Source organism: Castor canadensis, chromosome 3 (assembly GCF_047511655.1).
Source record: "Castor canadensis chromosome 3, mCasCan1.hap1v2, whole genome shotgun sequence".
NCBI classification, from domain to species: domain Eukaryota; kingdom Metazoa; phylum Chordata; class Mammalia; order Rodentia; family Castoridae; genus Castor; species Castor canadensis.
In genome coordinates this window covers 38731928-38848726 of record NC_133388.1, presented here as the reverse complement: position 1 = coordinate 38848726, position 116799 = coordinate 38731928, and the positions used below count along the sequence as shown (strand labels likewise).

At 42.2% G+C, this 116799-nt stretch overlaps 3 protein-coding genes across 5 annotated transcripts; 1 reads left to right on the top strand and 2 right to left on the bottom strand.

The window, feature by feature from the left end:
* Positions 1 to 3280: 3280 nt before the first annotated feature.
* Atp6v1d (ATPase H+ transporting V1 subunit D) lies at positions 3281 to 18209 on the bottom strand. Its single transcript, XM_020184216.2, has 9 exons — positions 18005 to 18209; positions 13105 to 13222; positions 11350 to 11429; positions 9852 to 9919; positions 9262 to 9306; positions 7851 to 7954; positions 7289 to 7355; positions 5845 to 5923; positions 3281 to 4156 (listed from the first exon to the last, which is right to left on the bottom strand). Exons 1-9 carry the CDS (start codon positions 18043 to 18045, stop codon positions 4015 to 4017), a joined length of 744 nt encoding a protein of 247 aa, XP_020039805.1. The 5' UTR covers positions 18046 to 18209; the 3' UTR covers positions 3281 to 4014.
* Positions 18210 to 18366: 157 nt separating this feature from the next.
* Positions 18367 to 41739, top strand: Eif2s1 (eukaryotic translation initiation factor 2 subunit alpha). Its single transcript, XM_020184228.2, has 8 exons — positions 18367 to 18799; positions 23710 to 23951; positions 32071 to 32150; positions 34353 to 34504; positions 38214 to 38320; positions 39257 to 39354; positions 40303 to 40446; positions 41208 to 41739. Exons 2-8 carry the CDS (start codon positions 23711 to 23713, stop codon positions 41331 to 41333), a joined length of 948 nt encoding a protein of 315 aa, XP_020039817.1. The 5' UTR covers positions 18367 to 18799; position 23710; the 3' UTR covers positions 41334 to 41739.
* A 3183-nt stretch (positions 41740 to 44922) lies between these two features.
* Plek2 (pleckstrin 2) lies at positions 44923 to 65273 on the bottom strand. Of its 3 annotated transcripts, none has more exons than XM_020184153.2 (9): positions 65104 to 65273; positions 55284 to 55448; positions 52341 to 52522; positions 50436 to 50527; positions 49946 to 50133; positions 49656 to 49757; positions 48452 to 48535; positions 46495 to 46573; positions 44923 to 45498 (listed from the first exon to the last, which is right to left on the bottom strand). In XM_020184153.2, exons 1-9 carry the CDS (start codon positions 65143 to 65145, stop codon positions 45371 to 45373), a joined length of 1062 nt encoding a protein of 353 aa, XP_020039742.1. In that variant the 5' UTR covers positions 65146 to 65273; the 3' UTR covers positions 44923 to 45370. The 3 variants fall into 3 exon arrangements, with proteins under 3 accessions (XP_020039742.1, XP_020039750.1, XP_073923848.1); XM_020184161.2 differs by having other exon boundaries at positions 44923 to 45427; XM_074067747.1 differs by lacking the exon at positions 55284 to 55448.
* Between the last annotated feature and the right edge of the window lie 51526 nt (positions 65274 to 116799).

Here is a 116799-nt window from a genome sequence, read left to right as displayed (position 1 = left end):
TTTAACACAAGTAGTTGTTACTAATGAGAGTTTGTGTCATGTATATATTTGACTTCTCTTCTACATAATTTTATTTGAACAAATGTGGACAGTTTGTGTTGCCTCCTTCTGTTCAATTTTGCATGGCCTCTTTAGTTGGCTGAGGTGTGTCTCGTGGAAACATTTTCAAGGTAATGTTCCTTAGGAAGAAAGTAACATTACTGGGGTTGGAGGAAGGAATGCTATATTTACTGTTTCCTCAGGTCTGAAACACTCCAGCTCACAGCAGGAAAATGCAAAGGCCACATCCATTTTTAGCATTGAAAACCAAGGAATATGCTTAGCACGTAACCTCAGTTTTCCACAGTTTACTTTCTCCTCAGGAAAGAAAGGTAGTTTACAGTCAGTGGAGCTTTGTGATCTGAGTATTGATTGAAAACACTGACAGTCGGGCACAGTAGTGCCTGCCTATACTCCTAGCACTAGGGAGGCTAAGACAGGAGGATTGCCAGTTTGAAGCCAGCTTGGGCTACATAACAAGACTCTTGTCTCAAAAAAAGAAAATACTGTTTGAGATTTTAGGTAGTGTCTATGAGTGGCTATTGTGCCACTATCAGTAAGCCACGTACTATCAAAGCTCAGACCCATGACTTTCATAGGCAGACGCCATACTCTTAGGAACTCTTGATACTTTGAGGGTCAGTGAGGTCTTATAGTTCTTTCCTTCCTCATCAGCAATAGTAGAGGAATATGTCCTGGTCTTTTCTAAATCCTAGTGCTATAAATGTACTGATATTCAACATAGTTCCTTAACAAAGTGAAAATGGAGTTGTGCTGGTTTCCTCAAAAGAATATGGGGAAAGCTTTGCTCTACCTGTAGTTGCACAGCCACTCTGGCCAGTTCCATTTCCTGTCCCTCTGTGGAAATTGCAGTGTCAGGGAGGTCTTAACCACTTACAGAAATGATACCAATGGCTAATGAAATGTACTTAGGAAATCCAAGCAAGGAGATCTCTTCATTTCCTAAATTTTCTTAAGTTGGAACAAATGGAAGGACCTTAGTATTTAGACTAATCCAGATTTGCTTTCTATGAAATCTAATGTCTGGATTTTTTCCTTTTCTTGTAGCCTAAGGAGTAAGTACTGATAATGATTTGAATGTAATTTTGTGAATGTGTGTGGAATATAAACCAGGGATTTAGCCTTAGTAAAGGTAACCTTTCTGATGTCTGTTGTTAATCCCCCTTTGTACTCTTTGTACTCTTATCCTGTATCTGCACTCTATTATTTGAGATGTCATACTGCACACTGTATTGTAAAAATAAAAACTTAAAATTATGTTTAACAAATTTAACAACCCACTGAATATTTCCTCTTGCTGTGTTTGTATCCATTGCCATTCAGGGTTTCCACACATATAAAGACCACTGCCCTCTTCCAAGTGTATGACAGAAGCAAGACCACTGGAAGCCCTGGGTGGAACACAAATTACTTTTGTTGTATGCGGTGGAAGAGCCTCACTCGTTAGCACAGATATAAGTGTTTCTGTTTCCTTTTTTGTTGAAACAGACAAGTAACTATTAAAGATGGACAGATTAAGGCTGTGAACTGAAACTTTGGTAGAAGCAGGTATGTAATACCCAGGCAAATTTACCATAAGTGTAGCTGGGCACTGATGGCTCACGCCTATAATCCTGGCTACTCAGGAGGCAAAGATCAGGTGGATCATGGTTTGATGCCAGCATGGGCAAAACAGTTCTTTTGACCCTATCTTAAAAATACCCAACACAGAAAAGGGCTGGTGGAATGGCTCAAGTGGTAGTGTCTATCTAGCAAGCTAGAGGCCCTGAGTTCAAACCCTAGTACCACAAAAAAAAATTTTTTTTTCCTTAAGTGCAGCTTGGAATTTGAGAACACTAAGGGTAGTATCCAAGTTGTCCACAAATATGTAACATACCTAAGTTCCTTTGTCTACTAGAACACCCTGTGTCTCCGAAAAGGCACAATTCATATACATACCTGCTTTGTATCCCTACTCCTGATCCATCCCCTTTGGATCAGATCACTCCAACTCCACCCAACAAACTAGTCATTATTTTTTCTTTAACAAATACTAAACCATAAAATTACCTGCAGTTTTACAAGTTTAAACAAGGCAGCTTAAACAAGGCCAATAAATACGAGAGCTTGAATCCACATGAGAAAGCTAAGTTCCTTTGTTGATGCTTTATGGTGGAATTGAATTTACCCAAATGAAAATTCACTAAATAATATGGCTTCCTTCTCCCATCTTTGAACTAGTTTTTGCCTCCTAGAAAAGTGGTACATAGTACTTAAACACCACATCAAGCCAAGATTTACTTGGGTTGCATTCCAGCTATGCTGTTTCACCTATCTAAGCCTCCGTTTCCCCATCTGCAAAATAGCTAGGTAGAATTTACACCTTACCAGGTGTTGAACAGTTCAGTGTTACATACTTTTAAAAGACTTGTAAACTCAGTTGTTAGTTTTCCAATCATGACTGAATGTACACTGAACCTGAAATTTTTTCTTTTAGCAACAACAGGTTTCCTACAAATCAGCTTCTCTAGGATAGGCTCTATATCTTACCTTTAAATATCTGATGTTGTTAAATATAGGGAAGCAGAAAGAGTGCTACGATGTAGTTAAAGGTATAAAAACTATAAAGGCAGACTACTTGAATTTAAGACCAAAATTAGTCAGGCTCCCTGTGGCTCAAATTTTTCCTACATGAGATAGGCAAAAATACATACTTTTAGACTGGGGATGTAGCTTAGTGGTAGAGCACTTGCCTAGCATGCATGAGGTCCTGGGTTCAATCCCAGGCACCACCAAAAAGAGCAAAAAAACTTTTATATTTATTGTGATGATATAAATAAAACAGTAACACATAATAACCACGGTCTATTATATTTTAGCAAGTGTTCAATGTTTGCAAAATCATTTAGTATTTTAAAATCCTAGACTGTGATTTCAACTGATTATGATACAGTCATGCTAGTGTCATAGTTTCCTAACTAAGAACTATTCCATGGCCAGTCATGAGGATGCCTGGAATTGGTTGCAAGAAAAACTGAATAATTGTGGATAATCAATTCACCAAGTCAAGCACTACTGAAACCCTCAGCCACCACCTGATATGTCCATTCAAGTGTCTCATCTTCACACATGAAAGCAAGCTGTTATTACTTATGAACTAGTAAAAAGTTACCTATTACTCCAAAATGGGAATTAGTATTTTTCTTAGATTAGGTGAGAATAATTACAAAGTCCGCTTAGCTCTTGGCAATCATTTATTAGTAGCCAAAAACGCAGTAACTGTCTCAAAGCAAGCCTTTTGGTAAAACACTAATATAGAGAGGGGATTTTAAAAAAAGGGGGCTGTTTCCTACAGGTCTACAATATGGGTTACTGATCTGAGCATAAGAACATAACTCTTCTTAGCAGTTAATTAAAAATAGAAATGACTCATTTTTTAAATCATTTTACTGTTTATAACATAGTTACAATTAAATTGGCAGAACTGTTCCCATGACAGACAGACCTGTCATGCAAGGAAAAATAGGTGAAGGGTTTCATAAAGCTTGAGGAGAGAAGTACCATGGTAACACAGGATGGCTGCAGCAGTCTCAAACAACAGTGCCAAGGCCTGCAGGTGGGTAGGAATGAAGGCTGCTCCACAGTAGTTGGCCTGACACCTCTGATGTCTCCTAAGGGGCATTTCCTAAAATGCTTTTAAACAGATCATGTGAAACAGCTATAAATGGAATAGTGTGACACTTCTGCAGAATAAATTCTGTAAATTACTGGACAGGTTTTACAAATCTCATTCAACTGTGATAAATGGTTTCTGAACTATAATTCTGCAAAAGTAATCCCACAGGACATCCAGGTAAATTTTACAGCCAGTGAAATTCTTAGGCCAAAAAAATAAATAGCCACACATACCAAATCTACAAATTGAGTTAAATGGAGCCAGTGTTGGGGGTTTCCAAAGAAGCACAACAGGCGAGATTATTCAAACAGAAGATCCTCATCCTTCTCTTCAGCCAGAAGGTTTGCAGGCTCCGTCACCTCTCCAGCTGCTCTCCGCTGCTCCAAGTCCTTCTCAGACTTTTCCTTTAAAATCTTTTTCTTCTCCTGTATTTTCTTTAACCTGCAAGATAAGAGGAGAAATCTTCTGAATGCTATTTCAGCACTAACTAAATTTGATTTCTTCTAGTTTTGTAGCAAGGACAATCAACATGGAAAACTAGAAAATTTGATACTATTAATTTCAACTTCAGTAATAACCCTTCAAAAAATATTTGAGGTACAATGTATTAGTTTAAGTTAATAACTAATTTCAGAAGTCCTATCCCAGGTTAAATAAAATTTGAAATCCATTCCCTAATGGAATAGATTTTAAGCATTCAGACATTAAAATTTTAGGTGATCATATCCCTGAGTGTCAATGAAGGACAGAAACTGTGTGATTTAATAATGGAGATTATACATCCTACTCGTGCTATTCAAGGTCTAAGACCAGTAGGTCTACTCAAAACATTCCTGCTCTCACCTAGCCCTTCACTTCTCTGAACCCAATTTAGTATTCCTACTGACTCTACATCTTCATAACCAACTCATGGACATGCATTTCTCTCCATGCTGCTAATTCTCTGATGGTGTGATTTATACTATTTGGTAATACCCCAAGAATTTTATACCATCTCCTGTACTTATTCAACATGCAATACCTATAACTACTTGCTGACTGATTAATTCCAGTTTCTTATCTCAAATTTTATACAGGAAACACCCAATCTGAATCAGTTTCATTGTAACCAATGAAGTCTCAATAGTTTCTCTAAAAGGCCTAAATTTTTGAAGGTGCCATGTTTTAGATATATCCAAACATCTCCACAGCCTTTGGCAATATAGTAGTCCCGATACCCACAGGATATATCATTCCAAGACCTGCAGATGTCTAAAATCACAGATAGTATTAAAACCTTTGAATACTGTTTTTTCTAAACAGTCACCCTTTTGTATCTGAGTTTCACATCTGTGTCTGCATTACACCAACTGTGAATTAATATACATACATACCTTTGATAAAGTTTAACTTGCAAATTAGGTACCTTAAGAAATTAAAAAACAATTTTTTGTCCTATCAAGTCAATAGGAGTTTCCCTTAAAGGAAATGGTTTCTGTTTGACATGTCTGAACTGCCAGCATCTCTATACTTAATGCTTTGGGGCATTAAATAAAGTGAGCCATTTGTGAACACAGCACTGCAGTACTATGACAGTGAACTGAAATGGACACTATGTGACTGCCAACCCGGTAGCATATACAGTGTGGATATGCTGGACAGAAGGATGATTCACCTGACGGAGTGGGACAGTGAGATCTTATTATGCTACTCAGAACAGCATGAGATTGAGAACCTAAAATTTCTGGAATTTTCCATTTAATATTTTTGTGGAGTACAGCTGATCACAGGTAATGGAAACTAGAGAAAGCAAAACCACAGGTAAGAAGGGACTACTGTATTGACAAAGGCTGTAAAGATGTTTTGCATATAGCTAAAACATGGCATCTCCAAAACAATTTAAATTTTTTTTTTTTGACACAGGGTTTTGCTTTGTAGCCTCAAACTCATGATCCACTTACTCAGCCTCCTGAGTGCTGGGATTACTTAACAGTTGTAGCCACTATGCCTGGTGTATTTTATTTCTTATCAGAAAAAATACAAGCTGGGCTAATCCTGAAGAATATAAGCCAACTAGTCACTCAGCAAATTGTGCCTTTGGAATATGCAAAACAAAACAAAAAAATCAGTAACTGCCAATTTCAACAAACCTGTAGAACTCTTCTCGCTCTCTTTCATCCAGCTCTGTGATGATGTAAGCAAGGGTACGTTCAATCCGCGGAATGATGACTAGAGTTTAAAAAAATACATACATGAGAATTTCAAAGCCCCTTTTTAAAAAATTACCAGTGTTCATTTGTATAATAGTTAATTTTTTTCTAATTTTAGAATTGATGTACATTAAATGCAGAGAACTTAGAAAATAAAGACACATAAAAAATTGAAACAGTATAATCCAACCACCCAAAGATAATTACGATATTTTGGTATGTATTCTGTTGGCATTATAAACACTGAATATAATGAATATAAATGAATAACACGGAACCACAAATGATATTTTAAAATAAAATAGATTCCCACAGTTAAAAGAATGAGCAGAGAGAATGCTGTATTTTGCTTTACATGGGATCTGCCTATTCTGCTTCAAGAATGTGAACTGTCTGTAGTTCTATGAACAAGACCTGACACTAGCAAGCAGTCAAGAAATGTGTTTCTGGATTGTGGATGTAGCTCTGTGGTAGACTGCTTGCCTAGTATATGCAAGGCCCTGGATTTGATCCCCAGCATGGCAAAACAAAAGGTGTTCATGAATTTTTTTTTAAAACGAGGTAACTTTCTTTCCTAATAGAGTCCCAACCAAAGATATTTCTTTGCTTCAAATTTTTCTCCTTTCTTCCTCTAAAATTGAGTAGATTTTGGGGGTGGGAGGGTGGAGCAGTACTGGGGTTTGAACTCAGGGCCTCATATTTGCTAAGCAGGTGCTCTACTGCTTGAGCCACTATACCAGCCCTATTTTGTGTTGGGTATTTTTGAGATAGGGGCTCATGAACTATTTGCCCAGGATGGGTTTGAACCACGATCCTCCTGAGTAGCTAGGATTATGGGCGTGAGCCAGCAGCACCCAGCAAATCATGTAATGGAAACTACGTTTCTTAAGCAAAAAGTATTGTGAACACCACGTTAACACTATGTAGTAATGTTTTTAAAATAATGAAATAAGAAAGATGTAAAATAAATGTATCAAATGCAAAATTTTACTTTTAGAAAATGGCTTAATGGAGATAGAGTATTTAGTGTATTCAAAAAGATATATAATTCAACAGAGTACTTAACGTATTCAAAAAGATGTGTCGTTCAACCATTAGAATGAACTAAAGAAAACACTAAGGGTCTTGGGAAATAGTTTCTACTCTTTCATGAATGACCAGAAATGAACTTGACATTCCATAATCTTTAACTCACCACTGTCTTTTGTAACTCCCCAAGTCACACACGTGTCACTTCTTTACACTTTTTAAACTACTAGCACGTCTCTCATCACACTAGGCAGGGGCAATGTCTTACTCAGTGCCTGAGTCTTAGCAGTTGCCTAACAAGTGGGGAGGACAGACAAGCAAATGAACAAAGTGCCTCACCGCAGCTGTGACTCACCATGTTCAATGGCATTTACACGCCTGTTGGTTATCTTAATAGCTTCATCCAGAGTAACAAAGGAAGTCTAAACAGGAGGACAAATGAATAACGTAAGCACAAAGCCTTCCTGATCATTCCTTGTTTGCATGGCTCCACACACACCGCAGAAATGTTGTAGAGAACATTTGGGAAACTAAAAGACGTCTTCATATCAGCACTTAAAACACAAAATCTGTATGAGATTTCCATACAGCTTTGTGCTATTATGATTTGCTTACTTCGGACTCAGAGAATCATTCACTAATAACCTAGATATATATTAACTCGCTAAAAATGGCTTTCATGCACAAACCATGTTATATTTGCATTTAAAACTAGCCTAGCAAAGAATAAAACTGACTACACATACATTTTGTTAATAATAAAAAGTAGGGACAACTGTGCAGAAGTCACCATTTCAGAAATCAGAATATAAGGTTTCACACAAAAGCAGAATTGAAGTGCAGCATGCGCTAAACGCCTCCCTTTGACTCTTAGAAACTGCTAAAGTGTAGCAGTGCTTAGCGCTCCTGCTACTTACCTGCAGCGAAGCTAGTTCCACCAGTAGTTCCACTGCTTTAGCGTAATTCCTCTTTAATTTAGCCAACTGTTCTCCACCTCTGGCTAAACCAGTCAGTTCATAACCTGAAAGAACCAGTTAGACAACATTTGTAGTTAGAGTAAATAATCTTCTGTGGATTTCCCAAAAGGAAGGTAATTCAGAAAAATACCAAGCATGGAAAGAGAAATTCACTAACTCCTATTAAATGCAAACAAAAGTGTCCATTTCACTTCCCAGTCACTGTAGGAGTGTGCTGCTAAATAAAGTTTTCCACAAGGATACTAGTCTAACTATAACTAGAGGAGAAGCCTTTTGTTTGTTTGTTTGTTGCAGTGCTGGGGATGGAACCTCTAACGCATGCCCTATAGGCAAGCTTCTATCACTGAGCTACATCCCCAGCCCTTTCAGCCAGCCTTCACTTCACTAGCTTGCTGGACTAGCTATTGCCCCGACTCCCTCAGGAAACTATACTGCCTGGTGCCTATTAATACAGTAATACTCTCTGTTTAGAGATGACCTTCTAGAATATTCTATTTCTTCATATGAGCCACACTTAATAGTCTAAGTGATTTAATTAACTATTACATGAACCAGTTGGATGTGAGTGCCAAAAGAAAGAATACTGTTTCTATGAGAAAAGTTCATTACTTTGAGAAGACTAATAAACAGGTGTTACTATCTTTAAAATGCTGCCAAATTAGAGATGGAATGAATGAAACAACTACAAAATTTGGGAATGCATTATAAAAATCTAAAACTGTTCGGCATTCAAATTGTATCATCACATGTAATATCATTCTACTTGAAAAAGACAAAACTGAAATTCTTTTTTATAAACTGGAAATTGTAAACAATGCATTGTGAGTTTAGTGTAGGCAAAAAGACAACACAGCAATCTAATCCATAAATTCATAATCAAAGAAAAGGCCTCATATTTTTAAAATGGCTAATGACTATACAATGATATGTTTCTAAGTTAAAGTATTTTAAGATCAGCACAGTGTTTTAGGACTTCCTGACAATGGATCTTTTTTTTCCTTTGGTGGGGCTGAGGTTCAAACTCAGGGCTTCATACTTGCAAAGCAGTACTGCTTTGAGCCATGCCTGCAGTTCATTTGCTCTGTTATTTTGGAGATGAGGGGGTCTCGAGAATTATTTGCCAGGGCTGGCCTTGAACCATGATTCCCCCCCACCATCTCAGCTCCCAAGTAGCTAGGATTACTGGCGTGATCCACCGGCACCTGGCTACAAAGGATCTTTTTGATTAACTGATCAAGTATTGAGGCCTCTGAACTCTAAGGTCTGACAAGCACGATTTTCCAGAACAAGGTTTTTAAACAGGAAACAAGATCCCAGAAACACACGCTAACATGAGAAGTTTCATACTTACTGTCAGTTCCTTCATGGTAATGTTCAAATACTGGCAAGGTAACACCTGTTAAATGAAGATGCATACATGGATTCACAAACCTGGACTTGATACACCTTTTTTTGTTTGTTTTTTTAGATTTTTTTGAGATGGCTTGGCTATTCAGACCAGGCTATCCAGGAACTCACTGTGTAGCCCAGGCTGGCCTTGAACTTGAAATCCTCCTGCCTATGTGTCCCCAGTGCTGTTATTAAAGGCATGCACCACCATACCCCACCAAAGTACTATTTCTTAATTAGTGTTTCCTAAGTTTCTTTTTTTCAGCAAATATTCAAAAGTCAAGAGATTAAGTCTGGCATTATAAATGGTTTCAATTAATGAATTAAAGAACCTGCCTTCTGAAGTGTTCATTGCTATTCAAAACTCAAATTATCCTGAATAATAAGGACCTGGTTGTTAATGGTTTTAACATGCAAAGTCAATCAAGTTGTTGTAAGTAGAAGAGAGAAACCATGACATCAAGACACCATTGTATAAATAATGTCTTATAAGTGGTCAATTTTAAAATGTCTTCTTTTCTCCTCCACCATTCTAAAGGGTTGGTAAGTTACCTGCTACATTATCTTTCTTCGCTCGAATCTTCACTTGGGCTTTATTTACATTTTGGATAATTGTGGTGCTGCAGGGGAAAAAAAGCTTTTATTTAGTTGTCCTTTTAGAAATAAACCTATAGGGACCACTGGATAGTTTCAACATCAAATTAGACCAAAAGTAAGGTATCGTAACTAAGTATGTTTTGGTAATTGTCCTTTTTTCAGAAAAGGAGAAAAATCATTGCTGCCAGAGGAGGGCCTCACAGAGCAGCAAATGAACATGGGCCTTAAGAAAACACGTTTTTGTTCTTGTTTTTTATTGTTGTGAACAACAATGATTTTAAAGTCCATGGATTTCTTGTGTTTTCAGTCAGTGCATGGATGTGACTTTAGGGGTTCTTATTTGGCTACTGTAAATATGGAGGAAACTTTACTTCCTTCTAAGTTTACTATGCAGTTGGTTAAGCTGGTGTTCAAATTCCTTTACCCTAACTTCCTTCTGGCTTCATCTGACTACCCATAAAATTTACTTTACTATAAAATAAAGTATTTTCCCCATAACCACCCTAAAACACACTCAAATACCACTTAAACACTACTGATTTCCTCCCTCTGCTAGAAAAGTCAAAGCAAGCCATTATCCTATCAGCACTGGCAAAACCTAATGTTCACCATTTCAGCTGGCCTCATGGCCCTCCTGCTTGAAGGCCTCCCATCAGGGAAAATTCCTACAATAAGGAAGCCTCATGGCTTTGATTTTTAATCTAGAAAACTAGATCAAAAATCAAAAATCCTGAAAACTACTCCCACTTCTGTTCCTAACTAGCCAGGTGACTTCAGGGACACATCTCACTTAAACAGAGTTAACAATGCTTTTCTACCTCACAGGATTATTTGGAGAATCACTAGTGAATAAATTGACACAGCCTATCTGCTAACCATGTGTGTGCTTTGTAAGGCGTATACTGATACAGAAGCCATAAAGCTTCTGCCCGTTAAATCATGGATTCCATTCTCAAAATTTCAACGGAAACAAAAATATATGTATGAATGAAGATGTTCATTCCCTAATAGTCCAAAAACCTGAAAATCAACCCCAAGATTTAGCATTAGGAGAAAAGGTTACTAGTACATCTTGAGAAAGATTACACAACCATGTGAAACAAAGCAAAGTGTTTAGGAAATAAAGTTAAATGAAAATGGATTTTTAAAACCTGCGCCTGCAACTATGTGGATGTTAATAAGACAGTGGTGTTCAAGTAATAGGATTAAATGTTCTTCTTATTACTATGTCATTTGTCTTTAATGCTTATATATTTTGTAATTAAAACACTTTTATGTGGGTTTGTTTATGTTTTTTCAGTTTGGTTTTTTTTTTGGGCAGTGCTGGGGTTTAAACTCAGGGCCTCAAGCTTGCGAGTCAAGTGCTCTACCACTTAAGCCATATCCCCAGCCCAATTAAAATGGTTTTTAATGAAATTATGAACTTAAAAGCAGTTTTTTAAAAACACATTACCTGAAGTCCCCTGCTGTGAACTTGGCCTCAGCTAGTGAAAAGGCAGCTTCTCTCATCACTTCACCCATCAACATTTTAGTCTGCAAAAGCATAAACCAACCAAGATTTTTATAGGGAAAATCATATGACAATTCAAGTCCTTTAATAACCATCAGTATTTTATGCTTGCTGTGTAGTATCCATTTTAATGATAAACCTAAAAGTTCCAAAATAAAAACAAAAACATGTTAACTTTCTGCCTATTGATTAAATACAGCCAGACATTACTTAAAACAGCGGAAACAGATTTCATTCAGTAACCAGACAGTAGGAGAAAGAACTGAGCTCCATTCTGATTTGTACAGGGGTAACTAGGCATTTTAAAAGAACGAATGAGGGTGTGGGCCTCAAGTAGCCAAGAAGTAAAAATGTGCAAATGTGCTTATGTCAGGCCTGTCTGCTAGCTGGCAATTATGAAAGAACTCTATCTTTTCACACTGGGAATTAGATATCCTATCCTTCCTGATGATTACATTTCAAAGAAAGGTTCTCAGGTCCTTAAAGTAGTAATTACAACACTGAATCTTTAATGAGGAGCCTATCTTATTCCTATATGAGTACAAGCTAATTGCTCAAATTAATCTCTTAAATTCATTGCAGTTACAGTCAAACTCTGAATGACATACTAATTCTAAAGCGCAGTCAGAAAATATAATGCTTGAGAATATCCAGTAAAAGAAGAAAAACTGGGTTGGGTTGGTAAGGAATTGACTTACCAGGTATTAAAAATTTAATGCCACAATAAGGGAATATGTTTGGTATTAGGCAGATAAGTAATACAGGATTCAGAAATAAGCCCAGGTCTATATGGGCATTTAGTACAATCAAGAGACCATTTAACTATGCATCCACTTACCTTACATCATTCTCCCCCACCCCCCAAAAAAAATCCAGACATATTCAAGGGAAAGTTTTTTAAAAAACAAACTATAAACCAGGTGTGATAGCATGCACCTATAGTCCCAATTACTAAGAAGGCTGAAAAAGGAGCCCAGGAGCTCAAGGCCAGCCTGGGTAACACAGCGAGATTCTATTTCCAAAACCTTTTTGTTTTAATTAAAAAAAAACAAAACAAACTAACAAAAACCCTATAAAGTTACAAAATAAAATAGAATCTTTTCCTAATCTATTTAGGCCTCATATATAACTCAGAAGCTATGTAAAGAAAAAGACTAGCTAGGCATGGTCCCAGCTACCTGGGAAGCAGACACAAGAGGATCAAGAGTTTGAGGCCAAATAGTTCAAAAGACTCTATCTTGAAAATACACATCACAAAAAGGGCTGTCAGAGTGGCTCAAGGTGAAGGCCCTGAGTTCACGCCCCAGTACTGCAAAAAGAAAAATAGTTCAAGGCCAGCAGCCATGGCAAAGAGAGACATACAAAAGGGCTGGGGGCATGGTTCAAGTGGTAAAGCACCTGCCTAGCTTGCATAAGGCACTGAGTTCAATTCCTAGGAGAGAGAGGGAGGGAGAGACAGACAGATAGACAGACCCTGAGCCAGCACAGTGGGTACATGCCTGTAATCCCAGCACTTGGGAGACTAAGGCAGAAGGATCTCAAGTTCAAGGCCAGCCTGGGCTACAAAAATGAGACTGTCTCAAAATACCCAAGGGAGGGAAAGAGAGAGGAAGGAAAAAATTTAAAGGCCAAGAGTCATACTGAATTTTCCTTCGATATTTATAAAATAAATACTGTCATAAGCAAAGTTCATTCTACCTCTATTATCTTCTTTAGGATTTGTCGAAATCGAAGAGTTAAGGCATCGGACTTTTTCTTCAGGAGGTTTCGACCTGTCTGTGCTCCTTTTAAACGAGCCTTCATGATGGTCTGTGCCCTATATAAACAAAGACACATATTGGTCACTGTTTAAAAGACACAAAAATACAATAAATTACCCTTTTATTCTTTTTTTTTTTCCCCCATGGAACTAGAGTTTGAACTCAGGGCTGGCTTCGTGCTTGTAAAGCAAGCACTGTAGTATGTGGGTCACACCTCCAGTCCATTTTTGCTATAGTTATATTTTGGAGATGGGGGATCTCAAAAACTATTTGCCTGTGCTGGCCTTGAACTGCGATCCTCCTGATCTCAGCCTCCCAAGTAACTAGAATTACAGGCGTGAGCCCTAGCGCAGGTTTGTCTTTGGTTTTCTTAAGACATAGTTTCACTTGTAGCCCAGGCTGATCTCAAACTTGCAATCCTCCTGTGTCTGTTTCCTGAGTGCTTTAGACTTTTGATGTAGAATGAGAAAATACAGCATTTGTAACTGACAAGTTTGGCCATTTTCTCAATACTACAGATTTCTACTATCAGTGTTCCATAAATGAGAAGTTTACTTACAAAAGAAACAATTCTGTAATCAATATATAGGATAAGTATTTATTAAGTCATAATAAACATTATCAGGAGCCTTATTTTAAGATGCCAAAATAATTGACAAAAAAAATGCCAAAATAATTTAATATTTGATTTGTAAGTTGAAATAATATTTAATAATGGTTCAGTTTCCATTAAAAATATAAGGAAAAAAACCTATCTACTAATACATGATCAAAATTTGGGGGCTGAGGGTTTAGCTCTATAGTAGAGTGCTTGGTTAGCATTTGCGAAGCCCTGGGTTCAATCTCCAGCACCACAACCAAACAAACAAAATTTTGGGATGCAATTGCCTTCAAGTCCAGAAATTCCACTTCAAGGAGTATATCCTACAAACTTATTGCCACCTGTATATAAAACATGTACGAGGTAAGGATGAGTACTCCAGCCTTATTTGTAATAGCAAAAGGGAGGAAACAAGTCAAATGTTAAGCAAATCATGGTTCACCACACAGCCATGTATGTGGTATATATGTCTTTATATATATGTATATGTTATCTTATTTATGTAAAGTAAGGAATTAATGTGCTTCTACAGATGCAGCAAATAGTTCTACAAAGGATCCACAAAAACTGCTAACAGTTTCCTTTGGGCTGGGTGAAAAATATGAACTTGCTTTTTCACTAATTATTTTTTACATTTTATATCATTAACCATTTATTATGTTTTATATTAGCAGTGTGCCATTAAAGTATTTTGGTGTCAATCAAAGCCCTAATATCAGTGCATTAACTAGTAAATGACTGCAGGTAACAAATATCATATATTAGACTCCTAAATGACAAGCTTAAATTTGTAATGAATTCACCTCATTTCAATTTTTCCCCAATCAGAAGCCCTAGTACCAAACTTAAATAAGCAATAGCAGAAACTGACATTTCTGTTCTCACTGCCACATATCAGATAAAATTTATTAATGAAAAAAGTGATTAAGTAATATAATTCAACAATAGTTTATACAACCTGGACACTTAACAGCAATTTGTTTAAGTGGATATACTTTCATATGATGGTATTATAATCAATTGCAAAATAGCACATATGAATGAACCATTTGATCAAACTCTTAAAGATATATACTGAAATCTTTTACCATTGGGCTGAGTGACTGAGACAATACTTCAGAAAGAAGAGATTTTAGACATTAACTTAAAGATTAGTAAAATGGGTCCCAGAAAAGCAAAACCACTTTCTCACAGTCACTCAGTGAAGAAAAGGTGATGGCAGGACTTAAACCAGATTTCTGATTCCAGTGACCTGCCTGACAAATCTAGGCCCACTGTACCCTAGCCATATGTCACACTTCCTCCCCTTCAAGATGTTATAGCAGATGAACAGTTCTCTCTTTGAAAAGTGGTTAGCAGTGGCTGACTTTTCACTGACTGGCCTCACCAGAGGCCTAATCCAGTGAAGCTGGTTCAGTTTCCTGCCTGAGCAGGAGCTATCCACCCCAATGTGTACATTTAACATTCTGTATTGTTGACACTAAATATCCTAATTGGAGCTCAAAGACTTGGATCAAATTTAGGTAAAATCCTAAATTTGCAGATTGCAGCAAGTATATGGGAAAACTGATTGTTAAAACTGAATTTACCATGCTAATGTAAATTTCCTCCTCCTAAATGATGGCACTTCTATGGAATGGGAAAATTTCAGTTATTGAGATTCTTAAGAGTGACCTGCCCAAGCACTTGCAGTTATTGTATAGAAGGAACCTGGATTTATCTAATTTCTGTTAACTCCAATCTTTCATGTCTCCTTCCACTCTAAACTTGTTTTCTCTGAAACAAAAATAAGTGAAAGCAACATTTCACAGGACTATAGGTGAAACCAAAGTCACTACTGCATTTTCTAACCCAGGACTTTTAAAACTTGTTCTTTTATATGTATCGGAGCTACTCAGCCCTACAGAAAAAGTTTGACCTTCATCTAGGGCAATGGCTTCCTTTCTACTGAATCAAAGACATCTGACTACATGACAAAGAACCTGCTGTCAGGCTTTGGGGAAAATATTTACTTCCTGCACCTGATTTTCCTCCCAAACACGCTAAGCACTCTCAAAGAGCAGTTTTAACCTTCACAAATCTAGCATTTTTCTTGCTAAGCCCAAACAAGACCATTTTCACCTGTGTCTCAAACTAAAAGTTCCAAAATAAAAACAAAAACATGTTAACTTTCTGCCTACTGATTAAATACAGCCAGATGTTAGTTAAAACAGCGGAAACAGATTTTACTCAGTAACCACTGACAGTAGGGAAAAGAGCTGAGCTCCTGATTTGTACAGAGGTGACTAGGCATTTTAAAGAGAGCATAAGGGAGTGGGCCTCAAGTAATAAAGAAGTGAAAAATGACAAAAAGTTGGTCAGTGTGAATGTGATTATGTCAGGTGTGTCTGCTAGCCAACAATTATGGAAGTTAGGATTCTTTCCTTCCACACCAACTGGGAAACAGAGACCCTAACCTTCCTGATTACATTTCAAAGAAAGGCTCTCAGGTCCTTGAGGCAATTCTGGCTCTCAGGTCCTTGAGGCAATTCTGAGTTTTAAGAGATACATATGCAGAATTGTAGACCCTTTTTAGTAAATGCTCTGAGAAAGGGCTCAATCAGGTGTCAGCAAAAACAAATACTGAATTCTAGCAGCTTTGAGCTTTTTCGGGCAGGCATTTTATGTTATTTTATCTTTGTGGTACTGGGGATTGAACTCAGGGCCTTACACATGTTAGCCAAGAGCTCTGCCACTGAGCTACACCCTCCTGGGCAATTTAATGGTAAGCTGGGGGAATTTAATGGTAAGCTACTAGAAGCCATATTGGAATCTGGTGTCTATCTCTCAATGCAGAGGTTTGGGGAAGTCATTACATATGGGGAATGTTGCAGTTATCCCAGGGTAGTTCTGATCTTTATCTATTTCACAAGCATTGCCTTTCTCCACAACTAGCTTGCTTCTTGCCTAGAACCATGAGAAAATCAGCAGGGTGAAAGTAAAAACAAATGTTAAAAACTCTTTCATTAAGAGCTACAGAGTCAGGTTTGTCGTCCAGCCTGACATTAATTAATGTTTTACATTAATTGTCCTTAGATTCTGTGAGAAAAAAGAACAGGATGAGGAAAAAACAACACATCACCTCCACAAAAACTGGACCACAATGAAAAGATCTACATGCCCAACTGAAAACTGATTTTCTGCTTCTTCACTGCCAAAATACAAAAGAAGATAAGGAAGAGAGTACAAATCATCTTTATTCTCCACAAGTTACATACATGTGAGAAAACTTCAAAATTTTCTTTGCAAACTGGCCAAACACCTATATGGTGCTGAATTATTTCTCCTGACAAAAATGTCAAGCCAAAAAGAAAAAAGTATCCCTCAACTGAGAAGATTCCAAGAGATGGATTCAAAGAAAAATTTTTATGGCCCTTCTACAGATTAAAAACCAAGACGTTCCCTCATCCTGGTGAGAGCCCACAGACTGGCAGGAGAGAACGCTATGTAGTAACCAAAACATCCACTTTCCAGTGATGAGTGGTATTATTAGAGGTCTGAAAAAAGTGCAAATTGTAATAGTGCAAAACGAGTGGCTCCAAAACGCAGGGATAGGACTGGAGGTGTGGCTCAAGGGGTAGAGCGGCTGCTTTGCAGGCGCAAAGTCCTGAGTTCAAACCCCAGTCCCACCAGAAAAGAAGAAAATCGTTAGAAACTCAGGGATATCATCCCACAGCAGGTGCCAATTGACGGGATCGTGGAAGATGAGTAAAGGAGTCTAAGGCTAAATCCGATGTCCATGCTAGGGCAACTGTTCCCACTTTGACTTAGACCCCTTCTGTATGCTTGCCATGACAGTAAATTCCCTTCTCTGAGCAGTTAGCAAACCTCCATGGCGTTTCCGTCTTGCCACTGAACAGTGAGCTCTGTGGGGGCAGATGGCGACTGCTGAGTTACGTAAACCCGTCGCGGCTCACCAAGGGAGTGTGGAATGAATGACTCCATCCTTTAAATGAGTAAAGACAGCGGACCTCCCCAAAGTCAGCGGGCAGGCGCCTTTTCCTTATGGCTGGGCCCGCTGTCTCCATCTGGTTCCTCAGAACGTGTAAGGGGGCAGAAAGAAACCTCGCCCTGGACGCACAAAAAAACCCAGGGGAGAGCTCAGAAATATCGCTGCTGGTCCAGGGTGTGCAGTGATCGCGCTCCAGAGAGACGTTCCTGAACCTACACGCGCCACTCGTCCCATTCTTGTACTTACATTCGCGAGGGGAAGATTTCAATCCGGTCTTTGCCCGACATTCTGACGATGATTGTTCGGCTCGGGTCCCCGGCCGGGCAATCGCGGCTGCAACAGCTCCAGTACTGTACGCCACAGTGCCTTCCTTTACCTTAGTCAGCTGATTGTGTCACCTGACCCCTGATGTTTCTAAGAGGCAGCAAGGATACCCATTTTTTACTTCCGCTTCCTGTTATGACAGAGGCGGGAGGAGGGCTGGACAACAGCGATGCCCGGATGTTAATACACGCGCACGCGAAATTCCGGTTTGCTTCCCAGCTCCGCCCCCCACATCCTCCCCCGCCAGTCCCCGCCCGGTCGGGCTTCCAGTGTGCGCAGGTCGCTGTACGCGCTGGATGAGAGGAGAAAGGGTTGCACTCCTTCTCCTCCGCTTTTCGTCTTCAGTCACAGCGCCACCTCATGGTTGAGTAAAGCTTTGAGAGAGGACTCATTCTTCAGGGATAAGGAATGAGTCCTACCACTTTCCGTGCCATGAAGATTACTTAGCAAAATCAAGAGCGAGAATATCTCCTTTTTAGGTCCTGCTATGGCCCAGGCGGCCTAGTTCTCGGAGGACCCAGACTCTATGATCAGTGATGAAGACGGGCCTTTTCCGTCGGCGCTTGCGCAGTGCGAGGTGGTTCCGCATGCGCGGTGGGGTTGGGCGCAGCGCACGCTGAGGAGGCTCGGCAGCCGGCGCGGGTGTATCAAGTCTGATCGCTTGGATTAAAGAGCACGGCGTGGGACCCTAGTGCGGGATTCACATACATACCTCAGGTGACTGATCCCGCAGCTCGGTTTTCCCAAGAACTCACTTTAGTTCGTGTCCAGTAACAGGAGTGGTCGAAAGAGGGTAGGCCCGGGCTAGCACTCCCTCCCTTTCCCGTCCCTGCGCGGGAAGTGTCTGGACACCACCGCCACCTCCCGCTGGCTCCGTCCCGGGCCTTCTCGCCGGCTCGGTGTCGCTGTGTGTCCGAACCATCGTTGTGCCAGCGGAGGAATCTCGTGAAGGAAAGTGGGCCAGGCGGATTTTCAGCGCCCTCGATATGTTTAAAGAGGAAGGCTTGCGGGGGGCGGTTTCGGGAGGACGCCCTGACACCCCATTCCTGCCCCAGGATCTGAGCTCTTTGCTTTTGCCGGGAATTTATTTTTCCTTCCGCCCCAACAGTACTACCAAGAATTTCCTTTGGTTCTCAGTGAAAACCAGACCGGACTCTTCTCCAAGAAACCAGTAGGAGGGCCACCATATTGGAAAGAGCTGGGTCCAAAGAATAGTTCATTAATATGATCATTAAAATTGATGCTCGCGTCGCGCATTTCTGTAGAATGAGAATGAGCCACCCCTTGAAACTAAGTCATGCTGCTGAGGTTTTTACTGCAGTTAGTGTCAGTTTGTCTTATTTTGCCACTAGTGAGAATAAAACTGGGGTCTTGTAATTATCAAGAACTAAAAGACTGAGATTAAGGAATACTTAATGCGTGTTAAATAGTTATATGCGTGTGTAGATTCTGAGGCCTCTTTATCTCCAAACTTTAGACTGCTACTGTAATTATCATTAAAGAAAAAAAACTTTGCTTCTTGAAGAAAGGAAGGAGCCAGAGAGGTCTTGGGTTTTTTTCCCCCGATTGAGTTGTTACTAAGGAAAAAACTTTTTCAAAACTTTGTTACTTATGTAGAAGTTTACTTTTCTCAGTTCGTGTAGTGCCAGTGACAGTCGCTGATTCTCAAAAGATGTAGCTGGTACACAGTAATGTTTGTAGAGATTTGGCAGTACTTCCTATTTCAACTACAGTGAAATTGTTTAAAAGCTTTGAGTGGCACCCTCTAGGCCAAGAACAACGAGCATTACAGAAAGCAGTGGAGCAGGATAAGAGTTTTCCCAACGCTAATACTTTATTTTGGAAAGGAATGTGAACTTTATCCATTATGGTGACTTGACCATGTACTGACTTTAAAAAAAAAGCCTTACTTACCATTGGTAGTGGCAAAATTACTGACAGTACAAAGAATCTGAGATTATCTTGGAGTTTGGTTGAGAGGTGGATGATTTTTTTTTTTTTAACATCGGAACACGTAACAGCCAGGTGCAGCAATGTGTACTTGTAACCTCAGCTACTCCAGAGACTGGGGCAGGAGAAAACCGAATTTGAGGTCTGAGCAACATAGCAAGACCCTGACTCCAAAAAAAGGAAGAACAAAAACACATAAAAGTATTGTACTTTGACATAATGAGGCTTCGTGGGTGAAGGACACTCAACTTTAGTGTCAACAGACTTGGGTTTAACTCCTGCTTTAGTATGTATTAAGCATTTGCCCTCGAAAGTCATTTAATATTTCTGTTCCTTGATTCTCTGTTAATTTATTCCTTTACTGTGTTCCTTTCATAATGTTCCTATTGTAATTATTTTCTCACTAGTTTGTTTCCCACACTAAACTTTCTAGGTAAGAATCCTTATTGTTCCAATAGTGTTTTACTACATAGTAGACCTGTACAAAAAAAGTTTAACAAATTAAGTTATAAAATGAAAATAATGCTTCCTTTGTCTCTTAATGTCTATGTTTGCATAGACATTACATTTTTCAAAATGTATTTTTATGTATTTTATTTTATTTGATACCCTCAGCAAACCTATGAGGTACATAGCACAGATGAAAAAATAGAGTTCTAAGGGATGCCTTTCCCAAGTAACCACAGCTAACTAGGAGAGCAAGGACTGAAACCCAGGTATAGGACTGTTCACAAGGCTTCTTGCCTGGCTTGACACTTGAAAATGATAGAGGCTGAGTAGATGCCCGCTGTGATTTCTGCTTTCCTGACTGAGAAAAAATTTGTTTTGGTGGGACTGGGATTTGAACTCAGGGCTTCACACTTTCAAACAAGGTGCTCTACCACTTGAGCTACACTTGCAGTCCATTTTGTTCTGGTTATTTTGGAGATGGGGTGTCTCCAGAACTAGTTCCCTGGGATGGCCTCAAACTTTGATCCTCCTGATCTTAGCCTCCCAAGTACCTAGGATTATAGGCTTGAGCCACCAGATCCTGGCTGGTTGGTTGGTTTATTTAAAAAACATTACTAGCATTCCATAAGGTAACATGTTCAAAAATCTTAACACCCAATATGCAGGTTCCTTGTGGTATGGACTCTGGTAGTTACTGGCTACTTTCTATCTTTACAGTGATTAACATGCCATCGCAGTATTCCTTTATTTACTCTATATGTTACAAGGAGACTTGTGCCTTAAGTAGTATTAGCTGGCAGAGTGGCTCAAGTTCAAACCCCAGAATCACCACCACCAAAAAAAAAAAGGCAAACAAAGAAGTAGTACCAATATCTCCCTTCTGGATTCTCGTACTCTATTGCCTATGTTTTTTTAACCATCTAATTAATCCCCAAAAGCATCACCTTCAGTGTTTGAAGAAACTTGGTAAGTAAATGTGGCTAACGTGTTAAATCTCTAAAACTGCTCCACACATGTCCATGACATCATTTATTCTTCATATCCATTTTGAAAGTCTTTTTTTAGTTTTCAAGCACAAGTACTTTATATACAGATATTTGAAAACAGTTGCTGCCCTCCCCCATAAATCCTGTTTAAAATGAAACAGCCAGCTCAGCTATTTCTTAATGGGTAATTCTGGCCATTGAGAGTCTACTTCCCTTTGTTTCCTAAGTCCCTATTTTGTCAAGCTGGGGGAGAAATACATCTCTGCTAAGTATGTTGCACTTTGTTGCTAAACAGAATAGATTAGCACTAATAGTTTGCACTGATTTGTAGCATATGCCCCCAGCACTGAATATAATATTTTGTGTAAGCTGTTTGTAACTATAACAGCAATAATATTGAGGGAAAACATATCCTTATTTTATAAGAGCACAGGTTTGAACCCAAACTTCATAAGTTCAAAACATGACTCTTACCACCTATCAGAACATGAAAGAACAAGTTCTTCATCTACAAAATGGAGAGAACCAGGAAGAGAGTGGTAATAGGCATTGGCCAAATTATATAGAACCCTGTAGGTAATGGAAAGATGTGTAAGTCCCTCATATATCTTCCCAGTGGGAGGTGGAATAACTGGGTGCCAGGCAGTCATTCTCATACTGCACTGAAGCAGAGCTTCTGTGTTTGATATGGTGAATGTAAATGGTCTACTTCCAAGGTCAAGTATTGGTGCCTTATTTCCTAATTAACAGAAAAAATAAGTTATTAAATGAATTTTCACCTTTTTTTGGTGGTATTGGGGTTTGAACTTAGGGCCTTGGATTTGCTAGGCCAGTGCTGTATCATTTGAGCTACACCTCCATCCCTAAGGTTTTCCTTTTTTAAATATACTTCTGTCTGTGCTACGATTTCCAGCTCTGGTCATGAAAGGGTTGGTACTGATTATAGGTTGGATGACTTAAAGGGAATAATAAATATCTTTCATGCATAGAGATTAAGAGAAACTTAAATTCTATAGAAATGGAAGTTTGTATTCTCAAAATTAAGTATACCTATCCAACAAAATAAAAAATAGAGGGACTAGGGGTATAGCACAAAGGTAGAGTTCTTCCCCAGTATGTGTGAGGCCCTGGGTTCATTCCCTAGCACTGATAAATAAATATTGGTGAATAATGGGAATGATAGAAGCTGGAAATTATGGGAATGAGGAATATTTAAGCCTCATATTTTGTGATTAGTAAGTTTTTATTCCCTTGACATGGGGTACTATAATTTTGGCTATAATAGGTGATAATGTGCTAGGGATGTAGCTCAGTGGTAGAGTACTTGCCTTGTTTGTACTCTAAATCCCCAGCAACTAAAAAAAAGAAAGAAAATAAAGATTGGGCTTATCAGTTGGTACATAATTTAAGGTTTATGTTCAGAAGGCTCTTCCCCTTACACACTGAGTAGTAGCATTTGCAGTTTGAGCTGACATGGAGAAAGAGTGGCTTAGTTTTGCTGATAGGTAATACTACGATACTATTACAATAGCGGTGATGCTACCCATTATTTGATATTCCTTAAAATGGTGGTTTGTGGAGGTGGTTTTGTCTTGTCTTGAGACAGCGTCTCACTATGTAGCTCAGGCTGACCTTTAAACTGGCAATCCTCTTGCCTCAGCCTCTACAATGTTGGGATTACAGGAATACATCACCACACCCTGTTTAAAGTGATGGTATTACAGTAGTATTTACTCTCGAGGTATTCCTTTAATCCTTAGATCTCGCAGTAATTTATAGATGTTCATTATTTTTTTACGATTCCTCTGTACCTGATGGCAGAGGATTACCTAAGCCTTATAAAAAAGTGGAGCAAAATAAAAATTAAAGCTTGGTTTCTTAATGTTTTCCAGTGCCATTTAAGAAGTTTAGGAGCCAGGCACTAGTGGCTCACACCTATAATCCTAGCTACTCAGGAGGATGGAAGTTTGAGGTCAGCCCAGGCAAATAGTTTGAGAGATCCTGTCTTGAAAAAAGTCAACACAAAAAAAGGCAGAGTGGCTCAAGTGGTGAGCACTTGCCTAGCAAAGGTGAGGCCTTGACCTCAAGCCCCAGTGCTGCCAAAAAAAAAAACAGAGAAGTTGAAAGAGATAAGAAAACTAGTAACTATCTTTTCTTTTCTTTCAGGAGCAAATTATAAAAAATTGGCATTTCTTTATTTCAACCTTAACCAGACACTCAATTCTTTTGTTTAAATTGCAGAATGCCGGGTCTAAGTTGTAGATTTTATCAACACAAATTTCCTGAGGTGGAAGATGTAGTGATGGTGAATGTAAGGTCCATTGCTGAAATGGGGGCTTATGTCAGCTTGCTGGAATACAACAACATTGAAGGCATGATTCTTCTTAGTGAATTATCTAGAAGACGTATTCGTTCTATAAATAAACTCATCCGAATTGGCAGGAATGAATGTGTAGTAGTTATTAGAGTGGACAAAGAAAAAGGTAAGTGAAAAGTAAAAATTATTACATAATTATAAAACTAATTATAAAAATGTAAGTTTTTCAGACTTAATGGTTTAAAGTAAAAATTGTCTACTGCACTTAAAAAACCTTTTATACTTAAATTCTTTTGCAGGGCTAGGGATGCAGCTCAAGTAGTAGTCCACCCATCTAGTAAGGGTGAAGCTCTTGAGTTCAAACTCCAGGACCTCGGCCCCCAAAATTCTTTTATATACAACGTTGTTCCAACAGGTACACCTATTTACACTTCCCATCTAGCTGAGGTGACAAGTGTGCATTGACACAGCTTTTATTAGTTGAGAATGGGGGGAAGGTTTTGGGTTTTTTTGTTTGTTGGTTGGTTGGTTTTATTTTGAGAATGAGGTCTTATGAACTTTTTTGCCTGGACTGGCCTTGAACCTTGATCCGCCTGATCTCCACCTCTGGAGAGGCTAGTTACAGCCTTGAGTCGCCATACCCAGCGCAGGGTTAGTAAAGAACTTGAACCTTTTTCTCCAGTGTCTATGAGGATCTTGGTAATTGACTCATGATAACCAAACCCAGAAAAGACAAATATGTAAACTAGAGTACTAACTCATTCATCCATGTTGGTCATCTTATTTGATTCATTTGGATGTTAGATAATTTTTTAATTGAAGCTAAATTAGAAGTCATATTATTGGTCTAACAAGGAAACGAGGCAAAAGTAAATGGATTTTAGGAGTATTTTATATAAGTTTAAAGAAGTAACATGCTTTGTGTGCATGCATCTGAAATCCAATATTATGTCTGTCTGATAATTAGGATGTTTGTGTCTCCACAAACATTGTAAGGTCTTTTCAGACAGTGCTGAATGAGTATTCATTTTTTGCTTACTGGGTGTCTTTCCTGGACCCCAGTAAACCATCACCGTTGTGAACACATTTTTTTCCTAAACAGTATTGGATACTATTCAATAGATTTTGGTTTCAGTAATCTCACTGTAATTTATTAGGTGTTAGTTTCAGGAAACTAATTATTGTTCTGCTTGAATAACTGCATTATCAGTGACCTTGATTGGGCTTGTTTTTCTAAATCTCCTCAACCATCCAGTTTACTGCTACTTCTGCAAGTGACCAATTTTATACATGCTGACATTTTCATTTTTTCTAATTATAGTCTTACATGATTCACTTAAACATCTTACGTTATCCTTTAGGTAGTGACTACCATTTAGCATATTGATTATAACAGATGTTTTGATATAACTTACTTGTAGCCTACCCAAAAGAGTAAGGCTGTCCCATAAATTAATATAAGCCACTACATCACTGTCCCAGTAGGACCTCGAATTGTGTCTTACCTTTTCTTTTTATACGATATAAAGGATATATACGAAAGGAGTCATATCTTCAGCTGCAATCAAAAAATAAGATGGAAAGATATATTTTTGATAAGTACAATAAAAAGATGTATTAAAATATTTCTATAGCAGAATTTGTACAGGATTAAATAAAAATAGTAATTAAAATGAATCTGCATTTTTAAATAGCATGAGATCTGAATACTCTGATATGGAAAGATCTCCAGGGTGGGATAAGGAAAAAACAAAGTACAAAAGAGCCTGTAGAGAGGATCCATTTCTGGTACAAAAAGATTCAGTCTTTCTTAGCCATAACAACTGCAAATCATGAACACACATGAAAAACAACTACCTAAAGACAATGAGAAGCAATCAAAACTGAAGGCAAGTAGACACTTGGAAGAAAGGAACTGCTTTTTGCCTAAGTACATGCTGAAAACAGGATCAAGCAGGGCAGCTGGGATTCTAGTGGAAAATCTGCAGTATTACTGGCTTAAGAACCAGAGACAACAGTTCTCAACAGCTGGGTACAGTGGCTCCTGCTTTTAATCCTAGCTACTCAGAGGTAGAAAACGGGAAGATCGTGGCTCAAGGCCTGCTAGGGTAAGACATTCTCGAGACCCCATCTCAGTTAAAAAAAAAAAACTGAGTGCTGTGGTGTGCACCTGTCACTCCAAGTTGACGGGAAGCATAAATAAGAAGATGGCAGTCCAGGCTGACCTGGGCATAAGTGTTGAGACCCTATTCAAAAAGTACCCACAGTAGAAAGGGCTGGGCATATGGCTCAAGTTGTGGAACACCTGCCTGGCAAGCACAAGGCCCTGAGTTCAAACTCTAGTACCACAACAAAAAAATAAAAACTAGACAGCCACAGCAGTTGGAAAGTTGGGAAGTGACAGTAGTTACTGGGATTAGAAAGAGCCACAAAGGGAGAATGTCTGTATTTGTTTATAGGTTCTGCCCAAACTTTTTTGAGTCCCTGAACTGCTAATACACAGTTTGGCCACCAAGCAGCCCAAAAAGACAAAATTTTGAAGATTTCAGTTGCTTCCCACTTGGAGAGTCTTTGAGACAGCTAATTGCATCAGCATTCATAAGAGGGACATACAGGAATATAAATATTATTCATAATGGTCAGGATACATCCAAAATTGCTAAACTTTTTTTTTAATTGACCTATACAGAAAGGAGGAAGGTAGTCACTGCAGATGACTAACAACAGGTTAAAGATGACAGATGGCTCAGTGAAGGTAACTCACTGAAAAGTAACCAATTCGAAGGATAGAAAATATGGGTGAAAAATATTCAATATCAAACGTTCTATTCCAATAGAGGGCAGAAGAACAGAAATAGCCAAAAGCTTCCTGTATTTGTTGAAAGGAAAAAATCCATAAATTCGTAAGTAGCCCCATAACCTTGGTGCAGGATAAATGCTATTAAAATTGCCTCTCGAACTGGCTACCAGCAGTATAATGGCTTCCTGGAATTCCCTTTCTCCTCAAGAATATGAAAGTGATAACTCTTACAAAGTGTTCGATTTAACTTGAGTGTTCAAGAAGACACCACTGGTAGAATCAAGTGTTTGGCCACATTTCAGGACTTGTGGTAGAAAAGTACTTTTCAGCCACCCAGATTATAGTGAGTGGCAAAACTGACTGGTGTGGAATATTTATTCTGAAAGTTGGAAAATTTGTAGCAACTGCAATAGATGGTGGCTGTCTTCTTCAGGTCACTAGTCACAGTGCCTATGTGCATACTAGATTGGAGGAGAGTTGAAAAGATGGAAACAAAGCAAAAAGAGAGGTTAAGAAATGAGCAATCCAGCAGCACCTGAAACCAATATAATTGATGAGAGAGTTTATTAAACCAAACATTGTGATATCCAGTGGATTTGTGGGAGGCTTTTTTTTTTTTTTGCCGTGTCAGCGGGAGGGGGGACTGGGATTTGAATTCAAGGCCTTGTATTTGCAAAGCAGGCACTCGCTGTGCTGCTTGAGCCACACCTCCAGTCCATTTTGGTCTAGTATTTTTTGGAGATAGGATCTCGTGCTATTTGCCCAGGCAACCTGAACCATTACTCTCTCAAATCTCAGCCTCCCAAGTAGTTAGGACTAAAGTCATGAGCCACTGGCATCCGGCTAGGCCTTGTATCTTGAGGACATGTGTGTTCCACCCTAGTAGATTCAACTGTGGGGGAAAACAAATAGGGGTGACAGGGTGATCATAACAACACATGCTACCAGAGTCCCCAGAGCAAAAAGAACCATCTAACTGAACAGTACCAAATTCACAACTTAGTATTTTGCCATCTGAAGCTTGGCAAACTAGTATCTGCTGTAAAACAGCAGGTGTGTGAACAATAGCATTCTAATATGTTTGCATGAACTGAAGAACTTCAGTGCCCTTTTGTTGAAGGTTTTTAAAATAATAGAATTAAGGGTTGGCGAAGCAGCTCAAGTGATAGAGCACCTGCCTAGCAAGTGTCAGGCCCTGAGTTCAAGCCCTAGTTTAAAAAAAAAAAGGTTTTTTAAATAGGATTAATTAAATAAACTCTACTGATTACTATAATACCAGTCTTTAGGTTGGTTTTTCCTGTATTTCTTACCTTGCTTATATAAGTATACATTTCAAAGAAAGCTCTTCTGAAGAAATACAACATATCTGAAGGTCTTTTTTTCGGTGGGGAAGGGGGCAGTATTGGCATTTGAACTTAAGACTTCATCTTGCTAGACAGGTGCTCTACCACTTCAGCCACTCCTTTTCCTTTTTCGATGTCTGTAGTTTTTAAAATACCTTCCTGTATGTTAGCTTCTAATTTTTTTAAATTCATTTGTTTATCCTGGCAGCCTGGGAAGAGGTAATTATTTAGGGACCACACAGAGTTGGGTCATTGATTCATTTTATTAACCTCAAATGCACATCATTTTTCATTTCTAAAAATCCTGATTATTAGGCTGGGAATGTGGCTCAAGCTGTAAAACCCCCACCTAGCAAGCTCAAGATCCTGAGTTCAAACCCCAGTACTGCAAAACCAGCTAAACAAAAATTCCTAATTACTATTTTGACTCCTTCACCAAAAGTTAAAAATTGTCTTAAAATACTTAGCATGAATTTGCTGTCAGAAGAACTATGATTTTATATGTAATCTTGAAATTGTAGCTTAAAGAGAATTGTGTCCTTGACCAAATCTTAGCTGTGAGTATTTAGGCTTGCAAGCTTTGATATCATTATGTTGGTTGGACATTAGACCAGCGTACTTGTTTCTCAAGGCCAGTGTCGCAATCCCTCTTAGCCTTATTTGCCCCCAAAACTTCCCTTATTATTAGTTTTGTTCATAGAATTCTAGTTGCAATTGGGGAAAATAGCAGAACAACGTAGATTAGGGTCTTCAGATTTGAAAGATTGCACCTTTTGTTAGGAACTCCCCATAGTATATTTTCTGTATTGTAAATATGACATTTCATACTTTCAAAATTTGTTTTCATTATTATGAGACTTCTTAAAATTGAATACAGAATTGATCTTTAATTTCTTCCTTTATTCTCATTAGTGCCTCAGATACAATGCAAAATAAAACTTACTGTGAAAAAAAGAAAACTAGATCTAGGGACACCACATTACTGAGGGAAAAACAAAATCTTGAAAGTAGCTAGAGGAAACCAACGTGTTACATACAGGAGAATGGTGATACCGATTACTATGGTGTTCTTATTGGAAATAATAGAGGCCAGAGCATTGAACTAAACTTTCAAGCCACTGAAAGGAAAAAAAAGTCAGATGAGAATTGTGTTTCCAAAGGTAATATTGAACAATGAAAGTCAAAATGAACACATTTTCCGATAAATAAAAAGTAAGAATGTATTGCCAAATACATTCTTGAGTAATGACAAACCAATGCCATAGCAGGAGGATTTTTATTACATTTCTCATGTCGGGGAGGAGCTAGGGGGAAGAGCTTTTATTAGGGTTTCTTCAGGAAAAGTGAGGGAGGTCAGGATAAACAACTTAGAATTGGCCATTCTGAATGACTTTGGCAAGCATTGGGACACAAGGACTGCTAATAATTGGTACCTTCTGGGTTAATTTAGGGCAGGAGAAACATTGGCTTATGCTGAGAATATATGAGCTCCACACACACAACATTGCTTAACTCCTGTTAAGAAATGGCAGGCCCTTGGAGGGGCATTCTCACTCCAGTCATTGAGGCCACAAATGCCAGAGCATGAAAAATACAGAAAATAGGGCTGGGGGTATAGCACAAGTGGTAGAATGCCTATTTAGCAAGCACAAGGCCCTGAGTTCAAACACCAGTACCACCCCCCCCAAAAAAAAAAGCTGAAAATAGGCTAGGTACAGTGGCACATGCCTACATTCAGGAGGCTAAGACAGGAGGATTATTTGAGCCCAGGAGTCATAGCAAGACCCTGTCTCAGAAGAAAAAAAAAATCATAGGTTGCAGCTCTAGCTCAGTGGTAGAACACTTTAATCATAGTTATTAATGTGTAGGAAAGACATACACGGTCATGCATCACTTAAGAAGGGGTACAGCAAGGTGGTGTACCCCTGTAATCCCAGCACTCAGGACTGAGGCAGGAGGATTGTGAGTTCCAGGACAGATTTGGCTCCATAGTGAGACCTTGTTTCTAAAAAATGTGTTGCTAGGCAATTTCTTTGTCCTAAGTTACAGTCTTAATGGACCACCTACATATATGCAGTCTGTTGGTGACCAAGATGTCATCATGTGGGACATGATTCTGTACTATCCACAGTTTTAAGCATCACGGTTAAGTCTTGAAACATATCCCCTGAGAATAAGGGGGAACTGTTGCTCTCTGGTGAATGGATGCCAAAAAGACAAATGCAGAATCTAAGAAAACAGAACAGTGTTTAAGGCAAACATAATACATTTGACAACTAAAACACAAAGGGCAGGAAATGGTAAATCTATATATTTTACATGCAGTGGAATAATATTAACTCTTAACTGAAAAGTGGAATACCAGTTTGATTTAACTCTCAAAATTGTATGTGCATGCTCACTTAGGCAGTTGATTATCAACGAAGATACAGAATTAACTGAATGGAGAAAGAATTGTCTTTTTAAAAGTGATGCTGTGACAGTTGGATGTCCATATGCAAAAAAAAAAAAATACTTCATAAATCTGACCTTATAGAAACATCAATTTAACATTAAGCATAGACCTAAGTGTAAAATCTGAAACTATAATACTTCTAAGAAGAAAGCATAGGAATAAGTCTTTGTGGTCTTTGGTTGGGTAATAGTTTCTTAGATACAACACCAAAAGAATAATCTATGAAGAGAAAAATATTAAATTGAATTTCATCAAGTATTAAAAACTTAGGTTCTTTGGAAAGGACTAATAGAATAAAAGGACAAACCAGAATATCTGAAAAACTACTTATTTTAAAAAGAGCCAAAGATTTGAATAGTTCACCAAAGAAAATGGATAGCAAATAAACAGAAAGATGTTGAACATAATTGGTTAGTAGGAAATTGCAAGTTAGTAACAGTGACCCCAGCTGTGGGGGAAAAAAGCTAGACAGGCAGTGTGTGCACTTGTGTAATCCCAGCTGCTCCAGAGGCTGATGTAGGAGAATTTCTTGAGCATAGGAGTTTGAAGCCAGTCTGGGAAACGTAGTCAGACCTCATCTCGAAAAATTAAAAAAACCAACATGAACAGTTTCACATTACCCAAGAAAATGTAACATATTACATGTTTTGAAAACAATTTGGCTGTACAATCCCAGCAATCCCATTTCTAGTATTGACCCAAGTGAAAGGGAAATTTGCGTTCACAAAGAAGCCTAAGATTGGAGGTGTAGCTCAAGTGGTAGAGAGCCTGCTTAGCAAGTCTGGAGCCGTGAGTTCAGAGAACTCCAGTACAGCCAAAATTACAATAAAACAAACAAATAGGCCTATGCAGGTTTTATAGTAGTTTTTTTTTTTTAATGAAAGAAATGCTTAGAATGTGAAAGTCAATGTTTATTAACAATATGAGAGAAAACTATACTTAAGCAAAATAAATTTGACAAAACTCAATACCCATTCATAATTTAAAAAGGAAAAAAGTTCAGCAATGTAGAAATAGACAGGAATTTCCTTAATCTAATGAATGATGTCTAGGAAAAGGCAACATTTTCCTCCAATATGAAGAAGAAGGCAAAAATACTCTTACCACTGCTGCTTAGCATTGTGCTGAAGTCCTAATCATGCATAGGTTTGTGGGTTTCTGCTATGTTCTGGATGCTTGACACTTTCTAAGTTTCTTAACCTTTCTTGGGTCTTAGTTTCTTCAGATTAAAAGGCTAAAGCATCTGGGAAAGAGGATCTACCCTACAGGATTGTTCTGAGGGTTCAGTGACACGCTTAAGCACTGTCATCATCACTCAGAGATGGTACTCATTCAGTGGATGTCACTTTTAATGTTTTCCTTTTTTGTGTGACCTCTGACTCTTAAACTGAATCAAGTCATAGTAAATTCTCATTCTGCAGAAGCTCAGAGAAGGACAAAGTAGAGAAAGGAAAGATTTAGCTTTCAATTAGATAATTCAAAAATTAATTTCCCTCCTCCAAGGTATTGGGGAGTTTATAATTACCTGATAATAAAAACACATTTGGGAAGACAAATCTCTTGTCTTTTATTTCTTATGGAAGTATTTTGTTCATATGGTAGTGGGGAATAAATGTAAGCTTGCCAAACACAGTAATATCCTGGCACCTGAATATAGGTAATTTCCTTTCAAAATTTTCTCATACAGGATATATTGACTTATCAAAAAGAAGAGTCTCTCCAGAGGAAGCAATCAAATGTGAAGACAAATTCACAAAATCCAAAACTGTAAGTTAATGTTTTAGTTGAATAAAAGTTTTTCCCCAGATTAGCTTTTTTTTTTTTTTCTTTTTTTTGGGGGGCAGTACTGGGATTTAAACTCAGGGCTTCACGCTTGCTAGGCAGATCTTCTACCCCTTGAGCCACTTCACCAACCTTTTTTTGTTGTGTTGGATATTCTCGAGATAGGGCCTCCAAATACTTGCCCGGGCTGGCCCCAAACCTCAGTCCTCCTGATGTCTGCCTTCTGAGTAGCTAGGATTACAAGTGTGAGCCAGCAGCACCTGGGTAGTCCACTATTTGTGTGTTTATTAAGTAATCAGTATGTGTTGTTCCAACTCAGCACTATAAGTTTGCGTTTTAACTAGCTTTTTGAGTTAAATTAACTGTGATTTCAGCCAGCTTAAATTTCTTTTTTTTTATTTGGTTGATTAATTGGCATGCTAGGCAAGTCCTCTATCACCTAGCTATCTCCTCAGCCTTATCTTCTTTACCTTTTTGAAATGGGGTTTCACTATTGTTGCCCAAATAAATCTTAAACTTGTAGAATCAGGTGATCCTCCTGCTTCATCCTTTCAAGTAGCTGGGATTACAGACCTGTGTCACCACACCCAGCAACTTAGTTTGTTTCCGATTGGGATGGTGTTGTGTTCCAACAAGATGGCTCTTGTCTTCCAACTCTTCTCTGGGATAAGGGTAACAAAGAAGAGAAACTGTTTGTTGAAAATGAGTAAGGGTTTGTAAAATGTCTGGGAGTCCAGGGACCTGTCACTAGTACGGTATTTTTGTTTATGCTTTTTTGTGTGCTAATGTTTGGGATTGAGTCTAGTGCCTTGCATATGCTAAATTCTACTACCAAGCTACAACACATACACACACTTCCAGATCCTCTTTTTTTTTTTTTTTTTTTTAAAAACCTTTTTCACTACTGGGGCTTGGTGCTTGCTAGTTAGGTGCTCTATCAGTATGCCATGCCCTACCTAGCCCAGCCCTCAGTTCTTAATGGTGTCATCTCTGGTTTCTCTTCCTTTCACTGATGTATTTTATTCTTTTCTGCTATGTATGTTCTTGTCCTCAAGATAAAATGCCAAGTAAATATGTTTGAGAAAAAGAAAAAAAATTTTAATCTTGGTTAACCCCAGTAAAAGAGGTAGACTAGAGATCTAAGGTCCATCAAATTGTAATTCAGATTTCTCCATTTGTTTTATGTGTTTGTTTACACATAAGTAAAATGTAGTGTGGTTTAGACATATGAAAACCATTTTTAATATGACCTTAACGTTCAGAATGCAGTCTTTGGATAGGAGCATTGGTATTACCTGATTGCATATTAGAAATGTCGAATCTCAAGTCCCACCAAGTTTGAAAAGCACTGCTTTAGGAAACTTCCTCTTTTTTTGTTTTTGTTTTTTTTTTTTTTGGTCTCCCTAGGACATTGTTTAATGACTTTTTGCCTGGCACAGTGGCATGAACCCATAGTCTCACTATTTGGGAGACTGAAAAGTGAGGATTACATGTGTATACACTGTTTGTGCCCCCTCACCCCACAAGATTTTTTGGTGGGGTGGAGGAAGGGGCAGGACTGGGGTTTGAACTCAGGGCTTAACACTTGCAAAGCAGGCACTCTACCACTTGAGCCACACCTCTAGTCCTCAATTTTCATGTGTAACATGAAAACCTTGTAAGATGCTTTTTCTCTTCTCTAAACCCTATATTATTTTTATGGTGTTAAAAATAGTTTGACAGGTAGGTAAAATTGTAAGATAATTATGTGATAACAGAGCAAAAGGAATATTAAAATTTTAATTAGTTCTATGCTATCATGGAGTAATAGCATACATTTATGTAACAATTTTCTATTTATAATGTGTTTATATGTATTTGTGCCTACACAAAAGCTCTTTGCAGTAGAGAGAGACACTGACTCCCTTTCACAAATGACAAAACAAATTCAGAATGTTAATTTGTCCCATTGTCAAGACTTGATCCAGATCTCAGGACCCTAAATTGTGTACTATTTCTACTTGTTATACCCATTTGAGTTAATTATTGTGAGGAAGTAAATGTTTCTCTATAAGAAAGAACTTGGAGAGCTTTTGTTATCAAAAAAATAACTATAATCAAATCACACTGTCTACTAAAATGTAAAAATAGCTATTTTTTTATAGATCTCTTAGTTCAGAGTGGTTAAGCTCTTCATTCTGTTTCTAGGTTTATAGCATTCTCCGCCATGTTGCTGAGGTGTTAGAATACACCAAGGATGAGCAGCTAGAAAGCCTGTTTCAGAGGACTGCCTGGGTCTTTGATGACAAGTACAAGAGACCTGGATATGGTGCCTATGATGCATTTAAGCATGCTGTCTCGTAAGGACACCTTGATTCTGCCTTAATATTAGCTGCTGGGTCCAGCACAGAGGTTGATATTCGGACATTCAATCACATATTAAGTCCTCACCAAATTTAGGTTAAAATATTTCGGTATAAAAGACCCATGATGTGAGCCAATACTGTCTGGTCAAGTTTTATACTTTTATATATCATAACGATACAGCTTCATAACTCGTGGCTTCATCTCACATTCCTTACACATTTTCATTTCCTAGTTTTGTTATTGTCGTTGATGACTTCAGGACCAATGTGGATGTCTCATCTAAAACTACAGCCTCTTGTTTTCTTTACCTCAATTCCTTTGAACTTCAGCCCATGCCACTTTAGTCTTCCATGTGGCCCCACTCTGGGCCTATTGCCAGGGTTTGCTCTGCCTCTAAAATCTTTAATTCACACATTCTATTCTTTTACCACAACCTCCTATCCTTCTACCTCCCTCATAGTTGGTCCTACTGTATATCTTCTTAAATTCTTAGGAATTAGGCCCTGGTTCCAAACCTGGTTTTCTCTCTTGTCTTTTCACCCTTTCCTGACTTTCTCATCCAACATAGACACACCATGAGCCATCATTTCAACAACTTTCTTGCCAATGTCATGAGCTTTTGCCCTGTTTTTCCTTCTGTTACATCCAGCCATGGATCGATGTTCCTGCCTTCTCTGCACTTATAGACTGCTGGGTGCTGCTAGGAAAAATCAGTCCTACAGGTTGGTGCCACGGCATATTCATGGTCGCCAATCTCAGCTGGGCCTTCACTGCTGTCCCACATTCTCTCTGCTCCTGGTCAGTTCTTCCTTTTTTTTTTTTTGTTTTGTTTTTTTTTTGTTTTGTTTTGTTTGTTTTGGTGGGACTGGGGTTTGAACTCAGGATTTCATGCTTGCAAAGCAGTCACTCTGCTTGAGCCACACCTCAGTCCATTTTGCTCTGGTTATTTTGGAGATGGGGGTCTCACGAACTGTTTGCCTGGGCTGGCCTCAAGCTGTGATCCTGATCTCACCTTCCCAAGTAGGTAGGATTACAGGCTTAAGCCACCAGTGCCCGACCCTTCCTCTCATTTTCATAGTGTCTGTTTAGCGCTTCACCATGCTTTTCCTCAGAAAACCCACTCTGCCATCTTCCTCATTCTTAACTGATGTGCCCCGTACCTGTTTTATTTTACAAAGAAAATAGAAGTCATCACACAAGAACTCCTCTATTTCCTTCAACTATCCAAACATACTTATCTGTCTCACCTGTTTCCTCCTGTGCTCCTGGAATTCATATCCTTCCTGCTCTCAAACTAATCTTGCCACCTGTGCCCACCTTCTCAAGTATCTCTATCAGTTACTTCCTTTCTTGGGTCAAGTTCTCTGTAGTTTATTGTCTATCTTTCTGTTCTGAATTCTTCAGTCAATACTTTCTACTATTTTTTTTTTTTTGGTTGGTTGGTTGTGTTGTTGTTTGTTTTGGGTTTTATAGTGTTAGGATAGAGCCTAGGGCCATATGCATTCCAGGGAGTTACTATAGCCCTGAGCTTACACCCCAGCTCAGTCTCTATTTCTTTTTTTGTGTTTGTTTTGTTTTTGTTTTGTTTTAAGTGGTACTGAGGTTTGAACTCAGGACTTAGCACTTGTTAAGTAGGTGCTCTACTGCTTGAGCCGTGCCTTTAGCCTTTTTCCTCTGCTTATTTTGGAGATTGAGTCTCGCTTTTTGCCCAAGCTAGCCTTGGTCACAATATTTTATGCTTCCTGACATAGCTGGGGTGACAAGTGTGCAACACTGCACCCAGCTGTTGATTGACAGGAAATCTTGTGAACTCCCTGCCCAGGCTGGCCTCAGACCACAGTCCTCCTCATCTTAGCATCCCAAATAGTTAAGATACCTAACTCAGCACCTGACTCAGTCAGTATTTCTTAACTTGGCTTAGTGTCATCACCTAGCCCCAGTTTACCTCTTTAGCTTTTGTTACCAGCTCCCCTCCATTATCACAAAGCCTTGGCATATTTGATTCCTTTTCCCTTAATGCTCTTTTTGCTTCATCACGCCAAAAAAAAAAAAAATTACCCTTAAGATGTGTGTATAAAATATATGTGAAACATAAATGAATTTCAGGTTTAGACTTGGATCCCCTCTCCAGTACACCTCATTCTATACATGAAAACATTCCAAAATCTGAAAAAATCCAAAATATTTCTGGTTCCAAGCAATTCATGCAACCTGTAAATCCATAAAGTACTTGTAGAATAATTTGTGTATTTAAATTTTAATCCATTGTTGTATCTTTCCATAGCTTGTACTTTGCCTTATGAGGCTATTACTAAGCAGGTTTTACCAAATTGATAAATGTGTTTCTAATTCATTCATCTTAACTTCTGTATAGCATTTCATCCTGAGAGTATGTTTTATTCATTCCCCTTATTAAGAAATATTTAATTTTCCCTTTTGTCCCACTTTTCAAACAATGTTCTGATTAATAACGTGTATGTCTCGTGTATACGTTTGAAAGTTTCTAAGATATGTTCCTAGGAATGGAATTGTTGGATCATAGGATTATTTTTTATTATTGTTATTATATAATACATATTTTTGTACCTATAAAATAACTATCTTATATTCAGTTGATTTGCTGAATTGCTCTCCAAACTGATGCTATAATTTATATTCCCTGTAGCAACTGTGTAAGTATTCCTTTTCCCCTCATCCTCATCAACATTTGGTATATAGCTCAGATTTTTTTTCCTTTTGCTGCTATCTTGATTGCATGCTTTTAGCTATTGGTGAGGTTAACAACTTTTCGTGTTTGTTAATTGTATTTCTTTTCTGAAACATCTGTTTTTCTCTCTTGTCCATTTTCTATATATTCAACTTTGTAGACCTTTCTTTTGGTTTGTCTTACCTAAGTGAAAATTACTGCACCCAAATTCTGGTCCTTAACCAGACTTCATGTTATTTAAGACTGATGCTGGCTTACACCATTTTTTTTTTTCTCTTTCTTTGGTGTTTTGTTTTGTTTCCTTTTGTTTTGTTTTTTTTTATCATAACTTTCTTGCAGTAGTTCACATTGCTTATTATGATGCTACCATTCCTTTAATCATTCTTTTTTTTTTTTTCCTTTGCTCAACTAATATGCCAGTGGCTAAGACCCTCCCTGATCCCTATCCTGTAGCATTTACAAGGGTCAGATGAAATGCTACTCTCTTCATGAAGCCCTTCCTGGCACCACTAACTTGGCAGTAATACCTCCTTCTCCTGGCACCCGTGGATGTACTTTTAGTTTCACACATTTTGCCATATTTTGTTCTTTTCATGCTAGATTGTAAGTTCTTTAAAGCAGGAACTGCTAATGGAAATGCTTAATTATGGTACCGTGTCATATGTATTAGGAGGTATTAAATTGTTTATTTTAGCCAGATTGCTAAAATCTTCTGGTAATCGGTTGAGTGTTTTGTTTGTCATGTACTGCTAGGAGTATTATTTGCATTATCTCATTTAATATAGTAATCTTGTGAGCATCAGTATTTTCATCCTCATTTTACACATTTTGGAAAAAGGTTTGGAAAGGGCCAAAGACACATAGTTAAAATTTTGTGCAAACTAAAAACTGTGCTTTACTGTTACATGCATTATTCTGTGGTGTAGTGTATGTATTTTCAATTATCAGTAATATAACCCTGACCTTTTGTGTTTGTTTTGTTTTTATTAAATTAGAGACCCATCTATTTTGGATAGTTTAGATTTGAATGAAAAAGAACGGGAAGTACTCATTAGCAATATTAATAGGCGTTTGACTCCACAGGCTGTCAAAATTCGAGCAGGTAAATGACTTTTTAAATGATTTTTTAAATAATTTGCATGTTCCAAAAAAGCTGTTAAATGATGAGACTTTCCAAAACATATGTTGCTGCATCAACAACTGTAAATTTTTCTAAATATTTGTATTTCATAGCAAGAAACATTTCAGGGGTTGCTTTTGGTTTGTTGTTGGTTGGTTGGTTCTTGGTATTGAACCAGGGCCTCACATATGCTGGGCAAGCACTATACCACAAAGCTACACCTTCAGCCAAGGAATTATTCTTCTACAGAGGCCTCATAAGATGTATATATTGACACAAATGAAAATAGTCATATGACTTCAACTAACCTTAAGTTAGCCCTCACACCTGTAGGCTCATTTCTGTAATCCTATCTGCTCAGGAGGCAGAGATAAGAAGGATTGAGTTTCGAGGCCAGCTGTGCCAAATAGTTTGTAAGGCCCTCTCGAAAACAGTCAACACAAAAAAAGGTTGTTGTCTTGCAAGTGTGAGGCCTTGATTTTAAACCTTAGTCCTCCCAAAATAAATAAACTTATTTATTTTTAACTGCATGTTTTAATATATTTCAACAAGACATTGATCTCCTTCCATGCCCCTGGATTAAGCACTTGTTTTAGCTTGCGGTATTTTCTTTCAGGCATTTTTCCTCTACATATACTATACAAAAAACATGCTAGGGGCTGGAGGTATAGCTCAGTGATAAGGCACTCATAAAGCCCGAGGTTCAGTCCCCAGCACCAAAAAATAAAATACTGTTTACAATCACATATAAAAAAAATTTAATTGTGAAAATGAATAGCTGGGATTCATTTCTAATTGATAGGTCAATGAGCACTTTCCTGAGTATTTGAATGCTACATCTGCAATCACTCTGGTTCTTTTAATCCTTTAAGTATTTTTATATTTCTTGGTGTCAGCCTTTGAACTCTTCTGTTTTAGATATTGAAGTGGCTTGCTATGGTTATGAAGGCATCGATGCTGTCAAAGAAGCCCTGAGAGCAGGTTTGAACTGTTCTACAGAAACCATGCCCATCAAGGTGAGTCATCAGTTTTCTCCAGCCCTGCTGAAGTAACCCCCTAAACAAGTCATCACTTGTTTTGATGTTTTTTTCTTTTGTGCTAGGAATTGAAGCCAGAGCCACAGGGCTACCCTCCTAGCCTTTCTTTTTTTTTTTGGTGGTGGTGGTGGTAATTGAGGTTTAAACTTGGGGCCTCTTAACTTGCTCTGCAGGCACTCTATCACTTGAACCATTCCACCAACCCTTCTTTTTTTTTTTTTCCTAAATCATACTGGGTTGTGAGTATAGCACAGTTGTAGAGTGTTCACCTATGTTCAAGGCCCAGTACCAAAAAAAAAATGTATATACATCCTATTTCATAACAAAAGTGGTTTTTGCTATTAGAATTGAGCTGTGGTTCTTCGTGATATTTCTGGAGGATGTTTGTAACTATCTAGTGGGTTTCTTGTTGCTACTGCTATATCACAGTAGATGGGGATTCCTAAAGTGAGTGGGTCAGCAGTACTAAACCTCCTTTTCATTAAAGAAAAAAAAATGCTTATAGTTACCTTGAGATGGGTAACATACTCTCACAACTGCCCACACACAACTTTTATGGGTTAGAGCTGCATCTTTCATTAGCAATAAAATAAACTGGATGAATATTACTCAGAATCTCTTGAAAGAATTTCTTCCATTAGTCTAGAGATAATGATCCATTATGCTAGTGACAGCTGTAGTTAGTTTAGCCACTAAAGACACTCTAAAGATTGTAATTCTTCTAATTCAGTATTGCAATAGGCTGTAGTACTGGATTAGATCATTACATCAATTAGATTTTACTATGTACAAAAAAACCTGGTCCCAAATTGCCAACCTAAAGAATTGGAAAATGAGTTTTGGGGTGATTTGTTAATACAGCAGTTTAATAACAACCTAGTCGTTGTGTTCTATAGATACAGTTATAATTGAATTTTTCTCTTTTAGATAAATCTAATAGCTCCTCCAAGGTATGTGATGACTACGACAACCCTGGAGAGAACAGAAGGCCTCTCTGTCCTCAATCAGGCTATGGCTGTTATCAAAGAAAAGATTGAGGAAAAGAGGGGAGTGTTCAATGTTCAAATGGAGGTAAGATTAGTGCCTTTATTTTTACTTTGTTCTTAAAGTTTTTAAGAAACAAATCATTTGTGCTCTAACATACCTGATCACTGCCTTTTAACATATCAGATACATTTAGGATTACAAATGAACTAAGTATAAAATAATCAGAGGATTCCTAAAAGGGGAAAGCTATCAACACTGGATGTTGGCTATTCTAGCCTACAGTCCCTGGTGGCATTAAGTTATTTTTACCTCAGGGAGAAAAATAGACAATAAAAATGATAAATTTGCCAGCCATTGTGTTATACTCTAGTAATGCCAGCACTCAGGAGGCTGAGGTAGGAAAATTGCAAGTTTGAGGCCAGCCTAGGGTACATAGTGAGATACTGTCTCAAAAAAACAAGGGAAAAAAAAAAAAAACTAATCTCCTGTCTTTCCCTCATCTCAAGAAGAACAAAACTTAATTTCTATATGTATCTCTGTGTATATAACAATTTCCTTTTCTGAAAAGGAATAGCAAGTGATTTATTTTGAGCCCAGAAGGTGCATGTTTTTGCAGGTAGTTGTGGCCTTGAAAGATATATTCACTGTGATTATTTCACATATTCTATTTATTAGTTAATAGAATTTATTAGTGATAAGTCAGTACTCAAAGGTGATCAGGTATGACAGTTAGAAAGTATTTCTTTAAGAGTTAAAATTAAAATACTAGGTAGTAATACAAAATGAAAATGAATCTGTATTCTACTTAACAACTTCACATTGAAATTATACCTCTACTTCCACAGCCCAAAGTGGTCACAGATACAGATGAGACTGAACTTGCGAGGCAGCTGGAAAGGCTTGAGAGAGAAAATGCAGAAGTGGATGGAGATGATGATGCAGAAGAAATGGAGGCCAAAGCTGAAGATTAACTTTGTGGGAAACAGTCCAATTTAAGGAACACGAAGCAGCCCTTCCTGGCTGTAAACCTTAGACTTGAAAGTTTTCCAGTATTGAAAACTTCAAAGCCGATTATTTTTTATTTCTAAGTATTTAAATGTTCCAACAGACCAGAACATGAAATGCCCTCCTAAATGTCAGCTGCTTTCACACAATGACTCCAAAACACTGAGCATTTTTTTAAGGGAGTGGCTTGATTTTACTAGAGCAAATCTTTAAGAACAGTCCTAAAATTGGATTTGTGCTTTCCATTTCTGATGTGTCCCAATTGGCACTCTTTGAGATTTACCAGCAACACCCAACCCAAACAATAGCAGTCCTAATCTTCCATATAAAATGTATTCAAGCAAACATCAAATAAATTTCTGGGATATTTAACTATAGACTTCTTCCTTCTTGTCACCAGTGCAAAAGCCTTCTGTATGCTAGGACCCTAATTGAATTACCTTTGTAGTCTAGATGTAGAAATATAAGGGCAAGTGAGCAAGGGATCTGTACAACAGACCCTTTCAAATGGAGAATTTAGAGAATGTAATTTTACTTTAACCCAGTGAAATTGACCGTTACTGGGGAAAAGCCTTAATTGCAATTAAAAGAATTATATTATGTGCCTATACCTAGTTGAGGCCTGTAACAACTTGTGGTATGAGAGAATTGATCACACTGGGTCCTTGGTATGCTAAACTTGCTTTGAATTTATAGTTCAAGGTGGGTAAAGTGTTTTTTTAAAAGAAGATGCTGCTTTGATTTCGTTATTTTGAGTCATCCAACTTTTGGGGGACTTTTTCCCTTTATCTGCTAGATCTTCTCTTTATATAGAACAGGGATCTGCTTGAGCACAGTTGAAGCAGGTTTTTTGTTTTTTTTTTTTTAATGTTTCCATTATTTTTATCTTGAAGAACTAGTTATTTTAAAAGTGTATGTGCACAATTTTCACAGATTACACACTGAAGTTCCAGCTACAGTAGGTAGGTGTAGAAACTCTTGAATTATTTTGGCATGCTTGTCTTCATAGATTTAATCTTTTAGGATACTTGAGGTACAAGTTATTTATTTTTATCTGTAGGCTTAGCTATTAAAATATATAGAATATTAAATTTAACCCGCCTTACTCAGTTCAGAACTAGAATTAGCTTGATGTTAAAGGTGCAGCAGCCAGGTGCAGTGGCCTGGGACTTGTAGGTCCAACTTCTTGGGATCTGAGGCAAGATCACTTAGCCCAGAATTCCAAGGTGAGCCTGGGCAACAAATTAAAGGAACTAGAAAATAGAAGAGTGTGTTGAGGAGATAGTTTGTGCCATTGTAAAGGTTTTTATTTTTTAAATCCAAAGGTCTAACTTCAGATGGTCTGTTTCTAAAAGGGAGCCATGATTGTCACCCAGCATGCTACATTGGGAATATTTAGATTATTTGATATACTCAAGATTGGGACATAATTTTCACTTCTGTCTTTGAGACATCAAAAACAAGTTTATAAAACTTGCAGCATCCAGATATTATCAAAGCTGAACTTAGTGGTTCACATCTGTAATCCCGTCTACTCAGGAGGTTAAGGTAGGAGAATCACAAGTTCGAGGCCAGCCTAGACGACTTAGTGAGATCCTGTCTTGAAAATGAAAAGGGTTGGGGACTTAGCTCAGTGGTAGAGTGCTTACCTTGCATGCTTGAGTCTCTGGGAATTTAATCTTTTCCTTTGGTTTACTGAAAAATTTTGTACCTTAAAAGCCATAACTGTCTAAAAATATTGGTGGTCTATCATCTCATGGGTGATTTTTAGTCCCAGATCAGCTTTTTGCTCAGTTCCACAACAGTTTTGTAAATTGGTGGTCCTAGCCTAGAGGACCATGCTTCACTAATATGAAGAAAACTAAGTTTAAAGCATAAGTAAACCTAGCTCTGAATGACTTGAACAGAATTGACAATTGAGCAGCTTATCCAAAACTCATTCTTGCACCAAAGCCTTTTCATTAATAGTCACAATTCCATATCCCCTCTCCTCTGCCTTTAAGTGATTATAAACTCATAAGATAAAATTGGCAGTAGTTTGGGTCTCATGCATAAATGAACTGAAAATAATGAATGAAGAAAGAATGACTAGAAGAAAATGTGAACACTCGAGCCATTTTTATTTCAAAACAGGCCAGTTCTTATGTGAGTAATGTTTAAGCACTTAATGGGAACTACAGAGATATGCTAATCCCTGTCATGCTAAGCAGAAGTTACTACTCAGCTGTCAGTCCAGCCATTCATTACCTAGCTACTTTTACACTAACAGCAATTAAAATGGTTAGGTGGGGTTTTTTGGGTTTTTTTAAGTTTAGGTACTAGTACCTTGCCAACTTGACTAATTTGTGTACTTTCCAACCCTTGGAAATCCTGATGCGTATATAGTGAGGCACAGCTGTGCCACTTTGGAGGCAGGACACTATCAAACCAAATGTAGTTTAATTCAGATAAGCACCTGTCAATATTCAAAAAGCAATAAAATTCAAGGGGCATTAGGCCTTGCCAAAGCACCAAATGGAAAGTGGTGTTTTTAAAAGGCAAGCTCTTTACAACATAAGGAATAGAGGAAAAGACATTAGCTTGGAATTCCTGAAGGTTCGGGGTCAGGTATTCTAGTCAACATCATCTAAGAGAACAAATTTCTACTTAAGCACTGTGGACTGATCCACTCCCCGTAAATGTAAGTGATGTATTTTGTCTTTTCATTAAAGTCCAAGCACTTGTACTTGGCAAGAATGCTGGCAATAGCTTGTGCCAGATCACTGTATAACCTGGAAAATAATAAAAATGTTTTTCGAAAATACTGTATGATACAGACTTTTCACTACTTTAGGTTAACCTCACAATTTGGGAGTTTCCTTGGTGCCTATTTCTTTCAGTTAATGTTCATTTTAAACCTAGAAATTCATGCCTTGGTTTAACTCCTCCGGTTTACATTTGTCCTTCAGAGAGCTCTTGCTCTACATCTCTTTCTAAATGCCCATTTTTCTTGGGAAAGCTGTAATTTTACTATTTATTTATTTTGCAGTACTGGGGCCTAAACTCAGGGCCTACACGTCAAGCCACTCCACCAGTCCTGTGATGGGTTTTTCGAGATAGGGTCTCATGAACTATTTGCCTGGGCTGATTTCGAACCGCAGTCCTCCTGATCTCTGCCTCCTGAGTAGCTAGGATTATAGCCATGAGCCACCAGTGCCTGGCAATTGTACTTTTTTATTTTTGTATGTATAACAAGTTTCTCCAAGTAAGTCCGTGACTTCTTTCTACAAAGTATAATACTTAATCAGGCTTATTTTACAAAGCAAAACAGTATCTGAATGTTTAGTTTTGCCAACAGCCTTTTTTTTTTTTTTTTTTTTTGGGTGATGCTATTGGAGTTTGAACTCTAACTGGAGCTTTGCAAGTGCTCTACCACTTTAGCCACACTCCCAGCCCCACTTTTAAAGTGTGCCTTGGTAACAGATCACTTGAAATAGTTCCATAATGAACTTACTTAATACATAAGCCTTAGAAGTAGGAAATCTTTGGAAAGCACAAAACTACAAGAGTTATAACTGCCAGAAACAAATGTTGATTTTTATTAATTCCATAGGAGATAGGAGTTGAGATCATTTAAGAGACAGCTGCCTTGAGGCTAGAGTTTTATTTCATATGCAGTGTGGCCAGTGTTAGTGTTCCAACAAAGGGGTACTGCTTTAGTGCCTAAATACACAGCTGTCCTGGTGGGCAAGAGTCGATGCTGACACCCAATGGCTGTTCCAGCTTTCCAAGTGGTAACAGGGAGATGGGGAAGGAAATAGCACCACTTCTGTTTGTGATCCAAGGAACTTAAGTCTTCAGCAGTTTCACTCCAAACAGTGCAAAATATACAACGTTACAGTCTTCTATGTTGCTGGGAATCGAACCCAGAGACAAAGGCCTGACAGGCAGTCTATCACAGAGCCACATCCACTGCCTGACTGGTAGAAGAAAGGAATCCTGGTCCTGCTTTCTCAGATTCTTGTCATGTTAGCTTTTTGATAGCTTCAATCCACTCTGCTCGTTCAGCCTTGCTGCTGGCCTGGATATAATAATGGGTGTCATCCTTGGTAATCACTTTAAAGAGATTTCCCTGGACATTCCCTTTTACCCCTAGGCAGAAGGAAAAAAAATCTGGTTGAATATCCTTGTCTACTTTCAGCTTAAAGCAGCTGAAAGGCAGCTGAGACCTGGACAAAAACATCTAATGAAGTATTTCTTACATACAGATGTAAGTGGTTAGGGGATCCCACCTGATGCATGACTTCCCCCTTTCCTCCCTGCCCTCCCTTAAGGCCTGTCACTAGTTAGTCTGGACATTGCTGAAAGCCCTCTTGCTTGCCCCTGTGCTAGCTCCTAGACTTTACAATTTTAGTCACATCAAAGAATCCAGTATGTTTATGTCAAATGCAGGCACAAAGTTTGGTGTTTGAGCCCCAATTTCCACATTTGTAGATGGGAATAATACTACCTTTCTCTACCATGGCTGGCTATTACAAAATTAGTGATAACATGAGAACATGTTATTAATGCTACAGCACCATGTAAGCCTGAGTGGTTACCCTCAGGTGGAAGCTTGTAGGCCATCTGCATAGAAACTGAAGGGGACCATTAAAGATAAGGTTTACTTAGTTGTATTCTTTTGGGGAGAGTTGTATTGGGTTTTGGAGGTTTGATTTTGATTTGGGTTTGTTTTGGTTTTTCGGTGGGACTGGGATTTGAACTCAGGGCTTTGTGCTTGCAAAGCAAGCACTCTACTGCTCGAGCCACACCTCCAGTCCATTTTGCTCTGGTTATTTTGGAGATCAGGTCTCACAAACTTTTGCCTGAGCTAGCTTCAACCAATGAACCTCCTGATCTCAGCCTCCCAGGTAGCCAGGATTACAAGTGTGAACCACCAGTGCCTGGTTCAGTCATATTCTTAAAACACTATCAACACCCAATGTGCCCTTCCCTCTATTTCTGAAACTGGCTTCAAAACTTACATCATTCATTATCTCACTGAGAAAAGCCCTACTTGGCAACCAAAGCTTGCTTCGTGTGGGCATTATTGAGATGCAGAAGGGAGGCCCTCAAGCCCTTCAGGCCAGTGTCGAAATTGTGCCTTACCAGTGGGAACACCATTATCCTCCAGAGCTGACACGAGTGAACCACGAAGAGAAAACCCACCCACTGGCCTGTTCTCTTCCTGGAGAGTAAAGGAGACATAATTAGCAATTTCGTGAAAGCACAAAGGGAAGAGGCACACTCCTATGACCGTCCTCAGCCAGACTTGTTGAAGAAGTCATTTCAAGTCATTTGTAATAGAAGATGAAGCTGAACCTGGGCATCATGTGTACCAGGAAGAAGTTTGGGCCTCTTTGTTTCAGTAGCAGTGCCACCAACCTTGCTGTTACCAGGCATGGTGGAGCTGAATATCAATCTGCTCTTGATTCTTGGAGCTGTCTCAAACAGCCTCAGATCCAACATTCTACCAAGAGAAACATGCACTGGCTTCCTTAACCCTTGTGTGCATCTTACCACCTAATCAAAAAATCAACATGTATTTATAGTTACCATTTCTACAAAACTGATAGATATTCCTACACACTGGACACCATTATACAAGATTCTAGTATGTACGCAGCATGAAACTTTGCATTAAACGAAGCTGTTTCATGGGCCCTTTGGTCCCTTCAATTAGTAATCTACTGAGTAGTGGTCCCAGCAAGAGGTAGAGCAAAAACAAAGTGGCTAAATAACAATGCTAGAGATGTTGACACTGAGATGCCAAGGGAAGAAGAGCTCCACCCCTGGAGGGGCCAGGGAGGAGACTTGAATTGGCCCTCTGAAGTAAGCCCTTGGCACAGGGGTAGACATTGAGCCCCAACAGGAGGAGGGGTGAGGGTAAAGCCAGGAACCAAATTAACAACAAAATGTCTTTCAGATAGTGCCTGGGCTGAGGCCTTGGACTCATCAAGGTCACAAAGCAGCTTGGGCTGGAGTGAGAATGCAATGCAAAACTAAAATGTTTATTCATTTGTTATACTCCTTGCTTCAAAAAGGGTTTGAGGTAGCCATGAAGGAGACTGGTCTCTATTCTATGGCCAGGCCACCATGACCATGGGAAAGATAAATGGGTGCTTTATGGAGGCCCAAGTGGCTGGAGTCCCTCAGGCAGCTCTCCGCCATGCCCCTCCCTGGGCTTTGGCCCTCCTGGTAGGAGTTCCTGACTGAAAACTCAGTAAGAAAGGAACTGCCTACTCTTCACTATTTCAAACATTAATGAAAATCATACATGTATCAACACAAAGCTGAATACCCCAACTGAAAGTCCAGTTTTCTTCTCTTTTGATTGGAATTAGGGTAACTCAGCATGAGGTAGTACTTATCTGAAACTCAGAACATCAATTCTTGGTTCAATTTTAAAAATAAGTAAATTATATCTTAACTATTAGTATATAATATAAATATGTGATAAAAAGGAACTTTACAAATAGAGTAAGAGTTGAGAAAGGCAAATTTCATGCAGTTTTTTTTGTTTTGTTTTGTTTTTGGTGTTACTGGAGTTTGAACTCAGGGCTTTGCACTCACAGAGCAGGCATTCTACCACTTGAGCCATGCCTCCAGTCCATTTTGCTCTAATTATTTTGAGAACTATTTGTTCAGGCTAGCCTCAAAACACGACCTTCCCTATCTCAGTCTCCCAAGTAGCTAGTGTGATTACAGGTGTGAGCCACTGGTGCCTGGCTTCTTGGGATCATTTGAAAAGAGAAGAGGCTGGGAAGGGCCGCTTAGGAGTCTCATCAGCCCTCCTCCCCCTCTTTACCCACAAAGAGGTTTTGGGGAAAGATGCTTTTCCTCTCAAAATAATGAAGATCCTTGCCCACAGGAAATGGGGCTGGGCACAAAAGAATCCACTCACTGAGCAGACAACCCTGTGACAAAAAGGAGCTTGGTCTGCAGGAGGAAAGGGACGTGAAACAGGAAGGCAGCATGGCAGCTCGCTGCTTTGTTGGAAGGTGTCTGGGAGCAGCACAGCCTCCCCCTCAGTCTCCCTCCAACCAGGGTAGTGTATACTACTCACTTTGGAAGGGTCATAGTAATGCAGGAAAGCCGGGTCCTTCCTTAGAACAAAGCGACGTACCTTCCAGTTTTTCCTTTTGTGTCCCTTCGGCAAAGAAAGGATCAAAGGTTCATTAGTGACAGCTCTATATCCCCTCCCAGTTTCCATGAATCTACCTATTGCCAACCCCCCAACAAGCCAGCCTGCTCCAATGGGACTACATTCTAAAGACAGTCTAGAGAAAACCCAAGACTTCCATGGCAGGTCATGGACTTCCCCTGACATGATCCTCTGCTCAGTGACACATTAGCAAAAATACCCTTCACATTTAGTTGACAGAGCTAAGAAGAGTTAGCACTGAAGGAAACGGGCCTCACCACCCTCACTGCTACACTGGGCATAAAGGACAGGGAGGGGCTGGGCGAGGTATAGAGCGTTTGCCTGATATGTGCAGGGAGGGCCCTGGGTTTAATCCAGGGAGGGAGCAGGTGTCAGCTGGACTGGGAGCTGAAAGGCCAACCTGAACCCAAGGGCACCAAACTTTTAAGGGTCAACTTAGTCCAAAAACAAACTACCTACAACTGCATGTGTATTTGTGCATGTGACATGTGTGCACACATATACTATAAAATCTCTACATGGGAAAAAGAAATGACCAATTACAGTATGATAAAAATCTAAGTGTGTGTGTGTGTGTGTGTGTGTGTGTGTGTGTGTGTGTGTGTGTGGTGTGAGAGAGAGAGAGATCTTCTCTGCCCTCATATCCGAGAACACACGTCTTCCTTAGTTTCTAGTCTATAGTACTCAGAGTCTCTCCCATCCCCTCTCCCAACAGCTCTGGGGGCCTCATTTCTTCCCGTGGTAAGGATCCCATCAGGCCTAGAAGAAGAAGAACCCTTAGGGTAGACAGGCAGCTATGTAGCTGATAAATAAGAGCAGATGTCAATCCTGACATAGAAGAAGGAGATGACAATATGTGAAACTGGGAAGTTACAGAGAAGTCGCTTTTTTAATGTGATAATTACATGTGGGTATGTTTTCCAGAGCAACCCTGGTGTCTAGGACATGGGTGTGAGTGAGCACGTGCATCTTTGACTTGCTTCCTTTGGATCCTGCTGGCAATGAGTACACGCCAGCTTTCTCAGCCCCTGCCCCTCTCTAGGCTCTTTTCTGCCTCTCCCGAGTGTAACGACTGTCCATCCTCTTTGCTCAAGGGCAGCCATACCTGCTTGGCCAGATAGCCTTGTTTGACCACTGCGCCACTTAACTCCATAGTACTGAGACTCATCTCTTCCTTGGGACTTTTCTTCTTCTTGTAGCTCTCAGCCTAATGGGAAGGGGAGAGGTTATGGGGGCTGCAAGGGAAGAGGGAATTCCTTAACACACACAGGATACCCTTCCCTCTTGGAATGAAGCTGTGGAATCACCCCTCACCCTACCCCATCCCCAAGCTTTCATTCTTGCTGTTTCCTTCCCTCTGGCCTAGTGGCAAGAAGAGCCCATTCCCTAACTCACAAAAGTGTACAGGGCTGTGGAGTCATCCAGGAACTGCTCAGCCAGATCCCCGGAGCGAATGGCTCCCATGCTCCGTACACCGACTGGCCTGAGGAAGTTCTCCTCCATGAGCACAGAGGCTAAGGTCACAGCCTCCAGACGGCTGGCTGCGAAGCTGTTGGAGATGAGCCAGTCCACCAGGGAAGAGCCTGTGCCAGGGCAAGGGAGGCAGGCACCTGTCAGACATAGGCTATATCCCAGGCTCCCTAGGGTATCTGGTTAATGACCTCATTGACCCTGACCTCCTGGGCAGTCTCAGGGCTTCACCCAAGAGCAGACTGAAGGCCACACCTGCTGCACAGACAGCCACAGCCATACCCACACGTGGCCATCTTAGGCTAGCCCACTGCTTAGCAGGCATCTCTTGTCTCACTATGGGCTGGTCAAGAACCCCAGTCACTGTGTCCCAGGTCTCTACAGCCTCGCCTGACTCTGGAACAGGAAGACTCACCCAAGAAGGTCTTTTTGTAGGTGCTTCCCTGCTCCATGTTGGGGCTCGGCCGGATTCCACTGCTGCTGTCATGCATCTTGTCCACGATGAGACTACATGGAAGAAAGGCAAAGAAGAGGGACCACTGCCACCCTGGCAGCTACAAGGGAATCTCCAAGAGTTACTGCTAAGGATACAAAGCAAGTGGCAAGCTGGGTGCTGGTGGCTCACACCTGTAAGCCTCACTACTCAGGTGGCAGAGATCAGAAGGATCATGGTGGGAAGTCAGCCTGGGCAAATAGTTCGTAAGACCCTATTTCAAAAAAACCCATCACAGTAGACAGACGAGTAGTAGTAGCAGTAATCCTAGCTACTCGAAGACATCAGGAGGATTGCAGTTTGAAGCCAGCCTGGGCAAATAGTTCGCAAGACCCTATCTTGAAAACACCCATCACAAAAATGGCTAGCGGAGTGGCTCAAGGAGAAGGCCCTGAGTTCCAGCCCCAGAACCACACCAAAAAAAAAAAAAAAAAAAAAAAATCACACACACACAAAAAAGAGCTGATGGAGTGGATCAAGGTATAGGCCCTGAGTTCAAACCCCAGTACCACAATAAGTAAATAAAATAAAGCAAGTGGCAAACGGCATGACACATACCACAAACAGAGTGGCTTTCTGTTATACATCAGAGATTTGAGAGGCCAGATTTTCTTTCATTGTTTTTGGCAGTACTGGGGTTTGCACTCAAGGCCTCACATTCTACCACTTAAACCACTCTACCAGCCCAAGAGAGACAGGATTTTCAGACATTTGTCTTCTAAGTCATCTGAATATTCTAATACTTCCTACTAGACAAGTATATCTACTGAAGTAAGACTCAAAAACTGTGGCTATTTAAAACCAAGAATGGTTCCCTATAGCCTGCTGCATTCAGTCTAAACTCCAGCTGCTTCTCCACGTCACCCCTCTGGGAACTCATCTGCTTCACACCCTTTGCTGCTCTTCCCCACACTCACCATAGCTCAGCAGCACCCTAGACCCATAGAAAGTGCCAAGACTTCAGTGCCTGGTGTGGAGTTTTATGCACCCAGGAATGACCCATTTCACATATTTGATGGGTGTTAACTGCTCAGCTACCAGAGAGGTTAGGGGTATCTTCATGATGGGAACTCCTTTCACATGTCCCTGTGTTACAGTGTCACCTCCACCACTGACTGGCCTTCCCTCTGCTCTCTGAGACAACTGCTGCCACCAACCAAAGATCTTTTCTCATTTTCTATACATATACTTGGGCCAGAAGATCTTGTTTATTCCTATTTGTACCTGCTGAGCAAGGGTCAGTGCAGTGGCTTAAGCGGTATAGCACCTGACTGGCAAGCACGAGGCCCAAAGTTCAAACCCCAGAGTCACTGAAAAAAAAAAAAAAATCTCTGTGTATATGCTGAGTACCTAGCACAGTGTGCAGTATGCAGAAGACACTCAGTAACTATCTCTTTTCTCATTTTTTTAAATTGATCCATAATTGCACCTAGTTATAGGGTATTCAATAGATATTTCTTGGATAAATGAATGAATGGATGAGGAACCCCACTCAGCAAGAAGACCACTACTACCAGAACCATCATTTTTGCCACCAGACTACAAATAAGAGCAATGGTTTGATCGATGGAGATTCCTGGGGAGTTGTGCTGTAGCCCTGAGCACCCTGCCTGAAACAGAAGGGAGTTCTCTAACTCATTCACAGAGGTGGGCAGAAGTGGCAGAGGCTCCAAGAGGTTACATAGGAGCGTGTGGTTAGGTAAGGCCAGTCCCAAGCAGGCCAGGCACAGCTGACAACCTTGAAGCACACTGGGGGCACCAGGCAGGCCTGTGTAACACCATGGGACGGACACACACACACACACACACACACACACACACACTCACTGCAGGCTGATGTGAGGGGGCAGCTTGAAGGAGTTTTTCAGTATATGGAGTTGCTGGACCTTCCCTGGCTGCCCGGCATGGATCGCACCGGTTATCTCAAAGGCCCAGGCGTCCCTCTCCTCTCGAGAACACGCCTCCAGGAAGTACTCGGTGGAAGTTTGGGTCTTCAGCTTAATGAGGAGCTGTGGAAAGAGAGCCAGTCAGACCAGTACTCAGAGGCAGAACAGGCAAGAGAATGCTAGAAATGATAGACAGGGTCACAATGTATCCAGGATTCACTAACCACCCAATTCCCTGGCTCCTTGCCCACCCCCCAGCAGGTGGTCTTTTTTGTTTTTTGCTTTTTTTGTGGACTGGGGTTTAGACTCAGGGCTTTGTGCTTGCAAAGCAGGCCCTCTACTGCTTGAGTCACTCCTCCAGTCCATTTTGCTCTGGTTATTTTGGAGATGGGGTCTCTTAAACTATGTGCCCAAGCTGGCCTCAAACTGCAACACTCCTGATCTCTGCCTCCAGAGTAGCTAGAACTACAATATGAGCCTCTGGTGTCCTGAAGACCCACTCTTCTTAAATAAGCTTCATGACAGTTACTACGACAGTTACTTTGTAAACTCATCCTGAAAATGTTTATAACCTTTCTTCCCCCCCCACTTTGAGAAAAATGTAAGTTGTTGTAAAAATAATGCAGACAAATATAAATCAATCTACTGTAAATCTTTGAAATATGACCAACTCTCCCTTATCCCATATTCAAAGTTAAAATGAAAAAAAAAAAAAGATGGTTGTTTAAGAATAGAACTCATTCCTGATTTCAATCAAGTTATTTCCCTAATTTGTTTTTAGTTTGTTTATTTGTTTGCTTTGGATGTTGTTGTTTGAGACAGGATCTCACTATGGGGGCTCAGGTCAGACTTGAACTCATGATTCTCCTGCCTCTGGAGTTCTAGGATTATAGACATGCACCATCACGCCCAGCTTGTTCGTATTTTTGAGACAGGATCTCGCCATGTTGCCCAGGCTGGCCTTGAACTCCTGGGTGAGCCCAAATGATCCTCCCAACTCAGCCTTCCAAGTAGCTGGGGTTACACAATGCCACCACACTTAATTTTAGTTTTTGGTTTTGGTTTTGTGGTACTGGAGATGCAGGCTAGGCAAACACTAAACCACTACATCTCTAAACTACATCTCTAGCCCCTGCCACCACACTTAGATCTTCCCCACTTTTTATGTCCTCAAAACCACCCTTAATCTCCAGCCAAAATCTTGTTTGTGGGAAAAAGAGTAACTCTCTTGGGGGAGTAATTCTGTCCCTCCCACCTCAAGCTCAGCGCAGGCAGTGTTCACCTCCTTCTGCACCCTCCACCCCTCATTCAGTGTGTGGAGTTCTCCGTTTAGAGAAAGGTCTGTGGGCAGAAGGAGTACATTCTCTTCTCCCCCGCGTTTCTGCCTCCGTTTCTCTTGCTCCCAAGCCAAGTGACCAGAATGCACTCTGTCCCCACGGAATAACATTTGGTGCCTCCCTGTCCCCTGCTCTCAACATCCAGCCCATCACCAACCCTATGGATATTTCGATCATAAAACTTTCTCCTAGTCATCCCTTCTTTTGCTTCATTTCTTTGTTTCAATAGCTTTTTTTTTTTTTTGAGGCAAGTCTTACTGTGTAACCCAGGCTTCCTTTTATTTTATTTGAGGAAAGATTTTAATTACAGAAGAGGACTGAGGTTAACATAACGAATGCCAGTGAGCACTCCATCCAGAATTCACTGTCATTGAGAAGCTTCCTTAATTGACTTTGTTGCCTCTGGTCTCGTCCCTGCACACTGCAGGCACTGAAGAAAATCACAGAAAGGGAAAATGACAAGACTCCCTCTTTATGGACCTAGACTCTTTATTAATAACTGAGCTGAGTTCCGCATGTTAGCCTAAGAGAACTCCCACTCCACCAACTCTTTTATGTGATGGGTTTTTCGAGATAGGGTCTCGCAAACTCTTTGCCAGGGTTGGCTTCAAACCATGATCCTCCTGATCTCTGCCTTCTGAGTAGCTAGGATTACAGGTGTGAGCCGCTGCACCCAGCTCCATGAACACTCTTCTCCTTGCTTTTACTCAAGACATTCTACCTGCCCAAGTGTCCACCTCTTTCCCTCTTTGCCTCAGTCTCTATTCCTGAAGCTGTACTTGACTCAGACAGTCCATAATGACGTCTTCCTCCTCCTCAACAGTGTTCTCCGCAGTGCATAATGGTTACACCATCATTTAGAGCTCCAAATGTTTTTCAATTAACCATTTGCTTTCCCAATAAGATTTTTCAGTGCTGGGGATGGAACCCAATGCCTTCCTGCACAGTAGGCAAGTGCTCGACCACTGAGCTACACCTACACCCCAGCCCCTGATATATCTTTTTTATTTTGAGACAGGATCTCACTAGGTAGTCCAGGCTGGCCTTGAACTCAAGATCCTCCAGCCTCAGCCTCCTAAGTGCTAGGATTACAGTCTTGCACCACCATGTCCAACTTCCCAATACACTTTTTTTTTTTTTATTGTAAGGTCAAAGCTGCCCCTCACTTCTAGAACATGCACCCCTCACGGAATGAAAGCCATCCTGCTGATGCCCAAGACGGCAGTAATTGCTCACATTTGTGGGTGCCTGCCTCCCAGCCTACGAAGTCTTCTAACAGACCGTTACCTTCATGATTCTCATCACAACCATGGGAGATATTCAGGTGCAATTATTTTATCTCATTTTACAGATAAAAAATGAAGGCTCAAAGAAGTTTAACTATTTGCCCAAGGTCACATACCACCTACGTGGTTCATGGTAGAGCCAGGATTTGAACCTAATTCACTGGATTATAAAGTTGAGCTCTTTCCGTTATGCACCTCCTGGAAGAGGCGGGGGTGGTGGAGGGAGGCTGGAGCAGGGAGCGGGCAGGGGCCATCACTTACAGGTCGGTTTTCATACTCCAGACAGGGGCAGGTGATGGTGCAGCCATCCAGGAGGATCCGGCCCTTGGGAGGAGTCCCTCTCCGACCACCCTCAAGTTTGTAGTACAGCAGTGTGTTCTGCCGAAGGATGAACCACCTCGCCTTCCAGCTGTGGACAATGTGGCCCTTGGGACAGACAGGAAAGCCCTGAGGTCAGTATTGCACTCAGGAAGAGGAATCTCAGAACTCAGGTGACCAGACTATGCCGGAAACACTAGTCCAACCGTATACTCCCCTGGCTCTGGATCTACGTTGGTCTACATTGAGTATGTAGCAAAGACCTCTGACACCAACCTTCTACTTTCCCCATCCCAGATACTATAAACTTTTTTTTGGTGGTAGTTATGATGTTGGGGGTCAAACCTAGTGCCTCTTGCATGCTAGGCAAGCGCTTTACCTCTGAGCTATTCCTCCCGGCCCTGGTCATAAATCATGAAAAGAAGTGAAAATTATAAGGGAAAGTCACCCATGATCCTGCTACTAGGAGACAGTCATCAGTAACATTTGGTATTTCCTTCTTGTCCTGTTTCCCAGATGAGTACAGTGTAGGGTTAGCTTCTAACGCAGACAGAGAGGCTTTCTATGAATCAAAGACTCTTTCCTTAATTCACTCATTTCCTTACCTAGCATTTATTAATATTGAAGGCCCCTTCCAGCGTCACATCTGTGGTGCTATGCTCCATTCCATGCTCAGCACATACTAAGAGCTGTCAGGGAATCAAAAAGTTGTAGAAGGAATTGTTGCCCCCAGACTTAACATGTGCTTAAGACTGTACCTACAACCGGGCAGTGACTAAGGAAGCTAAGCCAACAAGACTCACTTCCTTCCTCACTTAGAATCTACATGGAGCCTGAGGGTTCACAGTTTTCCTGACACACACAGACAAGTTTAAAGAAACAAAAAAGATTTGACTCTGATTCCTCAGCTACTAAGTGCTCTCTATTGATCTCCATATGGCCCATCTCAGGTCCCCATTTCCTGTCTCAGGTTCCCCATTCTACCAAGGGTCTTAGGTCTACCTGGGGGGTCTGAGTGCTGAAGAATTCAAGGCAGTAAATTGCTGGCACACAAAACTATGGCTTGGGTCTCCAATATGTCTTGCAACTCCTCAATCAAGACAGTTAACATATCTATTGCCCCTAAGGGTTTCTTCATGCCTTTTTGTGACCAAATCATCTCCCTTCATTATCTGTAAGCAATCATTGGGCTACTCCATGTCACTATGGGTGAGTTTGCGTTTCATAAAATTTTCTATAGATGAAAGAAAAAAAAAAAAAAAAAGCTGTGACTTGGTGTCAGGAGAGGAAAACGCAATCTAAGCTGATGGCGCCAGAGCTGGTATGAAATGGAGAGAGGGGAAAAAAGTCATCGTAAGACCTCAAACGTAGGTGTTTTGGGATGAACTGTGTGATACCTCCAAATTCCTATGTTGAAGCTTTAACCCAAATTCTGCTCAGAAATAGGCCCTTTAAGGAGGTGATTAAGTTAAAACAGGGCCATTAGGTTGGGCCCTAATCCTGACTGGTGTCCTTGTAGGAGGAGTTGGAAACACAGAGGAAGGACGGTGTTAGGCCACAGCAAAGAGGCCATCTGCAAGCCAAGGGAAAAAATGTCAGGAGTTAACTGGACAACACCCTGATCTTGGACTTCTGGCCTCCAGAATGCTAAGAAAAAAAGTCACCCAGTCTGTGAAGTTTCATTATGGCAGCCCCTAGCAAACTAATACCATAGGGAGAAGAGGAAGAGAGCTGGAGGTGCAAGGGAAAAATATAATCAGCAGATGCTGAGCAGAAAAGGCACATACATAACATTTCTTGGACAAAATGTTATGCTTTCGGGAACTCCTTGCACTTAGGAGAACAAGGAGGTGACTAAATTCTGGGCATAGAGCACTGATGCATGCTTGACAGCGTGGAGAAACGGGAACTCTTGGTTAGGACCACAGTAGAAGTATAGTTTCGTCTGTCACCCAGGCCTTAGAGTTATTAAGGACAAGTGTCAAACAGTGTCAGCAGTGATTTTCTAGCAGAAACAGCTTCCAATAGAAATGACACCTACTTTGGAGCCATTGGGCATTTTTTTTTTTTTTTGTGATACTGGGGTTTGAACTCAGGGCCTACACTTTGAGCCACTCCACCAGCCCTTTTTTGTGAAGGGCTTTTTTGAGATAGGGTCTCATGAACTATTTGCCTGACCTGGCTTCGAACTGTGATCCTCCTGATCTCTGCCTCCTGAGTAGCTAGGATTACAGGCGTGAGCCACCAGGGCCTTTTTTGTCTGACTGCACCATCCCTGGCTGCATAGATTCCAGCCTGATTTGCTGGTCTCCCAAATATTCCCGAGTTATTGAAAATCCTCCATGAATCCTTTCTGTCCCAACTAGTCAGAGTAGAATGCGTTGTGAGCAACTAAGAATTCTGACTGGAAGCAAAGAAATCTGAGGAAAAAGGCCAATGAGAAAGGATGTACCAGGAGGGAGAAAATTCAAAGAAGCTGTGAACCTCATGCAAATGTTCAAATCCTTTGACCCAATAATTCTACCTTGGTATCTGTGCTATGTAAATAACCTAAAATATGGAAAAGGTTTCATGCACTGAGGCACTTACAGGAACACTGCTGATAACAGTGAAAAAAGGAATGTAATCTTAACATTTAATAATACAGTGCCTGGTGTTTAATAATACTGGGAGTTGCAGTAGCAGGATTCCAACCCTAAGTGACAACAGACCACTGGTGAAGCCCACAAGGTCAGACTCCACAATGTCAACCACCAAGAATCAGTGACAAGATAGTCTTATTTTTTTGGTGGTTCTGGTGTTTTGAACTCAGGGCCGTGCACTTGCTAAGCAAATGCTCTACCACTTGAGCCACACCCCCCGCCCCAGTTTTAGTAATTTTTTTTGATAGGGTCTAACACTTTTTTTTTGGCCTGGCCTGACCTCACACTGAAATCTTCCCATCTCCTCCTCTCAGGTAGTTGAGATTGGAGGCATGAGCAACCATATTTGGCTCAGCAGTGGTCTTTTTTTGAGGTACTGGGGTTTGAACTCAGGGCTTTGTTCTTGCAAAGCAGGCACTCTACTGCCTGAGCCACACCTTCACTCCATTTTACTCGGGTTATTTTGGAGATGGGATCTTTCAAACTATTTGCCTGAGCTGACCTTCAACCTTGATCCTCCTGATCTCAGCCTCCATGTGGCTAGGATTACAGGAGTGAGCCACCAGCACCCAGCCAATGGCCAAAGCACTTTTATTTACATTACTTCATATGATACCTAAAATAACTACAGTAGTATGTTAGAAAATATTTTTTAAATATTTAGTATCTAAGTATTTCTACGGTGCAAGTATTTCTAGTATTTTAGAAATTTTCTGGAATGTTCCAGAAATGTTAAAAGTATTCATCTCTAGAGAGTAAGTAAGACTGGATACACAGAGATAAGAATAGAAATTTATTTTCCATTCTACACCCTTTATACTACTATTCTACTTTGGGCTTTTGTTTTTTTTCCAGTTGGTTGGTTTTGGAAGTTTTGGGGTTTTTTGTTTGTTTGTTTGTTTGTCTTGGTTATACTGGGGTTTGAACTCAGGAATTTACTATACAGGCACTCTACCACTTGAGCTACGCCCCCTGCCCCAGACCTTCTTTTGCTCTGTTATTTTATTTGGTGGTACTGGGGGGTTTGAATTCAGGGTCTTGCACTTTTTAGGCAGGTGCTCTACCACTTGAGCCATTCCACCAGCCCTGCTCTGCTTATTTTTGAAGTAGTATCTTGCTTTATGATTGAGCCTGCTTGGACCAGAAATCCTCCTATTTACACCTCCTGTTAGGATAACAGGCATGCACAACCAAATACAGCTTTTATTATTTGAGATAGAGTCTCTTGATTTTCTTGCCTGGGCAGACCTCAAACCTCAATCCTCCCCATCTCTGCCTCTAAATAGCTAAGATTATAGGCATGAGTCACCATGCTCAGCCTTTTTTGGGGGGAAGGCAGTGCTGGGGCTTGAACTCAGGGCCTCATGTGTACTTGGCAGGTGTTCTACCACTTGAGTCACTCCAGCAGCCCTAGCATGCTTTTGCTTTTAATTCTTATTTATTTAGTTTTGGCAGCACTGGGGTTTGAACTCAAGGTTTCACACTTGCTAGGCAGGCACTCTTACTGCTTGAGCCACTCTGCCAGCCTGTGTTTGTTTTTAATAATATGATTGTTTGGTTTTTGTTGTGCTGGAGATTGAACCCAGGGCCTTGTGCATACTACACAAGCCCTCTACCACTGAATTATAACTCCAACCCTTAGAATGCATTGGTGTTTTTATTTTTGTTTGAGACAGGGTCTCACCTGCCCGGCTGGCCTTGAACTTTCAGTCCTCCTGCCTCAGCCTCCAAAGTGCTGGCATTACAGGCACGAAACACTGTAGTACTTGGCTTAGAATGTACTCTGTGTTTGTGTGTGTGTGTGTGTGTGTGTGTGTGTGTGTGTGTGTGTGTGTGTGTGTGTTACTGGGGTCTGAATGCAGGGCCTCATACTTGCTCACACTCTGCCATTTGAGCCACACCTCCAACCCAAGAATGTATTATTTTTACAATGGAAAAATAAATAAATTTAATATCAAACAAAAATCTTGATGAGATGATTAGGAAAATTATTCCTTCGTTCATCTTTTCATTCAATGATCAATGACTAAAATACCACTGCACAAGACAAAGATGGGAAAACTCTGCCCAAGCCAGTAGGGGAGATAGAAAACTCCCCATTCAAGCTGGGTGTAATCCTAGCACTAGAGAGGCTGAGGCAAGAGGGGCTCAAGTTTAAGGCCAGCCGAGGCTACACAGCAAGATCCTCAAAAAGGGGGAAAGGCTGGGGTGTGGCTCAAGTGGTAAAACAATGGCCCTGAGTTTAAACCCCAGTACCTCCAAACACAAATGCACACACATGTGCACACGCATACATACCACGCACACACATACACACACACAACTACATTTTACAAGGGCTGGTCTGTGTGGCCAACAAAATATAACCCAGTGATGTGTCAATTCTGACATTAAGTTATAAAAGTCTCTCTCTTTCTCTCTCTCTCTCTCTCTCTCACTCTCATCATTCATTCTGGGGGAAATCTAACTGCCATGTCACAAGCAGTCCTATAGAAAGGTGAGAAACAGAGGCCTCCAGCCACAGTATGGAAGCGAGCTTGGAAATGAGCCCATCAGCCAGTGCCACCTTCAGGTGACTGCCACAGCAGGTAGTGACAACTTCATTAGAGACCCTGAGCCAGACTTCCTGGCTACCTGCCTCTCAGAAACTGTGTGAGATAATAAACATCTGTTGTTTTAAGATGCTGAATTTGGGGGTAATTCTACATAATTATAGATAAATAATACAGGACATGACTCCAACCCCAAGGAGGAGTCCAGGTCGGGGAGGAAGGTCAGAAGAGGGTGGACTGGGGTTAGGCACATTCCCTGGAGGAGCCGATTCTGGGGCTGAGCCTATAGGTGTGAGGCCGTGGCAAGGTAAGGAAGGCTGGCAAGGATGAGCATGAAACCTCTCCAGTGCTGGGGGTGTAGTTTAGCAACAACACACTTGCCTAGCATGCACGAGGCCCGGGGTTTCCGTCCCAGCACTGAAAACATTGCAAATATTTCTACTTTTGGGAAATTCCTCTAGTTCTATATGACTTGAGCTCAGAGACCCAAAGGGGAGGGGAAGTAATAGGGACCAAGTAGGCAATGGTGTCAATTGCTGTGTTGCAGTTTGATCTTTATGCTGTAGCTCAAGGGGAGTCCTTGCAGAATTTCTAACAGAAGCATAACAAGTTCAAGGTTCTCATGTTTAAAAGATCACTCTGGCCAGATGTGGTGGTGAATACCTGTAATTCCAGCACTTGGAAGACTGAGGCAGGAGGATCTCAAGTTTCAGGCTAGCCTAAGATATATAGTGAGACCCTATCTCAAAAGAAAGCATGACAAAAATGAAAAGATCAGTTGAATGAAGAAGGTGAGACTGCAGAGGGGAACTCACCTGGAAGCTACTGGAATAATCCATGAAACTGATAGGAAAGCCCCAGTCTCCCTGCTTGGCAGATAAGCCACATGTGAACAGGGGTTGTGAGTGACTGGTCCAAGTCACCGGGCAAAGCAGGCCAGGGGCCAAAAAACTGTGGAGCAAGCAGAAAAAGAACTAGGGCTGCCCTCTCCCACTGCACTTGGTCCCAGACCTAGAGAAGGTTCCCTCTCCAGGCACCTGTGTGTAAGCAACTGTCTGGAGCAGTGAAAGACTTAGAGTTTCAGGAGCTCCTTTAGGGGAAAGGAGGGGGCACACAAGCTGGGATGGCCCCTCAGAGCTGGGTTTAGGAGGCACAGATGTCACAGCTGGAGAGACCCTAGGAAAAGGCCTACTCTACTTTCTAATTTTAAAGAGGAAGAACAGGGGCCCAGGAAAGTCTTGTCCAAGATCCTACAATCCCCCATCTCCTAAAAAAGCAGAGACAGTACTTAGTACTTATTATGGGATGAATTTCATCTCCCAAAAGATATGTTGAAGTCCTAACCTCTGGTACCTGTGAAAGTGATCTAACTTGGAAATAAGGCTCTTGTAGATGTAATCAAATTAGGATGAGGTCACGCCAGACTAGGGTGGGCATAATCTAATGTTATGTGCCTACCAGACAGAGATTGCAGGAATGCATCTGTTAAGTCAAGGAATGTCACACATTGCCAGCAAGCACCAGAACAGACAGGCAGGCAAGGATTCTCCCCAGAGGTTAGTTTGGCCCTGCCAACACCTTGATTTTGGACTTGCAGCCTCCAGAACTCCTTCTAGTCTTTTTTTTTTTTTCTTTTATGTCTATATTTTTTCGTCACACATACTTGCATACTTTTACTCTGGGGTTTGAACTCAGGGTCTCCAACTTGCTAGGTAGGTGTTCTACCACTTGAGCCACACCCCTAGCTCTCTTTTGACTCTTTGGATTTTAGTATTGTAAGCATCTTTAACGTTTGCTAACAATAATTTAATTAGTCATTGGTTTATTCAGGGGGACATGTAGGAAATTTCCAGATACATGAATAAGAGTTTGTTCAAAAAGCTTTTGCAGTATTTCCTTAGGATGAATTCCTACCAGTGAAATTCCCAGGCCAAAGCCTGCTAGCATTGCAGTGTTTGTTTAAGCTCAGAGGCCAGCAGCTTGGCAGAGTGGGTTCGTGTTCGTGGGCTGCTTCCTGCCTTCTGCCTCTCCCTCCCGAGACAGCCAGGCCCAGAGAGCTCCCTGCATTTTGCCTGCAGCTTGGTTTTTTTCTTGCCTAGGCAGGATTAGGAGACAAATCCTTCGTGCCTCTGCCTGCCTGTCTCCAGCGTGGCCCTCCCAGAGATGACTGTTTGCTCTCTGGCTTCCAGCTCGGGCCTGCCCCACTCCGGGCTATAAACCCTCCTAAAGCTTCAGATCCCCAGTACCACAGCCCAGAAACTTCTCCAGCAGACACAGGGGCTGCTGTTCTGAGGAAGGAAAGGGGATATGGAGTGGTGACTGGGATCTATCAGCAGGTGGTGGTCACAGTAGGGGCACTGGGGTCAACTCTCTCTCTTGGGGCAGGAAGAGATGTGACTTCCACACATGCCTCAAGGGAAGACCCCAAATCCCAGTCCATGTTCAGCTGGAATGAGAGATAGGTGTTGCAGCCCAGCCCTGTCCTTTCTGTGAGCTTTGGGGCCAGACCTGCTGCCTCTCCTTCCTAAACCCAGCCATCCTTCTCCCCACATAGCCATGCTCTGTGGCTCTCTGACTTTGTGTGATGAAGGTAACTTTGCATGGTATAGGTAACTCCTGGGAGGAGGAGGCGGCCCACGGAGGCTCATTTGACGGGTCTGGCCTCGAATTAACTCCACCTAGCTCAGTGACCAACAACCCAACCAAAACTCACACTGTCACCTCATGAGCTGCAGTACAGAGGAAGGCAGCAGAAGGCCCTCACAGGTTGTCACTCTGAGGTCCAGCCACCTCCACAGATGCTAAGGGACCAGACTATCATTTTAGTCCCAATGACACAAAGTAGGCCTGGAATTCTGAACTGCTGGTATCTAATCTGACCCTTGATCTGGCCTCCGCCTCTTACCCTCGTTGTTCATACCTTTGAGCAAACAACACACCGCCTCTGAATCAAATACTGCGCAACATAGTACAGACCTGCTGTAAGCTGAAATATGAAAGTGACTTGAGCCTTCAGCCCTGGTGGGGCCACCAGGTGAGGGAATGAGAGGGAGAGCCCCTTGGTCTCTGGTTACACCCTCCCCAAGCTGTAAACTCATGAGCCATATATCCACATGCTATGCTGTTGCATTAGCATAAATGTTTAGTGTTAGTGTCAATGTTAATTTTTTTTAGTTGCTAGGGATCAAATCTAGCATCTCATGCACACTAAGCAAGCACTTACCTCTGAGCTACAAACCCAGCCCTAAAATAACTTTAAAATGTCAAACTTCCTCCCTTTCATTTGTTTTCTACCTTGATCCCCGGCATTCATTCTGCTTCGATTTGGACTCTTGCTTACTGTGGATCACATGGGGTGATGGGGAAGGACTGAGGGAGGACAGGGTTCTCGACCCATCTAATACTGGCTGTGGACCAGTCACTTCATCTTTCCGGTCCTCAGTTTCCTCATCTGTAACAGTGATAACCATACAACCATGCTTGGTCTCAGCGGCACAGGAAACTGCTCTGAGCTTCTTTTGCCCTGTAGGACTACTGGGAGTCTTAAACAAGACAATGTCCAGGACACACAAACAGGTAAGTGCTGAAGAAACACTGCATGGTAACTACAGGGCACATCCATGCTGCTTTCATTAATTGTATTTAAATATTACACTATTCGTAATTTTTTTCTCTTTTTTCTTAGTGCATATTAATTGTACACAGGGGTTTCTTGGTGACATTTCCACGCATGCCTACAATCAAATTCACCCCTTTGATCAAATTCACTCCTTCTGTTTCTTTCTTATCCTACCTCCCCCCTTTTAAAAACAATTTTTAATGGGTAACTTTTTCCGTTTTTAAATCAACACATATTAACGGGGAACTGTGTGACGTTTCGATCCATGTACACAATGTGCAATGGTCAGATCTAGCACCTCAAACAGTGAAGATGTCTTTGGGTTGGGAACATTCAAAATCCTCTTGCCTAAGATTTTGACATATATAATTATTGTCCGCCACAGTAATCCTCCTACCCATGCTACAAAATATTAGAAGTTATCCTTTCTTCCCTGTACCTGTTAACCATCCCCTCTCCTTCTCCGCCACCCCTTACTCAGTCTAATTTACTAAGGTTCTCCTTTGGGTTTTGCCTTTGTTTTAAGATCGCGTGTGCACAGTGGGCTGGGGTCTGCACCTAGGACCTCGTGCGCGCTACACGCGCCAGGAGCTGCCACCCGCTGCATCCCCAACCCCAATAAGCCGTTTTAAGACACCCACTTGGCGCCCGCCGCCCCGACCCCAAAGCACACGAGCCGAGAGGGATTCTCACCCTCCCCGGTGCGGGTGCCGCCGTGCGGGCCCCAGCTTGTTTCAGAAAGCTGTGTCCCGCCTCGGTGCCGATGTCGCATTACCGCCCGCTCCTCTGTCCCCACGGACGTGTGCGCAGCGGGGCCCCGAGCACACAGATCCCGCCAAAGGAGCTGGGGTGTGGATCGGGGCATGCGGGTCGCCCCCCACCGCGCACCCCATCCTCGGCCAGGTGAGACGCGCCCTGGCCACTGTGGCGAGGCTCGGGCGCACACTCACCCTCTTCACCAGAAAGCCCTCCTTCAGCACGCCGTCCTCCATGTCGCGACCCAGGTGCGCTGCCCGCGCCCAGGAAGCCGCTCCGCCTGGGCCGGCGACGCCTCCCTGGCGCGGATCCAGAGCCGGAGACTGCGGGCCTCGGGGCAGGAAGTGGGCCTGGCGGGATGTCGACACCTGCAGGCTAGCCGGGCCCGCGGTCGGCGCGCAAGGACACAGTGCCGACCTCCCCAGCGCGCTGCCGTCCCGCTGTGCCCCATCAGGTGACCCCCGGCGCCAGCCTCTTCAGCTCCCTCCAAGCAGTCCAAAGCTGGTGCTGGCCTGCCACTTAGCATGGTGCCCTGGGTTAACACTTAGCACTGAAGGGGTTTCAAGGATTTGGAGCCACCCCAAGCCGGTGGAAAGGGATGTGGGAAGTGAGTGGATAGAGTGGAACTGACTGGGAACTTTGCCCTAGCCTTTGGGGACAGCAGAGAAGATAGCTCCTTAACAGGAAAGTCACAGGTTTATAACGGCTGGCCCTCCCCTACTCCCACCGCCCAAAAAATAATCCAGAGCCAGAGATGTTGGCATTAGGGGTAAACTTTTAGGGTGCCTAGGAATTCAATAATCTAGATAAATAATACTTGAACGCAATTTCTTCTTTGATGGAACTGGAGTTTGAACTCAGGACTTCACGCTTGTAAAAGCAGGTGCTCTACCAGTCGAGCCACACCTGCAGTCCATTTTACTCTGGTTATTTTGGAGATGGGTTCGGGTTCCACAGCTGGCCTCAAATCCAATTTCTGCCTCCCAAATAGCTATGATTACAGGTGTGAGTCACCAGTGCCTCACTCAAACAATGCAATATTTTCAAAAATCAAATTTAATACCCAAAATATCCATGATGAACAAACTATCAAGACAGAATAAAGTATAATATATAATATGTATACATACATTTATGTGTATATATACTATGGAATATTACTCAGTCATAAAGAAAGTAGAATTGTGTCTGCTGGAAAGTGAATGGAACTGGAGCTCATCATGCTGAGTGAGATAAGCCATGTCCCCAAAGTCAAATATCGCATGTTCTCACTCATTTGTGGAACCTGGACCTAAAATGATGATGATGGATGGGACATGAATGTGAAAGGGAGATGATCTGAGGGGGAGATAAATGGGAGAGGGAGGGTGAAAAGAAAGAATACTGAGGGGGAAGGGAAGAGGGCTGGAATAGACTATATGTATGTTTGAAGACAGCATAATGAAACCCTCTGAACACTGTACAAAAAAGGGGAAGAAGAGAGGAGGGAGTGGGAATATAATGGAGAGAGTGAACTTGTTCAAAGTACACTGTATGCATGTATGGAATTACCACAGTGAAACACCCTTGTATTGTTAATGTATACTGAGTATATATATACATATGTGTATATATTATATTAGTATACTAAAGTATACTAGACATACGGATATGCATTACACATTATATATATTTATATATGTATATATATATACATACATACATAGAGAGCTAGTGAGAGAGACAGACAGACAACACAATGTCCTCCCAGGCCATATTGGCACCTGAAACAAAAGGAAACATCAGTCGTGCTGGTTCTCCTAGGACCAGTCACCCTTATTGATTATTTGGACCTAAGAGTCAGGCACTTCGCCAGGCAAGGAAAAGCACTCAGGTGCCAAGAAGGGAAGAGAAGTCTCTAGAGTTGAAGAAGGGGCTCCAGGCTGTGGAAAGGAAGAGATGTCTTCCAAAACTAGCCCCAAGCCTGGCATGGTGGCTCGTGCCTGTAATCCTAGCTACTCGGGCAGGGATTGCTGTTTGAGGTCAGCCCTGGAAAAAAGTTTGTGAGACCCCCATCTCAACAAATAAAAGATGGGTATGGTGGCACATGCCTTTCAGCCAGGCTGGCCTGGACATAAGCAAGACCCTATTCCAAAAATAACCAAAGCAAAAAAGGGTAGGAGGTATGGCTCTAATGGTCTAATGTTGCATAAGCCCCCCCCCCAAAAAAAACCCCAAACAACAAAACCAACTTCAAGGTGACTCCCAAACCTCACCTGGCATCCCTATCCTGGATGCCAGCACTGCAACCCTGCAGGCCTGTCACTGACATTTAGCCCCCCACCCTCAGTCCCAGAGGTCTGGCAGGATCCAAGGTGCTGTGCTGCCAGTGTATGGCCTCAACCAGTCCAAAAGCAGTGAGTTTCCCTTCCCTTTCCAGTAGGAGGCGCTAGATTATTTCCTGCCTAGCAATCCCATGAGATGAGTTCCTAAGGTCACATGACTCCAGGGAATTGCTTTCTAAGGACCCAATTGGGCTCAAACCCAAGATCCAGCTCTGAAACCCAATTGGGCTCAAACCCAGGACCAAGAGATTGGGAAGATCTGCTCTTGTCAAGCTGGGCTGGCTCCTCCCTCACGGAGGCACCTAGGCTCTAGTTTTCAAGGCTTAGAAAGGGTGGCATTTTCTTTGGCAAGAGGGGTTCCCAAGTGAGCTCACAAAAGTCAGAGATCAGTCCTCTTTCCCACCAGTCTCCAGGAGGGACAGTTAAGGCAACAGCACACCTGCAACCTGCCTCTTCTGAGGGAAGACCCTGGTCCAGCCCATCCTGTCTGACTCACTGGATCTGGGGAGTGAGTCACACACCTTCCATCCCAGGGCAAGACGGGCTGTGGTGGCTATGCCACAAGGCTACCAGGGAACTTCCTCAGATGCCAGGGAACCACACTGACATAAACCCAACTCAACCACAGGGAAGAGACAGCAGTGGACAGCTGAGACTGAGAAGGGAAAGGACCTTCAGACCCAGGAATATGTCTTGCTTTTCTAGGCAGACACCTCTCCCTCTCAGGGCTGGGGGCTGGTACACAAAGGTCACTGACCCTCTTGACCCTCCTTCCGCTTTTGTCATGAAGGGACAGATAATGCCAAGCATATGTTAGCAGTGTGCAGAAAGCCGTGTTTGTGTGAAGGTGACTAAACAGCTTGATATGAAATTCTCCCATTAGAGAGTCATTCCTTTAGCTTTAGTTAAAGTCGTCTGTTTAAGATCCATACAGTGGAGAAGGGTAAATCATGGAACCCTATTCACAATGAGCTTATCAGAATCACAATCACAATCTAACCCCAAAAGATCATTCCATCCAGACTCTTAATTTTATAAATGAGGACCCCGCCCCCCAAGGCCCAAGAAATACAGTGATGTGTCCGAGGTCTTCTTCCAGTTAGTGGCAAAGTGGAGACCAGAATACAATTTAAGCTGTGTACTTGAGGCTGGCTCCAGGCAAACGCTGGGACAACTTCCCCTAGGAGTGACCAACACCAGCGTGCCCTGCAGTGAGAGGATGGCCAGGCCAGTCAGGAAGGGCTCTACTGAAGAATTGGGAAAGACTTCAAAAAAAGTTTCTGGTCTAACCTTGAACCATGATCCTTCCTGTCTCTGCCTCCTGAGTAGCTGGGGTTACAGGCATGAGCCATCACAGCCAGCATTATATTTTTATATGCACATTTTTATTAAACTTTCTTTAAAAAAATTGAACCTTCACTCTTTCACTTGTTAGTAAGCATTTTAGTAAGTCTTTAAAGTAATTCAAAACATACTTTTAATGATTGCATAAAATTTCATCATGACTGTATCATAATGTATTTAATCATTTTATTTTGACTGAGTTTCCCTTTGTTTTAAATTTCTGCTATGTAGCCCAGGCTGGCCTTGAACTCAAGATCCTCCTGCCTCAGCCTCCTAAATTCTGGGTATTATAGTCATGTTCAGCTCTAATGTACAGTTTTAGGTTCAAGAGTACATATATTAACTTTCTATTTTATTTTATTCTCAAACTCTTGATACTTATCACCAAGCTGCTGTCTAGAAATGTATCACGATAACCACCAGCGGTGTGTGCTCACAGTGTCCACATCAGCATCCCGTAGTATATTTTAGAAAACTGCTGATTTTACGAGAACCAACAGGGACTATCCCCAGTGGCAGGCTCTGAGTTATCTCTGTGAGGGTGAACCCCGGCTCCCTGGAGATAACCAGCTGGAAGAGCACCCCTGGAAGACTCAGAAGTAGGAGTCTGGGGAAGAGCAATGGTTGTTCCACACCAGAGCACATCCACAGAAAAGGGGACATGCAATAAGCACCCGGAAGACACTTAAAAGAGTGAGCAAGGGTTGGGGTTGTAGCTCGGGAATAGAATGCATGTGTGAGGCTCTGGGTTCAATTCTCAGCAAAAAAGCTTGAGCTGAGGCAAAACAGGGAGAGGAGCTGGAAGTACAAGCAGGTAAAGACAAACAGAAATCTTGCCTAACTTATAACTTTGCCCAAGGCCATCTATTATGTTGTCCTGTTGCACTAAAAATAGAAACAGCCAGTCCTCAACTTACAAGGGTTCAGTTTATTCAACTTTTTTTTTCTTTTTTTTAGTACTGGTGATTGAATTCAAGGTGTTATTACTTGTTAGGCAAGGGCTCTACTGACTGAGCTATACCTGGTTATTTTGGAGATGGAGTCTTGTAAATTATTTGCGAAGGCTGGCCTTCAACCACAATCCTCCCAATCTTAGCCTCCCAAGTAGCTAGGATTACAGATGTGAATGACTGGCACCTGGCTTTATCCAACTTTTTAACGTGCAAAAGCAGTACACATTCAATAGGAACTAATTTCAGACTTTTAATTTTTTGAGACAGGGTCTCGCTAGATAGCCAGGCTATGAATTCATGATCCCCCTGCCTCAAACTCTTGAGTACTGGGACTACCAAAGCAGGGCAGTGCAGCCAGCTCTGCCAGCTCTGCCAGCTCTGCTGTCATGAGGGGAAACATCAGATACTCTGCAGCTTTGCTGAGCTGATGTTCCGTAAGTCAGGGTTTTAGATGCATTTTTCAATTTTAGATACTTTCAATTTACAGTGGCTTTATTGAGACATAACTCATCATAAATCAAGGAGCATCTGTACTCATTCATCCACTCATTCAGCAGAGGAGTCTTGCATTGAGTCTGTCTTAAGTACAAAGCACAAAGTGCCGAGGGACAATACACAGACCTGTCCTTGTCACGCACCGTGTAAACAGTGTGGCTCAGTGGAAGCAGGTGATACATTTCCCTTTCCAGCCCACCTTGAAGCTACAGGGAAATGGCAGAAGGAATGCTGAGCTTGGAACGTCAGCACCCTAAAATCCACCTTCCTGTTCTACAGAAAAAGCTTGAACATCTTGAGAAGGCTGTTACCCTCTCCTGGGTGGGATCAGAGCCTTGGACCAGTTCCTGCTTCTCCACCTTGCCATGGACCCTGCCCCCCAACCCTCACCCCCAGAACCCAGCCTGGAAGGACACAGGACGGCAGGGTGGAGCAGGATGCCGGATGATTCAGCCCGGTGAGCTAATGGGCAGGGCTCAACCTGTTGCAGATAGATAAGGGCCCCTCCTTTCCATACCCCCCTTTCCTTCCCTGAACGTTGTTACTGGAAATTAGACTTTCCTTTTGTGTGGGTAAAACAGAAAGGGGCAGAACCTCGGTCTGGGGATGTCTGAGGAGCCCCAAGGTGGGGAGGAGGTGGCCCTGGTGTCCTGTGCTGACCACTGTGTAGAACTCTGAGCACACCTGCTCTCCAGGCCTCCGAGATGCCCACCTGACTAAGCATCAGACCCACCTGCAGGGCTCTTAACAATTTCCACCCAGGCGCACGCCTTACAACACCGCAGGTCATTTACTGAGGCGAGGGAGGGCATTTACTCAGGTGCCAGGGCAAAGGGCCAAGTGCAGTCCACGTTCTACAGCGCAAGGCAGCTCCGCACAGGGCTGCCTTCCCAAAGCCAAGGGGGTTCCTCCTAAGCTACAGGCTCTGCGCATTTGCGCAGCACTCCACTCCCAGCAGGACTGCACTCTGCGAGGAAAGGTAGCAGAGATCACATCCATTCTCAGAAAAATTTTGATTCCTGGGGTTGGGGAATCCTCATTTTATGAAATCTCTCTACCAACCTAGATGGAAACTATTCAGGAAAAGAAAAGTCTCTCCAGGCGGTTCTGAAGGTGAGCTGGCTGTGGGTGCCCTGGGAAAACCCTCCCAAGCTTCTCAGTCCCTAGCAAGCTGAAGATCATCCCCTCCTGCTGTGGAGGAGCCCTGCCGAAGGCGGGAGGAGTCTGCCTCTCCCGCCCAGGTGCTGTGATGGGGGAAAATGGGGAGCCGCGATCAGGTGAACAGCCAGCCCAGCCCCGCCTCCCACCTGCACGAGGCTGGCGGAGAAGCCTCTGGGTGCGCGCCCCACGCAGCCGGCTCCACCCATGGGCGGGCCTGCCTGTTGCTAGGCGCAGCCGTTGGGGGGCGGTTAAAAAGGGGCGGGGCGAAGGCAGCCCCAGCGATCCCCGACTCAGAACCGTGCACTGAGAGGCACATGGAGGGATAAGAGGTGGCTGCTGACTTCTTGGGGTTAAAAATGGGAAGAGACAGCAGGAAAACTGAATTCTGATTCTGAGCACCCCTAATCAGGAATGACCTAGACGAACCTGAGGCTCCTAAGGACCGGGAGTGGGAGAACGGCGTGGGCGGGCTGGCGCCCTGCAGCTGATCCCAGGAGATAATAATTGAGCCTCCCACAGGATCCCCGCCCACGGGCGGAAAATGGAGGCGGCTCGCTTCTCGGAGTCGTGCTTGTACACAGGCCCTGCGAGTGCCTGCTTCCTTAAATTTTCCACCCGCCCTCCTTGTTTGCCCCGCCCAGGTGTGAGTGGGATGACTTAATTAGCTTAGGCTTCTAATGCTGGAAAAGGGGGGAGGGGGACGTCTGTCTACGCCGATCTGCAACTCGGGGCCCTTAGAAACCCACCTTCTGTAATTAGGGGAAAGGGGTCTTTCCTGTGCAGTTAAGTATAATTCCAGTAAGTGAAGAAAGGGAAGAAAACAGCAAACAGTGACTCAAAGTGCAGGCATCCGACCTGATCTTGGTGAGGTGCAAATCCACTCTGGAGGTCTGTGCTGGGCCTGGGACTTTGCACTTCTGTAGGTGTTGCTTATGCCGCCCACCAGGGACCACACCGTGAGTGGTAGCGTTAGATAACTTTGGGCAAGTTATTCAGCTCTTCTAAAAGGAGACTCTTGAACTCTGGACCTGCTGCATAATTTGCAGGGCCTGGGCAAACTAAAAGTGCATTCCCTGGTTCAAAATTACTAAGAATTTCAAGAGATTAACAGCCGAGCATTAAAACAAGTACGGGCTGGATGTAGTGGCGCTCGGGAGAAATGAGGCCAGAGGACCAGGTGTTCATGGATGGCCTGAGCTTCGCAGGGAGACCTAGGTCCTCAAAACCAAACCAAATCACAAAAACAAACACCAAGCAAACAAAGAAGGTGCAGCCTGTTGATGAGAAGGGGATCCTGTGCAACTGTCTGAGCCTCATCCGGTTGTTGAAAGGACTTAAGAAAGTCAGCCATGCAAAGCACTAAGCACCAAATGCATGTTAAGTCCAGGAAAATGTTTGTGGTCATCGCTGTCCAGTCCCAAACACGTGGGTCAGCACTTCATTTTCCAAAGGGGGAAACTGAGCTAAGGCTCATGTACTCTGAAGATGGCTGAAGATGGCTGCATGTTTACTTTGCCTCTTCCCAGGGGCGTCCCAAGCCATGGAACAAATCTCCTTTCTCTGCCCTTCACCATGTCTCTAGCTGGCATATAGGGGCAAGTGGGCAGACCTGACGTGGAAGCCCAGGAGTCTGGGCCCGGGATCCAAAACTCCAGTTTCAGTAGGCGCTAAATCAACGCTGGGCAAATGGAGCTACCTATTGATGTCATCGTCAGAATTCCAGACAGGTTTGGAGGGCTTATTTTTCTAGGCTGTCTCTTCAAAAGGCAAAAAGAAAAGGCAGTGACTGTAAGGTAACATGGACTCTCTCAGCAATGTCTGGAACAGCAGAAGTCTGCCTAGATGATAGACATGATTGGCTCTTGGGGGGGACATTTGTTACCACAGGGTCACTCACCTAGTGGACTTCTGAGCCCTTGGTAAGCACATGAGATTACCCAAGAACTGCAGGAATGTCCTCAAACACTTGACCTGTGAAACGGACCCAGGGTGTTGTACTTTGTGGGTTGTTAGTGTGCTTTTCAATAGCTTTTCTGTGTCTTCCCTTGTTGCCAGTTTCTACTTTGCTGTGAGAGTGGCCACCTCCAGCAGCTATTCTGAATTGCTTACCATCAGATAGACTCAAGCAAATAACCCAGATTATTAGAACAGGGCTTAAAATAAGGGTAAGTGGCATGTAACTGAAAATGTGGGAGGCTATGCAGTCAGTGCACGCTTTTTATTTTCTGTATAGTATAATGGTTTGCCATCTTAGGAAACGTAGCTAGAAACCTGGGGCATAGCACAGTGGTAAAGCCCTTGCTGGCATACAAGAGGTCCTGGGTTGGGGAGAGACTTCCTCTTGGGGTTAGCCAATTCTTAGAAATAGCAAGAACATATATCTTTGATATGCAAACTAATCCAGAGCCATCCCTCTACTATCTGGTCTGTCCACCCCAGGAAATAATACTCCTCTGCCTTAATCACCCCTTAACCACCCAGGGCCAGGTCTCAGGCAACTAGGGACCACCCCTATAATTTAGAACCCCTTGGAATTATTCGGACTGTTCAAGCTAACTGCCTGACCTTTCTCTTGAGATCTACATAAAGGCAGTGTCCCAAGTCTAATGCCTCCTAACCGTCCCTATGATCCTCTGTGGCACAGAGTGCAGTAGACCTGTGGGTATAATGAGCTTTGTTTGCCTGTCTCTCCTGTGCCTCCTCTTAAAAACCACACCTGACTGACCATCTGACCATCGCATAAAAGAACACAAAGCACAGTTTCTCTAGACTTTTTTTTTTTTTTTTTTTTGGCAGTACTGGGGCTTGAACTCAGGGCCTACATGTTGAGTTATTCTTCCAGCCTTTTTTTGTGAAGGATTTTTTTTTGAGGTAGGTTCTGGAGGAACTATTTGTCCTGGCTGGCTTCAAACTGCAATCCTCCTGATTTCTGCCTCTTAGTAGCTAGGATTACAGGCATGAGCCACCAGTGCTGGATCCAGGATTTTTCTTGTTTGTCTGATGTCTGTTTTTTGTTTTGTTTTATTATTTTTGTGGTACTGGTGTTGAACTTGGGGCCTAATGCTTGCTAGGCAGGCACTCTTTCACTTGAGCCACTCCTTTTTTTTCTGATGGGTTTTTTGGGATTAGGGTCTCCTGAACTATTTGCCTGGGGCGGCTTCTAACAGCTATCCTTCTGAGCTCTGCCTCCTGAGTAGCCAGGATTACAAGTGTGAGCCACTGACGCCTGGCTTGTTTGCCTGATTTCTAATCTGTGATCCTGATTCTGGATGATTAAGTTATCTCTGAAGCATATTAGGAAATTGATAGCAGAAAAATTGCAGATTTTAAAAATTATTTAAAAATTTAAAATTTTATTTTTACCATTTTAATTGTTACTAGAATCTCTGAGGTACACCTGCATGGTAGAACCTAACCTATGAAGTTGATTGCCAAGGAGCACGCTCACACACACACTCACATAAACACATACTCATGTGCACACGCTCACATGCACATGCGCTCACAAATGCACACGCGCTCATAGGTGCACAGGCCAACCTTCCAGTGTTTCCCCAACTGCCAGACTGTGTCTTGGTTCAGGAGAGGGATGACCAGTGAAACAAACAGAAAAATGCATGTTGTCTTGTTTTTTCTCTCAATCAGTGCCATCCAACCAAATGCTCTTTACTGATGGAGATGTTCTATGTCTGCTCTGCCCAATACCACTAATGGCTATTGAGTGTTGAAATACAGCTAGCATGAGGAACTGAGGTACACAGTTCACCTCATCTCGTTTTAATTAGAGTTTAGCTGCACATGGCCGGCAGCTGGCATATTGTGTGATGCAGATCTAGACCAACAGGGATACCATGCATCCCAAATTGAAAATCGGGACCCAAAGGCCAATGAATGGCAGTGGAAATGTATTTGAAATTGGGTCTGGATTGATCATTCCTACAAGTGAGATCTGTGTATAAGTCTAATCAGAATTGTCACTACAAATCCTCCCTGTATAATGAATATATCCTAATAAAAAAAATGAAAATACCCAGGATGGAAGTTTGAGAGTGTGTGTGCGTGTTTGTGTGCTTATGTGTATCTTGGTGTGTGTTAGGAGGAGGGCAGCTAGGGTTCTGAGTCCACGCATCATCCTCGATAAGCAATTGCATGTATCTCCTCTTGACAAACAATTTCTGTCATTGGGGGAAAAAATGAGTGAGATCTGTGTTTGAGCACTACCTCAGGTTTAAAAACTGCATCTTGAGAGCCAAGGTCCACTGAGCACATCCTCCCTTAGTGCTATGGGTTTGTAAGGAATGCTGCTGTATTGGTGCCTCTCAGCGCACTGACTTCTCTGCAGATGGCTGAGGGCTCCTCCACTTTGGGCATCCTTTGCGATGGTGAATGGCAGTGTCATCAGGAGGGTAATCTGGAAAAAAGATTTCTGCAATAGAAAAGGGGAACTCTCAATTTTCCAAACCCACAGAGACTCCCCAGGAACTTGGAATAACAATAAAGTGAATTTCGAAGTAATCTACAAAGGAGGCATACAAAGTAGCAGGCCAGCAGAGATTTCTTTAGCATAGAAAAACAAAGCAGGTGCAAGGAAAGAGGAATAGGCCAGCGGTACCACCAGCTGTCAGATGGTGGGAGCAGAGCACTCAATGAGCAGTCTTCATCACAGTGTATTTATGTCCTCTAACTGGGCTGGGGGCTTCCAGTTCAGGACTGGTCACCTGAATGTATGGTTACCTAGCCAAGTTAACCTTACAAAGGGGAGGACATGTGGTCCTCCTCTTCCTCCTCCTCTTCCTCCTCTTCCTCCTCCTCTTCCTCCTCCACCACCACCTCCTCTTCCTCCTCCCACCCATCCTCCTTCTCCTTCTATAGTATTGGGATTTGAGCTCAGGGCCTTGAGTTTGCTAGGCAGGCAACTCTACCACTACACCCCAGCCCTGTTTTGCTTTTTAGTTATTTTTCTAGTAGAGTCTCATGTTTTTGCCTGGACCACGGTCCTCCTATTTGTGCTTCCCGTGGAGTTAAGATGACAGGTGTGCACTATCATGCTCAGCTATTGGTTGAAAAGGGGTCTTGCAAACTTTTTGCCTAGGGTTGGCCTCAAACAGTGATCCTCTCCATCCCTGCCTCCTGAGTAGATGGGATTACAGAGGTGAGTGACCTCGCCCAGCACGGGTGTCTGTTCTTTATGGTCCTTCTTTTTTTTTTTTCTTTTGGTAAGACTGGGGTTTGAACTCGGCTTTGCACTTGCAAAGCAGGCTCTCTACTGCTTGAGCCACGCCTCTAGTTCATTTTGCTCTGGTTATTTTGGAGATGGAGGGGTCTCACCAATTATTTTCACTGGGCTGGCCTTGAACTGCAATCTTCCTGATCTCAGCCTCCCAAGTAGCTAGGATTATAGCTGTAAACCACCAGCGCCTGGCTTTATAGTCCTTTTTAAGATACTCTTCCTGGTCACAGATTTACAAAAACCAGACATTTTCTACTCCTGGACCTAGTTACTCTTCTAGGGGCAGTGTGCCTCATTTGACATCTAAAAGAGAAGGGCAGGTGATGGAAAGAAAGTACATTCTTGAACAGTTGATCTACTTTCTTGCTGTTCTAGTGATTTTTCAGCCTTAATTTCTGGTTCTGTCTCAGCTCCTGAACCTGTCTTTGTTATGTATTTTCTAATTTTCCTGCCTCCTTATTTACACCAGCTGTCCTGCCTCTGCAGCAGTGCTAGTCATCCCTCTTTTTTCAGCCTGAATTTAATTTGACTAATTGATTAATTGATCTTTAGGACAGGATATTACTTTGCAGCCTGGACTGGTCTTGAACTCCCAATCTTCCTACCTCAATCTCCCAAGGTGCTGGTCTCATGGGCCTGAGCCAACATGCCAGTCTTCAGACTGAATTTTAATAGGAATGCTTCTTTTATTTACTGCTGAAAATAGTTGTTGAAGTTTTTTGATAGTATTGAAGTTTGAATTCAGAGCTTTGTGCTTGCTAGGCAGGTGCTCTACCACTTGAGTTGTTCTGCACCCCCTCAACCATTTTTTACTTTAGTTATTTTTCAGATAGGGTTTCTAGTTTTTTCCTCAGACTTCAATCTAGTCCTCCCATGTAAGGCCTCCCAAATAGCTGGGACCACAGGCACTCGCCACCACCCCTGGCACAGCTTATTAATTGAGATGGGGGTTTCAATAAAGAAACCCAAGATCTAAAATATACAATAGATCAAATGGACCTACTTGATGTCTACAGAACATTTCATCCAACTTCTACACAATATACATTCTTCTCAGCAGCCCATGGAACCTTCTCCAAAATAGATCATATCCTAGGGCACAAAGCAAGCCTCAGCAAATATAAGAAAATAGATATTATACCATGCATTCTATCTGATCACAATGCAGTAAAAGTAGAACTCAACAACAAAAGTAAAGACAAAAAACATGCAAACAGCTGGAAACTAAATAACTCACTACTTAATGAACAATGGATCATCAATGAAATAAAAGAGGAAATTAAAAAGTCCCTGGAAGTCAATGAAAATGAAAACACAACCTACCGGAACCTATGGGACACAGCAAAGGCAGTCCTGAGAGGAAAGTTTATAGCCATGAGTGCATATATTAAAAAGACTGAAAGATCCCAAATCAATGACCTAATGATACATCTCAAACTCCTAGAAAAACAAGAACAAGCAAATCCCAAAACAAATAGGAGAGAAATAATAAAAATAAGAGCTGAAATCAACAAAATAGAAATGAAAAAAAAAATACAAAGAATTAATGAAACAAAAAGTTGGTTCTTTGAAAAAATAAACAAGATCGATAGGCCCCTGGCAAACCTGACTAAATAAATGAGGAGAGAAAAAACCCAAGTTAGTAGAATCAGGAATGCAAAAGGGGAGATAACAACAAACACCATGAAGTCCAGGAAATCATTAGAGACTACTTTGAGAATCTATATTCAAATAAATTTGAAAATCTTAATGAAATGGACAGATTTCTAGATACATATGATCATCCAAAACTGAACCAAGAGGAAATTAATCACCTGAATAGATCTATAACACAAAATGAAATTGAAGCAGCAATCAAGAGTCTCCCCAAAAAGAAAAGTCCAGGACCTGATGGGTTCTCTGCTGAATTCCATCAGACCTTTAAAGAACTAATACCAACCCTCCTTAAACTGTTCCATGAAATAGAAAGGGAAGGAAAACTGCCTAACACCTTTTATGAAGCCAGTATTACACTTATCCCAAAACCAGGCAAAGACACCTCCAAAAAAGAGAACTATAGGCCAATCTCCTTAATGAACATTGATGCAAAAATCCTCAACAAAATAATGGCAAACCGAATTCAACAACACATCAAAAAGATTATTCACCATGACCAACTAGGCTTCATCCCAGGGATACAGGAGTGGTTCAACATATGAAAATCAATAAATGTAATAAACTACATTAACAGAAGCAAAGACAAAAACCACTTGATCATCTCAATAGATGCAGAAAAAGCCTTTGATAAGAGCCAACACCATTTCATGATAAAACTCTAAGAAAACTAGGAATAGAAGGAAAGTACCTCAACATTATAAAAGCTATATATGACAAACCTACAGCCAGCATTATACTTAACGGAGAAAAACTGAAACCATTCCCTCTAAAATCAGGAACCAGACAAGGGTGACCACTATCTCCACTCCTATTCAACATAGTACTAGAATTCCTAGCCAGAGCAATTAGGCAAGAAGAAGGAATAAAAGGAATACAAATAGGTAAAGAAACTGTCAAAATATCCCTAATTGCAGACGACATGATCCTATACCTTAAAGACCCAAAAAACTCTACTCAGAAGCTTCTAGACATCATCAATAGCTACAGCAAGGTAGGATATAAAATAAACAGAAAAATCATTAGCATTTCTATACACTAATAATGAACAAACTGAGAAAGAATATATGAAAATAATTGCATTTACAATAGCCTCAAAAAAAATCAAATACCTAGGTGTAAACCTAACAAAAGATGTGAAAGACCTCTACAAGGAAAACTACAAACTTCTGAAGAAAGAGATTGAGGAAGACTATAGAAAGTGGAGAGATCTCCCATGCTCATGGATTGCTAGAGTCAACATAGTAAAAATGTCTATACTCCCAAAAGTAATCTATATGTTTAATGCAATTCCCATCAAAATTCCAATGACATTCATTAAAGAGATTAAAAAATCTACCGTGAAATTTATAGGAAACACCGGAAGCCACGAATAGCCAAGGCAATACTCAGTCAAAAGAACAATGCAGGAGGTATCACGATACCTGACTTCAAACTATATTACAAAGCAATAACAATAAAAACAGCATGGTACTGGCACAAAAACAGACATGAAGACCAGTGAAACAGAATGGAGAACCCAGATATGAAGCCACACAACTATAACCAACTTGTCTTTGACAAAGGAGCTAAAAATATACAATGGAGAAATAGCAGCCTCTTCAACAAAAACTGCTGGGAAAACTGGTTAGCAGCCTGCCAAAAACTGAAACTAGATCCATGTATATCACCCTATATCAACATTAAATCAAAATGGATCAAGGATCTTAATATCAGACCCCAAACTCTTAAGTTGATACAGGAAAGAGTAGGAAATACTCTGGAGTTAGTAGGTATAGGTAAGAACTTTATCAATGGAACCCCAGCAGCACAGCAACTAAGAGATAGCATAGATAAATGGGACCTCATAAAGCTAAAAAGCTTCTGTTCATCAAAAGAAATGGTCTCTAAACTGAAGAGAACGCCCACAGAGTGGGAGAAAATATTTGCCAGCTACACATCAGACAAAGGACTGATAACCAGAATATATAGGGAACTTAAAAAAACTAAATTCTCCCAAAACTAATGAACCAATAAAGAAATGGGCAAGTGAACTAAACAGAATTTTCTCAAAAGAAGAAATTCAAATGGCCAAAAAACACATGAAAAAATGCTCACCATCTCTAGCAATAAAGGAAATGCAAATTAAAACCACACTAAGATTCCACCTCACCCCTGTTAGAATAGCCATCATCAGCAACACCACCAACAACAGGTGTTGGCGAGGATGCGGGGAAAAAGGAACCCTCTTACACTGCTGGTGGGAATGTAAACTAGTACAACCACTCTGGAAAAAAATTTGGAGGCTACTTAAAAAGCTAGACATTGATCTACCATTTGATCCAGCAATACCACTCTTGGGGATATACCCAAAAGACTGTGACACAGGTTACTCCAGAGGCACCTGCACACTCATGTTTATTGCAGCACTATTCACAATAGCCAAGTTATGGAAATAGCCAAGATGCCCCAGCACTGACGAATGGATTAAGAAAATGTGGTATCTATACACAATGGAATTTTATGCAGCCATGAAGAAGAACGAAATGTTATCATTCGCCGGTAAATGGATGGAATTGGAGAACATCATTCTGAGTGAGGTTAGCCTGGCCCAAAAGACCAAAAATCGTATGTTCTCCCTCATATGTGGACATTAGATCAAGGGCAATCACAACAATGGGATTGGACTTTGAGCACATGATAAAAGCGAGAGCACACAAGGCAGGGGTGAGGATAGGTAAGACACCTAAAAAACTAGCTAGCATTTGTTGCCCTTAACATAGAGAAACTAAAGCAGATACCTTAAAAGCAACTGAGGCCAATAGGAAAAGGGGACCAGGAACTAGAGAAAAGGTGAGATCAAAAAGAATTAACCTAGAAGGTAACACCCACGCACAGGAAATTAATGTGAGTCAACTCCCTGTATAGCTATCCTTATCTCAACCAGCAAAAACCCTTGTTCCTTCCTATTATTGCTTATACTCTCTCTTCAACAAAATTAGAAATAAGGGCACAATAGTTTCTGCTGGGTATTGAGGGGGTGGGGGGAGAGGGAGGGGGCAGAGTGGGTGGTAAGGGAGGGGGTGGGGGCAGGGGGGGGAAATGAACCAAGCCTTGTATGCACATATGAATAATAAAACAATAAAAAAAATTTTTTAAAAGAGATGGGGGTTTCACTAACTTTTTGCTTGGATTGGCCTCTAACCATAATCCTCTTGATCTCTGCCTCCCAAGGAGCTGGGATTACAAACATGAACCGCCACACTCAACCCCAAATTTTCTTGATTAAAAGAATTATTTGACATTTTTAATATTTTAAATTATATTTTAAGAGTTAAATTATTCAGGTCTAAAGATGTGATTTAACTTCTTAATTATTTTGTATGAAAGTAATAGATTTTCTTTTTTTTTTTGAAAACATAAGAGATAATAAGAAATATCATTTTTGCTAGTTTGAGATATGACAGCTATACAGAAAGGTTCCTAGCAATAAACTACACTAACCAAAAAACAAAGAATCTACCTTCGTTCACTCATTCTCTCTCTCTCTCTCTCTCTCTCTCTCACTCTCTCTCTTTCTTTTCTCTCTTTTTAGGCAGGACTGGAGATCAAATACAGAACTTCCTGTATGCTAGGCATGTGCTCTACCACTAAGGTGCAATTCCCCCCATCTCCCCCCATACACACACACACACACACACACACACTCTCTCCTCTCTCTCTCTCTCTCTCTCTCTCTCTCTCTCTCTCTCTCTCTCTCTCTCTCTCTCCCCGACCTTTAAAAGTGAGCTCATGGAGGGTGGTCCAGCTCTTGCACAAAGCCTGGGGTACTGCTGCTGGGAGGAACCGGGTTAGACCTCTGGGGAAGTTAGGTGTACTGGGAAGAACGGAAGTGGCAGTCCATGCACAGAGCCCACCTGCCCCAGACACCTCCCCCACACAGCCACAGGCCACAGGGAGGCTGCTGTGTCCAGGGCGCTCTTGCCTCAAATTTTTTGCTTGCTGTCTGAATCTTACTAATTACAGGGTGGTTTTGCTCTACTTTAACAATGCAGTTCTCTGGAACCTCTGAGGAAAAGGAAGAAAGTGGAATAGAGGGAAAGACAGGCCTTGAAGAAATCCCACAGGGGATTTCTTTAATGTACAAGGACCCAGGGTTCCTGGGACAGGGTAGTATGTGATGCGCGAATAAGCAGTGGAGTGGGAAACAGTGGGAGCCCAGATTTTGCAGAGGCACTAAATATAATCGGTTTCAACTCTAGTCTCTCTGCTTCTCCAGCAGGCTTAGTTTCCACTACCCCAGGGCTTTGCATATACCGCTCCTTCCTCTACTACCGGGTCTTTCTCCCTTCTACTTGATTTATCCTTCTTCCTCTTCCTCTTTCAGCTCTCAGCTTAAAGGCCACCTTCTTAGGGGGTGCCTTTCTGGCTCCCAGCCCTTATATTTTATATATATCTCTATCCCTTGGGTATTCATGAGGGACTAGTTTCAGGACCTCACTTTGAGACCAAAATCCACAGATGCTCACGTCCCTTATATAAAATTATGTATTTGCGTATAACTCATGTATACCTTCCCATGGATTTTAAATCATCTCTAGATTATTTGTAAGGCCTAGAACCACGTATATGAAATGTAAATAGTTGTTATTCTGTATTGTGTTTGCAGAATAATGACAAGGAAAGTGTCTGTACGTGTTCAGTGTGGATGTAATTTTTTCCACCAGAATGTTTTAGATCTGTGGTTGGTTGACTCTGAGGATGGGGAACCCATAGATGTGGCGGGCCAACTGTGGTGTATGTTCTCAGAGCATCTGTTCCTTTCCTCCCTTTGCCTAGCTCAACTAAGCAATACGTGTTGAATTACTATTTAATTCATGTCTTGCTCCCACCTTGGACTCTTTCAGCCCCCTGAGAACTGGAATCATATGTGGTTTACTCTTGATTGTAGCCACTCACCATGATGCCTGGCACACAGGTACAGTTGCATGTCAGCTGTGTAAGTTAAATGAATAAAGCCGAAGTGGGCTCCCCGCACCACCACCACAGGACTTTCTTCCCCTTTCCACAAAGAGGTCTGCCTGGACCTTTGATTTACGCATCTTCTATATGACTTTAACTTCTCTCCTATGTGGAAGAAAATGAGTATCCGTTAGAATGCTTTGGACTGCAGGTAATGGAAAAGTCAACCCACAGTGGCTTAAACTCATGAGAGAAGATGTTGTTTACTTAACAAGAGGTCTAAGGTTGGTGGAGTGGCTCAAGTGATAGAGCACCTGCCTAGCAAGTGTGAGGCCCTGAGTTCAAACCCCAGTCCTGCCAAAACAAAACAGTGAATCATTTGGACTGGATGTGTCTCAAGTGGCAGAATGCCTGCTTTGCAAGCATGAAGCCCTGAGTTCAAACCGCAGTCTCAAAAGAAGAAGTCTAGAGGAAGATGGTTCCAGAGTTGATTCTCTGGTCCTATGCTATTCTCAAAACCCAGGTTTTAACACTCTCATCATTTGTGTATTGTTTCCATGGCAACAAACATCACACTGGTTCCAAGCAGAAGGAAAAGGACCTTTGGAGAAGGGCCTTTGCTTGCAAGGTTGAATTTAAGTTACCGTCTGTACAGACTCCTAGGATGGTACTTAAAACATGGCTTTGTAATTATTTCTTGACTTATTCCCCCACCACACACACACACACATCCTGCCTCCCCTGACACCTTCTTCACAACAGAGCCTGTGTTTCAGGACTGAATCAGCAGCTCCTACCACAGTGCAGGAACCCATGAGGCTGGCAGAAGAGGGAGGACTGAAGGGGATCAAGAGTGGAAGGTGGGGAGGGGCCAGAGGCAGGGGAAGGGCTGTGCCCATGGCCAGAACTGGGAGACTTGGAAGAAAAGTGAGCTTGTGGTACCCGGTAGTACAGGAAAGAAGAAGTGGTAGCTCTGGGAAGAGATGGGAGAGAGTTGTGGAGAGAGATGTTGCTAAAGGCAGGCGGGAGCTGCAGAGCAGAAGGGAAGGGTGTGTGAACTCCACCGTTTGCACCCACACAGTCTCCTTTAGACCTGAGATGTTTCTTCCATCTCAGTGGTTGTTATTCCCTCCCAGTGAGGGTGAGGGCAAGTGAGAGCTGTTACTCACCCAGAAGCATCCAAGGGCAAGAGAGCCCTGGAGTGGAGAGTGCTGATGTGTCCTGCAATTGTTGGAGAAAGGGATGGATCTCAAATCCAGGTACCTCTTCCCACCTACATGGACTGAGAAATGAATGCAACACCTGGCACCATTCTAAAAAAGCAGGGGGGTGGGGAAGCTAAAATATTGGAGATAGTAAAGAAAGAAGTGGACCTAACCTCCTGATATCCCGTCATCCAATCTTGGTGTCTAGCATTCTCCCTAGTCTTGGGTCATGACCTGCTTGAGCAAGGTCCCTGCTGAGGCTTCCATGGGGGAAATTTCCCAGGCTGGGCTGGCTCTCAGGGCCCCATTGGAACAGCAAGGATGTGCCTACTGCTGTGATTCTCCTGTGGACCCTAGCCCAGCTCCCCTCCATTCCCTCATCCTTGAGGCTTCCTCTCATGGTCTTCATTCTCTCCAAGTCCCACTTGGAAAAAAAGGACATCATCTCAGTGACCAGACTGCTCTGTCTTGCCCAGGAAGACTAAGTTTAACACTAGGAAAGAGAATATTTTGATGGCTGTCTTCTGTGCCTGAAATAAAGCATCTCTAAGTGGTTTACCAAAATACACCTTAAAAAACCAAAACACACTCACTATCTAACATTTGAAATATTCAACATGACTCTCAGATTGCCTTTTATGGACAAAAAATCAGAACAACAGTGTCTAGGAGATGTTCCACACAAGAGAGACTATGGAAGGGTCTGACCTGATCTCTGGCTGGCTGCTGAAGAGGGGAAGGATATCATTGGGGCTTCCCATGATAATCTCAGAAGGGAATTGAGAATCAAAGCCAGCGACCATGGCTTTGAGAACTCTGAGAGCATGAGAACTCTGGACTTTACCTGTTGGGGGATAGTGTGGATAAGATCTGATTTTAGGAGAGAATGAAAGTCCACCGAGTCCTGGGGCTTGTAGGCGGGGATGGGGGTGGGGGGTATATGCAACTTGTAGGCAGCCTAGATCACAGAGTGTGAAGGAAGAGGTGAGAGGGTGAGTGGGCTGGGTAGAAGTGCTCTGGCTACACCTTCCTGTCCTCTCTCTGAGCAAGAATCAAGATCTAGAGAAATGAGAACCCATCCTGTCTCTCTTAGGCTTCTCCAGGCCCTGGGACCCTTTCCCTGACCATTTGGAGAAACTAGATAAGCCAAGGGGGTCAGAAAGACAGGTGCAAGTTATTGTGCTTGGGATAATGTTCAAGGTGACTGATGACTATGGGGAGGTGGGTGGCTTACTCCAGAAAAGCTATACGGTAATATTTGTGATAGTCTCTTATTGTAAACCACTGTCCAAATGCTATTATAAAATCACTGTGAGAGCTGGCGATATAGCTCAATCATAGAGCTCCTGCCTTACATATACAGAGCCCTGGGTCTTATCCCCTATAGGAACAAAAAGTAAAGAAAAGAAAAAGAAAGTACCTCATAAAATCATCGTGTTCTTGCCACCAATTTTAAGAGAACTGCCTAGTGGCCAATAGGGGGCAGCAGAGCCCCATATGGTTAAGCTGTTCACTGGCAGGTAAGGTCCTTGGTCTGCAAGAGGCAGCCCTGGAAGGCAGTGGCTGGTACAAATGCTGCCAGTAACAGCCTGAGTTCCAAGGAGAAGTTGAAGTAGGGTGTCTTTGATCTCTGCTTCTCTCTTTGCTCTCCAGAATCCCCACAATACAACCCCAAAGACACTCAGAACTTCCTGTCTGCTGTCCAGTGTCGCATGAGAGCTCAGGTTCTAGAACTTCTCGTCATCATCCATTTTTGGTTCTAATTCCCTCTGGTTCTACTAAAACATTGGTTAATCTGATAAACTCAGTTACACTGAAGAGCTAGTGGCAGATGATTTAGCTCTTCTAGGGATACTCAGCCTTGAGGGAGTTCGAGCCCTAAGAATGAAGGTGTAGACTTAGTTTCCTCCCATCTCTGCATTGCTGTCTCACAGTAACTGCAACATGGTATTTCCTGCCCCTGTTGTAGGACCATCCTAAAAGTCTCTTGCACACATTCCCAGGTTTCCCATGATTTGTCTCAGGGGCTCAGGAATGCCTTTCCAGTCTCCAGTTGGGCCCCAGACATTCCCAGGATGGGTGCCTCTGACCACCTACTCTTACACACCAGGCATCCTCGGTGCACTAAAGCCCACATGCCTGGCACTTTCCTAAGTACGTATATACGTTTAATCTTCCCACCAACTCACTAGGGGGAGAACTATTGGGGTGATCCTATTTCACAGTTGAGGCGTTTGAGGCCCAGAGAGGTGAAGTAGTTTGACCAACATCACACAGTTGGTAAGTGGAAGAGCCAAGTTTCAAATTCAGGAAGTCTAATTCCTTGCCTGGCTTCACATCACTTTATCCACACAACCTTTTCAGAAAACTAGGGAAACTGCCTTTCAGTCTGTGTCACAACCTCGGCTCTCACCAGGACTCAGTCAGGGGGAGATACTTGCTTTACTCAGCCCTGCCCCTTCCTCCCACCCTCTGACTTGTGGCCTGTTTCTCCTTCCTTTGGTATTAGTTATCTGCCAGGCTACTCCTGCAGCAGCCCTGCCACTGTCACCTGGGGATGAAGGCCTCAGAGCTTGCTGGAGAGAGGCTCTTAACCAAGGCACAGGCTTTGGTTGGAGGAATTAGGTGAATATTTGTCAACTCCTATCACGCCCTGTGGGTGCCAGCTACCTCATCTACTAGTTATTTTGTTTTATTTATTATTTATTTTGAAATAGGGTCATACTATGTAGCCCAGGTCTCAAACTCTTGCTCCTGCCTCAGTTTCCTGAGTGCTGGGATTACAGTTGTGTAAAAGGCCTGGCTTCATCTGATGGGCTAAATGTTGGTCCCCATGGCAAGTGGAATTACCACATTGGGGCCAAAGGGGTTGTAGGGTCATCGAGTTGGAAGGCATGTGAAGGCTCAAGACCCATCCTCTCATTTTATATAAAATAAGAGCCCACAGAGAAGAAATAACTTGCTCAAACTCACAGCTTGCTTCAGCCATGCTAAAAATGGACACTAACAATAGCATTGATGCTCTCTAACACTACGTGTACATGACAGGTATCAACAATAAATCCTTTATATTGCCTTATCTTTTAATAGCCCTGTAACTTGGAACCAGGGAGTACAGTTTTATTTATTTTCCCTCCTTGCTGCACATTAAAATATTTTAAATGCTTTTACCATATTATTTCACTAAAGACATAGAGCTGACACATGAAACAAAGAAATATGTGTCCCACCCTTTCATCCTGTCCCTCCTGCTCCAGGGACAACCACTATTGATTGGTAACAGCTACCCAGTGCTTTGTAGTTTAGACAATGTTTTTCTCACTGGATCCCAGCAACAACTCCCTAAGATATGTTGGTGATGGATGATTATTGCCTCCATTTACAGATCAATCTGTAAGGGACCTGCACAGAGTGAGACATCTAAAAAATGGTGGAGCCTGGTCTGCAACCTTTGAATCATGCCCCACTACCTTCCTTGGAAAAAGAGCCCTGGGTGCTTAGAACCTGGAATGTGCCATAAATAGTTCTCCTTCTGCAAAGGGAGACTTGCAGTTGGTCAGGAAACAGGAAAAATCTCATGGTTTCTTGAGTGTTTACATTTCAGAGTGAGCTGCTCATTCTGTGCCCAGGGGCAGGTTTATAAGGACACCTCCCCTCTGTGTCTCAGCTGATCTAAGGAAGGAAAGCCAATAGGGGAAAAGCCCTCAGGGTAGAGCTGGAGGCTGGGGATCTGAGTGGACTAGAGCCCAAGAACGTCCATAACAAACTATAAACTGGGTGGCTTACATCTACAGAAGTGTGTTCTCTTACAGTTCAGGAAGCCTGAAGTTTGAACTCAAGTTGTCAGCAGGATTGGCTCCTGCCCATGCCCCTCAGCTAGCTTCTGGGGGATGCTGGCAATCCTTGAAGTGCCGTGGTTTGTAGACACATCACTTCAATCTCCGTGGCTTCTCTGTGTGTTTTCTTTTTATGACACCAGTCATTGGACTTGGGGCCCACCCTAAGTATGACCTCATTTTAGCTGATTTCATCTGCAAAGACCCTATTTCAAAATAAGGTCACATTCTGATACTCTGGGTGAACACGAATGCTGAGGAAACACTTTAACCTAGTACACTGTGGCTTCCCCATTTATTCAAAAAATAGGAAAGGCACTTCTAGAATCTTATGAGACTTCATTGATGAGTAACATTCTAGCCCAAGAAGGTGGTGCCAGGACAATTCTGCCCATCTTACAGGGAGGGAAAGGAAAAGAGAAGAAGATGGTGGAAGGTATCCTCAGAGCAGCTCACAGACTGCTTCTGGCTGGTGCCAAGAAACTCCATCCACTGGGTCAGGAGGGCGGAAGTCCATTGTTTTAGCTGCATGGCTTCTGGGTCAAATGCTTTTATTTTAATAACCATGAGATTAAGAATGGCACAGAGGGAAAGGAGAAGGAACAGAGGAAACTGGCTTATTCATAAGAATGACCCCAAAATTAAAAAGTAATAGTTGTGATTTAATTTAACTTGGAATAAATGATCTTTTTCAAATAAATCTGGAAGGAGTAAGGGAAAGATAAGTGAAGAGCTATATCTTGTTTCTGATTATGAAATCCAAATGGACAAAATGAGATGCATCATATAATTTAACAAATAAATGGAACAAGAATGGTGAAAATACCCAAAAAATGTTTTTTCTTTTGCTTGTTCGTTGTTGTTTTGTTTTGTTTTTTTGAGACAGGGTCGGGTTATGTAGCCTAGCTGGCTTGAACTCTCAATCCTCCTTCCTCAGCCTCTGAGTGTTGGGATTACAGTGAGTACCACCATGCCTGGCTTGAGGAAAAGCAAAAAGAAACTTGCTGGTGAACTTAAAAAAAATCATTCACTACATTTTTTTATCAAGGTAGAGAAAAGAAAAGTTAGGAGACAGACTCTATAAAAACAGATTCAAGTTTCTTAAGGACTTAATATAAGATAAATAAGGCCCAGCACCAGTGGCTCATGCCTGTAATCCTAGTTACTCAGGAGACTGAGATCTGGAAGATCACAATTTCAAGGCCAGCCCTGGCAAAAAGTGCATGAGACCCCATCTCAACCAATAAAATTAGGCCTGGTGGTACCTGCTTGTCATCCCATCTACAAAAGGAAACAAAGGCAATAGGATTGCACTCCAGGCCAGCCTGGGCAAAAAGCAAGACCCTATCTCCAAAATAACCAGAGGAAAACAAAAACAAAGGTTGGAGGTGTGGCTCAAGTGATGGATCACCTGCCTAGCAAGTACCAGTTCAAACCCCAGTACCACCAAAAGAAAGGAAAGGTAAATACACAACGCAATGCTACAAGAGGTTTGAAGCCAGCCCGGGGGAAATAGGGTCAAGAGACCCTATTTTGAAAAAAACAAACACAAAATAGGCTCAAGTGGCTCAAGTGGTAGAGTGCCAGCCTAGCGAGCGTGAGACCCTGAGTTCAAACCCCAGTACCACCAAAAAAAAAGGAAGTCACTTATTCAACAAATACCATCTAAAGGGCGAGACATCAGCATGGGTCAGAATTAGCTTCTACCCACGTTTTCACACCACGAACCACAACACACTTCAAATGGGTGATAAAAAGCCAGAGAAGGAGATGGAAAAGCAAATGAGTTTCAACTGTGATGAGGAGAAAGCATTTTGACTGTTGATGTAATAGCTATCAGGCAGGAGGGATGGATCCAAATCTGTTTTTAAAGGCTTTTGTGCCACTGAATGTAATAAACCAAACGCAAAAATGAAAACCACAGAGGGGTAATGGACGAGGCAAACAAAGCTTTCTATCCAAAATAACAAAGAACTGATCCAAGTACAAGAAGCCAATATTCTCCTTTTTGGAGGCACTGGAGTTTGAACTCAGGGCTTCACATTTGTGAGCTAAGCTCTCTACTACTTGAGCTATCCTGTTCCCTTTTGATAAGGAACTTAAGGGAGAGTTAACACATATAACTTTATATAGAAAAATGAGCATCCCCACGATGAATCAATTTTTTTTTTTGGCGGTACAGAGGTTTGAACCCCACATTTGACAGGCAGGCACTCTACACCACTTAAGCCACTCCACCAGCCCTTTTCTTTCTTTCTTTCTTTCTTTTCTTTCTCTCTTTCTCTCTCAACTAAGCAAACTTTTGTTGAAGCTTACATTGTGGTACAGAAATACATTTCAAATGATTAAAGTCCAACAGGGGACAAGTGATCGGCCCAAGGTTATCTAGAGTCACCGCCGCCCCCCCCACTCCTCAAAGAGTGCTGAGGGGTCGGTGCCCATTAGCATGGCTCTAGAATTACCACAGTTATCTAAGTAGGAGTACTGGGTATTTTTGAGATAGGTCTCACAGACTATTTGCCAGGTTGGCTTTGAACCATCATCCTCCTGATCTTTGCTTCCCGAGTAGCTAGGATTACAGGTATGAGCCACTGGTGCCTGCCCCACTATGAATCTTGAACTTGCAGCTTAAACAACCTTTATGTTGTTATACAAATCAATTTAAATGGCAAAACTTAACACTTGACAGATTAAACAAAACCTATAAAACAGCTTCTATCTTTTGATTCCATGATCCTACTTCTAATGATAAATGGAAAATATAAAAGGGAAAAGAGTCATTTCTAAAGTGTTCATCATAGTATTATTTACACAGGAAAAAATACAAACTAACCACTTGCACAATGATTTCTGACTCAGCGTTTCTCAAAATCGGGTTGAAAGCCTCCATATCTGAGAACACAGGGAGGCTGATGGAAACAAAGATTTGGGGCCACAGTTCAAACCTCATAGACTAGAATCTCAGAAGGGGGCTTGGAACAGTCACTTTATCAGCAGTCAGATGATTGATCACCACTCTCAAGTTTCAGAACCACTAGATTCTCAGCAAACCACAGACCATGAAAGCATTTGGAGGACTAAGGAGTGATTCAAGTGACAGATCCTTGCCGTGCACAGAAATGAGAAGAGGGTAATGAGGGTGCAGAGAGGACCCTAAACCCTGGCGGCAGTGACTGTGCTCTTGTGAGATGGCCATAGGGCAGTGGACACAGCAGAATAGAGTAGCTAAAGTGATTGGATGTTCTTTACATTGTTTTAAAAATGCATCGTGATTATAATGAGTTTTTTTCTAATTTGTCAGACACCCAGGGAGAGTTAATAGAACACCAAAAAGAGTCTGTAGGGACTGGAGGCATGGCTGAAGTAGCAGAGCACCTGCTTTGCAAGCACAAAGCCCTGAGTTCAAATCCGATCTAAATAAATAAATATAAATAAATAAATAAAATACAGTCTCTGGGATTCTGACTTCTAGCCATCCCTGTTTGGATATCACCCCTTTTTCTCCCATGGGTCCCCAGTCCCCAGGTAACTAAAAGGTTCTTTCTACCTTGGATTCTGTCCAAGGCTTTGAATCTTGTGTCACTGTGACCTTGGCCAGTTCCAGTGGAGGCATCACTGGGTGAGGATGCTGTCCTTTCATCAGGACAGTTAACTGACCAAATATTTTTACACCAAATAAGGGGAAACAAACAAACAAAATATTAAATTAAATAATTAAATAAAATTAATTTTAAAGGATTTAGCAGACAGCTTCCTGGAGACTGTTGAGCATTACCTTTTCAGGATCGGGAGGGAGACAGGTCTATGGGGAGTGTTGCTCATGCAGGTTTTCTTTTTTTTACTTCTTTTATTCATATGTGCATACAATGTTTGGGTCATTTCTCCCCCCTTCTCCCCTTCCTCCCTTCCCCTCCCTCTGCCCCCTACCCCCTCGATACCAGGCAGAAACTATTTTGCCCTTATCTCTAATTTTTTGAAGAGAGAGTATAAGCAATAATAGGAAGGAACAAGGGGTTTTGCTGGTTGAGATAAGGATAGCTATACAGGGTATTGACTCACATTGATTTCCTGTGCGTGTGTGTTACCTTCTAGGTTAATTCTTTTTGATCTAACCTTTTCTCTAGTTCCTGGTCCCCTTCTCCTATTGGCCTCTGTTGCTTTAAAGTTTCTGCATTAGTTTCTCTGCATTGAGGACATCAAATGCTATCTAGTTTTGTTTTTTGTTTTTTGTTTTTTTAGTTTCTTGCCTATCCTCATACCTCCCTTGTGTGCTCTGGCCTCATCATCTGATCAAAGTCCAATTCCAGTATTAGCTCATGCAGTTTTGAGCTTCTCTGGCTCCCAGAGGGCTTACTTCCCTGAGTGCCGATCCCTGGGGCACAGACAGGCTGCCCCAGCTCCATTTCCCACAGAAGCCTCTTTCCTGGAACCTATACATCCACTCCTGCCCAGAGCCTTGGGGCTTCTCTCCAGGACCTGTGATGTCACAAGGTTAGCCAACTTCCCTCAAGAAGGCTGAGCCAATGTCCAGGATGCCAGGCCACTACGAACTTGAGAGTCCACTTTCTACCAGGGAGTCACCGGGAGAGGTCAGGCCTAGCCCAGAAATATGCCCAAGATTTATTCTTGGTGCTCTGTGGCCCTGGGGGAGAGGATACACGCCTCCTTTCCAACTGTTCTCTGTCCCTGGGATAGCCCCACCCTTCTTCACGCTCTCACAGCTGCTCCCGGGGTGGTCCACAGTCTTGGCAGCCTTGCCTGATCTAGTAGAGGGAGTCTCTTTTCAAGGGAGACCAGGCTCAGGAGCATGCCTTTAGATACTAGAGTGGACACTTGGAAACTGTCATTTTGTTCCCAGCCTCCATCCAGCAGCCAGCATTACTCACTGCCACCTTTAGCCCTTTTGCAAGTCCTTCTGACAGGGTCAGAAACCAGCCCAGAGAACAAATCCAACCGTTCCCACCACCTTATCCCGTGAACTTCTCTCTGAAGGAGAAAGCCGAGGAGAGAATCATGGAGAAGACAACCAGTGTGGGGTTCTGAGTGATTTGCATAATAGACCTTTTATCCTTCATCCAAAAGTATTTCTTGCAGGGAGCTGGTGGTTCTCACACCGGTAATCCTAGCTACTCAGGAGGCAAAGATCAGGAGGATTGTGGTTCGAAGCCAGTTCAGGCAAATAGTTTGTGAGACCCTATCTCGAAAATATCCAACACAAAACAGGGTTGGCAGAGTGGCTGCCTAGCAAGTGTGAGGCCCTGAGTTCAAACCCGGTACCACCAAAAAAAACACAGATGGTCAGCAAAGGCCTATGGAACTGAGTCTGGATGGTAGAGAACTGTTGACAAGGAGGAGCATTAGGCTGAAGGAACAGCAAATAAAAAGATCCAGGGGTGGAAAAAACTTGGTGTGTTTAAGGAACCTCAAGTTCATTGGGATTGGATTTCAGGAAGTGACAGGTAAGGCCTGTGACATGAGATGGTGATGGGCCAGATCAGGGGGACCAAATAAGGGATTTTTTTTTTTTAGATTAGGTCTCACTATGTAGCCTAGCCTGGCCTTGAACTTTCGATCCTCCTGCCTCTGATTCCTACATGCTGGGATTACATGCATGTACTACCATGCCCAGTGGGATTTTGATTTCTGCCTGAGTAAAATGGAAAGTTTTGGAGGGTTTAAACAAGTGACATGGTCTAAAGTAAATTTTCAGGCATCACTGTGGTGGCAGGTCTGAGAATAGAACAAGGGGGAAAAAAGCACAAGGCAGCCCTGCAGTGTCCAGGTGAGAGAGGATATGGGCTTGGACCTGCTGGTGGAGTAGAGAACACAGGGAGACTTGAGACATATTTGGGAGGTCATATGTAGAGAACTTCCTGATGGGCTGGAGTGAGGAAGAGGGAGGAATCAAGGCTAAACCCCTGATTTTCACTTGGGTAACCCCATGATAGGTGGTGACATTTATCAAATGGAGACTGGCAAGAGAGCTGCACAAGGGTGGGAGATGGGAACATGTTTTGCCTGTCTTCAGGCTCATCTTGATTCCACAGTCAAGGAATTCATTATCTTATGTTCTTTCCCAGCCAGCCTATAAAATCTGACTTTTATAAGCTGAGAAAACCGTGGCTGAGCTCAGCGAGTCCAGAGTCAGGGCTAGGAGATAATAACAAGGAGCCAGTTTGCCATGTAGGGCTTTCTGCTCCCAGGGCAGAGGCTCTGAGTCTAGCACTCTCCCTTGTGGCCCAGCTTTCAAACTCCCAAACATCTCACCAAGCCCCTTCTACCATCTTGGCAACAGCTCCCAGGATAGGATGCTCCGGCCCCAAGATGTTTTGTCTCATCCCTAATCTCCCTGGAGCCTCCCTCCTTTTCTCAAAGTGCCCAGTGCTCTCTCCTGCGTCAACTAGGATGGTGATGGCTGGGACAGAACCTAGGAAGCAGGGAATTTGGACCAGATGTTGGAATCAGATTTGGGGACTGCCTTTTTCTGACTGCAAAATAACACACAATCCCTCCTTTCTTTACAGAGTTAGGAAGAGGGGCTTTAGAGTCAAGAAGACCTCACTTTAAACGCCAGCCACTGTGTGATCACCTGCAAAATAGAAATAATAATCACCTTTCCTATGGGCCTCTTGTGAGGACAAAGTAAGGTTAAGATTTTGAAGGTGAAGTGCATCACACCCAGGGCAAGACAAGTGATAGCAGTGGTATTGCTGCTGTGGAACTCTTAAGGCCATCCCCAAGGAGGGAGGTGACAGACGTCAGTCCCTACCGCAGGTGAGAAATCACCGCATCCTGGATAATGAGGCTCACTCTGCATGCCCCAAACCTTATACCCACACTTACACTTTTTGCTGGCCTCTGTAGAGTTAGCAAAGTCCAAGGCAAGCTAGATCTTGCTTTATGGCTTATTTTGTATCTCTGCCTCAGTGCTCCCATCTATAAACTGGGGATAATTATTGTGCCTACCTCATGGGATTGTGGCAAGGCTTAAATGAATTAGCTCTTTTGTGTGTGTGAGTATGTGTGTATGTGTGTGGTCCTAGGGTTTGAACTCAGGACCTCATGCTTACTGGACAAGTGCTCTACCACTTGAACCATATCCCCATGAATTAGCTTTTAAGTACCAAATCCTATTTAGTATAGTGTCAGGACTGGCTGGCCATTGTGGGAGGCAGAAGCAGGAGAATCACAAGTTCAAGGCCAGGGTGGGCTACATAGCAAGACTATATCTCAAAATCCCTTTACTTAACCCCCCTGATCTGGCCTTTCACACACCTCCACCCCTCTCATGTTATAGGCCTTGCCTCTCACTCCCTGAACTCCAACCCCCATGAACTTGAGGTTCTCTGAAACTATCAAGCTCTTTCTGTCCTCAAGGTCTTTTGTTTTGCCAAAAACCAAACAAAAATGGAAAAATGGGGAGGGAGGAGATTTTCAAAAAGGAGAAATAGATTCTTGGTGGGAAAAAACATTGGATGACCACAAAACCTCTGGAAACAGACCTCTGTAGGACCAGTTTCCCCTCTGTGGTTCCAAACCCACAGAAACTAAAGCTTCCCTATCTCTTCCTTATTCCTCCCACTACCACAACACACGTGCACGAACATTCACACAGGCACACTCACACTCATTCTGAGTAGGCCCTTAGGATCCATTTTCTGCCTCATTCCACAGTAACTCAAGTTACTGGCAGGATGCACCTGCCAGGAGTGTCTAAACAATCAGCCCCAACCCATCTCTGCTGCTCCTCAGGGGAGGAGCATTCTCCCCAGTAGAGATCATTAGAACACACTGTCCCCAGCAGTCTCTCAACCATAATTTATTAGCTGGATAATTACAGGAAGCATCTGCATTTTCTTTATTGTGTTGCTGATGATCAACACATATCCAAAGAGCTAAAAATAAATGTCAGGAGGTCTGTCTTATTTGAAGTTGGGTAAATGTGTATTTTCTCAAAGATCAAACCTTGATATGGATGGAGAGTCGCATGAAGTGTGCCCAATGTCCATGGACTGAGATCTGTGATTCAAATATACAGGTACATTGGACTTACACTGAAAATCAGCTGTGAAATACTACCCACTCACTTGCCCCACTACTGGATCGTGCTAGGGGAGAGAAGGTGCCAGTTTGCCCTAGTGCTGCCCTGATTCTGTTCCACTCCCCCATCCTGCCTGACACACTAAGCAAATGGGCTCCCTTCCCAACGCCCTACTTTCTCCATCTGGCCAATGGGCAGGAGGAAAAAAGGCAGGGGAAGAAGACTATTGAGCCTAACAGTTGCAATGTCTGTAGTGCCTCCCAAACAGCCGCAGAGTCTGCCTGTTGTGGAATCCACTTCTCTTCAACTAGAGGGTCAACACTAAGAATACTAGAACCACAGGAGGAAAACAAACTTTTATTTAAGTACTTTGTGGGGGGAATAAAATAAACATAATATGGAGTAAATGCAAAATTTAGATGAACATTTTAATTAATTAATTACTTAATTGCTTTAGTTTTTTTTAGGTTTTAAGAGACAGAGTCTTGCTATGATGTTCAGGCTGGCCAGAGCTTCTGGGCTCAAGTGATTCTCCTGCCTCAGCCTCTTGAGCATCTGGGACTGCAAGCATCTACCACCATGCTCAGCTCAGGATGAACATTTTTAAATAAAAAAGCACTGAAAAGAAATTTCTCAGTTGTGGCTGTTGCTATAGGTCAGTCTAACAGACCCGGGGCCCAAGTTCATGCTCTTCTGGTTTGGAGAAAGCTTTGCTCCTCTAGTCCTGCCAGATGAACTTCATCTCCTGATGGCTCAGCAGAGGCCAGAGGTATCTGGCAAAGAGTGGAGATGGTTTGTGAAGAGGGCAGATGAAAAGTCAGTCTTCCTTTCCTGTTTCTCCCCACTGCAGATTAAAATGCGCTGGGTACCAGCTTCTGAGCTCAGGCCCCTTCTCAGTGAGCCCAGATATGTTGGTCAGCTTTCCATAACTGCAACAAATGCCTGAGATAACCAACCCAAAAAGAAAAGGGTTATTCTGGTTCATAGTTTGGGAGGTTTCAGTCCATGATGGGGTATCCCCGTGGCTTTTGGCCTGCGGGGACGCAATACAACATGGCGGAATACATGGGAGATCAATGGTGAATCATGGTGCTCACCTCATGGCCAGGAAGAGAAGGGCCTGAGGAGGGGTAGTTCCCTGGTAGAGTGCTTGCCTAGCATGCATGAAGCCTTGGGTTTGATCCCCAGCACTGAAGGGGAAAAAAAAAAAAAGGAAGAGACTGCAGTCCTACAATCCCTTTCAAGGGCATGTCCTCAGTGACCTAGTTACCTTCTGCTAGGACCCACTTTTAAAGGTTCCAACACCTCCCAACAGTGCCACTCTGGGGACCAATCCTCTAACACATGAGACTCTAGGGAACACTCCACACCCAAGCTATAGCACTAGGGACCACTGTGTATTCAGTCATCTTTCCTGTGGCTTCCACTTACAAAGAGGTAACTCCAAGGAAACGACTCTATGTAATGTACTCCCTGATACTCAAGGTCAACTTCTACCACAGGCTTAACAGACACAGCGCCCAGGGCTCTTTGATGACTAGTGACTCCCTTATGTGGTTAAACATTACCTTGGGTATCTGCTGAGTAAAACACATTTTCCTCCACTGTGTGGGTAGGTCTTATCTAATCTATTGGAAGCCCAAAAAGAACAGAAAAAGTGGAGTAAGAGAGACTCAGACTCTCTCCGCCCAACTCTTTTTGAGCTGGGACATGGACTCAGAGTGGAACTTACACCATTGACCCTCCTGGGTCACCAGCTTGTCATGGGACTTCCGTACAGATACGCATAGGTTATATTCCTCCATCTATTGGTTCTGTGTCTCTGGAGAACACAGCTTCCTATAGTCCTTCTACTTTAAGGACTCCATGAAAATGTTTTAATTTTAATTCCCTTAAAAATTATTAGGAGACAATGGTGATAATAGCAATGAATAAATATATAAAAAAGAGTAAAATTTGAATTATTTGTCTTCATACCAATGTAGTCATAAAATATAATCTTAAACATATTTTTATGGAGGAATGGGCCACAATGTAAGTGTCTGAGATCCAGGCAAGCCATAATGTCACCTGCTGACACTTTGTAGCACCCTCATCCTTGAGAGCTAGGAGTTCTTGTTCCGGGAAGCCAATGTCCACCCCCTGGTTCAGTGGGCTGACTAGGATGGTGTTTCCTTGACTTTCCACTGATCTTGAAGAAGTTATTTTGGGAGCTGTCATCTTGAGTTTTATCTATTAATAGAAGCATGCAAGTGTGCAGGGGTGGGGTGGTATAGCTGTCCAGAAAGCAGAGTAACCAGGAGTCAGGTGTGGGATAAGAGTGACTGTCCACACTTCCTCTTCCATTCTTTCTCTGTGTCCTGTCCTGGTTCTTGTCTAATTAGGTTGACCTCTGTCTCCTGTAGACCATCACCAAATACTTAGTGAACATATATGACGTGTCAGACACTATTCAAGGCAAAGATAGACAACTGGATGCTTTCGGCCTTCTCAGGCAAACAATCTCGTCAATGAGCCGTTAGAGCCCAGCTCGTGGTGCTGTGGTTTGGTCTGGACGAATGCGAAGGCCATCTGCAGAGGTAGCCTGTGAGCAGGGCTAGGGAGGATGAATATGAATTTTGCTTCAAGGGAAAGGGGAGAGGGGACAGGCAGGTATCTTTCTAACCTTCAGAGGGAAGAATTTGTGTCGGAAATGTGATGACACCAAGAAAAGTCACATTTAATGGGAAGCCCAAAATTATCCACCTATTCTTTCTGTGATAGCATAAAGTTATTCCAACTAAAGAAATACAAACGAATGCACAGGAGAGAATACTCTGTCATAAAAGACCTACCACTACCATTAAAGTAACCTTTTTAGTCACCTGAAACTTTGACAGGAAAAGGAGGGGAACACAACAGGAGCTCTTTTGAAATTTTTCTCCCTCCTCATCCCTTCTGCTCCTCCCTAGTCTTTTGGTTGAAGAAAAGCCCCACCTAGAAGGTGGCGAATCTTTTTTTGATTCACAGAACCCAGACCGGAGAAAAAGAAAGACACACCTCTGGAGGAGGAAAACCCCACTCAGCATGCAGGTGCCCTGCACTTCTCCTCTGTTCCACCCTATAAAAGCACTTTGCTCCCAGCTATGAAGCCACACAACTATAACCAACTTGTCTTTGACAAAGGAGCTAAAAATATACGCTGGAGAAAAAGCAGGCTCTTCAACAAAAACTGCTGGGAAAACTGGTTAGCAGTCTGCAAAAAAGTGAAACTAGATCCATGTATATCACCCTATACCAATATTAACTCAAAATAGATCAAGGATCTTAATATCAGACCACAAACTCTTAAGTTGATACAGGAAAGAGTAGGAAATACTCTGGAATTAATAGGTAGAGTTAAGAACTTTCTCAACAGAACCCCAGCAGCACAGCAACTAAGAGATAGCATAGATAAATGGGACCTCATAAAACTAAAAAGCTTCTGCTCAACAAAAGAAATGATCTCTAAACTGAAGAGAACACCCACAGAGTGGGAGAAAATATTTGCCAGCTACACATCAGACAAAGGACTGATAACCAGAATATATAGGGAACTTAAAAAACTAAATTCTCCCAAAATTAATGAACCAATAAAGAAATGGGCAAGTGAACTAAACAGAACTTTCTCAAAAAAAGAAATTCAAATGGCCAAAAAACACATGAAAAAATGCTCACCATCTCTAGCAATAAAGGAAATGCAAATTAAAACCACACTAAGATTCCACCTCACCCTTGTTAGAATAGCCATCATCAGCAACACCACCAACAACAGGTGTTGGCGAGGATGCGGGGGAAAAAGGAACCCTCATACACTGTTGGTGGGAATGTAAACTAGTACAACCACTCTGGAAAAAATTTGGAGGCTACTTAAAAAGCTAGACATTGATCTACCATTTGATTCAGCAATACCACTCTTGGGGATATACCCAAAAGACTGTGACACAGGTTACTGCAGAGGCACCTGCACATCCATGTTTATTGCGGCACTATTCACAATATCCAAGTTATGGAAACAGCCAAGATGCCCCACCACTGACGAATGGATTAAGAAAATGTGGTATCTATACACAATGGAATTTTATGCAGCCATGAAGAAGAACAAAACGTTATCATTCGCCGGTAAATGGATGGAATTGGAGAACATCATTTTGAGTGAGGTTAGTCTGGCCCAAAAGACCAAAAATCATATGTTCTTCCTCATATGTGGACATTAGATCAAGGGCAAACACAACAATGGGATTGGACTTTGATCACATGATAAAGTGAGAGCACACAAGGGAGGGGTGAAGATAGGTAAGACACCTAAAAAACTAGATAGCATTTGTTGCCCTCAACGCAGAGAAACTAAAGCAGATACCTTAAAAGCAACTGAGGCCAATAGGAGAAGGGGATCAGGAACTAGAGAAAAGGTTAGATCGAAAAGAATTAACCTAGAAGGAAACACACATGCACAGGAAATTAATGTGAGTCAACTCCCTGTATAGCTATCTTTATCTCAACTAGCAAAAACCCTTGTTCCTTCCTATTATTGCTTATACTCTCTCTACAACAAAATTAGAGATAAGAGGAAAATAGTTTCTGCCAGGTAGAGAGGGGGTGGGGTAAGGGAAAGGGTGGGGGTGGGGGAAGGGGGGAGAAATGACCCAAACATGGTATGCACATATGAATAAAAAATAATAATAAAATAAATTTTAAAAAAAAGCACTTTGCTCTCCTGAGTCCGCTAAGGTGGAGCTTTGAGGAACTACCCAGCCCCTCCATCTTCTTCAGCAGCACTTTGGATAAACCAAACTTTTGGATAAACCCACCACCTTTCATCTTCCTAACTGTGGTCTCTTTAAGTGGTGGGCAGCCTGGACTTTAATTCTGGTAACAGGAAGGGGGCATTCCAAGCAGATGTCATGTCACAGGCAAAGGCAAGAGGACCATTGTTCTGAGAATGGTAGGTAGTTCGGTACAGTCAGGAAGAGGGAAGTGCCAGATAAGGCACTTATCCTGAATAAAGAAACAGTTACTAGGCTAGCAAGTGAGAAGTTCTGAGTTCAAATCCAGTACCACTAAAAAAAGAAAGAAAGCCGGGCACTGGAGTCTCACGCCTGTAATCATAGCTACTCAGGAGGCAGAGATCAGGAGGACTGCAGTTCAAAGCCAGTCCAGGCAAACAGTTCTGTAAGACCCTATCTAGAAAAAACTGTTCACAAGAAAGGACTGGTGGAGTAGCTCAAGGTGTAGGCCCTGAGTTCAAGCCTCAGTGGAAGGAAGGAAGGAAGAAAGGAAGAGAGGGAGGGATGGAGGGAAAGGAAAGAAAGAAAGGAAAAGAGAGAGAGAGAGAGAGAAAGAAAGACTAAAAAAAAAGTAACATCCTTGCCCTTCACCCTTGTTGGTGAGTGTGATTGTAACAGGGTTTTAGAGGCTGCTTTTGCTAAAGGCACTGACCCTTCACTCAGACCTGCAGATGTTTAATGGTAACCAAAAGCAGACTAAAAGGTTGGCATCTCTACCTTCATTTTGCAACTGTCTCCTTTGCTATTGTAAACTCTGGGCAGAATTCCTGCTCATTTCTGTGCATAGACACGATAATCACTTAAGGAGTGTTCATCTACAAGTGGTAATCCTCCGCCTTCAAGGCTAACAGCATAACCAACAGGTTACCAACCACCAGCTTTTGCAACAGCCTGTTCCGAACCACCTGAATGATACCTAGAAGCCTTCATTCATTTCCCTAAGCCTAGCTAACTCCATTTTGATTTTGCCTTTCTTTCTTTTCTTTTTTTTTTTTTTTTTGGTCTTTTTGAAACAGTGTCTCACTGTGTAGCCTGGGCTGGTCTCAAACTTGGAAACCCCAATTCCAAAGCCTTTCTGACTTGTTCTTTCTCTGAGTCATTTTCTCCTACAGTCATCTCAGGTTCCAGAAACACCAGGTATCACAAAACATCTTGTGACAAGAGTCAAAACTATCCCCAGGCATCAGAGACTTTTTTTTTTTTTTTAAATCTCTGACAAGGCTCCTGTGAAGATCCTGAAATACTGAATAAACTCCTTTCCTACTTCTCCACCACTGTTTCCATTGGTCTTTTGGGGTGAGTGTTTGAGCCTGGTCTATTTGGAGGAGCCCCATAGTTGAGCCTCTGACCTAGGACCCAGGAAACATAATAGAGTGGGTTTTTAAAAAAAAACTTTCCCTATAAGCTATAAATACCCAAGCTTCTTTGGAAACTGCATAGTTTAGTGTAATGTAAAACAAATAGACATTTGCTCTTTGATGTTGGTACCTGGCACAGAACTCTTAAGACCCCAGGAATTTCCTGAGTGATAGGAGTATCTTTTGTGGTTTTTAACAAGTTCCTTTTTGGACACAGCTGAGTCTATGCTAACGCCGTGAGACTTCTAGATTGCTTTAGGGCGGGGGCTGGTCACCTGGAAGACCAACACAGGACTAGAGGTTGGGAACTTTCAGCTTCACCTCCTGACCTCCAGGGTGGGAGAGGGACTGTTATAAAAACTCTTCAACCACAAGACCCAGAAAGGTTCCCAGTTGGTGAGCACACACCTTGCCCTACTCATCTTCTCCCTTTGGAAATTCTAAGTGGACACTGAGTTCTGTTCTAGTGAACGATCAAATCTGACAGGCTGGGGGAAGAGGAGAAGGCATTGGAATTACCTATTTTATGGTCAGTCAGGCAGAAGTGTGGGTCATCTGGAGACCCCATTCATGGCCGGCATCTGAAGTGGGGGCAGTCTGTAGGGCCAAACCTTTTGGCTAAGTTGAATTGAATTGTTGGATATCCAGTTTGTGTGGGAAAATTGGAGAACTAGTGTGAAAAACCAACCCATATGTGGTATCACCCCACACACACACACACATTTGGTTTGGAAGTGGTATCAGAAAAAAACATACACGTAGAAATGGCATCTCAGAAGGTGAAATCATCAACCTGACTTGGGGAGGTAATTCACAAAGTAGTTCATATACTTCACAGTTTGCTTATAGCTAATGTAAAGTCTTTTTGGCTTTGGAGTCAAACCTCCAACCAATAGTCTGAAAAACAAGCTTCCCAGGTGTCTTAGTCTGTTTTGGGCTTCTATAACAGACTCCCTGCAGATTCCATGTGTGGTGAGACTGGGTAATGTATAAAGAACAGAAAATTCTCACAGTTCTGAAGATTGGGAAGGCCAAGGCCAAGGCATTGGTAGATTTCATGCATTGTGAGGGCCTGGTCCCTACTTCCACCAAGGTGCCTTGCACATTGCATCCTCTGAAGGAGAAGAACACTGCTCCTCACATAGAAGAAGAGTGGAAGAGGCCAGCTGTGATGGCTCACAACTGTAATCCCAGCTACTCAGAAGGCAAAGATAGGGAGGATTTATAAACTGGGTGTGGAGATGTTCAGCTTCCAGCTACTCAGGAGGCACAGGTAGGAGGATTTCAGTCCGAGGCCAGCCCTGGGCAAAAACATGAGACCCTACCTGAGGAAATAACTAAAGCAGAAAGGGGTGAGGTTATTAATCAAGTGATAGAGTGTCTGTCTAGGAAGTAAATGGCCTTGAGTTCAAACCCCAGTACTGTCAAAAAAAAAAAAAAAAAGAGTGGTCAAGCACAGAAAGAGAATCCACTCCTGAAAACTCTTTAAATTCAGGCTGGAGGTGTGGCTCAAGTGATAGAGCACCTGCCTAGTATGCATGAAGCCCTGAGTTCAAAAGCCCAGTACTACAAAATACAAGCAAACAAAAAACTCTTATAAGTTGTAAAATGAATTTGGAAGGGACAAATATTCAAACATAATACTAGGAAAAATTAGATCTTTTGTTCATTTTAATGGCAAGTAATGACAAGGTGGGTAACTCAGATAGAAGCTTGAGAATATACAAGTTCCCCAGCTTTCTGTTCTTTCTACCACCAGAGCGGTAGCTGTTGGGCTTCATGACCCAGAAGTCCACGGAGGCAAGTAGTCCTCTGGGAGTATGTGAATAAGAGGCAGGACTCTGGTTCCGGCCTGGCTCTTCCACCCCTGTACCCTTTGGGCAAATTGCTCCCCTCTTTGGGCTTCAGTTTTCTCGTCTGTAAAATTGGGTGTACTGGACTTGATGATTGCTAAGGCCCACTCAGCCCTAAGAGCAGGATTCCGAGGCTCTAAACTCAGAGAGGGTGCCACCAGAGATTGCTGCAAGACACAGTAAAACGGCCAGACACCAGGCTCATCACATCGAATTACAATGAGTGCTAGGTAAAGGAACTCTTCAGGAAAGCAAACAGCCTTTAAATTACTTCTGCCCCACTCCTAAGCCAGATGTTTTCCATGAAGCTGAAATCCGAACTGCAGAGAGACGGATCCAGGTCCACGGAGGCTATACTCTGAGTGATTAGAAGAGCGTCCTGGAGAGGACACTAGTGGCACACGCCTGGAATTCTAGCACTCAGGAGGCTAAGGCAGGAAGATGGTGAATTTGAGGTCAGCCTAGGCTGTATAGCATGTTCAAGGCCAGAATGGGCTAGAAAATGAGACCGCCTCAAAATACAACAGAAGACACGGAAGCTCGCTCATTCAATGTCACATGACCAGTTGCTATGCTGGGCGGTTAAATCAGTGTTAAAATAGGCTGCTGACTTGAAAGGTGGGCTGAAGTTAATAGGATTATGTTTGAAAGGAAGAAATGAGGATCCAAGCTCAGATCCCAAAAGACCAAGTAGACCAGGGGTTTGCCAAATCTAGCCTTCTACCTATATTTTGTTTGCTTTGTTTGTTTTTGTTTTGTTTTGTGTTGTTGGGAATCAAATCCAGGACCTTGCACACACTAAGCATGTGCTCTCTCCCTGAGCTATATCCCTAGTCCCTTCTGCCTGTTTTTGTAAAATAAAGTTTTACTGAAGCACAGCCACGTTCTTTTGCTTCTATATTACCTATGACTTCTCTCATGCTGTAACAACAGAGTTGTGACAAGTTGAAACTACCCCCAGGCAACTTTCTTATCTCCAAGGCTCCTGTGAAAGATCCTGACATACTGAATAAATTCCTGTCCTTGTCAAACAGGGACAAAGTCTAAAATATTCACTATCTGGCCAAGCCATAATCTGAACAAGGAAGACCAGATGGGGTGTATTTTAGTCTGTTCAGGCTGTGATACAAAAATACCATAGACTGGGTGACTCATAAATACAATAGAAATTCATTTCTCACAGTTCTATACACTAGGAAGTTTAAGGTCCCAGCAGATTCCATGTGTGGTAAATTCCCACTTCCTGATTCCAAAGACCACACCTCAGTGGAAGGGGCCGGGAAATCTCTGTCAGATCTCCATTATAGGGCCACTAATACTATCGAATGAGCTTCACACTCATTACCCAATCCTCTCAGAAAGACCCTACCTCCTAATACCCCACCTTAGGAGTCAGGATTTCAACATATGAATTTGGGGAGATTTGACTTTATAGCAATTCGAGTAAAAAAGGTTAAAAAAGGAGTATAATTATTTAGTATATATTATTAGTAGCATTGTAATACTAAGACAAAGATCATACTAGATAGATTGCTCTCTTTTGGATGGAAGTGGCCAAACCAAATACAAAATTAGCACAGGTGGAATACTTTAGAAGGATGCCTTGGAGAAGGCAGGTGAGCCCTGGGAACAGTCTAACCAGGACCTTTCTTCCCGTCTTTTACCTCTTCTGCCTATGGCCATGCCTCTCTTAGTACAGATTGACTTTCTGTGAGTGGCAAAATCATGGTTATAGCAAGATTCCCATCACTTTTTGGTTTTTTTCTTCCTCAATACATAGAAAGATGGCATCTCCCAGGGCAGCTAAGTGAGGGTAAGGGTTGACATTTGACTGGTGAACATGAGTGGAAGTGGCCTGTGTCACTTTCAGGCAGAGGCCCTCCAGAGCTGGTGGGCCTTCTCCATTTCCCACCCCCCCACACCTCCATTTCTTCCAACGTTTTCTTTGCATCTAAAAGTAAAAGACTCAAGATGATGGAGACTCAGAATAGCAGGTCCCTGAATCACCACTTGGAACAGAGTTTCCCAAAACTGCACAAACCTATCAAACTTTGCATGAGAAAGAAATACGTTTTTGCTGGATTAAACCACCAACATTTCAGGATTAGTTCATTTTCAAGTATAGTATATTCCATCTTATTCACATGGCTGCCAAAGGATGCTGAGTTTTATATATTATCATTTCAGTTACCAGAGAAGTACTCGAGTTCAAAATCCCAGGAAATGAATTGGTTGGACCAGCTTAAATTGAGTGCCAATCTCTTAGCCAATCAACTGGCTTGGGAGCAGAGTCACAGGTGAACCTGGCAGCCCCTCCTAGTACCACAGGAGTAAAGTTTAATGGGGAGGGTGCAGCTTTCAGAAAGAGCCTGTAGAGTTGGAAGGAGGAGAGGGGGATGGAAAGGATGACAAAGGGAGGGAACAGACAGGTATATAGGCCTCCTAAGCATGGGACTGGTGTATCATTGTCTTGCATAGTGTTGGGAAAGGGATCCTGAGTCAGGATTCCTGACAAATGCATTGGAACATGCTGAGAGCAGAAGGAGTGGGGCAGTGAGAAAGAAGCCTTAAAGATCCTTGACCTAAGAGGTAGAACATAAAGAAATGGGGATTTTTAATCTAGAAAATGGAAGACTTGGCAGGAAAACCATGATTCTCTTTAAGGATATGAAAAGCTGTCCCATGAGAGGAGCAGTGTGTGTAGCTCTGCAAAAGGCCAGACTAGGCCCACAAGGTGGCCCTGACAAAACAGGCAGACAGCAATCCAGCTTTAGAAAGAACGTCTAACCATTTCAGCCAACAAGGAAGTGCTGACTCTGAGAAGGGGATGAGCTAGCAACCATGGGCCACACCAACCAACTCTGGCAGGAGTGCTGAGGACAGGGATGGCTGCATCCTGCCCTGTTTGCCTTTTCTGCACATTCCCCTTCAATACAGAGTGTCAGAGTTATCTTAAATTAGTCACCCATTTTGGCCAAGAGGATTCAGAAGAGGCTAACTGCAGCCCCAATCCAAGTAAACTCCACTGTGAAAGAGGGGACAATCTGCATTGGATATGAACCACATTGTCTAGAAGTTGGCCTTTGAAGCCCTATAGCTGCAGAAAAGGGGTGTGTGGGAGGTGCTCAGAGACCCTGGGAAAGATGCTCTATCCCTGTGCTCATGTGACTGATCCTTGAATACAGCCAAGAAGCAGGGCCTGGCGACAGGAGGGGAGTGAGGAGGAAAGAGTTTTCCAAAATGTCCTGAGCACCTTGTAGACAGATGGACAGACAGTGCACTCAGAATCAAGTTGGAGGCTACGATAATGCATCAGAACCTTTTCCCGTCACCTCATAGCTAAGGCACAGGTGGCCATGTGTCTTAAGTTACTGGTAGGACCCCAGTTCTGCTCTTCCAGGTTTTGTAGGAAGCAGGGGTAGTGGTAAGAGCACAGACAGAGACTGGCCTTCTAGATTTGAATCCTGACTCTGCTATTTGCCAGCTGTGTGACCATGAAGAAGTTTCTTTATCTTTCCATGGTTCCATTTCTTTCCTTTTTTTTCCCCCCTGTGGTATGAGGGGTTGAATTCAGGGCCTAGTGCTTGCTAGGCAGGTGTGCTACCACTTGAGCCACTCTGCCAGCCCCCCTTCCCCACCCTCCTTTATTTTCTCCCATTTATTGATTATAAGTAGAGACTAGAGCTATCACCTACCTCAAAGGGCTATTGGATTAGCCATTGTTTTCAAGTCTGAGAGATGATAATTTGTCTAAGATCACATATACAAGAACAGCAAAGCTAGAATTTGGACCCAAATCTACCTGATTCTGAGACCCAACCTTCTCCTGCCCCTCACCAAACTGTCTCCCATAGCCCACAGCCCAGTCTGCAAATAGAAATCGTTCTTGTTACCTCAGGAAGATTTCTTTAGCCAAGCTTTTGCATTCTAGAGCCTGAGCGCCTCTGTCCTCACACAGGAAGACTGAGGCAAAGTACATTCATAGTGACACATCACCCCCAGGATGGGGTACTGAACCTGTGCCAGATGTCCTTTCGAGTCAGGTGTTTGAGGTGAAAATAACTCAACAGTGAGCTCAAGAGCAGCTCCAGTGACCTCCTAGGATCAGCGTGGCCCCAGGGCTCTGTGTCAAGTAGGCTGGGTTCGTTAGTCAAATTGTCCCTTGCTTGTGGGGAGTGGTGGCATGCCTGTCAGCCTCAGCACTCAGGAAGATGAGGTGTGAGGACCAATTGAACACAGCCTGGGCAATATAGAAAGACTACATCTCAAATAAATAAATAAATAAATAAATAAATAAAGTAAACAAAGCTGTCCCTTTGTTTTCAGGTGCCTCCCGAGCCTGTCAGCCCTTGTGGAAGGAAGCCCTGGAGCGAAGGGCATCCTGTGTCACACAGGGACAGAGAGTCCCCCTGAGGTACATGGCCTGCCCATCTGGGATGTCTCACATCAGCCCACTCCGGAGCCCAGGATGCTGACTCGCTGAGCTCTTGAACAACCTTCCCTTAGCTTGGGCTGTCGCCCTCCTGCCCATCAGGGATGTATAAATAGATTTTAGCTGCACCTGTGTTTCCCCAAAATTTGCTGATGGTCTGAGCTGTTCCTCGTCCTGTGCCAGGTCGGGGTGCTGTCCCTGTCTCCATTATGGGAGGGTAGAGGTTCCCAGCTGGGATGGGAGGCTGGGGGCTGGAGGGCGGGCTGCTGAGTCAGAAATGTGCAGGAGCGGGACCATCTGCTAGGCCTTGCTGAGTTTCCGAAGCTGCACAGGGAGGAGGCAACCTAGGCCTACAGCTCAGCCACAAGCTTCTGGAAGACACAGGAGACAGCAGGGGTGGCTGACAGATCCTGGTTCTGCTGCTAGCTAAACTTCCACAACCCTTCGAGCCTTAGCCTTCTCATCTGCAAAATGGGGGAGAACTGTACCTCATTCCCTAAAATGGACCTTCAAAAGAGTATCTAGTCCTTAGCACCAGCAGCAGGGCAAGGGCTGCCTGGAGGTCAGCACAGGGTGAAGGTAAGCACCTGGCTCCCAGAGCCAAACTGCTGAGGTTCAAAACCTGGCTCTGTCACTTACAGCACATGCCCTGGGGCTGGGGCAAGAGTTATGTGTGTACTTAACTTCTCTGCTCCTTGATTTCCTCATCTGTAACATAGATATAGTAACAGTCAAATGCTTTGTGCAATTGCTGTGAGAATTTAAATGGCGTAATACTTGCAGCGCACTTAGAACAACGCTTGACACATAATTCATGGGCATCTGCTGAATGCACAGCGGACATTCTTTTTTTTTTTTTTTTTTTTTTTCATTTTTCTTTTATTATTCATATGTGCATACAAGGCTTGGTTCATTTCTCCCCCCTGCCCCCACCCCCTCCCATACCACCCACTCCCCCCCCTCCCGCTCCCCCCCCTCAATACCCAGCAGAAACTATTTTGCCCTTATCTCTAATTTTGTTGTAGAGAGAGTATAAGCAATAATAGGAAGGAACAAGGGGTTTTGCTGGTTGAGATAAGGATAGCTATACAGGGCATTGACTCACATTGATTTCCTGTGTGTGGGTGTTACCTTCTAGGTTAATTCTTTTTGATCTAACCTTTTCTCTAGTTCCTGGTCCCCTTTTCCTATTGGCCTCAGTTGCTTTAAGGTATCTGCTTTAGTTTCTCTGCGTTAAGGGCAACAAATGCTAGCTAGTTTTTTAGGTGTCTTACCTATCCTCACCCCTCCCTTGTGTGCTCTCGCTTTTACCATGTGCTCATAGTCCAATCCCCTTGTTGTGTTTGCCCTTGATCTAATGTACACAGCGGACATTCTTGTTCACCCCTATAGACCCATGCAGTGTTGCCTGTTGAAATTCTTTCCAGCATCTGGTAAACAAATCCTCCTGGAAACTGTCATCCTTTCTTCTAAGAATGGTGCCTTTGAATCCTTTTTTCCATCTTATGGCACTGAATTCACAGTATCTCTGACTTTTTTTTGTTCAGCTTTCTAGCTCCTTCTACTAATGTCACTGGAAACCCATGTCCACCCTCCTTTGATTTCAGCCCAGGACTCAGGGGGGCTTACTGAGTGTGTAGAATTCCAAACCCCATCCAATGTACTCTAATAGGTACTGTTGTGCCCCAGTACTGCATTAGGCACTGTGGCATAGGATGAATACCTAAGGCTTCTGCCTTCAAGGAGCTCACAAATCACGAGGCAGGGGAACCAGAAAGCAAGAAAACAGATCACCAAATAGACTTTAGTAAATTACATTGTAAGGGAAGGGCTGGGGTCTACCTTGGTGGTACAGTGCTTGCTTAGAGAGAGAGAAAATCAGATGCGTACAAAATCACAGACCCCTAGCAGTGGGACGGACCTTCAGAGTTTGTCCTGCCCTCCAGGGGCTCACAATGAGAAGGTGACATTGGCTCAAGAAAACAGGAAATCTCTTTGGCAAAGTCCAGCCAGTGGGCCTGGGACCCTGGCACCTTTGACATGGAGCCCTAGCACAGGGCAAGCAGTATCCTATTGGTACCAAAAGCTTAGGGGCAGCAGATTGGCTAGGCTAAGAGACAACAGGACACCTGAGAGCCTGCCTGGCAATGGATAAAGACATGGCGGCTGTCTGGTTTACTGCTGTTGCCTAAGGACCCCTGGGGCCTGACATTCTTGCCTCAGCAGCCAGGAGCAGGAAATGAAGGGGGAACTGGCCAGCCTGTGGTGGCAGCCATCCCTCCTGCCTGTGAAATCCGAGGAGATGGGCTGAGGACAGCACTTGCTTCTGCTCCCCTGTCCTGGGATGAGCTTTTGGCTTTAGATCTTTGCTGCACTGAATGAACGACCTGTTACAGTAGAGACAGGATGACAGGGTCAGGATGGGGACAGCCCTGGAGAGGATGGGTTTCTGCAGTGGAGCTGGAGTAGGAATGAGGAGCCTCCTCCTCAGATTTAATTAAGTGATGTGGGGTGCATTGTCCTTTATGGACTCATCGAACATCTGTCAACTCCCTGGTTCTCTTGATAAACATTTATCAAATGCCCACCGTGCTGGGTGCTCAGGACATGGGAGTGAAGGAGCTGTGGTCCTCAACCTCTCATAGACCATTTGGGCAACATTTTGTTCTTTCTAAACCATGTATCAGAATCTCAGCCAATACTTGCTACAATCCTGGGAGTCCTTACTGTGACAGTATAAAGGCAGAGGAACCTTTAGAAGTGGGGCCTAATGCAATGCAACTAGGTCACAGAGAATAGATTGATGCTGGAGTGAATTAGTTCTCAAAAGAGCAAGCCCACCCCATACATACTGGCTCCCTTTCCACTTTTTTTGACATATTGTGATACAATCAGAGGGTCCTTGCCAGAACACCAGCACCATGTGAGCCAAGTAAATTTTTTCACTTTATAAGCTACCCAGCCTCAGGTATTTTATTACAGCAAGACCAAATGGACTAAGACAGTGTTGTTCCCATTTGATAGATGAAGTAGGGAGACAAGAGAGAAGTTAGGTAATTTGAGGGTTTTTCCAGTTCTTTCAATAGTTCCTCACCAAGGGGAGTCAGGGTACTGGTATTTTAACTTATTTTTCCTTTACACATATATTACATATATTATTATATATAAAACATATATACATATATATTATTTTTAAAACTTTTTTTCTGTGGTACTGGGGTTTGAACTCAGGGTCTCACACTTTCTAAAGAGGTTCTCTATCAATTGAACCACTCCATCTGTCCCTTTTTTTGTGAAGGGTTTTTCAAGATAGGGTCTCACAAACTATTTGCCTGGGCTAGCTTCAAACCACAATCCTCCTGACCTCTGCCTCCTGAGTAGCTAGGATTACAGGTGTGAGCCACCAGCTTAAATCCACTTTTAACTGACTCCCTTTCCTGTTGTGAAGGGAATTTGGTGTCTCTGTGGGGAGAAGATCACCAGAGGATCTCACTCAGCCCCCTTCCTATATTGATTTGTGTGTGTGTGTGTGTGTGTGTGTGTGTGTCACAAGGTCTTGCTATGTAGCCCAAGCTAGTCTTGAATTCATGATTCTCCTGCTTCAGCCTCCTGAGTGCTGGGATTGTAGGTGTGTCTATATTGATTCTTAATGGTTCACCCAACTGTCATCATCTATTAGCAACGTGTGATGGGTTAGGGAAGGCTTCAAAGAACTCCTCAGCTTATTTTCTCTATTCACTATTTCACTTTTAGAACTTTCTTGTTGCATGGAAACAAAACCCTGGACAAAGGATAGATCAGAGGCCTATTTAAAGTTCTTGCTTTCCAAGCCTCAGCAAATATAAGAAAATAGAAATTATACCATGCATACTATCTGATCACAATGCAGTAAAAGTAGAACTCAACAACAAAAGTAAAGACAAAAAACATGCAAACAGCTGGAAATTAAATAACTCACTACTTAATGAACAATGGATCATCGATGAAATAAAAGAGGAAATTAAAAAGTTCCTGGAAGTCAATGAAAATGAAAACACAACCTACCGGAACCTATAGGACACAGCAAAGGCAATTTATAGCCATGAGTGCATATATTAAAAAGACTGAAAGATCCCAACTCCTAGAAAAACAAGAACAAGCAAATCCCAAAACAAATAGAAGGAGAGAAATAATAAAAATAAGAGCTGAAATCAACAAAATAGAAACCAAAAAAACCATACAAAGAATTAATGAAACAAAAAGTTGGTTCTTTGAAAAAATAAACAAGATCGATAGACCCCTGGCAAACCTGACTAAAATGAGGAGAGAAAAAACCCAAATTAGTAGAATCAGGAATGCAAAAGGAGAGATAACAACAAACACCATGGAAGTCCAGGAAATCATCAGAGACTACTTCGAGAATCTATATTCAAATAAATTTGAAAATCTTAATGAAATGGACAGATTTCTAGATTCATATGATCATCCAAAACTGAACCAAGAGGAAATTAATCACCTGAATAGATCTATAAACACAAAATGAAATTGAAGCAGCAATCAAGAGTCTCCCCAAAAAGAAAAGTCCAGGACCTGATGGATTCTCTGCTGAATTCTATCAGACCTTTAAAGAAGAACTGATACCAACCCTCCTTAAACTGTTCCATGAAATAGAAAGGGAAGGAAAACTGCCAAACACCTTTTATGAAGCCAGTATCACACTTATCCCAAAACCAGGCAAAGACACCTCCAAAAAGGAGAACTATAGGCCAATCTCCTTAATGAACATTGATGCAAAAATCCTCAACAAAATAATGGCAAACCGAATTCAACAACACATCAAAAAGATCATTCACCACGACCAAGTAGGCTTCATCCCAGGGATGCAGGGGTGGTTCAACATATGAAAATCAATAAACGTAATAAACCACATTAACAGAAGCAAAGACAAAAACCACTTGATCATCTCAATAGATGCAGAAAAAGCCTTTGATAAGATCCAACACCATTTCATGATAAAAGCTCTAAGAAAACTAGAAATAGAAGGAAAGAACCTCAACATTATAGAAGCTGTATATGACAAACCTACAGCCAGCATTATACTTAACGGAGAAAAACTGAAACCATTCCCTCTAAAATCAGAAAGCAGACAAGGATGTCCACTATCTCCACTCCTATTCAACATAGTACTGGAATTCCTAGCCAGAGCAATTAGGGAAGAAGAAGGAATAAAAGGAATACAAATAGGTAAAGAAACTGTCAAAATATCCCTATTTGCAGGCAACATGATCCTATACCTTAAAGACCCAAAAAACTGTACTCAGAAGCTTCTAGACATCATCAATAGCTACAGCAAGGTAGCAGGACATAAAATCAACATAGAAAAATCATTAGCATTTCTACACACTAACAATGAGCAAACTGAAAAAGAATGTATGAAAACAATTCCATTTACAATGGCCTCAAAAAAAAAATCAAATACCTAGGTGTAAACCTAATAAAAGATGTGAAAGACCTCTACAAGGAAAACTATACACTTCTGAAGAAAGAAATTGAGGAAGACTATAGAAAGTGGAGAGATCTCCCCTGCTCACGGATTTGTAGAATCAACATAGTAAAAATGTCTATACTCCCAAAAGTAATCTACATGTTTAATGCAATTCCCATCAAAATTCCAATGACATTCATTAAAGAGATCGAAAAATCTACCGTGAAATTTATATGGAAACACAAGAGGCCTCGAATAGCCAAGGCAATACTCAGTCAAAAGAACAATGCAGGAGGTATCACAATACCTGACTTCAAACTATATTACAAAGCAATAACAATAAAAACAGCATGGTACTGGCACAAAAACAGACATGAAGACCAGTGGAACAGAATAGAGAACCCAGATATGAAGCCACACAACTATAACCAACTTGTCTTTGACAAAGGAGCTAAAAATATACAATGGAGAAATAGCAGCCTCTTCAACAAAAACTGCTGGGAAAACTGGTTAGCAGTCTGCAAAAAACTGAAACTAGATCCATGTATATCACCCTATACAAATATTAACTCAAAATGGACCAAGGATCTTAATATCAGACCCCAAACTCTAAAGTTGATACAGGAAAGAGTAGGAACTACTCTGGAATTAGTAGGTATAGGTAAGAACTTTCTCAACGAAACCCCAGCAGCACAGCAACTAAGAGATAGCATAGATAAATGGGACCTCATAAAACTAAAAAGCTTCTGTTCATCAAAAGAAATGGTCTCTAAACTGAAGAGAACACCCACAGAGTGGGAGAAAATATTTGCCAGCTACACATCAGACAAAGGACTGATAACCAGAATATATAGGGAACTTAAAAAACTAAATTCTCCTAAAACTAATGAACCAATAAAGAAATGGGCAAGTGAACTAAACAGAACTTTCTCAAAAGAAGAAATTCAAATGGCCAGAAAACACATGAAAAAATGCTCACCATCTCTAGCAATAAAGGAAATGCAAATTAAAACCACACTAAGATTCCACCTCACCCCTGTTAGAATAGCCATCATTAGCAACACCACCAACAACAGGTGTTGGCGAGGATGCGGGGAAAAAGGAACCCTCTTACACTGTTGGTGGGAATGTAGAGTAGTACAACCACTCTGGAAAAAAATTTGGAGGCTACTTAAAAAGCTGGACATCGATCTACCATTTGATCCAGCAATACCACTCTTGGGGATATACCCAAAAGACTGTTACTCCAGAGGCACCTGCACATCCATGTTTATTGCGGCACTATTCACAATAGCCAAGTTATGGAAACAGCCAAGATGCCCCAGCACAGACGAATGGATTAAGAAAATGTGGTATCTATACACAATGGAATTCTATGCAGCCATGAAGAAGAACGAAATGTTGTCATTCGCTGGTAAATGAATGGAACTGGAGAACATCATTCTGAGTGAGGTTAGCCTGGCCCAAAAGACCAAAAATCGCATGTTCTCCCTCATATGTGGACATTAGATCAAGGGCAAACACAACAAGGGGATTGGACTATGAGCACATGATAAAAGTGAGAGCACACAAGGGAGGGGTGAGGATAGGTAAGACACCTAAAAAACTAGCTAGCATTTGTTGCCCTTAATGCAGAGAAACTAAAGCAGATACCTTAAAGCAACTGAGGCCAATAGGAAAAGGGGAACAGGTACTAGAGAAAAGGTTAGATCAAAAAGAATTAACCTAGAAGGTAACACCCATGCACAGGAAATCAATGTGAGTCAATGCTCTGTATAGCTATCCTTATCTCAACCAGTAAAACCCCTTGTTCCTTCCTATTATTGCTTATACTCTCTCTACAACAAAATTAGAGATAAGGGCAAAATAGTTTCTGCTGGGTATTGAGGGGGGGAGCGGGAGGGGGTGGAGTGGGTGGTAAGGGAGGGGGTGGGGGCAGGGGGGAGAAATGAACCAAGCCTTGTATGCACATATGAATAATAAAAGAAAAATGAATAAATAAATAAATAAATAAATAAATAAATAAATAAAAATAAAATAAAAAAAAAAAAAACAAAACTAAATTCTCCTAAAACTAATGAACCAATAAAGAAATGGGCAAGTGAACTAAACAGAACTTTCTCAAAAGAAGAAATTCAAATGGCCAAAAAACACATGAAAAAATGCTCACCATCTCTAGCAATAAAGGAAATGCAAATTAAAACCACACTAAGATTCCACCTCACCCCTGTTAGAATAGCCATCATCAGCAACACCACCAACAACAGGTGTTGGCGAGGATGCGGGGGAAAAAACCCTCTTACACTGTTGGTGGGAATGTAAACTAGTACAACCACTCTAAAAAATTTGGAGGCTACTTAAAAAGCTAGACATTGATCTACCATTTGATCCAGCAATACCACTCTTGGGGATATACCCAAAAGACTGTGACACAGGTTACTGCAGAGGCACCTGCACACCCATGTTTATTGCAGCACTATTCACAATAGCCAAGTTATGGAAACAGCCAAGATGCCCCAGCACTGACGAATGGATTAAGAAAATGTGGTATCTATACACAATGGAATTCTATGCAGCCATGAAGAAGAACGAAATGTTATCATTCGCCGGTAAATGGATGGAATTGGAGAACATCATTCTGAGTGAGGTTAGCCTGGCCCAAAAGACCAAAAATCGTATGTTCTCCCTCATATGTGGACATTAGATCAAGGGCAAACACAACAAGGGGATTGGACTTTGAGCACATGATAAAAGCGAGTGCACACAAGGGAGGGGTGAGGATAGATAAGACACCT

Bases quoted from the DNA above. Each gene is read 5' to 3' on its own strand.
- Plek2 (XM_020184153.2), bottom strand. From the start codon at position 65,145: ATGGAGGACGGCGTGCTGAAGGAGGGCTTTCTGGTGAAGAGG. The intron at 52,523-55,283 runs GTAAGTGATGGC...CTCTTTCCACAG, and splicing joins TGGAGTATGAAAACCGACCT to CTCCTCATTAAGCTGAAGAC. The intron at 50,134-50,435 runs GTGAGTCTTCCT...GCCCTGGCACAG, and splicing joins CTACAAAAAGACCTTCTTGG to GCTCTTCCCTGGTGGACTGG.
- Atp6v1d (XM_020184216.2), bottom strand. From the start codon at position 18,045: ATGTCGGGCAAAGACCGGATTGAAATCTTCCCCTCGCGAAT. The intron at 11,430-13,104 runs GTAGAATGAACT...ATGCTTTTGCAG, and splicing joins TCCTAAAGAAGATAATAGAG to ACTAAAATGTTGATGGGTGA. The intron at 5,924-7,288 runs GTGAGTCACAGC...TTTAAACTCTAG, and splicing joins TGTAAATGCCATTGAACATG to TCATCATTCCGCGGATTGAA.
- Eif2s1 (XM_020184228.2), top strand. From the start codon at position 23,711: ATGCCGGGTCTAAGTTGTAGATTTTATCAACACAAATTTCCTGAGGTG. The intron at 34,505-38,213 runs GTAAGGACACCT...TTATTAAATTAG, and splicing joins GCATTTAAGCATGCTGTCTC to AGACCCATCTATTTTGGATA. The intron at 40,447-41,207 runs GTAAGATTAGTG...CTACTTCCACAG, and splicing joins TGTTCAATGTTCAAATGGAG to CCCAAAGTGGTCACAGATAC.